Source organism: Haliotis rufescens, unplaced genomic scaffold (assembly GCF_023055435.1).
Source record: "Haliotis rufescens isolate VD_foot unplaced genomic scaffold, xgHalRufe1.0.p SCAF_88, whole genome shotgun sequence".
In the NCBI taxonomy this organism is placed as follows: domain Eukaryota; kingdom Metazoa; phylum Mollusca; class Gastropoda; order Lepetellida; family Haliotidae; genus Haliotis; species Haliotis rufescens.
In genome coordinates this window covers 774,531-918,709 of record NW_025964381.1, presented here as the reverse complement: position 1 = coordinate 918,709, position 144,179 = coordinate 774,531, and the positions used below count along the sequence as shown (strand labels likewise).

The following is a 144,179-nucleotide window of genomic DNA, read 5'->3' as shown; positions in this document are numbered from 1 at the left end:
AGTTACCTGCAAGGGTAAATATAGCAGATAATGTAGTGGTAACCTGGGAACTTACCCAATATGATCAGCAAAGACGATCCAAGCATTTCAGCATGTAGACAATAACTCCTGAAAGAAAACAAAACAAAACAACCACACGTTATCATCCAATTGTTAAGATTACACTGTTACAAGTTATATTTTGCTAATACAATTCATAAAAATAGATCTCAAAACATAAGTACAAAGAGACCCGTTGAGATCCGGGTTTGAATTCATCTTCAGCAACCCCTTGCTTGTTGATGCTCATAATCACAGGATTGTCTGGCCCAGACTCGATTATTCACACACCGCCATCATGTAGCTGGAATACTGCTGAATGAAACAACAAACAAACATAAATAGCAAGAAGAATGTTTTTTTCCATTCAAGGTGTTTTCCAGTAATATCCCGACGTGCCATACATAGGCTTCACACAACTACCTACATTCAAATTCACAAAATGGCCGCCATGAGTCCCACTTCCTCATTGCCTGGCCTGCAGAAAAGTTGGTCAGCGATAGCGGGACAAACCCTGAATAGTTCATTCCTTCAAGTCCCCCACGTTGGTATATTAAACTGCACTGTATTATGTCAACGTGGATCTGCCGTGATGTTGGCATGCTGCATCTCGCTTTCTGTAGTAAGTGGTTTTGTAAATTTCAACGACATATCTGGAGTTGTGTGTACAAGTCTAATATGGCTGTAACTGAATAAGTGGATCTCGACTTACCCAAAGCATGAACAGACTGTTGTCACAGTGGCATCAAGTGCCAAGCTAGTGTCCCTCTAACATAATCACCAGCAAACAACACTCATCAGAAATGCAATCTCCTCTGGAAGGTAATGCGGATTTAGCGAGGCAATACCTATCGATTGACTACACCCGAGTTGTGTATGTGCAATTGTACAGCTTGTGCACTGAACGTTTGGCGGGGCTACACCTGAATCATGTCAGTGTAATCGTATAGCTTGTGAAGCTTTTCAGGGTAGGCCTGAACAATGTAACCGCAGTTGAATAGACTGTAGGCGGTCGAAACTATATACGAGAAGACGTCCGGGTGGTGCAGACTTCGTACGGGTTTACGCTCTGTTGCATCGAGGAACAGGTCCATAGTCAGATGTCGAGTCACCAGATCAAATGCCAAGTGTTGTCTACAGAGGCGTGTTTACCCCGGACATGCACACTGAACAGAGGACTCGAGTTACTGGAGAGCTGATTGTTTTATAACTGTGTGACAGGATAGTTGTTACTGCAGTGCTGACTGTTGTATAACTGTAGAACAGTATTGCTGTTACTGGAGGGCTGACTGTTGTATAACTTTATAGCAGTATTTTTGGTACTGGAGTGCTGACTGTTGTATAACTGTCAAACAGTATTGTTGGTACTGGAGTGCCGACTGTTGTATAACTGTATTAATGTATTGTTGGTGCTGAAGTGCTGACTGTTGTATAACTGTATTACAGTATTTGTGTTACTGGGGTGCTGAATGTTGTATAACTGTATCACAGTATTGTTGTTACTGCAGTGCTGACTGATGTATAACTGTATTACATTATTGGTGTTACTGCAGTGCTGACTGTTGTATAACTGTATCACAGGATTTGTGTACTGCAGTGCTGACTGATGTTAACTGTAGTACAGTATTGTTGTTACTGCAGTGCTGACTGTTGCATAACTGTATTACAGTATTGTTGTTACTGCAGTGCTGACTGTTGTATAACTGTACAACAGTATTGTTGATACTGGGGTGCTGACTGTTGCATAACTGTAATACAGTTTTGTTGTTACTGCAGTGCTGACTGATGTATAACTGTACAACAGTATTGTTGATACTGGGGTGCTGACTGTTGCATAACTGTAATACAGTATTGTTGTTACTGCAGTGCTGACTGATGTATAACTGTATTACAGTATTGTTGTTACTGCAGTGCTGACTGTTGCATAACTGTATTACAGTATTTGTGTTACTGGGGTGCTGACTGTTGCATAACTGTAATACAGTATTGTTGTTACTGCAGTGCTGACTGATGTATAACTGTACAACAGTATTGTTGATACTGGGGTGCTGACTGTTGCATAACTGTAATACAGTATTGTTGTTACTGCAGTGCTGACTGATGTATAACTGTACAACAGTATTGTTGATACTGGGGTGCTGACTGTTGCATAACTGTATTACAGTATTTGTGTTACTGGTGTGCTGACTGTTGCATAACTGTAATACAGTATTGTTGTTACTGCAGTGTTGACTGATGTATGACTCTATGACTGTATTTGTGTACTGGGGTGCTGACTGTTGCATAACTGTAATACAGTATTGTTGTTACTGCAGTGCTGACTGATGTATGACTCTATCACTGTATTTGTGTACTGGGGTGCTGACTAATGTATAACTGTATTACAGTATTGTTGTGACTGCAGTGCTGACTGTTGCATAACTGTATTACAGTACTGTTGTTACTGCAGTGCTGACTGGTGTATAACTGTATTACAGTATTTGTGTTACTAGGGTGCTGATTGTTGTATAACTGTACAACAGTATTGTTGTTACTGTAGAGCTGACTTTTGCATAACTGTATTACAGTATTGTTGTTACTGCAGTGCTGACTGATGTATAACTGTATTACAGTATTTGTGTTACTTGGAGTGCTGACTGATGTATAACTGTATTACATTATTGGTGTTACTGCAGTGCTGACTGTTGTATGACTCTATGACAGTATTTGTGTACTGGGGTGCTGACTGATGTATAACTGTATAACAGTATTGTTGTAACTGCAGTGCTGACTGTTGCATAACTGTACAACAGTATTGGTGGTACTGGGGTGCTGACTGTTGCATAACTGTATAACAGTATTGTTGTTACTGCAGTGCTGACTGTTGTATAACTGTATTACAGTACTTGTGTTACTGGGATGCTGAATGTTATTGTACAGTTTTACAGTATTTGTGTTACTGCAGTGCTACATGTTGTGTAACTGTATTACAGTATTGTTGTTACTGCAGTGCTGACTGATGTATAACTGTATTACAGTATTGGTGTTACTGCAGTGCTGACTGATGTATAACTGTATTACATTATGGTGTTATTGCAGAGCTGACTGAAGTATAACTGTATTACAGTATAGGTGTTACTGCAGTGCTGACTGATGTATAACTGTATTACAGTATTGGTGTTACTGCAGTGTTGACTGTTATATAACCGTATTACAGTATTGGTGTTACTGCAGTGCTGACTGATGTATAACTGTATTACAGTATTGGTGTTACTGCAGTGCTTAATGTTGTGTAACTGTATTACAGTATTTGTGTTACTGTGGTGCTGACTGATGTCTAACTGAATGACAGTTGTTACTGGGATGCTGAATGTTATTGTATAAATAGCTTCCAGAACTTTATACACATTGTCATTACATCACAAAATATTCTACATGTTTCCATGAGGCTTGACATCCATCCATGCTTTTCCGGAAGTTTACGCACAATACCAGCAGCTAAATATAGCTAAACTTCCTCGCCACTGCTTACATTAAATAATACTACATTCCTGACAAATAATGCTTGTCCCCAATACAATGTAACGAGCTTCCACCGAATTTCAACTGAAACAATGTGCACTGACCCAAACGAGCGGTACATGTTACTCTCACACCAACAGACAGTTAATCAGTATAGCTGGTAAATTGCTACAACATGCCAAAATTGACAAGAAATCAGCAACACCAAGCCCTTGGACGATTGCAAGCTGGCCAAACCGCCCGGCAAGTAGCCAATGCATTTCAATTCCACCTAAGGACCATATACAGGCTCCAGCAACGGTACCAAACCACCAACACTACAGATGACCGACCACGTAGTGGAAGACCAAGGGTCACCAACCGACGTCAGGATCGTCAGATTGTGCGACAGCATCTTCTAGATCGCTTTGTTACTGCTGTGGAAACTGCTCGACAGACCATGGCGACACACCAGCAACACATTAGTGCGGACACCGTGCGTCGACGATTGATGGGCAGACATCTCCTCTCTCACAGGCCACACCGAGAACCCATTCTGACACCACATCATCGCCGGGACCGTAGACAGTGGGCAACACAGCACCAGCATTGGCGCCAACAACAGCGGAGAAGAGTCCTCTTCTCTTCCCGTTAATGTATCTCAACAGCAGATGGCAGAGAGTCTGGCGACGCCGTGGGGAACGTTATTCGGATGCTTTTAAGGCAGGGCGGGACAACTTAGGAATGGCCAGGAGTCCGAACTTGACCACACAGAAGGAAGCGAGCTACAAAAACATGTTTTATATCACTGGAAAGCTCTCGAGGAGACGAATCCAAATAATGTGTGTCCCAGTGTGTTCACATGTTCATAAGCTCAAAAATTGGCTCAGAAAATGCATTACTGCAGAAAATTTCTGGCCGAATTTTTTTTTTCTGCAGAAATTTCTGGCAGTATTTTTTTTTTCTACAGAAATTTCTGGCCGAATTTTTTTTTTTCTACAGAAATTTCTGGCCGAATTTTTTTCTGCAGTAATATTTAGCAGAATTATTTTAATTCAGGAGAAATAAGATTCAATCATTGGATAGTTTAACCTGGAGTTGCTTCAAATGACCTTTTTCCTCAAAACAAACATTTTTAGTTCACATGGTTACAAGCAATAAAATAAAACTAATTTCGTGAGATATTTCAAAAAATTATTTATTCACATGCTATATTTCAAGACAATTTCTTGGGAGACTTTGCACTTTTCATTCTCATGAATTGAGTCGTATTTTCTTGGGTGAGGTGATTTTTTCAGAGATGGGTCCTGTCACAAAAGAAAATAGATGTATAGATGAGTGGATCCATATTGTCTAATATAATGGATAATGGCAGCCTATACGCAGCTAGAGTTTAACTTTACAATAGAGCCTGCGGAATAAAATGTATTATGAATGTAAATAGTGTGCTTTACTTACGTTTTCTTCTCAACATACTTGAAATGAATTCTTTTTTTCGTCTGGTCATTGAAAGCTATGTGCACATATTCTGAAAAGATATGAAAAAAACATTAAAATGCTTTTCATTTCAGTAATTAACACATTCCACAAACTTTAGGCACATGAACAAAGTAAGATAAGTGAGGTGAGTTGAAATTGGGTTGAATGTCACGTCCAAGATAATTGCACTTATATAGCATGTGCGTGCGTGCGTCTGAGTGTGTGTGTGCGTGCGTGCTTGTGCTAGTCGTCTGCATCTTCCGTTTTGTATAGGTCACTCCATAAGTTGTCAGTGACTGCATACTTGTGTAGGGGGCACTCAATGTTCACACTGTCATGAAGCTGAAATTATATAAGGATGAGTATACTGCGAAAATTACATTGGATTAATTCGTTAAAAGAGACTTATGTATCATGTTTGGGAGAGGCATTCAGATAAGCAAAATTTGCTTGTTTGCCAATCCCTCCACTTTATGGAAATAAATATGTTTATATCAAGAGACTTCTAAACCATAACCGAACTCAAAACTAACCCCATGTGTCGTAAATGGGTGCTCTAAGGTAAAAGGGTGGTAAACACGTGTTTCATTGGCAAGGGGTACTCAACCCTTATGATCGGAAAGGGGGTCCAAGGACAAAGGAGAGACCAGACCTACTACCCAGAGGGGCCAGCCTGGTACAAGACTTAGTGTAAAGCTAGCCTAGTCTATGTCATCAGCAGCTGGTCACTGCGGCGGAATGTGGTTTTGGCGTTGCTGTTCAAGTTCGAATTTCCGATAGGCCTGTCTCCACTAAAAAAAAATAGATAAATTTTCGGACAGCATAATCTGATGTCAGATCTTAAAAAAGTTCCGAACGACAGTGAAACCATGGTAAGAAGTAGTATTATTATTGAAGCAACCTTCTCAAATGTGTGTGCTGCATAAGCCGGAGTGGTTCCCCTTGAATTTCGAAAATATGAATCGACAGACGAAACGAAACATATCCAGTTGGGGGTTATTCTTTTTTAGTTTGGTGGGAAAATGATATGAAACACTGGGGTCTGACTGACTGATATAGGAGATTTAACGTGCGCTTTCCGACTGTAGCGTATTTCGCACACGGGCCTGGCCGGACCATTTATTGTATTCCGAAAAGGGTGAAAGTGATGTGTGCAACCCAAGAGGGGGGTTTTAGGGGTTGCTTATATTGAAGTTTTGGAATTTTTAAATTTGGAATAAATGCCGAGGTGGGTGGAGGAGGGAACTAAGGGAGCCGGGTGAGGTGGGTGTTTGTATGTTTATTGGATTTTGGATTGGTAGAATAATTAGTTTTTAGATGCGCTTAATTAGGTCTGTTTTGATTAGGAATACGCCTAGGGCCTTGAAGTTTTCTGGTATATTTTGAGGGTTATTTCATCTAGAGTAGGAACCTTATTTAGATTGAGGGTGGTTTGTAGTGTGGTTCTGTGTGTTTGGTAGTGGGTGCAGTGGATGAGTGCGTGTTCTGTGGTTTCGGGTTGTTTGCAGTGGGGGCAGTTGCCTGTGATGTGTCTTTTAAGTTTTTTTAGGTGGTTATTTAGGTTCGTGTGTCCTGTTTGGAGTTTTGTAATAAATCTGTCAATTTTTTTAGAGAGGTGTAGGATTTTAGGTTTTGGCTAGTGGTTTTCTGAGCACTTTTTTGATTTGGCTATTTGAGTTTTGATATTGATTATGCCATTTTATGGTTATTTTTTGTTTGTTTACACTTTTAATTTCTGATTTTGAGATGGGTAGGTTTAGGCTTATTACTGGTATTTTGAGAGATAATTTAGCTGCTTTATTTGTTTGCCTGCTTTTGTTAGGTCGTCGGAGCTTTTAAGTATTTGGTTTATTAATTTAGGTCGTTTTTTGGTATTTTTGTTTTGGAGGGCTTTTAGTCCACTAAGGGAGTCGGTGAGAGTTAGGATTTTATTGTTGTTTTTAGATTGGGGCTGCCCAAGGACTAAATATATCATACAATTATTGAAATACCGGTATACATTGTGATTGTCGAGTAACCCTGTGAACAACCAACACCCTCCTTTAACCCCCCCCCCCCCCCCCCCCCCCCCTAAAGTAGCACGCTAAAGGTTTTCAATATATTCGATAACATACTACTTAGATGCGAACTGTTTAATTGACAGCTGTTAATTGGTAACGGTCAAGCCTCAGTGAATTTGCATTGGGAGTGTGTTTGTGAGGGGACGTCTGAAATAAAGGTGGATTCAGTCGGAATAAAGATAAGATAATGATCTCATAAATTTTATTGAAGGCTTTGAAAGTTTAGGATCGGCGAGACCGTAACACAGAGTAATTAACAAAACGATCACGTGATCGTGGCGCTGATAGACAAAACCCACCGACCACGTGCGCGAGACAATGTATCACCGTATGAAGTGACAATACCCGAGGATATTTAATTGCCAAGTTGGCAGGAAGTCTGGCGGCACGGCACGTACAATATGCGTCGTTTGGGTATTCTATATTGTCTCAACACCAGCTTTGATGGGGCAATAAGAAAAGATGATATATATGTTTATTTTAGGAAAACATTAATACAACAATTTGTTATATTAATAAACATAGGGTCTATAAAGTTATTTTTATCTAAATATTTCTAACGTTATAAATAATAGAAAACTCGCATGTAAATCATCAAAATACTGCATGGATTGGTATTTTGTAATTTTCCGTGTTATCACTTTCACTGATCACCACAGGCAAATTCATGGTCACATAGCTACACTACAAGTGTCGCCATACAGCTACAATAAGTTGCCTAATGTACATGTAGACAGTATACGAGTCGCAATAACACCATAGGGGATGGAGATATCTCCTTTTCAGATTAGATTGTTTGCGTATTTTTTTATCAAAAGTGGTAGAAATAAATACACTAAAATTAGACTCTTACAAATCGCGTTTCGCATGGCAGCAGAGCCACACATTCACTGTTTGGAGTACAGGTTGTTATTTGGTTGTTGTTATATGAAATAACCGTGTTACCAAAATTCCACGTTCTAGGGTCGGCGTTTCCAGAAATAAAACAATAAATATTTTGACGTCTTACCTGTATCGTAACTGCAAGACGGTAACCAGACGCTGTAACTCTGCTGACTGCACGTGGTTCGGGATCTTTGCTGTGGCTGAAATAAAGAGTGCTATGTTTTACAGAAAGAGACCACGTTGCTTGTGCCATTGTTCAAAGACATTGTTCGTAGGTACGATTCTGAATATATACAAGTCACATGACAAAGAAGGTATTTACATGAAAGATATTTCAAATCTCGATGTTAGAGACCTTGAGAAATGTAGATTTAACTGAATCCAATCCGATTTAGTGTTACTGTCATTCATTACAAATGGATAATACGATATTGCACTATAGAGAGGGTAATTATAGCTACCTGAAGGAGCAACCATATGTCCACTCTTTGAAGTTGCCGCCAAACCGGACGCGTTATTCTAACTCGCAAGAACACTGTGTACACAGCTTCTTTCTAAATGTGGAGAAGCGTAAGTGTGGTGAAAGAACAATATGAATGTAAGTCAGGCATGAAGTTGCACGGAGGAACCAACGTGAGACTTTATAATCACATGGTTGTTCATATATGTTGTTTAATGCGTGATAGGTATTACCGCTTAAAAGGTGGTTTTGTATTTATAATAAAAACTGATCGTTTACATTTAACATAGAATATAAAAATAGTTTTGTCTGGGTAGCAACATAACTGTTGCATAGGGTATGTTGTTTAATGATAATACTATATGAAAATTCCTCGAGCCAGCTGACTTACACTATGGATAGTGTACAAGACAACAGTTATAGAACATCACGTGATAAAGTTGATGGAAACGGCAAAATATTTATTTACAATATATGTGTTTCCAGGGGAAGAGCCTGTTACAAAGTCTGTGTCTAAAAAAAAGTAAACTCGCTCCTTGTCGGACAAAACTGAATGTAATTAAGTTAACTACCTATGTACATTATCAGTGGAGTACTTGAATTAATATCAAATTGTAACCCGAGATGCTGGTGCCACACCTTATTACGTGACCACCCAGTGAGGCGTGAACACTCAGGGGCATGATATACACCCTTGTGTTTGATTTGATATACCAATCAGCCGTGGACGCCCGACCATAAAAATGGTATATATAGATTTAACCCTAATCAGGTATCGTTAAATATCGTTAAATCGTCGAGAACGTTCTGTCAGACGATCAAACGATAACTATTCAACAAGTCGGTAAATCACATCGAAAACCCAAGTTCTGGTCGCAGTGAGAAGCTCTGGATACCTTGAGGAGGGTTCACCAGCTCTGCTTCAACAACGTTGACATGGGTAAGGCATTTTATTCTATTTTTGTACACCAAACACTGTATATATCTTAAAGAACTTTTGCCTTCTGTTTGGATCATGGTTTCTTTTTGAACATATTCACTGAACATGTTGCTACCCTATTACAGATCTTACCAACGTCATCAACAGTCAAGGCAGACATCTTTCTTCAAGAAATCTGCCCAAAAGGAAAAACACTGAAATTGGTAAGTAATGCTTATGTGCAATGTCGTTAACTATAGCTCATTTATTGCATCGGCACTATTAGGTAGAGTTGAGCTACGAACGCGAAAATAAACTGGTACGGCGAATGTAGGGGTGAGGTACTCCATCGGCTTCGTTGCGCTGGGTTTTTTTACCACCACCGACTGTGTTGCCAATTTAAATTTCGTTTCGGAATCAAAGCACGGTGCATGTTTTGTTTTTTTATCAAAATGTCAACATGAGCTAGGAAAGGAAGAGCGGAAGAGCCAGGGCTCTGCGAACATACGCGGATTGTGTAGCCTTTATATATATATGGCTTCGCGTGGCATTATATTGGTGTTACGTACGTAGTATACCAGGTAAGTGTTGCCCTCGTTGCCCACAGGGCCATGACTTAATTAGGGTGCGAGTTGGCGGGTGGCTCGGTCTACTCGGTGGTGCAAACAGTAGGCGTAGGGCTAGGCAAGTTTACGAGACATACTCTCGCGTGGACCTAGTGATAGAACCCTTTCTTCGTTTTGAGAGGACATGTCGATATCGAATTTCGCGAATTTTCTTCTCGAATTTCTGGGCAACAATGCAGTTTACCGGGCGCAGCCCGAGCTCTACCATCCGCTCAATTACCGCGCTATAGTGCCACGCTGTCTCGTTATACCGTTACCGTGCCTCACGCTCTGGTGACTCTCGCTTCACGATCCAACACCCGTTTTCGGTCTTAGGGAAACTTACACATCTTTACAATCAAACACCCGTTCTCGGTCTTAGGGAAACTTACACATCTTTACGATCAAACACCCGTTCTAGGTCTTAGGGAAACTTACACGTCTTTACGATCCAACACCCGTTTTTCGGTCATTAGGGTTAGCTGGCTTTGGGCAAGGGTTAGCCATAAATTCTTACTTTTTCAAGCGTTAATTCAGTTAATCCCATTGGTTGTTGACATAAACAATTGCGGGTGTGGTTTCAAGAAAAGATGAATGGGAGAGCGGGCCATGACGTCACACGCATGCGCAATTCATTGTTTTCTCAATTACACATGCATGTCAATGGTGATTCTAATGACCTGTTAAACGAGCACTGATTACATGTGATAGCGCCTGTGGTCCAGTGGTAGAGCGTCGGCTAATTAACGCATTAATTAGCAGAGCCGGTGAGTCGGCGAAGCGCGTTCGAGCCCCAACAGCGCTAATTGGATCTGAAAAAGTGCGCCCGGTAAAGTGCACTAATCCCGATTTAATGGGTCATTATTGTGTAATTGGTATCCAAGCACACCATGTCTTTTTGTGATATTTCCTTTCCAGTTTCCAGTGAATTCTATGCTTGTCTTAAGAGGCGACTAACACTATTGCGTGGTCAGGCTCGCTGACCTGCATTGATGCTCATGATATGAATCTCTGAAATGTCTGGTCCAGATTCGATTAATTACAGACCGCTGTCATATAGGTGGAATATTGCTGAATGCGGCAGTAAACAACAAAACAAACCAAAACATATATTACTGTCTACATATCCTATTGGTAGGGAGTTATGTAGATTCTTATTTAGAAACCAGTGGAGCTTAGTATCCACAGTGCACATATATGGGTTACGTTATTGTAGTTTGTCCAATATTATTAGTAAAGGATGTAATGGGATTTGTTTTGTAATGGGATCGTGCCATGTATGTCAATACATTTGTTTGTACATTATAATTGTAACACACGTTTAGAAGGATAGAAATTTATCTTTGTCTTAGCTAAATGCTTGGTACGGGCCTGTTGAATAAATTCAATGTTTGTCTGGTAGGCTTGTCTAATTTTGGAGGAATTGTGGATTTTTGAGAATGGAAATTGGCAATTGTTATATTTGTATGACTATCCAATTACATTAAAGTTGCAATTTATGTATTGTTTAAATATTTATTTGACATTTCCAGGACCAGTAAAGCTGCAAGACTTTGTCGGCCAGTCAAAAGTGGACGCTGCAATCCAAGGTATCACTTTTAGTGCTATCATGAAGATAGTTATCAATGAAATTATTGGTATATGACTCCACATACAATATCATGTATAGCATATTTATTCCTTGAGGCTATACTATACAATTCAAAGTAAATGCTGAAGTCACATGTGGTTAATATTTTTATAATTTATGTAAATTGTTTTAAACCACATTACAATTGTTTTGAAGCAAGTATTTCATGTCCAGTTGCTCATCCTAAGTATAAAAGAATCTGCACACAATGTTGAAACTTAAATGCACAAGATTGATTTTTCTCTCAATATTCAAATCAATATTCTGTAAAAATAAACAAGTTTTGTACAATTTGATTTGTTTTCATAGTGATAATACTGATGTAAATACCATTTTCAGGTGAAACTTTCTTTCTCATGGTGGGGCACACGCATGAAGATTTGGATCAACTGTTAAGTGTTTAGTGCAAGGGAACTTAGACAGAAGCCTGCAACAACCCGCGATGCCCTCCTTCAAGATTGGGGACATCCGGACACCCACCACCAAGCTATCAGACTTCAAGCCCTTCATGCCTGCCCCAAGGGAAGCGACAACCCTCCCAACTAAAGTTCAAGAGGCAATAGAGAAGAACAATGAAAAACTGCAAAAACAATCAAAGGTAATTTCAATAAATATTGCATTTCTTTTGAAATATGTATTGTGATGTGTAATATTAGGGTTAGTCAGCGTTACTTAGAATATGTGTAATGTGGGCAGAGAAACAACCCAACTTCATGAGGTTACTATTTTTGCTTTTATTGTATAGATGCAGTGATTTTAATTATGTTCTCATATTCTTTACATTTTTTTTCTTTACTTTCAGATCACTCTGACAAAGCACCGAAGACAAGCGTCAGTATCAGAACAATAAAGAAGGAGCAGCAAGTTTTGCTGAAATGAACATATTTTTTGTCTAAGCTATGTGGCTGAGATATTGCCGAGGATTGCATTGCAGGAGTTTTGTACTTTGTATGTTTTTGTTTCTTAGTAAAGCTGTGTATTTAGAATTGTATATATATATATACATATATAAGATGAGATGTGCACAAAGAAATTTATGAAACAATATATGCAGTTATATTGTAAAATCTTGGTTGTGTTCTATTTTTTTCCATGTCTGAAGTTAACCTACTTTCAGAGTACCGTATATCACATGTAGGTTGTTTCTTTGAATTCCAACTGGGGATTATATATTTGGTTGGCCCGATGGAATAATTATGAAATTTATTTTTTGAGAATCACATTCACCTTTAATGTTGTACACTTCAAAGTCGTCAAAAGGCCATTGAAGATGGTCACAAATTCTCATAATAATTTAGATAATGATAGGGTAAGCTCAAGGTTCAATGATTTGCATCTGTCTAGTATACAAAAGTATGAGGCCAACATGTTGTTCCATTGTTTAATTCGAGTGACGTCAACTTTTCTTGATAAATTTGGTAAATATAATACCAAGATAAATATCTTCAATTGCTGAATTCAATTCAAACTATCCAATGATTGAATCTTATTTCTCCTGAATTAAAATAATTCTGCTAAATATTACTGCAGAAAAAAATTCGGCCAGAAATTTCTGTAGAAAAAAAAAAATTCGGCCAGAAATTTCTGTAGAAAAAAAAAATACTGCCAGAAATTTCTGCAGAAAAAAAAAATTCGGCCAGAAATTTCTGCAGTAATGCATTTTCTGAGCCAATTTTTGAGCTTATGAACATGTGAACACACTGGGACACACATTATTTGGATTCGTCTCCTCGAGAGCTTTCCAATGATATAAAACATGTTTTTGTAGCTCTCTTCCTTCTGTGTGGTCAAGTTCGGACTCCTGGCCATTCCTAAGTTGTCCCGCCCTGCCTTTTTTGTTGTTGACAGAGACTCGTTGGGTGGTACGAGCATCATGGTGTGGGGTGGAATTGGTCTTGCACAGAGGGTCGGCCCTGTGGTCTTCCAGAACATCGGTCCAGGGAGAGGCAATGGTGTCACAGCAGCTCGGTAAATTGATCAAGTCTTGAGCCCACACGCCATACCCCATTTGGCACGTCGCAGCAAATACGAGTTTCAGCATGATAACGTCCGTGCCCACACTGCGAGAGCAACAAGAGGCTTCCTCCAGCAAAATGAGCATCAGAACCATGCAGTGGCCTGCCCTCAGTTCCGATTTAAATCCCATTGAGCACCTGTGGGACGAGATTAGAAGACGACTGAATGACGTCCGACCAAGCCTGACAACTGCAGCTGATCTGCGTTCATCAGAGTGTGGGCTCGAGTGCCTATGGCCTTCATCAACCATCTCATCCATTCCATGTATCGACGTTGCACGGCAGTCATCAAAGCACATGGCGGACACACGAGATACTGAATTGTGATGACATTTTCTCAGAGACTAGTGTTTCACTTTAAGAAAATTTGACACTTTAATTTCAACCTTGATGATCAATTTTGCCAAGTTTCATCTTTATAATATGTCTCAAAGTATATGTACAGTGTTTGGACAAAAACATATGGTGACGTTTCTTTTGCGGTTCAGTATATATATTCAAGTATATTCAAGTAAGCGCGTAACGAGAATCTTTAAGGATACGTAATTAATTTAGACAAACAGCTCAATGTTGTTAATCCACCGTGCTTTCTATCTGAATGTAGGTTGATTTTGTCTATTAATCTAGCGGTATCGGCAGCCATCTTCGGTTTTTAACAACATATAGAACCATAATTGTCTGAAGAAGATTTTCTGGTCTGACACTTCATGAAGTTAATTCAAGGCGTGTAACTTAATGTACATGTGAATGACCGACGTTATTCAGGATTTATACATCTGCCAGGGATGTGCAGCCCAAAATCACGAGCATGAAAAACATCTCAATCATAGCTTATCTTGGTTTGAATTAAATATCACGGTCAAGAGACGGAAATCAGCACAATAAATAGCGGGACATAAGGCCACCAATGGACAATACAATAATATCAGACTGGGATAGAACCCGGGCCTTGGGTGTGATCAGCAATCAGTAGTCTATTGTAAAGTGCACAGATGAGGCGTCTTACATTTGCGAATGTTTGGGCTATAATAATGATATGAGATCAGTTCCCATCGCTTGTGCTGGTCTTCTAATGGTACTGACACTTCGTGGACCGGATCTGTTTTAAGTTTTATAATATCTGCATGTTCCATCTTTGAGAAATCTAAAGGGTTCCTATCGTCGTCACTGTGCACAGTTGCGTCCCTTAAGCACTCCAGAAACTTCTGATTATGGAATTATGTTTCTAAGTTTGTCAGCACCATACCCGTGCTCTTGGGTTTCACCAAAGTGGTAAACGTCTGAACCCTGCATCACTTCGGGCTGTCCTCCCAAATGAAGCTATCACGCGGTGATATAACTTGAATACTGTTAAAACTCACTAAATCAAGGACGTGATATCACTATGAAGATCCCGGGTAGAATTGGTCTTCAGCAACCCAAGCTAGCAGTAAAAGGTGACTATGCTTGTCGTAAGAGGCGACTAACTGGATCGGGTGGTCAGGCTGCAGAGACACGAGAGTACCATTACTGATTTTGTTGAAACTAATGAAACGGTATGTTAATTTTGAATTACGTCTGCTGTGTTCAAGTGCAGAGATTTTGTTGCTTATGAGTAAAGAAACACGTTGAGAAATATATTCGCTTTGTAACACAGTGGTGCGCAGTTTTAAAGTCTCGGCAAAAACATTAATTTTGTATTTGACTAGCATAGTGTAATGGCATTGACCAGCATGTATTGAATTCCAATCATCAGAGCTTCAAGCTTGATTGGATACATCCGGTGGAGATGTTGTTTCACAGACACAGCATCACCTATATGTACATCATGACGCACTAGATCTGTACAGCCAGGAATGGTACTAACTGCTCAACATCGACGCCTGAGACTGCGATGGGCAAGGCAGGTTGGACGCTGGCAAGTGAGAAATTGGCGTCGAGTGCTGTTTACTGACGAAAGTCGGTTTAACTTGCTTCGAAATGACGGCAGAGAACGAGTTTATCGACGCAGAGGGGAACGTTTGGCTCCGGCGTGTATTCGAGAGATCCATCCATTCGGCGGGGGAGGTGTCATGTTGTGGGGCGGTATTTGTGGAGATCAGAAGACTGATGTGGTGCTTATACAGGGAAACCTGAACGCTGTGCAGTACAGAGACCAACTGTTGCAGCCAGTTGTGCTTCCGTTCTTACAAAACCAACAGCAGGGGACATTGTTTCAACACGACAATGCCAGGCCATTTAATGCATGACTGACACGTAACTTTCTAAACCAGAAGAACGTTGACGTTTTGCCCTGGCCTGCCCACTCACCAGATATAAATCCTATTGAACGTCTGTGGGACCATCTTGACAGACAGATTAGAGCACGCCATCAGCCTCCCGTCAACAAACAAGAATTGCAGCAGGCCCTGAGAGACGAGTGGCAACGGATTCCAGTCTACTGACGTCATCGATGAGGCGGCGTATCACAGCATGCATTGAGGCAGCTGGAGGTCATACACGCTATTGAAGGCAACTGTGTCGACAATGAACTTTTAGTGTGTCTGACAATTTTTTGGTGACATTTCAGACAACTTTTGAAAATGAAATTTCTTATCCCACCATTGTTTATCCTGAGCTTACATTGCACAATTTCATTCAAATTGTGGTTGATCAATCATGTGTTACCCCTCCCTAGATTATATTGTAATTCACAACAAAACTTCTTCTCGACCTATACTTTCTTTTGCCGCCAGGTTAGATCTGGAACGGGTTGTGAGATGGATCGGTATCCATAGTTTAAATTTCGAACACTCCAGTTGTTAGAGTATGGATTTGGGATATACTCTGATGAGCATGCGCTGACGACCCATTAGAATCCGTAATAAGGCTGCGATGCCTGTAAATATTATATATATATACGTTGGAAATGTGAAGCATTGAGTTTATATTCACATAAATTACGATGTGTTGATGGTCATGATGCTGTAGGTGCTCGTGATGTGGACGATGTTGACAATAATGTGGATATATGTTGAATAATATACTGCGGTCAGTCAGTGCACCGTACAGGACGGTGCACCTGCATCCCAAGTACCAAGTCGTCCCCATTGTTCTCGGTGCCTTAGGTTTGGTACCTCCCAATCTGTTGACTGACATTGGGAGAGTACCCAGGTTTGCTACCGGGAATACATCCCTTCTGACAATCTGGGTAATGCAGAAGGCTGAAGTCTTGGTGAGTCTTCACATTCTCCTAAAAACTCTGGGTGGGTTTGACCAGGCAGCGCTTCCTGGGAGAAGTCCCTTTCGCTGTCTGGGCTGCGTGTATAGGGGGTAAGGGCCCTGAGCTGATGATGAGCCTAGCCAGCCAAACTGTGCCAGGATCAACCAAACCCTTTTTGCTGATTTTTTATCTATTTCAATATGTACATACTACTCATGATAATATAATTAAAGCGACAGAACCCTTTCCAATATATATCTCCTCATAAAACAGAGTCGATTGTTCGATTCCGACTATATCCTGAGCATGTGTTTATGAACCTCTATCAAAAAGTAATGCTACCAGGTACAGTTTTAGGTAACCAAGTAGCAAATTTACATAGGGACACCTTTTTCACAATGTTTCACGTTCTTATTGATCCACGGTATTGTTAGTCCACCCTTGGCACAATCTCTCAGGTTATTGTTTGGTCAACCCTTGTCACAATGTTTCACGTCATTGTTGGTCAACACTTGGCACAATGTTTCACGTTATTGTTGGTCAACCCTTGGCACAATGTTTCACGTTATTGTTGGTCAACCCTTGGCACAATGTCTTTCAACTTTGTGCACCACTGTCAAACATGAAAAACATAAGGGAAAACTTCATTCCTTGATCCATGGGGCATTTCATACTAAACGTGGTGACCACAGACATAGTATTATATATATATGATGCAGAAAATTATGACATAAATTGTAAATGCAAGAGAATATCCGCCGAAACAGGTTCCATTTAGTGTAAAGGGCAAAATAGCTGTGAAAATAATATGAATGGACACTGAAAATCAGTGATGACACCAGGTCTTCGCGAAAAGAAATGTTCAAACAGTAGTCAAGAAGCCCCTAACCAAGATGGTTTCGAAGGTTTAGTAACTTATCGCAACTTGTGGTTCCCTCCATAAGTATTTTGGTTCCTCCCTTACCAGTTTGGTGAAACCCACAACCACTTATGGTCTATCTATCTAGCAACGTCTATCTATGGATACATTACGTCAACGTTACAGAATTCTCAGAATTTTATGTAATTCCTTTGAAATTGTTGATAACTTGGAATTTGACTTTGCAATTACATTTCAAGGTGGCGTTAGAACAACATGTAAAATGCTAGACTTCCTCATTGAAAACATCTTTGTGAATTTTGGGGTAAGACATTTAGACAAGAAGTAGACTTCACACCAATTGCTCTCCCATTCATGCTGGTCTGTTTCTTTATGTGTATGAATCGGAATTTCTGGTCGGATTGGCAAAGCCAGAACGAAGTAATTTGGCCAAGAAGTTTTACTTGAGCTTCAGATATATCGATGATCTGATATCGGTCAATAACCATCAAATAGCCAATTCCCTACCACTGATTTACCCACATGAACTATACATATAGGAGACCTGTGAGACCGCCTCGTCTATTTCATATTTAGATCTATGCATAAAGATACAGAGTGACAAAACACTCTCCACAAGACAGAAGTACTGGAAGGATGGCTTATTATGTCGAGCAATATTCAAGCAGCTCCAGCCTTTGGTGTCTTCATTTCACAACTTTTGAGGTACAATCGATCATGTCATTTCTACCAAGATTTCAAAAAGCGTCATACGACACTTGCTCAGAAGTTGTTTAACCAAGATTACAACATACATGGCCTCATTTAATCTTTATAAAATGATTTATGAAGGACATTTCCAAATTTGAGGCATCAGTGAGAAAAAATCCTGTTTGACTTGCCTTTGCATGTGTTTGAGACGCGTCACAACGGTGGGGCAGCATACGTTCACCTTTACGCGAACATCTGGTATCATCACTATTTGAAAGTGATTAATAAACACATGTTCAATTCATAGTAGGAATCATACAATCGGCTCTGCTTTTGACAGACATTTCCGATGAATGATATGGAAAGGGCTTAGTCGCGATTTTGTATTAAGAGTCTATAATCGATTGTAGCAAAGTGTGTTTTGTGCAGGCGGGCCAAGGGCGTAATGACGCAACACAGTTTGCAAAGATACCTGTAAACAATACAATGTTCACTTGCAAATTTACATGCTCGTAACCTATGAAATTATCAGACAAATATAATAGGGTGATCTAACAGCTGTTAAAAATCATAAATGTTAAGAAAATGTATCGAGGTTTTAAAATTGGAAAAGAAAACATATTTGTTTACTTAATGTTTACTAAATGACCATCTAATGCCAACAGTTGGTTTGATTTAAACATATTTTATTGCAAGAAATCAAATGGATTAGGCTCAAGTGACACACTTACGAGGCCTTCTCCCACATACATTTCATTACATTGTCATTTGTGAATGATAATGGTGCAGAATAAATGTACAGTGCAGAGAAATTATATACAAGTAGTTAGAATAACACACACACACACACACGCGCGCGCGCGCGCGTACCCATGTACATATATACAGTATCGCACACGCATACACATACACACGTATACATGGTTACATATATATTTTTATCATCCAAAACTGGCTCCCACAGGAGATATTGCTTGGATGAGATCAAGCGATATCTACACTGTAGATATCGCTGCAATGAAATTACATCACAATGCTTTGCAGACCATTGTGACGTCACTGGTTACCATGACGTCACAATCAAATGACATCACTAATAGCTCTGCTACTGAAGCCGTTTTTCAGTACTTTTTACACTGAAGACACTGCTAATTACTGTCTACAAATTGAAAAAGTTGAAAGAATGATGTTGGATGATACATAAAATCTCACCCTCGTGTCTTTTGATATCAAATATATCAACACTCGTTGATAAAAGTGGCAAAAATCCTCGGCAAGCCTCGGAATTCTTCCCCTTTTATCAACTCGTGTTGATATATTTGATATCAAAAGACACTCGGGTGAGATTCTCTATATAACAATGGGTCATTGTGTTAAAGGGATATACTTGGATTCGAACTATAGGGGTAGAAGCCGTTATGGTTGATGCATCTAAAGATGGGGAGTGTTTTATTGTAGCCTAATTGATTGATGTTAAGTATTGAAGTTTGGATAGTGTGTACTGTAATTAAACAATTAGTTTGATTTCAAATATGGGATTAAACAATACAATGGACGTGTGACGAGCAGTGGTTCGATTTGAAAACCCTGGACGATCCAGGTGAATCCCCGTGACCAAGGTATAACCCAAATTAACCTTAGCACAACTCATATACGTCCTACTTCGGTTGACCTAGGTTGCCCATACCAACTGGACCCCTGGGTGTGGTACTCTGGTTAGCAGCCTCCAGGTGACGTCATCGGTAAAGAAAATGCGTTATATAATGAAGAAGGTATTGATTGTTTATCATACAATAGGTAGGTTTCTCGGCAGGATAAAGCCAACGGATGAAAACGATATCCGTTGGGGTCATATGCGGATAGAGATGCAAATATCATAGGTCACTTCCACCACTCCATATCACTATGTAACATCTTGACATCCTGCTCTCCTCATGCATTCGGCATGAACGCTTTTGCTGGGAGGTTCCCCTATTTCAAGCTTCCCTCCTATCATCTGATAAAAACAAAGAATAAACGTTTTCATAATCCAAGCAGCTCAGTGGCTAGACATACCTTACCACGCCCGGCTACACATGTATTCAATAGACAAGATACAATGACAGCTTTGTAAAGAAAGTAAACGCTTGTTAACTTCTCATAGTTGTGTGTTATAGTAGATGGTTGTTGTGTATCTCCGTCTCCTGGAAGCCGTTATTATTTCTAAGGTTGCATTTTACGCGTTCTATTTCGTATACTACCCCCAGTTATCCTTGACTAACAATAGTTAACCCAGGTTAACTCTAGTCAACCCTGGTAACCTCGGTTGACTGAAGTCACTCAAATTTTCACAATCGAACGCACTCAGTGTTTCATAGTGTAATGGGAGATAACTCAAGCCTGACTACATGCATCCTGCAGGTTACATGTGAAACCGACTCAAATATCAGTCGAGACAGGACCCGGTCTGAATACCACTGAACAGACAGACGATTAGATAACTTGACGTGATCCTTTTTATGGGTTTTTCATCCAGACGACTGCAATCTATTGGACATCGTACAAAGGACGATAAGGCGTATGTTAAGTATAAACTCAGTTTGCCATCAAAGGTACAGGTAGCCTTATCGCATTATGCGGCAACGAGTTTAAGATCCTGGTAGCTGACATTTTATTTCAAACAGCTGTAAACGGGTCATTTGGTTGGTATAGCAATGAATGCGTTTGCATAGTTAGCTCTCTTATATAACCCCTGCGCACGGTTATAAAAGAGAAGTAGAAGAACAGGACCCGATTCATTCATATGACTATGTTTAATCTGTCGTGGCATGACAGATTAACTGTAGTCATATAAATGAATTGGGTGTTCCTTTTAGCATCTTTTTAGCAGTATATATTAATCAATGAACGAATGACACTATTCCTGAGCAATTTTGTAAAAAGAGTACAAGGGCGATATCTAAACACCTGCGACTCTCCTTTTGTTAAAACATGTATGAATACCGTGTGGCACATGTCAAAATTGAGAACAAGAAAACTCTAATGTGGAGAACCACTACGTGTTGAGACCAATTTCTACTTGTATCGGGATTGTAAACGTTACAGCCGCGTTTTCTTCACCCACTCGCCAACGACATATGTGCTTAGGTAACAACCATGTTGACAGCTTAAATGTATTTGTTGGAATATGTACACACTATTAACACTGTTCTTGTCTAATCAATCTCATCGTATACAGGTTCAATATTCTGTGACACGCTGCTGTCTGCAGAGTGTTGAGGATGAAGATAGGCAGTTTCATGACATCCTGTTTCATCATATCCTCTGTGCTGGTTAGGAAGTGGACGAGTTCTGTTTCGGGGTTGAATGACCATTACTCTCGGTCTTGTACGGTCGGTACGGGCCCTTTCACCTCCTTTCGAAAAGTGAGAGTTCTTTGAAGGATGGTTGTGACATTTACATTTCCGATCTAGAAATAAAAGCGAACAAGTTGTTATTTCAAGTCACCGTGATAATCACTACCATTAAGGCAAGGATGTTTGATGTGCATGTACCATTGCTCTTAACCAAAGTGTAGCGTTACATAATATACTTTTTTCAAGACATACTGCATTTCCAGAGAACACTTACTATTTTTTCCACAAACAGGCCCAATTAAGATTTGTAGTTATGTATCTTTCAAAAGAATTCCAGGCTGCTCCAGAATTCCAAACGGCATATCAAGAAGTATGGTTTCAATGTAAAGTGTTTACGCTCAACATGTTTAACTACTGTTCTTGGATCATGTCGATGATCATCGTATTTTCTAGATGTAAGAAACCATTTTATCAACATTGAAATAGAGTTGACTGCAGATTGTGTATCCAGGATTTACAATGAAAAGACACTATGAAACAAATTTACCTGATAAGAAGAGATAGAGTAGCGTGAATACCAGGGCAACAGCAAACGCCAACACAAGAACATATAGCACCATCATTCCTATCCCTCCTCTTTCTGTTAAAGTTAACAGTAATAGACATTAGAATGTACGATGATGCTACATAGGGGTATATATCTTACGAATTTACATTGTATGTATCTGCGTGAAATTAACATTGACAGCTTTAGACAAAGATCTCAATGGTCCTACCAAACAACATCAGTCAATTCAGGTATAAATTGTACGAAAACAGAATTAATGTTGATATATTTTACTCAGGATATTTTGAAGAATCAGATTCAAAAGTTATCTAGGCTGAATTGGGGAGTGACTGCTCAAGATACATATGCGGTATTCTTCAACCTACCTGGTGGCGTGGTGTTCCCCGAGGAGGCAAGTGTCATGTCGGTCAACGGAACATTGGTTGTTTTATTCATTGGCACGCCTGAAAGTGTATAAACTGCAAAGTGCACAACGTGTTCCATTCTCAATATATTGATTGGAGTTATCCATACCTATTATATATTTGGATTTTATTGAAACAAATAATTTCTTGTGGCAAAAAATTTTGCTTCATATTGTTGGAATAAAGGGAATTGTCCACCACCAAGAATGACCTTGCTGCAATGTGTTTTATTATAATAATACTTTGGATCATAGTTATATTTACCAATATTAGTTTTTGCAGCTGTAGCTGAAAATAAACGCCGACAAAGGAACATATAGTACCATCATTCCTATCCCTTCTCTTTCTGTTAAAGTAAACATAAGTAATAAACACTAGAATGTACGATGATGTGAGAAAAAACATTGTGCCCAAGCATTCTTGACAAATAATAATGCTTCAAATTGTTGAAAAAAAGAAATTGTGTACCACAAAAATGCAATTGTTGCAAAAGTTTATTTAGGAAAAAATATTTTGGCTCAAATTTTTAATTACAGCTGGTTATGCAGTGTAGCTGAAAATAATATCCAACCCCTACCCACACCAACACCCACACAACACACTCCCCCCCCCCCCACTCCCCCCCCCCCCCCTCCACCCCCACACACCCCCAACCCCACCCATATATCAGGTCGGTTCCTTACCGTTCACGCCATGAGGGTTTGATAGGTTTAATGTTATATGTTTTACGAATCCTCCAGTTTGACATGTGATACGACTTCCTGAGCCTTGCATGGTTACAGTGTATAACACTGAACTAATACACATGTATATACATTCAGATTCGTTGTATGTGCAGTTGTTCAGTTCTGTGTGCTCGTTTTCATTTGGCGCAGACCACGACCAGAAGGCTTGATGTGAGTTCAGGAGCACATAGCAAGTGATGTTAACCACTTCCCCGTCAGTGTAGGCCGGCGTGTCCGGTGTCAGGATGAGGAACATGCCCCTGGGTTCACCTGGACGGAAATGGAAGTTTCACTTTCATGCATGTGTCTTTGAGTATTTATAATCACATGACAGATTATTATTGTGTATATAGATATGTATTATCATGACGGTTCGTCCATTAAGGGTTTGGAAGTCATGTTTTACGAAGGAATTGTTATGTCGTAGTCATAAAAAAACATTTTTTTTGCTGTTCTGTAATGTCTCAATGCGATATTCGGTACATACCAGCAATATTAATAGGATGTTAAATACATTCGATAGCTTTAATAACACCGGTGCAGAACAGAGGCTACTTGCACTACACACGTAGGCCTAACTCCGTTACATTGGGTGTGTTTGTTACCAGTACCAAGATGTATTCAAACCTTATAGCAAGGAAAATACCAATGCGATCAAACACATAATCAGAGACAGCAATGGGAACACTGACCTTTGATTTCCAAACGAGATGAAACCGGTTCCATAGTCGTAGCTATACCCAAAGTGTTTACTGCCATGATGCAAGAGTAATTTCCCCTGTCAAGACACGTGACTTTATCCAGGAATAGTTGGAGGAAAACAGCGGATGAAGATATTGTTGTCACGGACCCAGTGATGTTATACTTTCCTTCCGTCAAATCTTTAATTCTTTCCGGCAATAAAACAACAACGGTCGCCTCTCCTTTTTTAAGCATTATAGAGTAGACCGTCTCCGTTCTCGCGAGTATCCGGCTACATCGTAGAGTCACGTGGCGTGAACTTTCAAGACGAATTGTTTTCGGCAGGATATCAAGTTGAATATGGCATCCTGGCATAAAAGGAATGAAGTTGAATCATGACAATGTACTTGTAATATCAATAAGAAACATGTTATATTGTTGTAATGAGCATTGCAGGCATTACATGAAATCCATTTATATGACATCACAAATAAAAGGAAAGATAAGGAATCATATTATGGAATTAATGGAATGAATATATTCAATTCGGTTCATTTCGTAAGTGTTAGCCAACGGCCGAGAGTTACATTTGTATTACAATGGACGTGATGTACTCAGATCTTATTATGCTGACAATAATGAGGAAGTTCACATCATTCCTTTAATTCCATTACATACATGTAATCCTATCGATTCTACAATATAATTCCATATAACGCCGTCCATATAATTTTAACCTCAGTTTTGTCTTTTACTTCCAATGGAATCTGTTTAGGCGGATAATCGAGACTGGTTATTCTCTGGTGTTGACGTTATATATTTACCATTATATCCATATTATAATACTAGGCATATATACATTATACAAGGTGTGCCATGAAACACACGGCATAATATTTCAAATATTATGTAATTGTGTATTTGTCTGCATACAACGTTGTGTCTAGCAACACTAAATTAAACAAACGCACATCAAGTTTACACAACATGATCTGTCAAAAATACTGTTCCAATCGCCGTGACCAACAGACTCTGGTGCCAATAGGTAAAACTTACCACAGCATCGACCCAATAACGCAAAAAGTATCATCCGAGGTAACAAAATCATTTCGCTGCTTGTACTGGAAATGTACACTACGCGTTGTAAGCTGGGATATGCAGCGGGGTACAATTGTCTGGGGAACTATATCATGACACATAGCCGGAAAGAAAACATAAATGATCAATATTTTGTTACGACCAGTTTCAGTATTCATAACCGTGTGTGTGTGTGTGTGTGTGTGTGTGTGTGTGTGTGTGTGTGTGTGTGTGTGTGGCTCTCTCTAGAGAAAAATACTTCGACTCATTTCTGTGTAGGCCTAGAGCATATCAAGATGCACTCATAAATGCACACTCGTATTTTCTGTTATTGTCATTCCGCCCGTCAGGCATATTGCGCCCATTCAAATTATTTGAAGTATGACACACAAGGTAAAAAAAGATTGCTAGCTGCGCGGAAATGTACTGCGCACTCATACAAAGCATCCAACGACGAGAGCAGCAACGTAAACATAGAGCTTCAATATGGGACGACTTATGGTGTGCTTGGTATGTGTAATCCTCGTCCAGCTGACATGTAAGTAGTTTAGGTATACTAGTATCCCATTGTTATATCTAGCAGTGTTGTGTTGTTTTTTAATATGTATTTTGTCTCAATATTTCCATGCAAATGAAAGCTATTTTCGGTTTTGCAGTGCGTTAATCATTTGAACATGAATCCTTGAGAATGTGTTGCATGATGCAGCAAACCTTTTTCTGGTGTGAGTGAGTGAGTGAGAGTTGGGTTTAACGCCGCTTTTAACATTATTCCAGTTATATCACGGCGTGTCAGCTTAATGTGGGAGGAAAGCCCGAAGTGATGCAGGTCTCAGACGTTTACCACTTCGGTGAAACCCACGAGCACGGGTATGGTGCTGACAAACCTAGAAACATAATCGGGGCGAACCGGGATTCGAACCCACAATCATAGGTTTCTGGCGTGCCCAAGGGACGCAACTCTGCACAGCGAATCGCGGCGCCTTAGACGACTGGGCCACCCGTGCCCCCGTTTCTGGTGTGAATGAGTAGACTGCGTATCACCGTGACAACATGATTATGGAGGTGACGTAGTGGAGCGTTCAAAGGTGCAGTGTGCTGCTTTAATACTATTACTATGCGGACATAATTGACGACACTGTGTTCATGCTTGTAAGGAAACTTGCCTCAATATGTAGTCAAAGGTTATTGTTGTGTAAATCACTTTGAAGGAGGTTATCTTTGCATTGTGTCGAATGTTGATGTTTCAATCTTATCATAGAACCAACTTTGTTTCAGATTGTACCATAGACTTAACGGTAAACCCGGAAGTGATCACGCCTACTAATGTTGTACCTGTCAGAATCCGGTGTAGACTTAATTTGCTCTTCTCAGAAGTTGTAAGGGTATATTCTATCATGATCAGAAGAAAGGAGACTACGCTTGCTGTGGCATTTACAGACCGCAAGACTCAGATGTATGATAAAAGATTGAAGGACATAGCTGTGGTGAATTCGTCACTCACAACGCCAGAAGCCTACTTGCAGCTAACATTGCCCGATGTGACTTGTGATGACATTGGTGATTACTCGTGCATTATGGCCGTCAGAACACAACACTCCAGCATGAACTCTGGATCCGTCAGAGTATATCTGAAGATGAAAGGTGTACTGTGATAGCTCGTACAACAACTCTCTCTCTCTCTCTCTCTCTCTCTCCCTCTCTTTCTCTCTCTCCCTCTCTCTCTCTCTCTCTCACTATTCTCTCTCCCTCTCTCTCTCTATCTCTCTCTCATTCTCTCTCCCTCTCTCTCTCACTATTCTCTCCCTCTCTCTCTCTCTATCTCTCTCTCATTCTCTCTCCCTCTCTCTCTCTCATTCTCGAGCCCTCTCTCTCTCTCACTCTCTCTCTCTCTCTCTCTCTCTCTCTCTCTCTCTCTCTCTCCCTCTCTCTCTCTGAATGTACGGATGGCGTTAATGACTAAAGATATAATGTTTCAGGTAACGTATGTCCATTCATGGACAGCCTCGTTCACCCAAGACACAAACACCGACCCGGGGACCTGGTGAGAGTAACATGCTTCATGCTGATGAAACATGAAACATCAGGTTGGATCTGGTCCTCAGCAGATAATGACACAGTTGTCAGGTCCCGAGAAGAATGTGCCTCAGAAGGCGAGATGTTCAATTGTTCAAGCGTTCTCCTGCATCACGTTACGAAGAGCTCATCTTTGATCTGTCGACTAAAGAATTTCTCAAGGAGCGTTCGAATTGATGTTACAGGAGAACTTCCCACTACAGGTACCCATGTTATTCTGTAAATATTGCATCACTGTGCTGGGTTCAGCGATGCTTCGCATATGCCTAAAATGGAAATGTTGTTCGGGCACAGACACTTCACTTTAAATCCACATATTATCGGTCGGACCTTTATGCTTAATGCAGCATGAATTTCTGCTGGGATTGCAACATCAAAAAGGGTAATTTGGCCAAGATATTTCACTTATGCTTCAGGTATGTCGATGATCTGATATCGTTCAATAACCAGCAAATAGCCAATTCCCACCTGAGCTAGAAATATCAGGGAGACCGCTTCATCTGATTCATATTAAGACCTATGCAGAAAGATTTAGTGTGAGTAAACACTACTGCAACATTATATGGCAAGTTGTTTGATCAAGGTTATAACATTCAAGGCCTCAGTAAAGCTTTCAAAACATTTTTTTAAATTTGAAGCATCAGTCATAAAAGTTATGTCTGATGCAATTTCCTATATTGACTTATACCATATATTCCCGTGTTTTGTCGGGTCAGCAATTGACCTGCCTTTGCATATGTTTGTGACGGGTGCCACTGGTGGGGCAGGATACTCTGCCCTTTTCACGAACACCTGGTGTCATCACTATTTGATTCATAAACACCTGCTCATGATATAGTCGGAATCTTACAATCGACAGCAGAGATTTTTTTTATGAACATGGAAATGGTTTCGTAGGTTTAGAATAATTTCTATTAAAAGTAGTATAATCTTTACAATATGCTATTTCATAAATGTTTATATCCATGTGTGCAGATCCAAGATCCACGACATTTTTTGAAGAGGCAAATAAAGACTATTTTAGGATTGGTGAATTTCCTGAAGAGCACAACACAATATCCGGTATACCTTTTATAAATATTTAACTCACCTGACTAGGTTATGCATTTTTGTAAGGAAAATGTCTGACTGAATTTACATGTAGAGCCATTTGTGCCTTTCGCCAATATACATTTTGCTATCTTGCTTTTATTTGCATGGACAGTTCCAATTATTATAATGTAAAAAAACAAAGTTGGAGCGTGATGGCCAACTGATTATTACAATCTGAGTTGTCTTTTTCATTTATTTAGAAGGGGACGGCATGTCGTGGCTCCAGTTTATGATCATGCTTACCTGCCTCGCGTGTGAAGTGATTTTGGTGGTAATCCTACAGAAATATTGGAAGACCATAGGTATGTTATGTACGTAGCGAGTATCTAAGAACACATTCTTGTGGTATTCATGCTACAGTGTTGCTCAATTCTCATCTTTCCACCAGTCTTATTGTTTGTGTTGAATACATGTTTTAAAATATTGGGGAAATATTTCAAGGGTATTCTTATTATTATAATGATAATGATTATAACAATAGCAATAATTAAAACACATATTTTATTTATTATGTAAAGGTAACAGAAGACACTCTCCGAATAAGGAAGATCACACCAGGAACAAGGACAACCTACACCAATCGAATTGTCCTAAATTGTTTAACACAGAACATAAAGTGATTACAGGAAATATGTACAAACCCCTGATGTGTTCACAAACTAGTGAAGACAACACGTGATGTGACCGCCTACGGTGATGCTTTTCCATTTCATTTATTTTTTGTGGTTTAGTGCAGAAAGTGTGTGGATGTGAGTATGAATGAGTGTCTGAAAGAAATAACTTTTCTTTGTCTTTCTATATATTCGATATATGTAACAGTATAAACAGTGATGATGCCTGTAACAATAAAAGATTATAAGAAATTATAAGAAAGTGTCTTGTTTTTTCCTGATTAATTTTTATTGAAACTCCAGGTTATAGAATTATGACCTTGAAATACATCTCCATAATCATAAGAAATAACTGCTAAAAGCAGAGTCCATTGTACGATTCCGACTACATGACGAGCATGTGATTATTAATCACTATCAGATAGTAATGATACCAGGTGTTCGCGAAAGGGGGAGCGTACCATGCCCCATCGGTGCCACCTGCCACAAACACATGCAAAGGCAAGTCAATTGTTCAACTGAAAAACACGGGTATCCACTTTGTATTAACTCCATTTGTGTCAAATACTTTCTCCGACTACAAAGAAAGTCCTTCCTTGATTTTAAGCTTGCCAAAGGGGTTTGACGGTACATTTGCTGGTTCCAGCAATATATCTCTCTCTGTGCGGATCTTATGGTGCTTTGGAAGCAAGTTCATTGGTGGAATTGACAAGTCTTCGGGTTTTAGAGTCAAGTCAAGAGTTGATAGTATGTACTGATGGATTATGCGAATTTCTTCCTATGGCTTCTCAGAAGATTCTTATTCACGTATTATGTTGAAAATTAAGTGTGAGATGCACATGTTTCACTATTTGATAGTGATTACTAAACAATTGCTTATAACTCTTATTCTTATGATAATGGAAATAATCTTGTGTTTTTTATTGTTGAATGGCTCTTTAGACTTCCCTAAACCTTTCACCAAACCTATATTCCCCTTTTTTAATCAATTCTCAAAGAGACGTATTCAATGAGAGAGATATATCAATGTCAATTTTAAGGAACCTTCAACTCTACAGACTTGAGTGAAAATTAAATGTGATCATATAATTAACTGATCATGAAAAATAATAATGACGAAATGGTCTACATGACTTTCTAATTATGTACGAAACAACACACAGAGATGTAATGCATACTTGGGTAAAAATGAAACGTCGCGCCTCGCTATTTCCTTTTATGAAGATAAAGGTGACAAAAAAGATGTTTCATACTGTTTCAAAAGCATTTGTCAATGAATCACTATCAAGACTATTGTACAAATTTGATGGAGAATGAAAATAACAAGACATTTCACCACGACCCGTGTAAAGAACAAAAACATTATTCAGATAAAATTTATATTTTAGAAAGGTATTTGGAAAGAAATTTATTCATCAAAGTAATATGTAGATTTCTTTAATCTTTAATAAGGTTTTGATTATATGCTTCTTCAGAACCAAACTAGCAGAACTCACAGCATGATCATGGTCACTGTTGTCTATTAGTTATATATGTGGATGTAAACACACAGACATAAACACATACACACACACACGCTCTCGGTGTGCCATCTGGTGTTTCATGATGTTCATGTACACGTATATACTTGACGCGATGTTCATAGATTGTTCGAGAAACTAAAAGTTACGCCTCTATACACCTGATTTCCGAGAAGTCGTAGTTTTCCTGGTAATGGATTAAATGGGAACAAGCAGTAGTGTCAAACCTTTCAGAGTGTTCGCAAAGCGATAAAAATGCAGTTAACACAATTGGAATGTTGGAGCATTCACTGCCTTTTGTGTTTGTGTAGCCATGGGTGTGTGTTCACAAAAGCAGGGCGTGTGTACGGCATGAATTGCCGTAAAGCGATACATTAGCTATTCAGTCACTCAGCATGTGGCATATGCATGCATCTTCAATAGCCTGATAGATTTGTATTGCGCCGCATTCAGCTTATTTAACGACGGCTAAGGAATGTACTACTGACAGGTCAACTTTCAAAATCAATTTCAGAGAGAAATATATACCGAGATCGTATGCATGCATGCATTACTTAATTGATAAATTTGCTGTTCCTTGGAAGGTTCCAGCTGTATAAGGTCATATGTCAGAACGAGATCTCGCGAGGTATCGCGGTGTTAAACGAGGATGCGAGATTGCGAGGATGACGAATTGACCCAGTCAACGGAATAAAATCAAGAAGACCTGGCACAGAAATGTGAGTTCTAAGGTTACTACCTAGTCTTGGTGTCATGGTGTCTTTTGATAAGTAATAATGGCATCAATATCAATTGATGTCCAGTCGTCGAGGGAGCAAAGAGGTCTTCCCTCGGCTGTGTTGTGACAAAAACATTACATTGTGAAGGTGTCCACTTCACACCCCAGGTGTGTGCTCGAGATAGGTGTAAGAGTGAGAGTGTAAGAAGCGTACGTAAAAGGAAATAGCGCTAACTCCAGGAATATCAAAATAATTGTTAAATATGTTTATTTGCTGAGAGGTTTAACTGAATGATTGTGTCATCTCACGCAAGAAATATTTCCTGTGGAAGTCAGACTTAGATACTTAATACAACTGACAGACAGACGAATGTATTCAGTATTTCGACATTATGGCCCAGAGGGCAATTCAATTAACAAAATAAAGTTGCTAAACAGGTGACTGACAGGACATTTGCTAATTTACCAACTGTTACACTTCTTATAGAAAATGTGTTTGATAAAGATGGCTACTGACCTAATAGTATTTACATGACATGAGTTAAGAATATTGTGCATGACTTGGTGATGTATGTATGCATTTGCCTTCTTTCTTTGGGAAGCAAAGGCATCGCAGAAAATCAGAACATGGAACTCGTCTTCAATGGACCCATATTTACAATAATAATGTGCAAATAATATTTGAATAGTCTATGTCTTTGTTGTTCCTAATACCTTGTATTTTTAAACAATGTGAAAGAGATTCTAAACTAAGACATCACTCGTAGAATGGAAGCATAATGTGAAAGATCGCGAGAGGATCTAATATTTTTCGACCAGCCTTGAACAAAAATATCATTGAGTCTTTGTATAAAGGCAGAAATAAATTATGACTTATCCCCTTATTACAACATTTTGGGCAATCAAAACATAGGAAAAACTACAGGAAAATAATTCTGTTCTGATGTATGTTTGCCATTATTATCTAAAGATACTAGCGACCCGGTAACACAAGTGATTAATCTGCCACGATTAGAACGAGGACATAAATAAGTTGCACAGATCTTTAAAAGTTTTCAAACTTTAAATTTGATTATTTAACTTTGAATATTAATGGATTTAACATTTAGTGAAGCTCCTCACCTGCATCACTTGGTTGCTAGGAACACCAGCTTCGCACAACTTTTGAACAACATATTTTCTCGGACTATGGTTGGTCAACCTTTTGGCTTGTGGTCCTCCATCTGTCAATCCAGAATCATAATGGTTTATTGGAAAAATGTATTACATTTGTTATATCAAATCTACATTTAGTAATTAAATCAAGTTAGCATCACTGTAGTGTAAACATTCTCATGTATTGATATGAACAACTTACATTTTCTCTTATGATATTGATATTTAGATCATATAGATGGAAAACATAAATTACCTGCTGCTTTTGCCATAGATTTCACGAGGGAACCCAACTTGTTGATCCCTACTTGCTGTCCCCTGAACCACTTCTTGGACTTATTCATGTCTGTACAAGCTGCTGTATAAAAGAGATCAGTTTCCTTCATGTAGTGTGTTGGCCTCAATTCTGAATACTTTTTGACTATCCTTACAGGACAACGTTCTTGGTTCTCCTTGGTAGCCCACATCTTTGGCTCAACTTGTCTGTAAGCCAAATACATGATAGATAGAAATAGTTGAAGTATCTTTCACATCATTGATGATCTATTTTACTGATTAATTAAAGATTTATTAGTGTAAGGTCACTCATTATAATTCATATGAGTTACATTTCTTCGGGCCATAAAACCTACCAGAAGATGATTTCAAATTACAGTAAAATCAATTTTATTTAAGTATATTTCAAACAATTGAATATTTTGGTTTTGTTGCGCATTAAGTTGTATTTATATAATATTCATACTAACAAATCATCACCAAATTTATTTTCCTTACCTGATATTATTTGGATCTGCTCCACCTCTTGTTTTTGTAGATCGCTCACAGAAGGCGACATAATCGTCGCCATTACCGTCCTGCTTCAGTTTCAAATCGCCCCACTTCATATCATGGTGCTCTTGCACTCCTCTCATACAAAGTATATGGTATTGTTAAACCATACAGTGTGCAGGAGCGCCTCCGGTGTGTGTGATCCCAGTTGACCTGAGGGAGGGAGGGAGACTTTATATCAGTAAAGAGAACACCGGCCCATTATACATTACATACAGACCTTTTATAAAATACATGTGAAGAGCACCATTTTGCTCGTTACAAAAGTTTTAGCTGTTTTCATATATTTTTCATGGCAACGAATTAATTGTCAAAGGATATTTGGATGTTAAGAGCTTAATAAATTTATCATAACATGGATTTACCTGATGAGTAAAGCCTGTCGACTTCATTCTCTCTGAGGCATTCCGCTTTACCAGGTGTTTCCTCTCCCACTTCTGTTCAGTTCCATTTGTTTGGAAGCAATGACCATATTAAGCTGGGAGAACTCCTCGCTCCTAATGAGACAGAAGGTGTAATTATGTTCCCTCAGATGTCGGTTGAATGATGATAACATTCCTGTAAGTAAAATGTCTTTAAAAACTTGAAGATAAGCATGCTTCATAAAATAATAATGTGATATTAAGTGCATTATCCTAATGTAGAATAAATCAAACTTAAAATCATCATAACAATACATTTATATTTAGATTTGAATAATTACTTTGAAATTTAAGATGTTCAAATATTATGTGCCATCTATTAGACTATCAATAAGATTGTTCCTAGTTTTGGAATATATACTGTACATTGCTATCAGAATGACAGTTATTGAATGATGTGGATGTTTATCAAAATATTAAACTTCAATTTCTTTATCATGTTTGTTAACACCTGGAAATGTTATAGTGAAAACTTGCCAATCTGAGACCCATGTTTTTATAATATTGGATATTACTTTAATAATGTTTCTAAAGTGCGTAATTTTACCTTTAAGGGATGATGGTTCATAGTTTTCACCGTTACTTTTCCTGGCATCCGTAAAAAACTTGCAAAGGTGACTGTTAAGTCTGTGTGGAGGGATGGATTGAAGGGGTCTTGTTTCTCCTCTATTTTTCTCTAACCACTTGACAAGTGTTGTCATGTTGGAATTAGTTTCCTTGGCTGTGTTCTTATTTTCTTGTGCCTTGATGAATTGCTGTATTTCCTCCTTGCTAGATGACATCCAGTTGTTGAACTCTTCATCAAACTCATCATCTGAAGCATCTAGTCTAACATCTACAAATAAACATTAGATTTAAAAACAGTTATTCATCGATTTAGATACTCAACAGCATTGACTTTGACAGTAACTTTAATTTCTGCAAAATGATGATTATCAAATATGATTAACCTAAATGGATTGAAAATCTGTTAATACTGTATGTATATTGGATTTACTTATGATTTATATGTGTATATTTTATTGTATATATTTATACTTGTGATAGGTCATGGTTAGGGACTCGGCAAGCCTCGTTCCTAAGTACCCAACCCAACCAAAGTAACCAATTTTTCAGAATTTCAAAAAAAATAATTATGTCATATTTTTATCTTTGAATGGAGAGCACTCTCTTGATCTTTTCTTTGATCCGTTCCTTTCTTTAGCTCTTGAGTTTCTACCTAAAATAATAATATAACTGCTTCCTATAAGAAATCAAAATAGTTAAGAAAAAAAATAATACATATATTACTTTCTTGAGTTTTCATAGATCAAGGTACTTATAACTTAATACATTCAAGTTTAAATATGGTTATGTTGTTTGTTTGTTTTCTAAAGGAGCTTCAAAATTTTCCAGAAATAGTATGTTTAAATAAATGAAGTCTTCAAGTTAAAAAAAAGGCCAAAATAAATGAATTATATTGATCTGGATAAACTCTACCTGTTGTAAGGGGAGACAACTGCTATGTTTTGGACGCCGGGTTACACAAACGATCGATCGGCTCTAGATCAACACTTCGTTTATAACGTGACATTGCTTATGTATTTGATGGTTATTTTTTTTAAATACCAAAAACAATATGTAGTTTATCAGTATTTTTACATAAATTAATTGACTGTTTCATTAGCTGTTTTATTAGCATTGAAAACGCCCAATAAAGAATCTACCGGAGTGGCTCACCTGGTCCCTTATATCAAAGCGGTATCTCGCTCCAGTCACCGTCTTCCCATTCTGCGACTGTATCTCGAACATTGGGAAGCTGAAATTCTCTGATACATCTCTACATATCACACCCCTTCCTCCCCCACACATTTTCACTTGATCACCAACTTTTGGAGATTAAAACATCGTCACTACGGTGGGGCCTAATGTTTTGACAGCTGAGTATTCCCTGCACCAGACGACCTCGGGAATCCCCGATTCGAAAATAGTGCCAGCAATAATTTTTAGACAGCCAATCAAAACACGATGACACAGCTCTCCACTCTCAGCCAGACAATCAGATTGCATAAATAAAAATAAACCACTGCGAATAAACCACTGCGAATAAACCACTGCTGGCCATTGGAGATCAAGCCCTGTTATTGGAGAAAAGAAACTTCATCAGAACCAACCGGGAGATAATCAGATCCGTCATTAAAAATAAAGTCAGGTTCACTCGCCGTAATTGCATAAAAGTCACCAAAAAAATATAAACTTGCTTGGTTTTTGTAACTTTAATGAAGATACATTTATCCCAGTGGCTGTAGATTCTTTGAAAGCAAGCCTCGTTCCTAAGTACTCAACCCAACCAAAGTAACCAATTTTTCAGAATTTCAAAAAAAATAATTATGTCATATTTTTACCTTTGAATGGAGAGCACTCTCTTGATCTTTTCTTTGACCCGTTCCTCTCTTTTGCTCGTGAGTTTCTACCTAAAATAATAATATAACTGCTTTAAAGAAGATACATTTATTCCAGTGGCTGTAGATTCTTTGAAAGCAAGAAGAGATATCCCTCCGAATAGAGACTGATAAGCCTCGAGAGTATCTACCAACTTTGTGCCGTCCCCATGCATTACATACCCACTTGTCAAGCCAAAGACACGTAAAGCTGAAGAAACACTGGTAGGTTCTTGAGGAATCTATTATCTGTACTTCTCGTTGTTACAGAACTTCACTCCTATTTCATGAACTGCCTTAGGAGTTTTCTTCAAATTACCAAAGTCCAACTTGTAGACTATTTCCTATATTTCATCATCATTCACTTTCTTTTGAATTTTACTTAAACTCAGCTTGGTAGTGGGTGCCAACTTTATTCTGTCCATCAGCAGCATCTGTAACACCATTGACATCTGTACCACAGATGGCAGCATGTCCATCAGTGAAACTGTGAAACTTTAGACCTTTAATCATCATGTCTCTTACATTAAGTCACTAAAGAGGCACGGTACTTATACACTACATTGACAGCCTCATAGATCGCAATTCCATGGCATTCTTTCATTTTGACATTCTCATCATGCAGGATTCTTTGAATTTCGTTCAAATCACATTTTCTGTGTCCAGATTGGCTTCTTCCAGGGAAGTTGTACAGGTCACTGAGAGTCTTCTAAGAGTCCATCATGAATGATATGTTCTTTGAAGCTTGGGATGTTGCACGATTAACTGCCAACACTGTGGGGGACGTATCCGTGACTCTTGTAGCAACTTCATGGTGTCTTCCAACCATCACAGAGGCTCCATCTGATCTAAACCCTTTCACTTTACTGATATCAAGGCTTTCCTCTCTGAAACACTTTTCATTGACATTGAAAATTGCTTCTGCATCTGACTTAGAATCCACAATGGTAGTGTTTTTTCGAAAATGTGTTTGTGGCGTGAATGATGCATCCACTATACAAGCATACACCGTCATCTGCATACACACTGCAATATATGTAAGCACTGTAATAATCTCCCATTAACCTAAATAGAGAAACATATTAGCTTCTCTAATCTTGCTTAAAATCTCTCCACGCATAGCTCAAGCCAAACATGCCTGAAACTCCTCTCCTGCTGATCTTATAGTGTATGTAGCATTTTACGCACCCGCTAATTTCATGATAGGACCCTATTCCTGTAATGTCTGAAGTTAATAAAACGTTCTTAAGGGTATGTCCTCTTTGGTCAGAACACAGACCTCAAAGCTGCAATCACACTTTCATCACATGAGTTTCTGCTTACCACATCACGTGCAACCTGGAATAGAATGTATGGAGAAGACTATCATATGTACTCCTAATTAGCACCACAGGAACTACTAAAAATAATCAAATAATGAATATGCTAAACAGTAGGTAGAATAGTAGAAGCATATTGAAAGAAGTTTTACTAACTTGACAAAAGTGCCAGTATATATGTAAAACTTTCATAAACTCGCTAGTATAATAACTTGTATCTTGAGTCTAAAATTGTGATTAATTAGTAAAATCCATAACCAAGATCACATGTGACTTACTTATATAACAAAAATAAGGACAATATTACCATTTGTAGTTGAATACACCAACACACGCTGAACTTACATTACCTAGAAGAGCTGCAAACATATATCTGACATTGCCTCTGAGTTGTTTGACTCAAGGAACTGCACTCTATCTCTCAATATATCATTTTCAGAATGATTCAAGAATCAAGATTCAAGATTCTTTATTCAGTATTTGGGGCCATGTGGCCTAGAGTACAATTACAATAACAATAAATGCTGCGTCACGTGATGTCAGGAAAATAAATACAAGTAGTCTTATTTCACATTAAATAAATGATTTAAGTATAAGGCCAAAGCCTTTACAATGTCGATATTTTTGGAGTTGAGTGGATTACATAAACTGTGATTATCATGATGGACATTGGATAACCAAAGCAAATTGTCGTTTCTGACAGAAGAATATTTTGAACATATAAACAAAACATGAAATTCATCCTCTAATTGCCTCCCTTTACAGTGGGTACATAGATATAGACTTAAGTCTTCATTTGTATGTTTTGACTTTCGTAGCATGTTAACCTTAAAACCGTGTAGCGATATTCTTAATTTACAATATGCTCTCCTGAGTGATTTATTCGTGAGATTATTGTTGTAAAAAAACTGGCTGTAAAAGTTATTTCAAATTTGCATAATGTGACAGATATTTTGATAAAGAAATAGAGTCATGCCACTATTGAGAATACATATCACTCAGCCTTTGTTTTATTTTTAGTAAAAATAGATTTTCATCGCCAATATGTTGAGAGATCCATACAAATGAAAAGCCTGAAGAAAACAAAATATATCTTACATCAGACACCCATGGTGTGTTTATCATTATCATCTAACTGTTTAAGTAGATTATAACGACATGGATTCATACGTAGCAATCTCAACCAGTATTTAAGTACCCTTATTTTGCTAAACACAAAAATATTTAATCGCCCAGTTTCACCAAGAATAGCTTTATTAGAGGCATTTTTTCCGAAAGATACTTTTTAAAATAGGACGTATGTACTTTTTCTATACGTTCATAATTTTTTGCCCCCTAGATTTCAACCCCATGAAGTAATATAGGAGCAATCTTACAACCAAACATTGTACAAGCTGTTTCGAATGTTATATAGCTATTTCTTTTGAAAGCATGATAAATGGCTCTAGTGGCTTTAGAAGCCTGTGATGCTAGGCTTTTACAGGCCATTGACTAGATTAGCCTTGAGGAGAAAAATACTCCAAGATACTTGTAGTAAGTGACAAGTTTTACATTTATAAAACCATAGAACCATTTTTCATTTTTTCGTATAATGCCACCGTTTCGGAATACAATTATTTTTGTTTTATCAAGATTCACACTTAGGCCCAAGGTAATGCAAAATGTTCTTAAGATATCTAATTGTCTTTGTAGACCAATAACTGTATATGAGAACATAGTCACATCGTCGGCAAAAAGTAGTAGCATAATATCTGCAATACTTTCTGAAACAAACACACCATGACAACACGTTTTATAAATGTCAGTTACAAGCTCATTAATAAAGCAGATAAACAGAAGTGGGCTTAAGATACAGCCTTGTCTTACACCAGAGCTAGTTGTAAACAAATCTGTTCTATCTTTGTCTGTTTTTACACAAGCCTCAACAGCAGAATACATACTAGCTAAGACATCATACAACTTGCCATGGCAACCTTTTTGTAAGAGCATATATAATATTTTTTTTCCTTTCCAGAAAGTCAAAGGATTTCTTGAAATCAATGAAAGCACAATAAAATCGCCCCCCTCGCTTTGTTAAATATTTGGTGCAAAGGTCCTGGAGTGTTGAGTGTGAAAATGCTGAATAGTTGGATCTGAATCCAGCTTGTGCTTCATGTCTTAAATCGTTTATATCCATCCATGATCGTAGTCTTTTATCAAGTATTGACGTGAATAATTTCCCAGTTGCATTTAGCAGGGATATTCCTCTATAATTGTTTGGGTCAGAGGTAACACCAGATTTATGTATAGGTATTATAAGTCCAATGTTCCATGCTTCAGGAAATATACTGGTATCTAATATTTTATTAAATAAAGGTGCCAAGTATTTAATAAGAATTGTTTCTGAAATTCTGGAGGGATTCCATCTTCATCAGGTGATTTCCTGATTTTTAATTTTTTTAACGCTACAGCTACTTCTTCATCAGTAATAATATCTGATAACAACTCATCTGTAAAGGGTAAGCTATCACAATTATCACAAGAGTGACTGTCAATGAATTCATTTACAAGTACATTAGAGTAGAGTTTCACAAATCTTTAAAATATGACTGAAGAGCATCGGGAGATATTGCACATTTAGAGTGTTTGTTACATAAAATCCGTTTAAGGGAGTTCCAAAATGTTTTACAATTACCATGTTTTGCAGCATCTTTCAAATCTTCAACTATTTTACCATCAAATTGTTGTTTTTTCTGACCACAGCATATTTTGAATTTTCTTTTGGCTGTAACATATTTTTGCAAATTTTCATTACATTTGAACTGCTTGAATAAATTAAGATACCTATATTTTTCCTTTGTCAGTTGAGTACATTCATGGTCAAACCCAATTGGTTGACTTCTGGATTTATTGTTGAATAGTGTACAAAAAACTTAAGAAGAACAAGCAATGTGGATCAGTATATCTCCCAATGTCTTGACTGCAGTATTTACATCTGTTTGTAAAGCTGTGTAAAATTCTTCAAATATATCAGTAGACTGTAGTAATTGTTTATATTTCTAAGCATGTTGATAGATTAATTTGTATCTAGGAATGGGTGATACTGTTGTTATATGGTCAGTATTAGAAATCACATTATCAAACATGTGAGACATAGTACAGATCAGAGGGATGTGGTCTGAATCTGTTCTTGAACACACTTTGAGATCTACCAGTTTGGGGAATATGTCTGTTGACACAAGGAAATAGTCTACAACACTTGTGCCTAGATGCGAGACAAAAGTGAAATTGCTTGGAATGTCAGACTTCATTCTACCATTAACAATATGATTACCAAATAACTTGCATAATTCAAGTAGACAAATTCCATAAGTATTCACATCTATATCACAAACATCCCTTGGAAGGTTAAATGAGTCGCTGGTACAATCTTCAGAAATAGGGAGGTTATTTGTACTGTCATCTCGAATAAAATCCTCTCCATGTCCTACTCTCGCATTGAAGTCCCCACATAATATTATTTACACTCATCACCATAATCATAATTTATATGTAATAATTATTTCTCTATTTCCCCCTTGTCCTCTGTAATGCCATGGACGATGAGGTTATTCCGTCGTGACTGTGCCTCGATGTTATCCATTCCCAGGTTCATATGATGTAGTTTGGATCTAAGATCTCTGTTCTCAGTCTCGAGTGCCTTCATCTTCTGGTCCAAGTCGAATGTAAACAAATCCACTTTCCTATCAAGGGAGGTAATTTGGTCCTCTAGTGAGAACAGCGTTTTGGCGAGGTCTTCCAGCATCGTTGATCTCTCACATTCTATGCTGCCGCTGATATTCCTGGATGAAAGACGAGATTGTACAGTGTCACTTTGTTGGGGTGTAGGTGGTCCCGGGTTCAACTCCACATCCCCAGCTGCTATCAATAACGTAAGTGTCAGTACTGCAAGGCGTACACATAGACGTAACCCGTTTGGTGTTCTTATACCGGGGTGCACATAGAGCCCCTTCGCTTGCCTCTTGGGCAGAAAGTTCACATTTTCTGCCTCAACACCTCAGTAGTGACCCCCATCTTGTTCCAGAGCCTTCTGTGTGTCCTTATCCACTTGCTTAACCTCAAAACCCAACTTAATTTGTATTATATCAGTTATAAACTCTGATTTTCAGATTGAGGCACTCGTAACTGGTCATTGAAATCACTCGCAAAACGATCGATCTTGTCATTCAGGCTTGTCAGTGCCGCTTGTTTCGCTTTCCGTCTGGCTGTGGAGAAGTTTAACATTGTCGGCTCACGTCAGTATCAGATAATCTCGTCTGCATTCTATTCATTGCGCTGTGTGGTTGTGTCAGGGTTCTGGGACCAGGATGTGTTTCAACATCACCGCTTACAACCAACAACGTCAGAAACAACACTGTTAATCTCAGTGGTAGACGTGTTCCCGTACGTGGCCGTAAAACGGGGCAAGTAAATAAATGTTTCACTCTCGATGCACAAAAGCTTTTTGTTGCTCGTCTCCATGCCTCCCTACACACACGCATATATCACAAACAGTGTTTGATGCATTACGGCATATATGGGTACAATGATGTATATTTGCAATATTGTGGCAAAGTTGCTACGATGTCTGCCTGGGTTGAATAGTCACGAGACCATAATAACTAATACGTACAACTGATGCATTGCGCCAAGTGCCTAAGCTTTGAGTTGACAAGAAATTACGACCATCATTTGAACGATAGCATAAAATTATTCATTTATCTTAGACTCTTTATCAGAACACATGTAAACAGCGATAATACAATAACTTGTAAGAAATAATCACCGTTGTTTCTATAAATTCTTTGAAGTTGGAGTACTAAGTAAGGATGAGATATATGGATGAACAACTTGTTTTTATGTTTCTTCAACGTTGTTTCTATAATTTCAGAATCAGGTTCCACTTCAGAGGATCAGTTAGCTGAGAAGTTCCATACTTGAAACATCTGGGATTTTTAAGAAAACATGCAACCAATGAAGCTTGGAGCATTGTTCCTGCTACGTAAGTTTTCGACTTATGTAATAAACTATACAACATATATGATAGTAGCATAATTTTGGGGCCGTAATTATCAAACAACTTAATTTCGAGTTGTGAAAAGTTTCTGAAAGCAGACTTGCCAAGTTTAAAACTGATGTTTGTATTGAGGTCGAATTCTAAAACTTAACTAAGTCTACAATCGGAAATTGAGTCATTTTTACTGATTACGATTATTTGATCGCTAGGGACTATCCCAGCTATTTGTAGCCGAGCAATGGTACTCATTTTACTAACAGCGAACCCGTGAAGATCTTGAGAAGAATAGGTCTTCAGCAACCCATGCTTACCGTAGGAGGCGACTATGCTTGTTGTAAGAGGCGAGTAACGGGGATCGGGTGGTCAGACTCACTGACTTGGTTGATGCATGTCATCGTATCCCAATTGCGAAGATCGATGCTCATGATGTCAATCACTGGATTGTCTGGTCAAGACTCGATTAGTTACAGACCGCCTTCATTTAGCTGTGCGTCGTTAAACGGCAAATAAAGAGCGAGAGGAACGTTATTCGGGGAGATGAACAAGCAACGTACCATGACTGAAGAGGCGCCCAAATTGGATCAGGAAGGAGTATCTATTGTTAGCGACATCCCCCCTTTACATGCATATACTTTTCCCATATAATCATATTTAACATAACCCAAAAGTTCTGATCCACAATTTAAAATAGGCATTATCTTTGCATCACAATTTTGAAAGTAAGATTTACACTTTGACACCAATACTTTATAAACAGTTGCGGATTTCTAACTATTCTAACTCAAAGTCCAAGCTTATTCTGACAAAAATGTAATTATTTTTTTCCAAAATTAACAGTGTTATTCAATACCAGCTTAAAAAGAGTTTCTCTGCAATAATTTAATCGGTTTACAGGGGATGGAGAGATAAACTAGTGGGCAAAAGAAAGTATACACACGTTTCATGGTCAATACAATGATCACAAACAAGAGAACGTTATTCGATGATGTATTCGCTAATAGGGTCACATGCGATAGTCCATGCACAATGTCAGTGCGAAACTCAAAACAGGTGACGTGTACATCATGTTTACATGAACATGGGGGTAGGCAGATCACAGATCATAGGAATGTTCAGAGTCAACCAGGTACTGCCTTGATAGGTTTGTGGTCTTTAACGGATACCTAGTTCGCTCAGTAACGAGTATGACCACCCTGAGCACTAATGTACGCCATTGAGAATCCGATTCCATTCAATTCTTACAGCGTCGGCAAGCTGTTGCTTGTTTACTGGTTGGTGTGGACATATTCGGATCTGACATTTCAGATGATCCCATAAGTGTTCAATTAGGGGGGGGGGGGGGGGGGGATGTTTGGGGGAGAAAATCAATGTATAACTGTATACTTTCTTTTGGCCATGAGTTAACAACGCAGTTTACTAAACAGGGGCGATAATTTAGTAATGTCAAACATCTTTACAGATGATTTCAGAACCATAATGTTACATTCTAGGAGTGCCAGTGGGTATTTTTTTCATCTAAGCAGGTACTAAAACTGCACAGTGGAGCATTGAAGGTGCACTGTCAGAAACCCATTCGTTAGGGTGATCGGCACTGAAGGCTCCCTAGAAATACGGCATAGTCAGAGAACCTACATGTGCGCTGCTAGTACATATCCCCGATAACGTTTTTCTCGCTCGTAGTAAAACGGGTTGCATCCATCCGCTAATACGGGTGGTAACATTGTGGACTTTGCTAAGTTTTAGACACTTCATGAGTATCAACTTCATTTATGACGATGTGTAGGTACAAATTATGATATATATGGGCTTTGTTGTTATATATGACAAAGTGGGTGCGTCTGATAATATCATATCTTCAGTGTGTGTGTTTTTTGTGCTATTCAGTTTGGCTGACAATTAATATATAAACGTAATAGGATATCTTTACTGTATGAACCTTAGCGTTTTATAGCACTGTATTGGTGTATGTGATCATATGTTTTTATGGTGTATCTATTAATGTGTCGGTATACATGAAATTTTGTGAGCCATAGGTCCCTATTACACTAGATATAATAGATCATCTTACATTGTCTTCACTGTATTAACGATGTTGTTATATAACACGATGTTATACAAACGATAGATGCATAACATCATAATATTGTCTTTACAGCTTGGGTTATTGTGTTATATAACAAAACGCCAGTTGAAGCCAACCCTATTCCCGTGATCATCACCTGCTATAGTGATCGCAGATTTTATCCTGTCTTCGCACTATCGCTTATTATGGGCAATATCACCATCACTGTGGACAATAAAACCCAAACGAAAACATCCTCTACAGACCTGTGGAATCTTTCAGTCAGTTGTCTTTTTGACAACGGAACATACCTTGTAGGAAAAGGACAGATTGACTGTAGCTTGGTTGGTGCTATCAAGTGTGAAGGATATGGTTTGCTTGAAACGGAGTATAAGCATGTGCCATCCAAACCAGAATTCGAGTTTGAATTTGACGGTAAGACTTTAGACATATCTTTTGTATGATAATCTGCCTCCACCTCAAAATGTACTTACGTTTAGTCTGTTTAGGCGATCACGTCCTTCACGGTCTTCCAGTATTGAAAAATGCACACGCACACACATTGATGTCCAAAATAATGCAGCAAAATATGTCATCTGTTGTCTTATGTTATGAATCATGTGACAAACAAGAGCTTGTTAAGAGTAAGATTAAATGATGTGGCTGCATCTGATAACTTTCAAATGTATGAGGGAAGCCCAAAATGACACACGTGGTACACAATAACATTTCTAGTTTAGATTTGTTAGTTTGGTTTGCTTTTGTTTATTGTTTATGTGCTTTCTATTGTTTCAAATTAGCAGACATATTTTGAGGGTTTGTTCATGTAAACGCGACCGCCTCCGTGGTCTAGTGGTAGAGCTTCTGCCAGGAGAGCGGAAGGTTGGAGGTTCGTTTTTGGAGGAAGAAGAACAACAAGAACAAGAACAACAAGAACAAGAAAAAACAAATCGTTTAAATCTAATGAAAAACAATTTTACAGGCAACCAAATTGACCAAATGGCAGTGATGAGAAAAGACTCACCATGGATTCCAGTGAAAACTTTGGGAAACAGTTGTGGTCTAAACCCGGCAACTGTAACCTCGAGGAACCATGGGTAGAGGAATATAATGATTCTGGACACGGAAAAATAAAATCACCATTTTTGTGTTTTTTATTACACCTGATTGCCTGAAAAATGTAATTAAAAAGTCTAAATCTAATACGGTGCCAGGGCCTGAAGGTATTTTGAAACCCGTTTTGGAAACTGTTTCCTTGTGTCCAAACACCATTACTTCACTGTTTTAATTCTTTTGTGGATACAGGGGATGTTCAGCCTTGGTTGTGCAAAGGTCGAACAATACTTCTCCCAAAGTAAGGTGATTTGATTGATCCCCAAAACTTCCGCCAAATTACTTGTCTGAATACACAGTACAAAATATTTACAGGATGCTTACAGATATTGTGTCATCATACTGCACATCCAATGGTATTATTTACATGGAGCAGAAAGGAGCCAGAAAGGGATGTTGGAGTTGTAAGGATCTACTAGTACAGAAAATGATTCTTGAATAGGCTGTATTGGATCGACTACAGAAAAGCTTATGATTCTGTACCACACGTATGGATTTTGAGGTCACTGGAATGTATTGACCTCCCCGTGCGACTACTTGTTTTACTCAAGTCTTTAATGAATTGCTAGTCAACTCAACTTGAGATGTATTCGCAGGGGCAGGTGGTGACTTCGAAACCAATTTCTATTCGAAGAGGAATATTTCAGGGCGATTCTTTTAGCCGTTTGCTTTTCTGCTTGTCATTGAATCCTTTAAGCTTTTTGCTCAGCAAAGAGGAAGGTTATCATCCTGGACCTCAGCACAGATCTCCAACATCCCTTACTCACCTCCTTTACATGGATGACCTTGAACTTTTTGCCAGTGGAGGATCTACACTCAAAAAACAGATTCTGCTTATCGAATCTTTTTCTAATGATATCGAGATGTCCTTTGGACTCGACAAATGCAACATTCTTCATTTGAAACGTTGCAAGGTAGAAGAGAGAGGATCAAGCAGTTTACTTGGAGGAGTAGTTATTGACCATCTTGTGGAAGATCAGGCATATACGTACTTAGGGATGCAGATTAGGGATGCAGATTAGAGACAAACTCCAGAATACCTATATCAAGGACAAACTTCCGGCAGAGTACAAATGTAGACTTAAGAAAATCTTGAGTTCAGAGCTGAACGCTCGCAATAAAGTCAAAGCCACAAATACTTATGATGTAACCGTCCTATCGTATTCTTTTGGTGATGTTGATTGGACGAAACAAGAAATTCAGGGTATTGACACCCTCACACGAAAAATCATGTCAGACAATAGATCCCACCACCCTCACTCTTCCCTCAATCGCTTATATTTACCAATCATTATGGGAGGGCGTGGTTTGATTAACGTTGGGGCTCTTCATGATAGAATTTTTTTGTGCACTTTTGCACACATTTATTTGTCTTATGATCCTCTTGTGAAGCATGTCAGGACTCATGATGAAAACAAGGCATTCCACAGTTTTCAAAGGATTAGGGACATAACCTCAATGTCGGTGTTGATTTTGTTAATTGTTCTGTACTGCCGGACTGTCCAGAAATTATTATCAAGTTGGCCCAGACTCAGTATTTAAAGGAGAGGCTATCTGAACGCCCACTGCACCGGGTTTATGTGCAATCCTGGAGAGTCCTTTGCTTTGATGAAGTCGTCTGGCCTGAACAGTGAGACAGAGGGCTTTCTGTTTGCTGCTCAGGACCAGTCACTTCCCACTCGAAACCGTCAATGTGTGATTTTGCATCAAAATGTAAATATGAAATGTAGATTCTGTAATGAATTTAATGAGACTGTCCAACACATTGTCAGTGGATGCCCAGCTTTGGCACAAACACAGTATCTTAAACGACATGATGGTGTAGCTTGATCATTTTATTACCGTCTTCGCAATGTTTGTGGTTTTGACACAGAGGTCCATCCATCGTACGACCCGGAATATGTTGAGGGCGTCATGGAAAATGATGAATACAAAATTCTTTGGAATAGGCCCATATACGGCCTCAGACATATCCAGGCCAACAAACCTGATCTTGTTCTTTTTGATAATTCCAATGAAATCATTTATATCATTGAATTTACTGTCCCCTTTGACACCAATGTGATTGACAAGAATGAGGAAAAACATGGCAAAATATGCGGACCTCACTTTCGAAATGTCACGCTTGCATCCCAAGTACCAAGTGGTCCGACTCCCCGTTGTTCTCGGTACTTTGGGTTTGGTACCTCCCAATCTGTTGACTGACATTGGAAGAATACCCGGGCTTGCTACCAGGAATACAGCCCTTCTGACAATGTGGGTAATGCAGAAGGCTGCAGTGTTGGGGAGTCTTCACAATCTCCGAAATGTTCTCGGTGGGTTTGACTAGGCAGCGCTTCCGTCTCATTTGCTGTCTGGGATGCGTGTGGAGGGGATAAGGGACCTGAGCTGATGATGAGCTTACCAGCCTGACTGTGCCAGGATCACCGAAACCCCCTTTACTGCATTTTTTATTTTAATCTGTAAATAATAATAATAATGTTTGCACGGTACTCTAATTGAAACTTTACTCTGTTTATCCTCTCAGGCAAAGGGGTCGTCAAAACCAATCGAAAAACGTACAAGTTTCTGACATGTTGGGCTCCCACGGGTGCCGCGGACACAAAGATGTGGTGGCAAACTAGCATGGACGGAACTACGTATACCAATGTTAATCCAGCGAATTATACAGTAACAACTGCCATGCATGATGCGTGTCATGTACGTACATCCAGCGAACTGAAGTACGAGAGCAATACTAAGGCATTCTTTCGGTGTTTGTTTGGAGAAAGAGAAGTGGGTTCTATCCTGGTTGGAGACAGCGATTCAGGTAAGGCTCGTTGGTACTTTCTTTTTTTGTCTGTTTGTTTAACACTGACCACAGCAATGTCCTGGACCAGACTAACCAGTGGTTAATATTATGAGCACTGTCCAAGGCCGTCCGGGTACGATGATACGCAATCAAACAAATCACTGAGTCTGACACCTTTTGATTAAAACGTCAAGTTAAGGTTTTCAGGTGCATTCGTAGTTCTTGTAAATTAGGTGCGTGAGTCGACCATATGATATTCTAGAGGTGGGGTGAAAATCCTACGATTGACTAACAAAATGAACATGTTGAATGCAGCATTCTGCTACAAAATTGTGGATCCCTAATTACAAATTTTACACGTTCAACTATTATATATCTGTATTACGACATAGCAGGTCCTAGTGTCTTAAACACAATTGTTGATTGCGAAAATCAACATGCTGTTACACTATTGATGTGCCGGGGGTAAAGGAGTTAGTCATGGCTTTCGCGAACACCTGGTATCTTCACTATTTGATTGTTTGTTTGTTGTCTAACGCCGCACTCAGCATTGTTCCGGCTGTATGACGGGTGTCTGTAAATTATCGAGTATGGACAAGACAGTGATTGACATCATGTGCATCGATCCACGCAATTTGGATACGATGACCTACATCAACCAAGTCAGCGAGCCTTACCACCCGATCCCGTTAGTCGCCTCTTACTACAATCATAGTCATCTTTTACGGCAAGTATGGCTAAAGACCAATTCCTTCCCCGGATCTTCACGGGTCAGTTATTTGTGATTCCTACTCACATGGTCATGATGTACTTAGAGTTTTCTGGCTTTGTTTTGACGTTATTGTGATATCACATATATGTATGCAATCTTATTCATGTATTAAAAGTGTTTAGTAACTTTGATTTTCACGCAGGGGCGGGTTTATCTAGTACTATGTTGATATTTCTCGTGTATTTATAGTCACATTTGCCACCTACTAATTGTTCATATCTGGTTGTAAATGTAAAGCTTATGGCCAGCCCTATTTTGGTACCTACATCTCCCATATTGCTTGAGTAGTAAGATTGCTACTCGTGTTTTCCTTATTTTAGAAAAGCTCCCTTGGTTTGTCAGTTCTCCCAGCTGTTGTTCTTCGCCAACGTGACTTGATCCTTTAGAATGACTCTCTTTTGGTTACATTTAGCTGATAATAACTACACTATGAAAATTTACGTTTTCTATTATTACTGTATTCTTATGTAAAAACACCCTGGTCCCAGGAGCACAACTACGTGCCACAAACGACCCGAGGAACTTGGCAGGGGGCACAACTCTGTACACCGAAATACACCACGTGCTATTGAACACACACACCCCACACCACACACCACACACCACACACACACCACACACATACCCACACCACACACACCACACCAAACCACCAACACCCAACACCCAACACCCCACTTCCCACGCCCCACATCCCACGCCCCACATCCAACCACCAACACCCAACCACCCACTCCACCATTTGTCAAAATAGGCCCAGCGGCATCCTAATTGCCACCGCATAAAAGTAATTCCACATATTTACATTTGCAGAAACGGAAACAGATCTGAGCCTCCATTTCTTCTGGTCAACAATGACCTGTGTTTACGTCCCGTTAATTTTATCGACAATTCCGGATCTACTCTATGTCCAACTGCCAAGACTGCAAGCACTCTGTCAGACTTCGGATTTCGCAGGTTGGTGTTTAACTATTAACTTTGGTAACAATCCGATTTATAGTAGTTGTCAAGAAATTTTTAAGTAAAAACTGAACGACCCTTCATACACATTCTGAAAAATCTATAACGGTGTGAGTGAGTAAGTTAGTTTAAAGTCGAATGAGTGGGGTGTGTTTTGTACCGTCTCATTTGTCAGGATTGTCAGCTTAATATACGAACAGACTCCAAAGTGGTGCAGGCATTACACGTCATCACTATCTCTGAAACACTTGAGCAGAGGCATCGTGCTTACAAAACCACGACCATCATCAGTGCGAATCTGGTATTCGGAACAACGATCATTGTATCATGGAAAATCGAATGGTCACATCTGTTATTTGGAATAACACTTTCTTGGCGAAGCTACATATTATAGTACTTTTGGGGCTTGAGTCCCATTGAGGTTGAGTGGGTTCGAATCCAGGATGAGACTCAACCCCCCAAAATGTACTTTACTATTAAAAAGGAGTTATCCCAAATATAACATTTGTTACATTTTACCACTTTCTTAATGTCACTGTGTGTTCTGAGGGACACCTGTCGGCACAGCGACGTGCAGCACCTCAGCAAAGTCATAGCAAACGTCGTTGGATGTAAAGTAAATGTTATATGTGTACAGTAAAGAAAGATCCAACATGTTTTCAGAAAAGCTGGAAAAGAAGTTGAAGATCGTTTGTCCACTGCTCCCCTGTATTTGGTTTATGATCTTCCTCATATGGTGGATCATACTGCTTGTTCTTTCGAAGAATAAAGGTATATCTTACTTCTTATATATAGAATACTGTAACTGACTATTTTTAATTGCTATAAAGTTTTCTATTTTACACACAACTTTCAATATTTTATGAAGAAAGGAAAGCATACTGGAGTTTTCTTAATGCTTGACTGGTGAATGCATTTTTTGCAAGAAGAATTATATAGGTGATGAGATATTTGTTTTTGCTGTAGCAAAATAATTTATCAAGAATGGTAATATGAGTATCATATGCAAGTTTCGAGTTTAGGTACACTTTAATTTCTAACCAGAATTCCTTCACAAAACGGCATTCTTCATATACGTGGTTTATGTTTTCAGATTCAGAGACACAAAATTATTATATATCACCATCCATTAACTTCATTTTGAATAATTCCTTTTTGGTATATGGACCTCTATTCATGACTTTGTCCTGGAAATATATTAGTTTAACGCCATTGAAATGAAATGCAGGCCATTGTCCCTCTAACCTGGTCTGGTATACCCTTGTGACTGAAGATTTCTCTCAAAACAGCAGTAGCTTTCGAAGATGTTGTCTCCTCCATGACAAATACTTCAGGAAATTTAGAATGTGCATCTACCATGACGAAGAACATTTCTCCCTTAACAAGCACATTCCGATCCAGCAAGCGGTCAGAGCAGCATCCGGTATTGGAGCAGGGGTGGCTCATACATTTCCAGATGAATGCTCTTTACTGATGAACAAGCCAAACGTAATCAATGCAATCGCAAGTGGAGATGCCTTCTCCCATTGTTACAGTTCTGGAGTCCTTTCCACAAAAGTGTTTTTGTTACAGCACAAGAGTGAAATTCTTATATAGCCAGCATTTTATCTTAATCCTTGAATTACCGTGGAAGGAAATACTTGTTTGAATGTAACGCTTTTCCAATCCCAACCGGTTCGCAATATGAATTCTGATTATTATAAACGTTTCGAAAATCCGTTTGTGGTTTCAACATGAGCAACATTGAAGATGTAACAGATACGCTGTAATGTTTACCGCCACCAAATGATTCGCCTCCAAGATGTCACAGCATACTTTACCAATAAACGCTGCAAGGGGGTCCCTTCATCTCACTGTTTATTTTCGCCACTCAAGATTCGTGTATATTTTGTAATTGTAAAATGTAAATAAATTCACTGTTTGTTCAATTTGGACGTTTCGAACATCGATTCAAAACCATACCATACTCCATATCCCATTCGGTTTCAAATGAAATTAATATGTCTGGAATATGTGTAACAGATCTGACGGGTAAATTAAACAGATGCATTGTCTGATTAAACCATTATTCTAACATTCAAATCAAAATTGTTTCAGACTTCCTGCGCTTCTTCATTCTCGAGGCAGTCGTCTTTTTACTGCACTGTGTCTTCAATATATTTTGCAGCATACCAGCGACAAGTAAGTATGCATATGTACATAACTACGTTTTTAAAACTCTGTCAATATGATAGACCGCCAAGAATGGAGTCTGGACCAGACAAACCAGTGACTGATAATATCAGCTACGTCACACGCCGTCAGGGTACGATGGCACTAGGGCTGGGACGGGTAACTCGGACCGTGGTTAGTCACGTGATATATTGTTTAATGACAAAAATTATCCAGAACTCTATGGTTACACTACAAGACACTAATGTTCGCATGTTTTTTCTGACTATGCACCCATTCCTTCTGATTTTTCATATGGTTGAATAAAGATATAACTTAATTCAACCTCAGTGTATGAATGACCAGATTGTTTAATACGTGTATCTAAATACGTTTTGCCAGGGCTATGATAAAAATGTTCCCAATCGGACATTTTGAGACATCTCCTGAGACCTACAGTGGGTACCCGGGTAGTGTCGGGTAATAGGGGGGTAGTAAATTTGGACCCGTCCCAGCCCAAGATGACAGACAACCAACCAGATCACCAAGCATGACCACTCGACCCTATGACCACTCGACCAACACAGTCGCCTCGCACGACGAACATTTACGGCTGGGGGATATCCCGGATCCCCGTGATGACCAAGGAGTTACAGGTATTATAACATTGTATGATTTGCTTGCAGACGGAACTCATGTCAACAAATGGAGAAGAGCTGTGTGTTTTGCTGTGTCAATAATCCCTGCAGTCTGCTGGGTGATGCTGAGAGGTCAAGCCGTAGACACAAATACAACTCTTGGTAAGTAAAGGCCCTTGCTGTCGTGGTTTCTATCAGGGCATTTCTCAGTATAATTCGTTTAAACTATTTTTATTTGATAACTGTGTTATAAGTAAGTGAGAGTTGTAGGTTTAACACCGCTTTTAACAGTATTCCAGTTATATCAGCGTGTCAGCTTAATGTGGGAGGAAAGCCCGAAGTGATGCAGGCCTCAGACGTTTACCACTTCGGTGAAACCCACGAGCACGGGTATGGTGCTGACAAACCTAGAAACATAATCGGGGCGAAGCGGGATTCGAAGCCACAATCATAGGTTTCTGGTGTGCCCAAGGGACGCAACTCTGCACAGCAAATCGCGGCGCCTTAGACTACTGGGCCACCTGTCCCACGGTGCCTTTTGGATCCATTAGTCCCACATAATGAAGTAATACTTCGAGATCTTTGCCTTCGATATTACTGGATACGTCTTAATATATCACGTCTAAGAACACTCTGATTTTTCATCTTTTCATTTTTTATATTCTATGATTTATTTTGAAATCATAAAATATATATACATCAGCTCTTAGCGAGGGTAAGACCAGACTGGTTCCCTGGGTATGCTGCGCTGGCGCTAGGCTGATCAGTGTAACGCCAGCGCAGCATACCCAGGGAACCAGGCTGGGGTAAGACCGAAGCATAATGCGCTACTGTTACATACACAACGTGACATCCTTCAAACCAGACTTTCAAATAGATCGGGAGAAGAGATTAACTTGACTGTCAATGGAGTGGTGTTTATTTGGGTAGAGAAGATAGACTATTTGCATGTCATTAATGTATGGTTAATATGTTTTTTTCATGCATTCTCATTTCATGTAAACTTCTATTTTCACGACATAACAATTTCATTTTCATGAACTTAAACATTCAGAGCTTAAGTTTAAGTTATTTATTTTCAGAGCTGATCTGGTGGCTCTTTACCGGGGCTTGTTTCATCGTGAACGTGCAGGCCCAGTTGTAATGTATTGTAATGCTTAATGGACTTCTTCATCCCCGCTCAGCTCGTCACATATACAAGCCGCCACATGCGACGAGTGTATCATTAAAAAATCACATTATTTCGGTGAAATATCGGCATTTATTATATACTTGAGTGTGAAAGACTGAGGTGAGAAAAGTAATAATTTAATATTGATATTTCACTGCAATGAACATTGCACTTGGACGGAACTGTTGGTATCGTAAGTGTCTGCCTGTACACAAACTGTTGATTCCTTTTTAAGTTAGTTAAACATTGACAAGGCAAAATAATGACAGATGTTTATTTATGGAGTTAGTAATATCGCTTCTAACTCGTTATGAACAGTAAATTTCTCATTTAACTCGCCAATTGAGACTGTTCGCTTCGCAAAGTGCCAGTTGTATTACTTCACCAGCATGTATTCCTTCGTTTCCAACAGCAGTCTCGTAGCTTTCAAGAATATGTTTTTTAAAGTTGATTTTGTATGTAATCATATCCAAATATATGCTAAAGAATTATAGTGACCTTAAATATGTTTTATTATTTATATTTTTTTAAGATTTTGCAAACTCGGAACTATGTTTTAAGTCGCGTGTTAGGTCAGGAGAATTTGTAATCATAAAAATTCAATTTCCGGTAGAAGAACTACACAAAATGTATATCATAAATAGGATATTCCACGTGTCTCGTGAAATATAGCTATATATTTAAGCAACTTTGTGTGAGTTCATTGGAGTATGAACCTTTATAGAGTAAGGGCCAAACTGTATGAACGTCAATTTCCCGGTCATGTGACCGACCTCTCGTCCAATTAAAAAGTAGTGTATCTCTCTGATGTAGTTCGTGATCAAGTCGTAGATAGAAATGTTTGCCTGTACATTCATGACGAATTCATATCCTATGTCATATATTTGTCTTGCAATATGTTGGAACAAGTGCCTATCTTTCGATGCCAATCAAGTGTTTACAACGGGTATCTACAATATAAAGTTGACATTTTGTTAACATATTTAACATTGTATTGCATTTTCTTGCAATTTTTTCTTTATATTGATACAAAGATTTATCTGTGTGTGAGTTTATTAACAAAACCGCTCAATTGTCCACGATAATGCTTGAACAAATGATGATGCTTCAGACAATATTGTCTGACACACTTCAAAAACTTAATTGTGCAACTTTAATTGGAGTGAATGGAACTTGAACATTCAAACAAGGTTTTAAGGCACACAAACAATATGATGACAGCAAACCATCATTACGTCTTCATGAGACTTTTTAACCAATGAGTAGGTTGTGTATTATGTGAAAACATATCAGTATAAACACAATGTCAAAAGTCCTGTGTCATCAACCTTGGTGCTCCTCTACAAGAATATTTTTGGTGATCAGTTACAACATTGTTCATCGTTGTGGTGAATAAATTGGTCCTATAAGCGATTTGTATGAACTTGCTCTCAGGAAGCCCTGTCGGTTTTTCAACTGTTCAGAGGCAACCAGTGTCTGTATAATTGACGCAGTGTATTCGAGGGTTTACAAGCTCCGAGCCTCACAGAGAAGGAATAGAGTTACTGTGAAATCGTTTGTTGTGGACATTACATGATGTCACAGAGGTAGATCTACAAAAACCCAAGTCAACTTGTTTCGTTGTGACACATCAGTAAAATAGGCAAGGGTCTATGGAATAAGGACAACCCTGAGGATCGTACAGGATTCAAGTACTTGCACTGAAGGGCGTAACACCAAACAAATCCAATGAAGATATGAATACAACACGACGGAAGGATGCCCCGACCTCTGCCTCGGTAATGAGGTGGGCAACGGTTGAAGCGTGTCAGGGAGAGTCTTGAACATGACCCCTGTGCTGGAAAGCTGGTCACGTCAGAAACACCAGGAATAATCCAGAAGAACCTCAATATGGTGATGCCCGACCGGCGAATACCCGAGCTTCATATTGCTACTTCAGTAGGCATTTCTCATGAATGAGAACAGTCCACCATGACCGAAACTTTGGCAAAAAAGAAAGTGTCAGCTCGTTTGGATTCAAAGTTTCTGCCATCTCATCAAAAACGGCCCAGCCACAACATGTATCGTTATAATCTAGCTCTGTTGGAAGCTGATTCCAGAAAGGTTCCTGCAGCGACTTGTGACTATTGACAAAACCTGAGTTCACCACTTCCAAACAACAATCAAATCAGTGGAAGCATTTGACATCCAAGTAGGCAAAGACCTCCCATCAGCTGGAAAGGTTACGGCCTCCGTGTGCTGGGATGCCGAGGGTGTCATCATGGTGGACTATCTCCCAGACAATACCGGAGCATATAATGATGGACGTTTAGGGCAATTACGGGATGACATAAGACGTGGAAACCTGATCAAAAGTGTGCTCTTCCATCACGACAATACGCCAGTGCACAACCCAGTCATTACCATGTTTACCACCCACGAGTGGGACTTGACCTCCTTCAGCACCCACCCTTGTCTCCTGACCTGGCTCCATCAGACTTTCATCTGTTCCCAAACATGACGAAAGCTCTAACCGGACCCAATTCGACTCGTCAACAAAACGTAACAATGTGGAAGGGGAAATGTTGAGAAATAGCATTTTGATGTCTTCAGGAGGCTCAGAACCTGTCAGTCAGCCCTCGTGTCACTATCCCGGTGTGGACTCCGACAATCTGTACCTCGTCCTACAGACAACACATGACATAATATATTGTGATGCACTGGAGATGATATATTGTGATACATTTTAGGTACCTGACAGGATAGATGGAGAATCTCACCCAAGTGTCTTTTGATATCAAATATATCTATACGAGTCGATATATTTGATATCAATAGACACAAGGGTGAGATTCTATTTAAAATTTAACACTTACATTTAAGTGTAAAAAGGATTGCTAACCTCTTCAGTACCAGAGCCATTAGTGATGTCATTTCATTGTGACGTCATGGTAAGAATGGTCTACAAAGCACTGTGATGGAATTTCCTGCTTGATCTCACCCAAGGGATATCTCCTGTGGGAGCCAGTTAGAGAATGGAGAATCTCACCCTCGTGTCTTTTGATATCAAATATATCAACACTCGTTGATAAAAGTGGAAAAACTCCGAGGCTTCCCGAGGAGTTTTTCCACTTTTATCAACGAATGTTGAGTGTTGAGTGTTGAGATTTTATTTAGCATTCAACATCATTCTTTTGTAGAAATGTTTTCAGTTTATAGTAATAAGCAGTGTCCTAAGAGTAAAAAGTACTGCTGACAGCTTCAGTAGCAGACATGATATATTGTGATACATTGTGGGTACCTGACATATATTGTGATACATTGTAGATGCCCGACATGATATACAGTGATACATTGTAGATGCCCGACTTATATTGTGATACATTGTAGATGCCTGACATGATATATTGTGGGTACCTGACATGATATAGTGTGATACATTGTGGGTACCTGACATGATATATTGTGATACTTTGTGGGTACCTGACATGATATATTGTGATACATTGTGGGTACCTGACATGATATATTGTGATACTTTGTGGGTACCTGACATGATATATTGTGATACATTGTAGATGCCCGACATATCTTTTGCTTCATTGTCTGATTCAGCATCAAAATGGCAGTGTGCTTGTATATACTCCAACATTATAACATGTTTATCAGTTCTTGCCACTGGAAATATGATACTTATTACCAAGTATTTTTCAAACTTAATTGATATATGGCAGTGTGTTTTTTGTTGAACAATGTTGTATTTGAATTTAAATGTTCTTTTAAGATTCAATCGAGGTTCATGACATCGTGTTTTAACAAAAAATAGTTGTCAGGAATTTATTACTTTCTAAGAAACTGTGAGGAAATTATTATATTATGGTGCATTTGGAGTCAAGTGTAATCTGGAATCTTCTAGAACAGCTATAGACTAACCCAGCATGGTATGGAACCTTCTGGAAGGCATTTAGACCTTATAAGTGGGCACATCTATTCCTCTCACATCTCCCATTACATCAAGACCAGCGGCTGTGTGAGGATCACTTTTCACCCTGGATATCCAGCCTAGGCCCATCAGAAGCTTTACACTGTTGCTGCTAGGCGAATATTATCACAGACTCCATCGCTATTACCACTGCCAGTTCATTGTGTGCTGCCAGTTCATTGTGTGCTGCCATTGTGATTACTTTGCAGTAATTACATTTCCTCAGTCATCAGGATCAGGAACTGCTTACTGGGTTTTCCCACCTTGTATTATTTGTGAACCATAAAGGGAGATAATTTGTATTGATTTTCTAAACCTCGTCAATTAGATAATACAATTGTTGATTGTATAACATGTTTTTGTAACTTGTTTCGAACTAAATACTTTTTGGCATAGATTTCTGGGTTAACACAGAACGTTTTGTTTGTTTTGTTGTTTAATGTTGCACTCAGCAATATTCCAGCTATATGACGGTGGTCTGTAAATAATCGAGTCTGGACCAGACAATCCAGTGATTTACACCATGAGCATCGATCTATACAATTGGGATATGATGCATCAACCAAGTCAGCGAGTCTGACCACCCGATCCTGTTAGTTGCCTTTTACGGCATCCAGGGGTTGCTGAAGACCAATTCTATCCCAGATCTTCACAGGTTTAATACAAAATGAAACATACTAGGCCTGGTGTGCATACAAAGATTCATGAAGACACATTGAACGGTTTATGAGAATGCTCTTGGTAAGGGAAATATGACGGAAAGACAGAACTTGTTTCTATATGCCCCGCACCCGCACCCGCACACCCTCCCCTCGCAGTATAACAAACAAAGGAAACTGTGACCCACTCTCCATGGAATCCTCATGGGGAGGGATATGATAAGTACATTGATATCTTCAGTCAAAATATGACAAACACAACCTAGTTTACAAAAGGTTTTATTCTGTGTATATAAAATAACATCCTTGGTGTTGAACCAAGTGTTAAAACACACTGCAGTTCCATGTGTCGAAGGATTTTGATATTCCAAGTGTCAAGACCCTTGGGGGCCAAAAGGTTTCCAATGCCACGTGCTGCATTCAAACTTTATTCTTTGACTTTATTTTATTGTCTCGGTTTACAGAGTGTTTATAGATCAGTCAACCGAAAATAAAACGAAAAGGACATTACAGAGTTTGTTTTTAGAAGTTATCTGGGTGCGTTGTCCTAGACAGGCAGTTTTAGCTAAACTTGTCTTGCAGGCGGACCATGTGTATGCACCGAGCACATCAGTTTACATTTTGTGGAATAAAAGAATCTGCTTTAAGTTTTACATCATCACCCCCCACCCCCCATGAATCTATGAACCAGTTTAAAGTTTGGCCCTAGTCCACTTCCACCACAGGACAATATTTGTGTTTATTCCAGACAAAGAGGAAATAATGTCTCCACACCATGTTGTGGTGCTAATTGAGCAGGCTGCTAAATACCTCGATACGTTCATGTAATATCCAGGCAACATGCTCTAACCCAACAAACACATATATCAATTAAAATCCATGGAAAACTGAAACATAAATGCACCGGTCATTTTTTAATTATAACCAATCTTAACAATCTCTGGGGATCAATCAGTAAATCAACCCATTCCCACCTTCACAATAGGAGAGTACAGTCTTCCACGTCTACCAGGGAAAGGGAGGTAATCCTGATCAGGTGCAAAGAGAATTTTATGCTGCATCTGTAATTTTTCAGCTGATCACACATTCTTAGCTCCCAATGATTAATGAGTAAATTATGTGCAAATAATTGGACATTATATGCCACTCAATCTTATCTCCATCATGAAACAATCACTGTGGCAGTAGCCAGTTACTCCAGACATCAACAGAACATTTATGTGTAACAGAATAAAACACAGGCATTGGCTACAGAATACTGCAGTTTCATTCTGGACAGAGTTATCTCCCCTAGGCCTTGAGGAATCGTGCATGATGCCTGATGTGGTCGTCGATGAAGGAGGCGATGAAGAAGTAGCTGTGGTCATACCCCTGAAACAAGACAAGGTTGCACTTATTTATCAAAACAGACTTTTCTGTTGTTTGGGAAAACTAAACAAGCACCAGCCCTCCATCCATTTCTTCTCCCATTGAATGCTCAAAAATTATCATTCACATGGGTATTGTAAACAGCACACAACGAGCGAGTATAAGAACACGTCTTGTTTATTTCAATTCATACTCAAAACTAACTGTAATACATCCGTTACTCCCTTGACAACCATACATCAATATCCTAGCAATATTACCTCACATATTCTATTACTTACCCTACGATCTATCTCTTAGCAACTTCCGAATCCATTCGTTCATCTAACTTCGATTTACATTCGATACACTTCCGGTAAATACTCTTCCGGTAATCAGAGTTACTCCCCTTAGCCCATTCGCACAATGCTAACAGTATGGGTACTCAGAAAACTTAACTGCCTTGGACCCTGTCTATAATAATAATATTGAGTCAATACTTAAGAGATAAATGACCCATGGGAGTTGTTTATCGTACAATGAAACAGTTCAGGGAGAATAAACCATGAGGGGTACAGCGTTCATCTGCATGACCCAGCTACATCTATGGGGAACTTTGTCCACGACGTCATCAAGTTGCGAGCGCATGTTTGATTATCTAGAAATGACATCATGGTAGAACAATACTTCGTTCTTCCTTTATTTATCGCCTGGCTGTCATATATCATTCGATACAGTACACTTTCGAGGTTACTTCATAATGGGCTGTAACGCATCCTTGAAAAATCGTGCTTGAACTCTATTGTTCAGGGCAAAACGATACTTAATTACACTGCACACGGGGTAGAGTAAACCTCAATTCTTAACCGGTGTTGTAATGACAGAACAATGTTGTATCGTTAAATAAACCATGCTTCGTTCTTCATTGTTGTTCGAGATTTATCTCATAGCTATCTTATACAGTGATCGCTCGCTATTGCGCTACCAATGGGGTCCAAATAATTGGTGGGCGTTATAGACGATGAGCCGTTTAACCGAGGCCGAGGCGGGGGAGCGCGCTCGGCAAATCTCAAATCATCAATAGGCCTATGTGTTTATCTCACGTCACGTCAAAATAGTATATATTTTTATAGACCTAGATCTACCTGTAATATCATTCATTTATTAAATCTGTCATATTTCACAATGTCTGAAATACGTATTCCATTCTAATTTATCAGTTTTTATCAATAAATTAAAAAATTATTCACTATTTCCCGCGATGTTATTGAAAATAAAATTCTCGGACACACATTTCGACAACGGGTCCGCATCGAACATGTCAGAGAGCAAAATAAAGACTATTTTAAGCAAATCTTTAAATATATTATACAAAGTGATAAATAAAATCAACAAAAATATATCTAAAAGTAATCAAACTTACATCTAAGTTATTATTTCCATCGTTTCGTGCGATCGCGTGTAATGTAAGTCAAATGACATCTCGGCTTTCGTCGCCTTGAATTCTCGGCTCGGACACAACGTTTAATGCAAAAATATATGCATGAAAAATCTTTGTCACAGCTCGTAACCTAGCACGATACATTCGCAAAGTTCCATATTTTTAATATATATCGTGATTTCCTGCTTAAAACGTTCAGAATAACACGATTTAACAAAAAATCTTTCGCTAACTTCTGAAATTTATCAAACACGAGCTTTGTATCACAGCTTGATTGGCTGCCTGAGGTCACGTGCTCAAAATTGACCAATCACGAAACTTGTAGCAGATTTCGGCAAGAAAGCGTCATTAGAAACAAATTTTAATCCAATGAAATCGCTTGTTATAACTACGGGGAAAAAACAGGCGATGTTACGAAAGCGCGATTACGAAATGAATGACCGCCGTGTTGTGACAGCAACTACATGTGTGTGACAGTTTAGCCTTAAATTGGATTGCCCACTAATTAAGAATATAAACTTCACTTGTGGTTCTCTTTTATTGCATGCATGCGCTTCTAAGATCAAAGGATGTATAGTGTGAAAAGTTAACTAGTAGAACAATCGTATTTCCGGGACCTGCCGCGGATGTTTTCAAACAGATTATTAGAACTCCATTCAGCGATAAACCGTTGATTATGCAATGAGAAGCGTTATGTGCAAATAAACAACGAACAACAATACAATCATGTCTGTGTAAAACTCTCAGTATTAAAAGTGTACATAAATTTTGGGAGCCATGCGCCAACCGAAGTAGCGCTTTATCGAAGAGCGCAATAGCGAGCGATCACTGTATATGCCAATAACCAATTCTAAACTGCTGTTTCTGATGACAGTAGAGTTCTTGTATGTGTGGTGCCTGTATTCGACCAGTTAATAAAGATCTATTACAAAATACAGGTACACAAGTTGTAAAGGCTACTTTGGGAAGTTATCGTTTTTTTTGAAATTATTCTTGCATGTTCACACACAAGCAATTGGAAGTTGACAGGGAAATGGTGATTGAGATTTATCAGTTGATCTCAATCTGATGCACGATGGAATCAGCTAACTGACACAACATGGTGCAGTTTACCACACTCAGACACAGCATACTGACTCCAAGTCTACCAGTCCTTGTTCTAGCACCCACCCATCCCCCCACCCCCAGGCAGGGTAACAACAAGTATTGTCTTTGGTGTCACACAGCCAGGGATCGACCCACCGACCTGCTCCCTGAACTTACACTCTATCCACTACACCACAGAGGAGGTCCAATGATATCAGGCAGGGTAACAACAAGTACTGTCTTTGGTGTCACACAGCCAGGGATCGACCCACCGACCTGCTCCCTGACCTTACACTCTATCCACTACACCACGGAGGAGGTCCAATGATATCAGGCAGGGTAACAACAAGTACTGTCTTTGGTATCACACAGCCAGGGATCGACCCACTGACCTGCTCCCTGACCTTACACTCTATCCACTACACCATGGAGGATGTCCAATGATATCAGGCAGGGTAACAACAAGTACTGTCTTTGGTATCACACAGCCAGGGATCGACCCATCGACCACCATGGAGGAGGTCCAATGATATCAGTAGACATTTCCAAATAATGACATGCTCAGTCTTAAGTTACAAAATGCAGAGTTCTAATATTCAAAGTATAGCTGCCTGTTCAGTTCAAAATTCAAACTTAGCGCAGGTAAATCTACAGGTAACCTAGTCGGAAGATAATATTATGCTTATCTCCTCTACAGATGACAATGATTCGAAAACAAATCAGCATTATTAGTCTTGGTACCTCCTGCATCCTCATGACGATGGGCATCTTGCTCTCCGCACACGCCTGCGTCAGGTTGTCAGGGAGAAGCTGGTTCTGGGTGAGGAAGTTGTCACTTTTACCCTGTAACCATAGCAACAGTTGTACATAGAAAAATATATGTTAATGTAAATTTCTGTATAGTAACATACTTATCCTATCTCACACTTTGCATATTTTCCTTCTTCTTTCAATCCTTATGTAACATGCTTGAACACAGTTTCCAGCTTCTAAAAACATTTCACCCGAACACATCACAGCATTACCACGGTCGAGTGCAACTTGATCACCTGACTCCCCGTGCCACATCCTTCTCTTTCTTTGAGGTGACAGGCTAGAGGAGCTGTGATGCGGGGATGGTCAGAGGGCATATAGCTTTGAGATAGGATTAGTATTTATACATATACGACCCGTGAAGATCCGGGGTAGAAGAGGTCTTCAGCAACCCATGCTTGCCGTAAAAGGTGACTGTACTTGTCATAAAAGGCGACTAATGGGATCGGCTCGCTGACTTGGTTGATGCATGTCATTGATCCCAATTGCATAGATCGATGCTCATGTTGTCAATCACTGGATTGTCTGGTCCAGTCTTGATTACTTACAGACCGCAATCATATGACTGGAATATTGCTGTGTGCGACGTTCAACAACAAACAGACAAAAACATACACTATAATGTAAAATTTACAAATTTTTAAAATTATCCTATCTCAGACTATGCATTTATGCCATTGTTGGATTTGGGGGCGCAGATACCCTAGCCTGCATTAGACTACTACCGTGAGATGTACATGAGGAAGCTGGTGCTAAACAAGAAGTCATAACAAAGGGTAGAACTGGGGGCGGAAGGTCGCAGTTGCCCAAGCAGATGAGAGTCCCTTGGATGAAGAGTTTCTTGCCTTGGCAGGCTCTCTGACATCCTTGGATGCAGCAAATGAGACAGAACTCAGGTTGAAGCCCCGTTGTCCTTGGCGTCCTTGGCGAACTGTTCTTTGACACAAGTTGACAGCGCTGCTTTTGTTGTTCCTGCCTCTGAAGTAAGTCCATGAGGGTGTCTTCAGAGGACTTGGCGTGTGGCACCGAATCGCTTCCATCGCTGACAGGATGTTTGAGACACTACAATGGATGTGACCATCTGTGCAAGGTCTCAGTCATCCATGATTGAGGAAGCAGAAGAGCTAAGCTTAGGGCTAAGTGTAGCAATGTCACCATCCAGTTCCGGAGAAATGGCCATAGAAGACAACCCATAGGGGCCAGCATCAGACAGGTTGAAGGAACACGCTTGAAGTTGATCCCTCAAGCGTTGAAAAGCAGCAAAGCCCTGTCCAGATTATGAGAGACACCAGACACAACGGGCCAAGGAGCCAACGGATGGCAGACGAAGTGGCACTAGGTACAACGAAACCCGTAAGATGGTCATCAGCCGAGAGACTTCGCTTCAGTTGGAGCCGGTCGGCAATCCAGGGAAGGATGATGGCTGGATCGGCGGTGTCGAAGCTGCCCGTGAGGAGGCAGGGAGGCTTGACGGTCCCTGGTGACATCTGGCAGCGCTGTTGTAGCATCAGGCTGAATAGGAGCTGTTGAGCCAAGATAAGCGACCTGAGCAGGAGTCATGAAGGAAGTCGTAGCGTCCTGAGGGGGCAAAATCATTTGACCTGCATGTTGTTGGAAGGCAGATGTCAAGTGTGTGGAAAGCTTCCTCAGAGAGTTGGGAGCATTGAGAACATTTGTGGTCTGGTTTACAAGGGTTGTGACACCTCAACAAAGAACATGTGGATCGGCTCAGGAATAAGTATGTCTGCAAGTTCTACAGGCCGGGCTTTTCTCATACTCTTCCGTTCCCATACTCTTCACATAATATCCTAGATGTAGAAACAATTGCAAGGAACCTCTCACAAAAAAATATAAATATGTATTCTCCAGTGCACAATGCACGTCCCTACACTGTGGCAAAGAGAAAGAGGGATGTGGCAGGGGTAATCAGGTGATCAAGTTGGGATTTCGGTGCATGACCCATTTGTTCAGGTGATGGCCATGGTGATGCAGGGATATGTTCGGGTGAAAGAAATTGGAAACATTGTTCAAGCATGTTTCCATATAAGGATCAAAAGAAGAAGGAAGGAATGCATAGTTTGAGATAGGATAACAAAGTAGACAACGGTATAAGGATCTATACCGAAACGTCACCTTTACCGAAAATTAAGAAGTTGTTATCCATAAATTGTGTCTACTTTGTCATCCGTCAACTTCTAAGTAATGCCTATCAAGCAATTCGAGAAAGGATACGTTCAAAAATTATACATATTAACATGTGTCATATATGATCGATAAATTAATAAAATGTCAAATGTATCAAATAATAGGACATGTCAAAAAATAATTTAATGACTGCTCGGATCATATGGAAGCTCACCTGGTCCACGAGGATCTCCAGGGGAGGACCGTTGTACTTCTTGACGAGGCAGCATGCATCGTATTCCTACACAGAGAACCAAATGACAATAAACAATGATACAAAGTAGGCAATACAAACGCAATACCCACCTCAATTAATCTGCAACAAATCTCAGGTAACAGAAATGATTAGAAGTCCACTGATTTAACTTCCACACAAAGTTGGTGATTAAAATAACATTACAACCAATAAAGTCCCCTAATATAACCATAGCCACAAATGACTACAAGGTCCAGGATTATATAGTTTTTCGATGTTATGGAACACACCACAGCCAATTTCTTAAACTCCCTGACTCATGACGATGCCATGTGACCTACCTGCCACGCCTCCTTGTTGTCACCTAGGTAACCAGAGAAGGCCTTCTGGCCCCAGGGGCAGTTGACTGGGTTGGTGATGGGAGCGAAGGCTGACACGGACTTGTACAGGCCTGGGTTCTTCAAGGCACAGATCAGGGCCCCGTGGCCTCCCATACTGAAACAATGGGGCATGTTTTTATTATATTATACATTTATACACTGCAGGTATCCAGGTACTGGTATCTGCTCAAATGCGGTTTTAATTGTGTCCTGATCAGTGGATCCGTTTGCATTCTCAACTCCCTGGGGAGTATACAACCCAAGCTGTCAACGGGCGCTAGAAGTTTTCACGTCCCCCTCACATGTCGGTTACCCATTCCCTGCTGGGTTAACAGAGGCACACTTGAACAGAGGCACAATTGAACAGAGGCACACTTGAACAGAGGCACACTTGAACAGAGGAATAGAGGCACACTTGAACAGAGGCACAGAGGCACACTTGAACAGAGGCTTGAACAGAGGCACACTTGAACAGAGGCACACTTGAACAGAGGAACAGAGGCACACTTGAACAGAGGCACAGAGGCACACTTGAACAGAGGCATGAACAGAGGCACACTTGAACAGAGGCACACTTGAACATAGGCACACTTCTACAGAGGCACACTTGAACAGAGGAACACTTGAACAGAGGCACAGAGGCACACTTGAACAGAGGCTTGAACAGAGGCACACTTGAACAGAGGAACACTTGAACAGAGGCACAGAGGCACAGAGGCACACTTGAACAGAGGCACACTTGAACAGAGGCACACTTGAACAGAGGCACAGAGGCACACTTGAACAGAGGCACAGAGGCACACTTGAACAGAGGAACACTTGAAAAGGGGCACACTTGAACAGAGGCACACTTGAACAGAGGAACACTTGAACAGAAGCACACTTGAACAGAGGCACAGAGGCACACTTGAACAGAGGCACACTTGAACCGAGGAACACTTGAAAAGGGGCACACTTGAACAGAGGCACACTTGAACAGAGGCACAGAGGCACACTTGAACAGAGGCACACTTGAACAGAGGCACACTTGAACAGAGGCACACTTGAACAGAGGCACTTGCCCATGATGACAACACAAGTCATGACACTTGTGTTTTGGGTGTATGTTTGTATTCATGTTTCCACCATTTCAGTTCTTTTGAGTTCACAGGGTGTATGTACTTTTATAGGGGTAGTGACAACACAGTAAAGACCTGTAAACATTGTTGGTCCCAAGGCCGAACAACAACCCAGTCAATAGCGGGATACGATCTCGGCACCTGGTGCTGGCCAGCCACGTGCTTTTGACCGCTTGCCCACTCAGTCCCTCTTGTGTGACGGATTGCAAGTCAGTTAAATATATACTAACACCATTTCATTCCAACATTTATCTCATTATTGATACAAATAAATAAAAAAAGACAAGCAGTAACCATGGTAACACCTTTACCTGTGCCCGGTGACTCCCTGCTTATCGGACAAGACGGGGAAGTTGGAGTTGATGAGAGCTGGGAGCTGCAGAAAAAACAGAAATACATGACATTGATATGGGGAGGAAGACTTAAGTATAACAGAGCACTAGAAAATTAGACTACCCAGTTGGGCTATCTAGATCATAATTTTACTAGCCAGAAAAAAACAAATTTAAAATGTGTTTTCATGACACAATTGGGATTTGGGATAGTCGCCTTTTGCGGCAAGCATGGGTTGCTGAAGACCTATTCTACCCCGGATCTTCACGGGTCTTCTGAAAACAGGGTCAGTAAGGGTGATATTACCATCAATGACCTATTGACCACAAAGTCAATGTAACCTTAAAGACCTTGGGTAAATAGGTCTTCAGCAACCCATACTTGCCGTAAAAGGCGACTATGCTTGTCATAACAGGCGACTAACGGGGTCGGGTGGTCAGGCTCGCTGACTTGGTTGATGCATGTCATCGTATCCCAATTGCGCGGATCGATGCTCATGATATCAATCCTTGCATTGTCTGGTCCAGACTCAATTATTTACAGGCCACCATCATATAGCCTGGATATTGCTGAGTGCTGCGTTAAACAACAAACAAACCAACCACCAGCAATGACCTACTGGACACAAGGTCAATGAAGGTGATATTACCAGCAATGACCTACTGGACACAAGGTCGATGAAGGTGATATTACCATCGATGACCTACTGGACACAAGGTCGATGAAGGTGATATTACCATCGATGACCTACTGGACACAAGGTCGATGAAGGTGATATTACCATCAATGACCTACTGGACACAAGGTCAATGAAGGTGATATTACCATCAATTGCCTACTGGACACAAGGTCAATGAAGGTGATATTACCATCGATGACCTACTGGACACAAGGTCGATGAAGGTGATATTACCATCGATGACCTACTGGACACAAGGTCGATGAAGGTGATATTACCATCGATGACCTACTGGACACAAGGTCGATGAAGGTGATATTACCATCGATGACCTACTGGACACAAGGTCGATGAAGGTGATATTACCATCGATGACCTACTGGACACAAGGTCGATGAAGGTGATATTACCATCAATGACCAAATGAACACAAGGTCGATGAAGGTGATATTACCATCAATGACCTAATGAACACAAGGTCAATTAAGATTATATTACCATCAATTGCCTACTGACTTCAAGGTCGGTGAGGGTTCACTGACTACTGACCTCCTTAGTGATGTACGAGTACATCCTGTAGTTGGTCTTCCACTTCTCCTGCGTGGCATCAACGTAGAAGCCAGCTCCTGACCCGAAGTCATAGCTCTCGTCTTCCCCCTCAATGTTACACCCTCCTGAAATGGACAGAGCCAACAGAGTTAAAAGGACAAGACATTGACCATTCTGAAGCTCTGTTTGTGTACAATAGCCGATAACCCCCGAGCTTACTCGGCCCTGCTCGCCTTGTTGTTTCTCCACATCGTGGGAGTAGGCTTATCACGCGACCGGACTTTCCTCTGAAATAAGGTGAGGTGAAATTGGGTTTAACGTCACGTCCAAGATAATTGCACTTATATAGCGATGTGCATGCACGTGTGTGTGTGTGTGTGGCTGCTTGTACTAGTCCGGACTGATGCTGATTTATAGTGCTAGCACACTGAGATACCATGCCGCAGTTTAACATGAACACCCCACTCAGACACAGTATACTGACTCCGAGCCGACCAGTCCTTGTTTTAGCCCCTTAATGCCGAGCGCCAGACAGGGTAACAACAAGTACCATCTTTTAACGTCTTTTGGTATGACGCGGCCGGGGATCAAACCCCGGACCTTCCTCTCTCCAGGAAATAAGAACACACGGGCCTAATGCAAGCCTTTCGGTGCGCTTAACATATTGTTTTGCATAAATAAACAGATATACTACTACAACTGCGACAGTGAGGTGCATGGCAATATAGCTTTACACAAATCTAGATCTCGGTAGGGCTTCCATGACTGGACATGGAGGACAAATACGCAAATGGATAAATCACATTTTTAGATATTTTCTCAATGAAAGTTAAACATAGGTTTATCTACATACAGACTTGTCCAAAATGAAACAGATGAAAAACACAAGAATGGACTGTGTAAGATGTGACGATGTGAAACTAATTTCCGAAACACAATTATGAGATAATTTACTTTCCTAGGCAAGCCTATTGTTGGGACCATTTTATACATCTGAAACATTATTTTATTTTTTTAGTCTCGAAATGTTTACTCATTTTGGGAAAATCCCAATATAGTGATGAATAGATCAGTGAAAAAATATTTGTTCCCCAATGAAAAATGTAATAAAATAGAAACCTTTGAGTTTCTTTTTCTTTTCAATTTGCATCTACCAAAAACAAGACTGAAGCTAGTTTACTCTGTACAGTGCTTGCACTTTCGGCTTCGCTGTGGTTTGAGAATTGAATCGTGCATGTGACGTCACACTCAGGAATTATTTCACGCTTGATACGGTCTCTTCAAAAAGATGTCTGAATGAAAAATATGCCATTTGTTGAAACAGCCCCGATGGATGCAACTGACAAAGTTGTGGCGCTCCATGGCGCTCCTTGTAGTTTTTGTATGTTTATGAGTGGCTCCGATATTCAGTTCAGAGGCTAATAGCAAGCACAGGAATCTCTTCTGCTTATTTCTAGGTTGATCCAATGTCTTGCTGTGCAGCTATATCAGTAGTAGAAAGAACATGGTGGACAGGTACCCAGTCAAGTGCATGCGGACCTGTCTCGGGAATATTATTTCTGTCTTATTTCACCTGAGAATGTCCCCAGGGAGAGTTTGGTGTACTGATGTCACTACAATGTCCATTATTACATAATGCAAAGTTTTCACCACATTCACCTGCCGAGACGTGGTCAGTGTCATTTGACAGAAACTCATGTTGACGCCATCTCAGGTCTGATGATTTATGGTATTGACTTGAAGAATGCGAAATACCCAGAATTCCTCAAACCTAAGCCAATCAGCTGACTCCAACTGTTGGAACCAGCATTATAGCAGCCGACATAGTTTGATGTGGTGAATCTGTTTTTGTCTCTTCATACCATGCCACAACAATTATGGACTTTATACAAGGTCACCGCCTCGTCCAGGTCACCGCCTCGTCCAGGTCACCGCCTCGTCCAGGTCACCGCCTCATCGAGGTCACCGTCTCGTCCTGGTCACCGTCTCGTCCAGGACACCGCCTTGTCCAGGTCACCGCCTCGTCCAGGTCACCGCCTCGTCCAGGTCACCGTCTCGTCCAGGTCACCGCCCCGTCCAGGTCACCGCCTCGTCCAGGTCACCGCCTCGTCCAGGTCACCGCCTCGTCCAGGTCACCGTCTCGTCTAGGTCACCGTCTCGTCCAGGTCACCACCTTGTCCAGGTCACCGTCTTGTCCAGGTCACCGTCTCGTCCAGGTCACCGTCTCGTCCAGGTGACCGCCTCGTCCAGGTCACCGTCTCGTCCAGGTCACCGCCTCGTCCAGGTCGACGCCTCATCGAGGTCACCGTCTCGTCCTGGTCACCGTCTCGTCCAGGACACCGCCTTGTCCAGGTCACCGCCTCGTCCAGGTCACCGCCTCGTCCAGGTCACCGCCTCGTCCAGGTCACCGCCCCGTCCAGGTCACCGCCTCGTCCAGGTCACCGCCTCGTCCAGGTCACCGCCTCGTCCAGGTCACCGTCTCGTCTAGGTCACCGTCTCGTCCAGGTCACCACCTTGTCCAGGTCACCGTCTTGTCCAGGTCACCGCCTTGTCACCGCCTCGTCCAGGTCACCGCCTCGTCCAGGTCACCGTCTCGTCCAGGTCACCGTCTCGTCCAGGTGACCGCCTCGTCCAGGTCACCGTCTCGTCCAGGTCACCGCCTCGTCCAGGTCACCATCTTGTCCAGGTCACTGTCTTGTCCAGGTCACCGCCTTGTCCAGGTCACTGCCTTGTCCAGGTCACCGTCTCGTCCAGGTCACAGCCTCGTCCAGGTCACGGCCTCGTCCAGGTCAACACTACTTCTTTAGGGTCAATGATCACAGAATCACCCCCTATAAAGTCCATAATTGTATAACAGGCACCTACTTGGACTCGTGTCTGGGGCGACAAGGATGATGCCGAGCTCAGCAGCTACTTTCTGGGCGCCCGCTTTGGTGACAAAATTCTGCTCTGTGCACGTCAAGCCTGAAACAATGAACAATCATGAGACAACTACAGCTGCAATCCGGAATCCACAATAACCACATGCACGGTGCGAATACTTGATGTTTTGCAGTACCGTATGGGCTAGAGAGTGATTGCTTTCTTTGTTTGTTTGTTGTTTAAAGCCACACTCAGCAATATTCCAGCTATATGACGGCAGTCTGTAAATAATCAAGTCTGGAGCAGACAATCCAGTGATTGATATCATGAGCATCGATCTACGCATGTTGGGATACGATGATATGCATTAACCTAGTCAAGGAGCCTGACCACACAATCCTGTAAGTCGCTTCTTCCGACAAGCATGGGTTGCTGAAGACCTATTCTACCCTGGATCTTTACGGGTTGAGTGAGTGAGTGAGTGAGTGAGTGAGGGATGGGAGGGATGGGAGGGAGGGGAGTGGTGGCAACATATATAGAGAATACTACACTCATTCTCGTTAGAAAGTTCACGAGTTTCGTAAAAATGGCATCTAACGAGAATGAGTGTGGTATTTTATTTATTACCCACGTTAAATATATATTTAAGTGTAAATACATAACTTTTGTTCGTTGACAGACCAAGCTGAAACCGGTTGCAAAATCTGATTGCGCATGAATATTGATATATGAATACTGAGGCTCAAGATCCTTTTGGAAGAAATTCTTCAACTTATTCAAGATCTATAAGGTACTTTATTTGCCGGTCCACAGGGACTGGCAGTCACATGAATTACCGGTCCTTATCAAATTTTACAGGTAAAAAACTGGTAATTACCGGTAAACAGTAACACTGAAAATGGCATGTCACAACACTTATTTTTTATCTGACTTTCATCGAAACGAATCACACCAAACAAGAAAAGATATTACTTTGTGGACAACAACTTCTGCAATATGCAATAAACCACAAAGTTATACGTTTTCTTATTTACTCACCAACATCTACAATACCAAACTTCATCATGTTCGCCCGTGTTCTGTATCCAGAAAGACATTAAACATATGGAAAATAACTTCATTAATTCCAAACTAAGCACCGTAATCAGGTAACTATAGTAACAGGAAGCAACCAACCATCTCCTTAGCCTCACCTACAGAACCCCATGTACACTGATGCACTAACTGGTAAACAACAGTTTCTACAGGACGGTACAACGACACAGTAGATGGCTCCCATTCCTCAAAGCAATCACATGGGTCGATTTAACTGCTGGCCTGTTGGCCCATGACCAGTTAAAATTACAAAAGGCTTGCCGAAATGTAAAGTAGATGGCATGACTGGCCAGTCAAAATTTCACCCCTTTTCTGTGTATGTTGATTTTTTTAGAGCCACGCTAGGTGGCTTCGTGGTTTGGCCACTTCACAGCCTCCAACATTAGTTGTAGGCCAGTTAGTTTGGAAAAGGGCCAGTAACATTTTAAGCAGTAAGTCCTGCTGGTTACATACAAATTTGTTGTTAAATCTAGCCTGCGACCGTATTGCTACGGTGATCCCAACTTCCATACTTTACCACACGCTGTGGAATGACCGAAGTGAGGACACAACAAAGGGAGGTAACTGCTGTATATATACATACCAGACAACCAGTACAGGACCGGGATCTTCCCTCCCTCTGCCTGGGGAGGCAAATAGATGCCGAACTTCATCGTACATTTCACCTCGGAGCTGAAACAAACGTTCATCCTTCAATTTTCTAAACAAGCATCACAATGCAGATAAAAAGTGAGTCAGTAGGGTCTAGCAGTTGTGAATACTTTTTCAGCTGGTGTATTTCGTGTCAAGATAGTTTTCTTGTGGATTCCATGTCAGTATTGGCCCTAGCATCCCTAGCTCAGCTGAACTGAGCTGGCTGTCATCCTCCCCCGATGATGCCACATCTCCACCCCCACCCCCGTGGGGATTCCTGGTTTGAAAATGCCCCCCAGAAACATGTTGTATGGAACACTAAAATTCCAGGCCTTTCCAGGCTTTCAAGTGTCATTTTCAAGGCTTGAGTTGGGTTATTAGCCTCAGTCTGTCAATATTGTTTCTAATCCAGCATACTGTATATATCAGTCCTAAGACCATACTATATTTGTTATAAGACCTGAAAAGCAGTATGAACATCACAAATTTTCAAACAAGATTGATTTTCACAAGCAACAAATCAAAAACTTAAGTATGTCATAAACTCTTTAAGTTGTTCATGTTGTTTGGCAAGGTATCAAATCTATCACTGTGGTAAATGACACCACGGGCCTCATAAGGGGCCTTACATTTCAAGACCTATTCAAGCCTGTACGAGCCTTGGCATAATAGGCAACCAAATGGATCAGGAGGCATTAAACAAACAAACAAACAAACAAACAAACCACATCAGACATGTTGGCCACCAAGCTGTCAGATGGTCCATATGAAATGTGGGAAGTAAATTGCTCAGCAAAGCACAACCAGGGTAGGTGTTACATTTTTCAGTTTCATTGACCTCACTGAAAAAAATAATTCAAACTTCGCTCTGATTGGTCAGATAACCCGTGATGGGATGTTCTGAGATCTTTGTTTCGCAGTAGCAGCAGACCTGCTCGTAATAAGATAGTGACACAGATTTCTGGAATCAGTGACACACAAAGTGACACCAATCAGCACATCTCTACATGTATAAGATTCTATATGTATAACACGATACCTTTCATGGCTGAAAACCTTCTGCCAACCTCCGAACATTTTATTGGAAGAAACTTCTGTTAGAGTAGCCATGGTTGCTAAAAAGATAAAAGAGATATTTCAGCTGGGTGAGTGAGTGGGTATGGTTTCAGCAATAATTCAGCAATATCACGGCAGGGGACGCCAGACATTGGCTTGTCACATTGTGCCCACGTAGGGAATCAAACCATGTCTTCGGCAAGATCAGCAAATACTTCGACAACAAGGCACCGTTCTGCCCTTATTTCAGCTTGGAAACAGCGATCTGTTCAGTGTCTCAGAATCCTCTTCAGCATGAAGGGAATCTGTTCAGTGTCTCAGAATTCTCTTCAGCATGAAGGGAATCTGTCCTGGGACTCAGCTTTCAGTGACACTACAGCTTCTAAATTAGACTGACAATACGCATCCAGCTGTGCTCTTCAGGCCTCAAATTTGCGACTAAAACAGTCGCCAATGCGACCTAAATTTCAATTTGTCTACTGTCTAAAATTCAGAGGTAGCCAAATGACTACCTTGAAAAATATCTTGTGGCAACTAAATTCCATTGCTACACATATTTAGACACCAAAATAGACATGTCTGCTACTAATTGTACTCACAAATAATTCCTCCAAAACTCAACAATGAACCGAAATACATAAATATTAATATAATTAGTATTTTATTTTAGTCGATAGTTTATTGGATAAGCAAGGATATACCTATATAATCAACTAACATAAATTGCATCATTGTTCGAGTCACAAATAACAAAACTCAAGTACAGTTTCCACTAATATACAATAATAGTTATTTGATCAAAGATAATTTCGAATGCTTTTGGCTACCTACACTATTGGCTTGACTTCTTAATTTTACCACTGGCTACCTGGAAAAAAATACTTGTAGCCAGCCATATGCCTGCTCTTTATGTATTCAAAGACGTATATAGATATGTCTTTGATGTATCCTTGTATTTATCTATGTGCAGGAATACCAACAGCTTATACCAGTAAATTTATTTATGTCAAAATCTGCATCAAACAAAATATTGTAATCTTTCAATGATGTATTTTCATAAATTGTAGGCTTTACTTAAAGGCCAGAATGAACCTCAATTTACCGATATACCAGTAATACCGCACGCACCCTCATAAACAACCTTTGAACAGATTACTGATAATGAACATGAGTTTCACTGATGGCAGGTAATGTTGAACTCATTCAGCATGTTCAGGGGGTAACGACCTCATCAGTGAGATCCACTGGGGCAACTATTTAACAAACATGTAGTATCTACTTGCGAAAGCATTTAATTCAACCAGTTGTGTGGGAGACCAGCGTTAGAACTAAACTGAAAAGCTTTACTAGCCCGGGTAAAGATAAAATGCTCTTCTAATGTTAAAACAATGGGACAATTTGGAAATTTGTACTAGCCTGCAGGAATTACCAATAGCCCCGGGCTAGCGGGCGAGTGTTAATTTCTAACCCTGCAGACAAGGGGGAGGGCCCCCAAACCATTTTATTTTAGTGAGGTGTAGGGATTATAGCTAAAACGGCTCCTCAGCAAAACGGCACCAAGCGAAAACAGCAACGATTGGCGAAAACGAAAATGTGATATGGGCCAAGAAATTAATTATTTGGTGATACGATGGGCCTATTGGACCCTTGAGCATTGTTGAGTAAAGAATATATGTGGACATTTGGCGTGCAGAGTGGGGGCATGGCTAATTTAAACGACCAAATACACACGAATGAGTTAAAGACCGCATCGATTATAATTTTTAACATTGACTTTGACAATTAACCACTACATCCAAAACTACATATTTTACTGTCATTGCTCATTTACCGTTTATATCACGGCAACACCTGCTACTCAAACTTTCTCACCTCGAATTACGCCGGTAAGGCCTCGTAACACCATCAAGGAAATGATGGCGACACATAAAGTAGTTCTATAACTGAAACAACCTATCATTATCAAAAATTAATATTTCTTGTGCAAATGTACCATACTGTAAGGAATATCAATACCAGTTATTCTAAGGGAATAACTGATAAGATATGACAACACGTTTTAGTGTTTATGAATATATGCGGATGAAAACAACCGGATCTAATTTCAAGATGTCTGCGCCCATGGTTTGACTTGGCAGGTCCCAGTGTCACGAAGTCAAGGATAGAGATAAGATAGTTGAAACGATATGCCGCGAAGATTGGATGCGAGGGGGTCATCAGGAGGCTCGAAACTACTCGTATATTTACAATGTTGTAAGTTGATTTACCCAGGCGCACGTTTTGTTGTCAGTAATTATGATAGCTTATTTAGCATGTGAATTGAAGTGTCGTCTTGTCAAGCTGATGTCAGGTGTCGCGGGGTCAGTCAGCATTATCAGAGATATTTCTATGATGGTTTTTATTTCGATCAGGTTTTTTTATTGTTATCTATTTTCTCTTTCCATACGATTTTTATTACACGTAGATCATAATGTTTAGAAAAACAACAACATAATTAAAACGAAAAAAAAATTCTTCAATAATTAAAACAATTTTCAAAACAGTTTCTGTAACCAAAATCAAACTTTATTTTTTAACTCTCTGTGAAAATACAGGATTTTGGGGAGGAAATCTTTTGCATCAAGTTGATATTTTCTAAAGAACAAGTAGGCTATAGATCTATATTGTTGATTAGGCTACCATGTACTCGAACAGCCAGCATGGCCATATTGATCGTGAATTGTTGCGGTATAATGAGGTGTGATGTCATCACAGCTGTCGACTTGACAGTGTACCCACTCAGCATGTCAGCACTGGTTTCATGTTAATTACTGTACACCTAGTGGAACAGCCTGTCGTCTTTCTGAAGTTTGGTGCCTGTGTCGTGATGAAAAGTTAAAATAAAACAGTGTGTTTTCAAAAATATTTTATTCACAAGATTTTGTATGGTTCCAGAAACGTTTCAGAAACATTTTCCGGAAACATTTGGTTATAACGTTTCAAAAATATTTTGAAAACGATCCAGGGTGTCGGGAAAGCTGAGTGTTTTGCTGCCAATGTTCAAAACGTACAACACCAATTAATTAGCTTTTAACAAGATACAAATGATTAGGACAAATAGTCAGGGACTGTACACCCTACAGGCATGTACTGCAGAAAACACAATACCAATGACCGACATGGTAATCCATGCCATGTCTTCACCATTCACTCAACAAAGAACTTCAAGACTCTGTTCTGTGGAGATAATAATATTTTTAGAAAACCGTGGAAGGAACAGCGCAAGCACGGTCTGCACGTGCTACACAGTGACCGTGTTCATTCAATGACAAGATGCGCTACTCAGCAGATGTTGAACACTTGATGTTGAATGTGTATGTCCGATTGGGAATAGTTTGACCGTACTCCTGTCAAAATAAATTTGGATACACGTATAATCCGATCTGGTCATGCATACACTGAAGTTGACTGATGTTTTATCATATGCAAACATATAAAGTCAGAAGGAAAGTTAGAAAGAAATGAGAATATTTATCACTTACAGTGTAACCATAGAGTTCTAGATAATTTTTGCAATTAAATAATATAGTCACGTGACTAACACAGGTCCGGGTAGTCCTGTGGGTATTAAAATTAATAAAGAGCTCATTTAGTATTGTACATTGTATGTATACAATTTTAAAGTGAAGTCTTTGAATGACATTTAGAAGTTTTATACAAAAGAGAGCGGATTCATTGATGTCAACTTCTTTATTATGAGGAACAGACGGATGGTGGCACAGATTCATCAAACCAATGAGTCCCAGGCCCTAGGAAGATATGTTCATGGTTCATGGCTGATGAAGGAGTAAGCATATACTCCGAAATGTTGTGTTCCTCATTGTAAATAAGTTGACATTCATGCATTCTCCTTCCTAATATTTAAATGGTCATAAACCATTGTTCTGTTTTATTCATGCAACAATTCCCTGAGTGTGAATGTACGTCAGTTTGCACATTTCTGTACTTTGGATTCTGCTTCGGAGACCCTTCTTAGTGTAGAATTTTGGTCTCAAACTTGAAGACGCAGTCAACTGGTCAAGTACAATTGCTTTGAATCTCAACATGCTAGATTAACTGTAGGATATGAGGCTTATGTCTACAATGACAGCCCATTGACATGAGCGAAATCTGATGAGATTCCTGACCTGCTCTCCTAATGTGTATTAATGGCTGCTCCTTGACTTGCAGACTTTGTGACCATTGCCACCATTCTGGGGACAGGAATTCTAGGTGAGTACCTTCATGACATGACAACATCAGGGATAGGTTCATTTCTCTCATGAGAATCAGGGGGCACGGGAGGCTGTGCAGAGTTGCGTCCCTTGGGCACACCAGAAACGGATGATGAGTTTGAATCCCGGTTAGCCCTGATTATGTTTCTGGGTTTGTCAGCACCTGTTCTAGTGGGTTTCACCGAAGTGGTAAACGTCTGAGACCTGCATCACTTCGGGCTTTCCTCCCACATTAAGCTGACACGCCGGGATATAACTGGAATACTGTTAAAAGCGGCGTTAAACCCAACTCACTCACTCATTATGTAAAATTGTCTTGATCAGATGCATTTTAATTTTAACATGAAAGAAGGACAGATGATGGTTTTATCAGTGTTCCCCTGATTGTCTCTTTTACTTCAGTCAAACATGGCCGATTAATCAGGTCAACTGAGCAGGGTTAAAAGTTAATTTCTGTTTTTACCACAAAAGTGCTTTGCTACAGACTTACCATCTATTCATGTATGTAAGGCTAAACAGAAAGTGTGCATATGATTTATAGATTAGACTTATACAAACTTTCTTTTGGAGCCAAGTATACTATGTAAAAGTCGTAGTCCTTCCTGAATTTTATTAGTCTGAATAGCAGACTAGTTAATTTGAAATCCTTCATGCCCACTTCACCCAATGTCAGGAACCATAGACTACATTATGTAGGTTATCGGGTTATCATGTTTGCTGCCTCCGTGCACTATGAACTGTTTCAGTGCAACAGGTTTATAAATACAGTTATACAATGTCATGATCAGAGGCACTTGGCTGTGAGGGGTGTATGTATCAACTGTCCATTACTTGTATTGAGGCTATTTACCAGGGTATATTGTGTTATATTTCCACACTACACACAGGCATGTTCAAAGCTCTACTGGGGGCACGGGTCGCCCAGTCGTCTAAGGCGCCGCGATTCGCTTAGGCACGCCAGAAACCTGTGATTGTGGGTTCGAATCCAGGTTCACCCCGATCATGTTTCTAGGTTTGTCAGCACCATACCCGTGCTCGTGGGTTTAACCGAAGTGGTAAACGTCTGAGACCTGCATCACTTCGGGCTTTCCTCCCACATTAAGCTGACACGCCGTGATGTAACTGGAATAATGTTAAAAGTGGCGTTAAACCAAACTCACTCACTCACTCACTCAAAGCACTACTTTATTTTTACCCTGGTCAGTGGGCCCCTGATTTTTCCTACTCCCTGGGGAGTATACAGCACAACCCATCACCTGTACCAAAGTGCTATGCTAATGGTTCTATCATTCTAAATATATGTCATCATATATAGTAAAAGCTGCAACTAAAGTAACACGATATTGGAATGTATTATTCCTGATAAAACAAGAATTTGTGAAATGTAAGCATGGTGTCCCCCAATGTAGTAAGCCCATTTCTGGTGTCCTCCAATGTAGTAAGGCCATTTCTGGTGTCTCCAAATGTAGTAAGCCCATTTCTGGTGTCCCCCAATGTAGTAAGCCCATTTCTGGTGTCCTCCAATGTAGTAAGCCCATTTCTGGTGTCTCCCAATGTAGTAAGCCCATTTCTGGTGTCTCCCAATGTAGTAAGCCCATTTCTGGTGTCTCCCAATGTAGTAAGCCCATTTCTGGTGTCCCCCAATGTAGTAAGCCCAATTCTGGTGTCTCCCAATGTAGTAAGCCCATTTCTGGTGTCCCCCAATGTAGTAAGCCCATTTCTGGTGTCCTCCAATGTAGTAAGCCCATTTCTGGTGTCTCCCAATGTAGTAAGCCCATTTCTGGTGTCCCCCAATGTAGTAAGCCCATTTCTGGTGTCTCCCAATGTAGTAAGCCCATTTCTGGTGTCCCCCAATGTAGTAAGCCCAATTCTGGTGTCTCCCAATGTAGTAAGCCCATTTCTGGTGTCCTCCAATGTAGTAAGCCCATTTCTGGTGTCTCCCAATGTAGTAAGCCCATTTCTGGTGTCCCCCAATATAGTAAGCCCATTTCTGGTGTCTCCCAATGCGTAGTAAGCCCAATTCTGGTGTCTCCCAATGTAGTAAGCCCATTTCTGGTGTCTCCCAATGTGTAGTAAGCCCAATTCTGGTGTCTCCCAATGTAGTAAGCCCATTTCTGGTGTCTCCCAATGTAGTAAGCCCATTTCTGGTGTCTACCAATGTAGTAAGCCCATTTCTGGTGTCCCCCAATGTAGTAAGCCCATTTCTGGTGTATCCCAATGTAGTAAGCCCATTTCTGGTGTCCCCCAATGTAGTAAGCCCATTTCTGGTGTATCCCAATGTAGTAAGCCCATTTCTGGTGTTGGAATATAAACATGATAAAGTGGCTGAAAACCAAACCTACTCACTTACATACAGGGTATGGAGTTGGCAGCACTACAGGAAGATGAGGAGCAATAAATATTAGAAATATATACGTGATACTTCAGCAAATTGATCATTTATTCAAGTTATTTTGAAGCAGTGAATGATTTATTCAAATTGGGTGGATCTCATTGGATCTAACAAAATCAGGTGTAATAGGCACATTCAACATGTGTTATACATTGAACAGCATCTGGGTTCGTGGATAAAACTGTAAGGAGAGCTTGTAATAAATCTGAACCATATGTCGCATATACAGTCAAGTCTCGTTAATCCGATACTCGTTAATCCGACAATCGGCTTTATCCGACACAAATGATGGGAACTGATTAAATCAGTGCTATTTAGACCCTCGCACTCCAACTCCGACACACCTAATTTGCAACAATTACCGAAATCACTCATTAAACAGTCTCGTTAATCCGACACAGTCATATTTTATATTTTTTTATTACATGTTTGAATCCTTATCTATCGTGTAGTTGTCTGATTCTCGATCACGAACGTTGATACTACTAAATTTCGTTTATCCGACATACTCGTTAATCCGACATAATCATATGCAACCATCGATGTCGGATTAACGGGACTTGACTGTTTGTCAGATCAAATGATAGAATGATCAGATAAGCTGCATATTTAAGTAGAATACACAAAATACACCACCATAACCCAATTAATTAGGAGTTACTTGCGTACAAATATGCAGGAAAAGTTTAGAAACCCGATAGTAATTTCCCAATATCTTGACTCATCCTTGTCCACTGATACAGTGCAGGTCAGGCCTGTATGTGCATCAACTCCACCACAAGAGGGCTATGTCTTGATTATTGTAACTTAGATATGTACCGTTGTTGTGAGATTATGATACAGTTGGAGAAGCACAGAAAATTAGAAGTTATCTGGATCAGCATTTTAAGCAGAATTATTTAAAAAAAAGTTTACTCTTTTCTTTTAAAAAAATACCACAAAGAAAGGACCCAATGGAGAAAAATATATATCAATACCCAAAGAAAACTATGAAATGCCCTATTTTCCGGAGCCACTCACTCACTCACTCACTCACTCACTCACTCAAATATAAATATAACAGCCTATTTACGTACAAAAGACTCTACATTCTCCACAGCCACCCCATCTACATTCAAATCTCAGCCGACCACCTCTGTGGTCTTGTGGTAGAGCATCCGCCCGGAGACCGCCTCTGTGTCTTGTGGTAGAGCATCCGCCCGGAGACCGCCTCTGTGTCTTGTGGTAGAGCATCCGCCCGGAGACCGCCTCTGTGTCTTGTGGTAGAGCATCCGCCCGGAGACCGCCTCTGTGTCTTGTGGTAGAGCATCCGCCCGGAGACCGCCTCTGTGTCTTGTGGTAGAGCATCCGCCCGGAGAGCAGAAGGTCCGGGGTTCGATCACCGGCCGCGTCATACAAAAAGACGTTAAAAGATTGTACTTGTTGTTACCGTGTCTGGGACTCGGCAAGGATTGGTCGGCTCGGAGTCAGTAAACTGTGTCTGAGTGGGATATTCATCTTAAACTGTGGCATGGTATCTCAGTCCGGACTAGTACAAGCAGCCACACACACACATACGCGTACATGCACATCGCTATATAAGTGCAATAATCTTGGACGCGATGTTAAACCCAATTTCACCTCAACTCACTCACTCACTCACTCAAATATAAATATTACAGCCTGTTTACGTACAAAAGCATGCTGAGTTAATGCTTAATGTTACTAAAACATGCATACCATTAGAGACCACACAACTCCACATTCTTCACAGCCACCCCATCTACATTCAAATCTCGGCCATGCCGATAAACAATAAAAATGTTTCAAAGAATCATTTGTTGCTAGTGACACATTCCCGGTACAGCCACCCTAACACCTCCGCCTGACAACACGCCAGGACAAAGTCTATGCATCATGTACATTAGCAGGCTTTTAATATATTAAGCAATATGCAATGAATGAAATTTGATATGAAAGTGTTATTATTGTACAGATGTTTAGTTCCGCCATGTTGATCTCATAGTGGAAACTGTTTTCCAATAACTACCTGCAGATAGAACTGAAGCCAGCTGTGGGAACTACGAAACATTAAACCAGAAATCGTTCATGGAGAAATATATTGTGAAATCAAGCAGATCAATGAATAATAAACCAACTATTTTGAAACATAGTTTTATGTTTAGCATCATTAAGGGCAATACAATTGGTTGGACAGGTTGCAGCAGCACCTGTAGGCCCTAATAACATATATAATATAGCTAAAAATATATACAACTAATAATATATATAACTAATAATATATATAATATAACTAATAATCATGATAATACATAATATAACTAATAATATACCGTATTCGACGTTATAAGCTCCCAGGGCGCTCTCAAAATTAGAAATCGGGTGCTCTTATTGGATTATTATTTTAGTGAAAAAAACTGAGTTGAAAGATAGGGGTGCTAATTGGGATTGTTCAACGGCCATTATATCAGCAAATATCGCCGTGGGCGCTTATTACAGCGGTGCGCTTATTACGTCGAATACGGTATATTATATGAAACATCAACACCAGAGAATAACCAGTCTCAAATATCCACCGAAACCTGTCCCACTGGGATGAAAAGGCAAAATAATGGTGAAAATTGTATGAAAATCAGTGATGCGATGATGTCAATCACTAGATTGTCTGCTTCAGACTCGATTATTTACAGACGTACAAAACAAACAATTGTATGTTATTTAAGTTACAAACAAGAATGGCTTTGTCGCACATGTACATATATTTTTTCTACAGTACTTTTGGCATTTGTTAATTCCTATAAAATAGTACTATCGTAGAGCAGACATTTGCAATTCACAGACAGTTACACTCCTACATGCTGATACCTAACATGTTTCCATGTTTAAGGTTTTTGAAATTGTGACACTGAAAAATGCTTGATTCTGATTGGTCAAAATCAGATTAAAATTAAAGGGCTCAGTTCCAGATTTGCATAAGAAGTATCTAATCTGCAGTAAGACCACCTCAAGGTTCAAAACAGTACATTTATCTCCTGGTTTGAAACACCATAAACATCATATGTTTTATGTTTGTGAATGTCATAAGTATTGTTATTGATGTAAGCAGTCGCACATGTGCATTAAACACTTCCTGTTCCACCATGCTTCGTCATCGTTGTCAAGTACACAACACGGTGTCAGAAGCCGGGAAAACCACAACAAATGATGACACAACGTCAGTTTAAAAAGCTGGAAGAAAGTTAAGGGAAGTCTAATAAGATGAAGGCATATTTATGTATACAATTAAGAAGATGCGGTATTTATGGTACATCAAATTATGTTGCAAACATCAAGTGAATAAGTTATTTTGCAGGTTGAGTAAACAAAGCCCATTTTCTATTAAAGGCAGAGAAGTCGTTATTTCTACGTGCAATATGATATTCAACGTCATAGATACTTCTTATTGTGTTCTTAAAAGCAACAGAGTCAACATTTTCATTCTTAATACACTGGACAAAGATAAATCTTTTAGCAGCTACAATCAAATGGTTAATTAATACATCAGAGGTACCAAAGAGGAGCTCGTTGTCAGTTATAAGGATTTTTCTATGCAAAATATGAGTCAAGTAAATACAGAAATCTGACCAAAAATTCTTAACAACATGACATTCGATATAAACATGAAAAATATTTTCTTTGTGAGTATGACACATAGAACACTCATTGTTATCAATAAGTTTCATTCTTAATAACTCACGTTTAGTAAATATTACTTTATGAATAAATCTAAACTGGAAATCCCTGAGTTTTGTGTCCCTTAACCCATGGCAATATACACTGAATATTTGATTCCATGGAAAAGAGCATCCCAGCTGATTTTCCCATTTCAAACAAGATTTAGGGAGAGGGAGGGAATTCCCTATCAGTTTATTATAAAACACTTTTGTTCCTTTAATAGAACGTGTAAGATCATAAATCCAAGGAGATACTGTGAGATTAGAAGAGGAATGTAGATTTTTATCAATATTTTGTCTCCAACTTCTTGGAATATTAAAAAACATACGGTTATAGTCGAGAAAAGTTCCTTTAAGATCATAAAGTTGTTGTAAACGTGGGAAAGGGATCCATCCGTTTTCATCATACAAGTCTTTTATCGTAACTATACCTTTTTTAAACCAGTCATTAAAAATTAATACTGGTTCTCTAAAATAATGGTTTAACCATATGGGTTGGGAAGCAATTTCTGCTTTTTCTAAGACTTCAAAGTCATATGAATGCATAAAGTCACTCCAGGCTATAAGGGTATCTTTCCAGAACGGATTTACAATTTCCCAATTCTTGTGCAAACTGGCACCTAAAGTGTAGATATGAGCCAGCCGAAAACTAGCAAGGTCATAATTAATGTTTTTTTCACAATATCTTTTTAAACATGAAATTTTTAAAGATGCTATAAATTTGGGTATATCAGTCATTTTCAATCCACCTTGACTGTAATTCCTTTTCAAATAATCCCTCTTAATCTTATCTCTTTTGCCACTCCAAATAAAGTTAAAAAGAATTCTATTCAATTGATCAATAAAAGCTTTTCATGGATTTGGGAGAGCGGAAAAAATATGTACAAGGGTAGAGAGAATTAAGGTCTTAACAACTGTTATGTTCTAATTCACTATGTTCAACCGAACATAAAACATTTACTATGACAACATACTCCACTCATGGGTAATGCCTACCGCTGTTAACAGGCGAGCGGGTTTATTTACAAAATCATACATGTAGACACGCGACTGTCGTGTTATATTCCATTCCAAACACCGACACTCCATATTCTCTAAGGTATTCTTTCTGTAACAAAAACGTACATTTTAATATTTTTGGCACATAAAACCGTTACGAAATACTGCAATATCCTTGTAATATCGCGCTTGAACACTTTATAAATTACTGCGAAATTAACTTTTTGAAAATATAAAGATAACTTATCTGGACGGTGGGTCTTCTTGTGTATACAAATCCATGTCCGGACTCCTGAATCACCTCTCTGTGGGATCACTCACTGAAAGAAAGCAACACCCTTCTCTGTGCTAAACAGCACTCAATGCCCTGCGGCAATTTTTCCCATACGGTTTTACCTGCCATTCGGCAACACTGCAATAACAGGCCGTCCAACACAGACAAGCATTACACTAAAAATCTGATTACCTTTATGTGTATATTTTTAACAAACAAAGAAGACAACAGCTCGCCTGTGTGACGCGAAGGCCTCGAGTGGTGTTTCTTGCCCTCTCCTCTGCACCTTAAGCACGTGACGCCACCGCTTTCACGTGCACAGCCTTCTTCAAATCACATTCGTTACCGTATTTACCCCATAGTAAATACATTTATGTTCTAATTCACTATGTTCAACCGAACATAAAACATTTACTATGACAACATACTCCACTCATGGGTAATGCCTACCGCTGCTCGAATTAAAAGAACGGGTCCATGCAGCAGATTTATTTCGACTTATTTACAATCCCAACATTGATGACACACTCAACAGTTCAGAAACATTGTCTTTGATATAACCGTCTTTGGCCTTATCTGACGCCCAGCGTCCGTGTCTCTTGAACAGTCTGTCTGTTACTCCGGCGTTAGCTGCAGCAGTCGCCCCTCCTGACCGAAAACTGTGAAGACCCACTTTTTTGACATCTTCACCAATTAGTTTGAATTTCTCAATAAAGATTTCCCTCGCTCTGGTATATGATAAAGGTTTCTGACCTTTAAGTACATACTTTTGTACAGATTTACAGAAGGAAAGTTGACGAAAAATATATTCATTGGAAGTTTCAGCAACATTTCCAGCAATCAGGTACCTGTTTAGCATATTTACTGGACATAGATCTGAGCCTGTAGCAGCGATCAAAACATGACGCCCATCCCTATAAACGTCAGTTTTACTGTTCTCAACAAAAATACTCATGAAGCCATCCTTGAATTTAATGTTTGACCGTCTGATATTCACTACTTCAGAAAATCTGAAAAACCCAGCAAAAGATAAAAGTGACATTGTTAAAAACCTTAAATCAAGTAGAGAGGGAGTTTTCCCAGATATACTAACCAATTTCTTTAACGTGTCACAAGTAACAGGTTCTTTTTTCTTGACTGGAGTACTACACGTTCTTAATGCCGCTTCTCTGATGTTCAAAATCAAATCATGTTTACAAGGATCTGGCAGACATGCAAGCTTGTGCGCCCAACTAATACCGTAAATAGCTTCCATGACAGATGGAGCTTTCTTACCTCCCTGAACAAGTGATGTAAGATACAAAGCAACATGAAATGGATGAGCAGGCAAACATGTAATCTCCTTAAATTTTGAACTCCATTTTTTCCAACTATTATAAGATCTTTCATACTTATAGACTGTCGCTGGGGCCTTAGACTTGAGAACTAAATCTGGCATATGTCCTGCTAGATCAATAAGGTCTGTATGAACTAAATTGTTCTTCAGCTTCCAGATACCGGAGGAGAACATGTCTGAAACAACAACATTGATCTCATGGAATAATTCTAACTGCTAATGCGTAGCCATCGAATTTGTCAAACAAGGATTTCTTGCTGCCGCCTGAAAATGCAATACTTCCATTTAATTGCAAACTATCAGCGATATAATGTTTGAACTTTCCGTCATCAAAAAGTGAAGTCCAGAACACAGCTGATTGCCACCTAGGCACTACTAAAGTAATGCTAGCTTCACTTTGAAGAGCATATCTAATAGCCTTCGTTACCAAATGCACAGGGGGGACAACCCAGTTGTTATCATATTGCCATGACTGTGTAAAAGCATCTACTGCTTCTGTGCCAGGGCACCAAGATCTGGAATTGAATCTACACAACTTAGCATTATAATGACTAGCAAATCTATCAACAGTATGTGGACCCCACTTCTGGTTTAGCAACTTGAAGACAGCATCAGTAACAATCCAGTCATCAGCATCTTTAAATTTACTTAACGCATCTGCTCTGTCGTTCTCTGAACGTGGAATCCAGCTAAACTTTATCCTGATGTTATACATCCTAACCACGGTGAACACGGACATAGCAAGCTCCTGTAAGGATGAATTGAAACTACCAAAAGAAACAATTTGACAGCAAGCCTTGCTATCTGAGAACCACTTAACAGTCTGATTAGACAGAACCTCTCTGAAAACGTTCAAAGATAATTCAACAGCCTTCAATTCCCGCCAAGTTGAACTCTTGCCCACTTGATCCTCATCCCATAAACACTGAAATATCCGGTCAGAATTCTGTATATAAGCAGCACAGCCCTTGGAACTAGCATCTGAGAAAACGGTCAAAACAGGAGCAAAAGTTTCATAAAATCTTCTGCTATTAAAAGTGTAAACATTATCTCTCCAGAATATAAGTTCAAATACACACAGGGGGTCAACTAGACTTTGCTTTCTATCCCAACTTGAAGCTCTTTGTATTACTGAATACATGCGTCTAGTCAAAAGTCTGCAGACATCCCCATAAACTGGTGAAAGAGAGATAATTTGTCCTGTTAAACTAGCCAGGTTACGTGCTGTGAATTGCGGTAAACCTGCCAAAACTCCTGCGCATGTGTTTCTCACATTATCTAATCTCCTAGAAGGAATAGATATCACACCTATGTCAAGATTCCAATTCAGCCCGAGCCATTCAAGGTGTCTTGTGGGTTCCCAAACTGACTTCTGATCGTTACAAACAAAGCCTGCTCTGCACAAAGAAGATTTAACAAAACCAGATCGCTCCTTGCCTAAGGCTTCAGACGAAGCAAACCCAAATCCATCATCTAAGTAAACTACAACATCTACAGAATGTTTTCTCCAGTATCTAACTAATGGCCTAAAACACTTAGTAAATATATAAGGGGCCGAGGTTAGACCAAAAGGTAAAACTGTGAAACAATAAAAACGCTGTACACCTTTAACTGACCAAGAAAAGCCCAAAAACGTGTGTTGACTAGGGTGAATATCTATGTGGTGATACCCAGACTTAAGATCAAACTTGTACATGTATCCACAAGGTCTAACGAAATCCAAAGCAATCTTGTAATCCTCAAAGACTATCTTTTCTTTCCAAACATATTTGTTTACCACTCTTAGGTCTAAAATCAACCTTTTCTTACCAGAGCTATTAATAGAAACTGATAGGGGATTTACAACCTGAGGTAAGTCTACGACTTCAACAATACAGTTGTTTAACAGGAGATCCTGGATAGCCTCAGAGACAAAGTCGCTATGTTTTACAGCAGAAGCGTTGTTCTTACTAATAGACAAGGGAGGCGACTCCACAAAGGGGATGATGTAACCTTCCGTAATAGTTCTAATGATGAATTCTGGAGCTTCTATATCCTTCCAAAATGAGATGTGCCTCTTAAGATTTTCCTTAATGTTATGCTTACTCGCTGACGTATCTGTTCTGTCAAGATAACTAGGTACAGGTACAAAATCAGTACTAATACCTCTGGTTTCAGGTTTGACTTTGTCTATGGGTGAAACATCAAGCTGTGACCTACTACTAGGCTGTTCTGATATTGAACGGGAGACCTGTGGCAAATCCATGTTAGTTTTTCTTTTAATACTTCTGCTTGAGTTCTGATCCCCTGAAACATATGTAATACGATCTCAATCAAGATAGTAACGCATTAGCCACTCAAATATATATGTCATATCTCAAAAGTGGTTTTGATTTACCTGAATAATCACTGCTTTTTGCAGGCCTCTGTAGGCTGAAGTCCTTGTGGTGGGTTGAAATTACTTGACTGTGATGACCTCTGGGCGGCTGCAAGGGGACATGTGGCTCTCCAGTGCCCAAAGGCTCCGCAAAAGTAGCATTGTTGGTTTGGAAGTGGTGTTTTCCTGGGTTGAAAACGAAAGGGCTGGTTCTGCTGAACCTGAGGGGCCTGTTTGGGTAATTCGCTGTTAGGATTGGGGAAAGTTGCAGAAGGATAAGGACTATAACCTCTACCACGGGAATTGAAAGAAGTAGGGCGCTTTCTGCGCTGTGCCTTACTTTCTGCTCTCTCGAAACGTCTCTCTTCATCCGAGTTTGAAGCCAACTCATCCCCTTCCAACTCCGAGACTACTGCCCAACCGGCTGTAGATCTGTCTGCAAGTCTAATGTGCTTGTTTCTTTTACTGATGTTAGAGCTAATTTCTCTCAAGACATGCACACAATCGACTGTGTTATCCCGATTGATAAACCGAATAGCAGAGTCAACCTGATCCAAAATACCAATGTTGAACTTATATTGTAACTGATTCCCTTTGAATCTAAACTGTGGAGAGTCAAAGTCTTTTCTAGCTCTCTTAATGACAGAATACGACCTCTGCTCAGTTTCATCAATAATTTCACTTTTGAAAGTTTTCAACTTACAGTCCATATATTGCTTAAAAAGTTGAAACGTTTCGTACCCTTCAACAGAATCCTGTGCTTTGTTAGGTTGACCAGGAATGTGTAGTTCTTCAACGGAGTCAAGATTTTCCTGCTGTGGTGAATCCATTCCGAACAAAGAAGACAACAGCTCGCCTGTGTGACGCGAAGGCCTCGAGTGGTGTTTCTTGCCCTCTCCTCTGCACCTTAAGCACGTGACGCCACCGCTTTCACGTGCACAGCCTTCTTCAAATCACATTCGTTACCGTATTTACCCCATAGTAAATACATTTATTTTACCCATCAAAGTCTAATTACGTTTTTTCCTGGGCCGTTAGCCTTTAATGGATCAGGGCTGTTAGCCTTTATTATATCAGGGCCGTTAGCCTTTATTGGATCAGGGCCGTTAGCCTTTATTATATCAGGGCCGTTAGCCTTTAATGGATCAGGGCCGTTAGCCTTTATTGGATCAGGGCCGTTAGCCTTTATTGGATCAGGGCCGTTAGCCTTTAATGGATCAGGGCTGTTAGCCTTTATTATATCAGGTCCGTTAGCCTTTATTGGATCAGGGCCGTTAGCCTTTATTATATCAGGGCCGTTAGCCTTTATTTGATCAGGGCCGTTAGCCTTTATTATATCAGGGCCGTTAGCCTTTATTGGATCAGAGCTGTTAGCCTTTATTGGATCAGGGCCGTTAGCCTTTATTGGATCAGGGCCGTTAGCCTTTATTGGATCAGGGCCGTTAGCCTTTATTGGATCAGGGCTGTTAGCCTTTATTGGATCAGAGCTGTTAGCCTTTATTGGATCAGGGCTGTTAGCCGTTAGCCTTTATTGGATCAGGGCCGTTAGCCTTTACTGGATCAGGCCTGTTAGCCTTTATTGGATCAGGGCCGTTAGCCTTTATTGGATTAGGGTCGTTAGCCTTTACTGGATCAGGGCCGTTAGCCTTTATTGGATCAGGCCTGTTAGACTTTACTGGATCAGGGCCGTTAGCCTTTATTGGATCAGAGCCGTTAGCCTTTATTGGATCAGGGCTGTTAGCCTTTTGTATTCATTGTGTATCACCTACAATCACCTGTCTATCTGTTCCAGGATTACCTGTCACCTTGACACAAGCGGGAATGTACCCCTTCCTCATCTCCTTCATCACCAGCACGCTCATGCAGGTCAGTAACCATGGTAACCGTCATTTACTTCACTGTGTACCTGTTGATTGTTACAGGTGTGTCATCTCTACTTCACTGTGTACCTGTTGAATGTTACAGGTGTGTCATCTCTACTTCACTGTGTACCTGTTGATTGTTACAGGAGTCTCATCTCTACATCACTGTATACCTGTTGATTGTTACAGGTGTGTCATCTCTACTTCACTGTGTACCTGTTGATTGTTACAGGTGTGTCATCTCTACATCACTGTGTACCTGTTGATTGTTACAGGTGTGTCATCTCTACATCACTGTGTACCTGTTGATTGTTACAGGTGTTTCATCTCTACTTCACTGTGTACCTGTTGATTGTTACAGGTGTGTCATCCTTACTTCACTGTGTACCTGTTGATTGTTACAGGTGTGTCATCTCTCCTTCGCTGTGTACCTGTTGATTGTTACAGGTGTGTCATCCTTACTTCACTGTGTACCTGTTGATTGTTACAGGTGTGTCATCCTTACTTCATTGTATACCTGTTGATTGTTACAGGTGTGTCATCTCTACTTCACTGTGTACCTGTTGATTGTTACAGGTGTGTCATCTCTCCTTCACTGTGTACCTGTTGATTGTTAAAGGTGTGTCATCTCTACTTCACTGTGTACCTGTTGATTGTTACAGGTGTGTCATCTCTCCTTCGCTGTGTACCTGTTGATTGTTACAGGTGTGTCATCCTTACTTCACTGTGTACCTGTTGATTGTTACAGGTGTGTCATCCTTACTTCATTGTATACCTGTTGATTGTTACAGGTGTGTCATCTCTCCTTCACTGTGTACCTGTTGATTGTTACAGGTGTGTCATCTCTCCTTCACTGTGTACCTGTTGATTGTGACAGGTGTGTCATCTCTCCTTCACTGTGTACCTGTTGATAGTTACAGGTGTGTCATCTCCACTCCACTGTGTACCTGTTGATTGTTACAGGTGTGTCATCTCTCCTTCACTGTGTACCTGTTGATTGTTACAGGTGTGTCATCTCTACTTCACTGTGTACCTGTTGATTGTTACAGGTGTTTCATCTCTACTTCATTGTATACCTGTTGATTGTTACAGGTGTGTCATCTCTACTTCATTGTATACCTGTTGATTGTTACAGGTGTGTCATCCTTACTTCATTGTATACCTGTTGATTGTTACAGGTGTGTCATCTCTACTTCATTGTATACCTGTTGATTGTTACAGGTGTGTCATCTCTACTTCATTGTATACCTGTTGATTGTTACAGGTTTGTCATCTCTACATCATTGTGTACCTGTTGATTGGTACAGGTGTGTCATCTCTACATCACTGTGTACCTGTTGATTGTTACAGGTGTGTCATCTCTACTTCACTGTGTACCTGTTGATTGTTACAGGTGTGTCATCTCTACATCACTGTGTACCTGTTGATTGTTACAGGAGTCTCATCTCTACATCACTGTATACCTGTTGATTGTTACAGGTGTGTCATCTCTACTTCACTGTGTACCTGTTGATTGTTACAGGTGTGTCATCTCTACTTCACTGTGTACCTGTTGATTGTTACAGGTGTTTCATCTCTACTTCATTGTATACCTGTTGATTGTTACAGGTGTGTCATCTCTACTTCATTGTATACCTGTTGATTGTTACAGGTGTGTCGTCTCTACTTCATTGTATACCTGTTGATTGTTACAGGTGTGTCATCCTTACTTCATTGTATACCTGTTGATTGTTACAGGTGTGTCATCTCTACTTCATTGTATACCTGTTGATTGTTACAGGTGTGTCATCTCTACTTCATTGTATACCTGTTGATTGTTACAGGTGTGTCATCTCTACTTCATTGTATACCTGTTGATTGTTAGAGGTGTCTCATCTCTACTTCACTGTGTACCTGTTGATTGTTACAGGTGTGTCATCTCTACATCACTGTGTACCTGTTGATTGTTACAGGTACTCCTCATCTTCTACTTCACTGACCTCCTGCAGCGAGCCATTGCAGTGCAGCGCAACCCTAACCAGGTAACTCCACCGCACCAGAAATGACAATTACCCTATAATGAGTTGCTTGTTGACAAGTACGCAAAAATAGTTTTGAAAAACCTAATAGAATGAAAACCCTCTGCGTAATTACCTTTCCTTTTCAGCTTGTGTATCTGTACATATCTGTATTTATTGATCGATTGCAGACATCTCTGTACTATCGGTGAGTGAAGTCAGTGTTCCCATTTATATATAATTACCAGTTTTTTTCCGGTAAAATTAGGCTTGGACCGGTAATTCATCTGACTGCCAGTCCCTGTGGACTGGCAAATAAAGTACTTCTAGAACTTTGTTGTTGAACAAAAAATCGGTGATATTCATATATTCAGATATGAGTTCATTTTTCAAACAAAGTCAGCTTGTCTGTTACCATCAGGGTTTCCTCTTGTCTATTTCTAGGTTAAATATCCAGTTGTAGCAACTTTCGTCTCAAAATATTAAAAAATAAAGAGAAAATTGTGACTGAGTTTATGTGAATGATGTATAGAGCTAACATCTTTGCACTGAACATGATGTTGAAAGAATTAAAACCAAATAATTTTCATATGTTTTTTAATTGTTGAAAGTTGGGACTGGCAAAAATTAGAGGGGACTGGTAATTTTTAGAGTTACCAGTCCACAAGGACTGGCAGTTTCAAAAGCCAGTGGGAACGCTGTTGAAGTGTAACCAGTGATACAGCTGTGATATTGCTGAGTGAAGTGTAACCAGTGATACAGCTGTGATATTGCTGAGTGAAGTGTAACCAGTGATACAGCTGTGATATTGCTGAGTGAAGTGTAACCAGTGATACAGCTGTGATATTGCTGAGTGAAGTGTAACCAGTGATACAGCTGTGATATTGCTGAGTGAAGTGTAACCAGTGATACAGCTGTGATATTGCTGAGTGAAGTGTAACCAGTGATACAGCTGTGATATTGCTGAGTGAAGTGTAACCAGTGATACAGCTGTGATATTGCTGAGTGAAGTGTAACCAGTGATACAGCTGTGATATTGCTGAGTGAAGTGTAACCAGTGATACAGCTGTGATATTGCTGAGTGAAGTGTAACCAGTGATACAGCTGTGATATTGCTGAGTGAAGTGTAACCAGTGATACAGCTGTGATATTGCTGAGTGAAGTGTAACCAGTGATACAGCTGTGATATTGCTGAGTGAAGTGTAACCAGTGATACAGCTGTAATATTGCTGAGTGAAGTGTAACCAGTGATACAGCTGTAATATTGCTGAGTGAAGTGTAACCAGTGATACAGCTGTGATATTGCTGAGTGAAGTGTAACCAGTGATACAGCTGTGATATTGCTGAGTGAAGTGTAACCAGTGATACAGCTGTAATATTGCTGAGTGAAGTGTAACCAGTGATACAGCTGTAATATTGCTGAGTGAAGTGTAACCAGTGATATAGCTGTAATGTTGCTGAGTGAAGTGTAACCAGTGATACAGCTGTAATATTGCTGAGTGAAGGGTAACCAGTGATACAGCTGTAATATTGCTGAGTGAAGTTTAACCAGTGATACAGCTTTGATATTGCTGAGTGCACGTCTCTATATATCATGATATGAAGTGAAATAACCTTGAACACAACATACCCGTGAAGGTCCGAGGTGGAATAGGTCTTCAGCAACCCATGCTTGCCGTAAAAGGCGACTATGCTTGTCATAAGAGGCGACTAACAGGATCAAGTTGTCAGGCTCGCTGACTTGGTTGATGGATGTCATAGTATCCCAATTATGTAAATCGATGCGCATGATGTCAATCACTGGTTTGTCTGGTCCAGACTCTACTATTTACAGACCACCATCATATAGCTGGAATATTGCTGAGTGCGGCGTTTAACAACAAACAAATAAATAAATAAAATTGGACACAACGTTTAGCCTGATTTCACTTCACCTCATCTTCATCTTATTGACTGAATGTGCCACACTTTCCACTTTACACCCATACTTTAACATTGACTAAAGTCAGTCATAGAACTAAGAGGATCGTACGCCCATACTTTAACATTGCATCGTACACCCATACTTTAACATTGACTGAAGTCAGTCGTAGAACAAAGAGGATCGTACACCCATACTTTAACATTGACTCAAGTCAGTCGTAGAACAAAGAGGATCGTACACCCATACTTTAACATGGACTCAAGTCAGTCGTAGAACTAAGAGGATCGTACACCCATACTTTAACATTGACTAAAGTCAGTCGTAGAACTAAGAGGATCGTAACTCCCATCCCGGCGGCATGGGTCCCTGACGTTCTCCAATTCCCTCCCCAGGATGAGCTTGTCCCCCTGCAGGACATGGAGGAGGACAGCGATGACGAGATCTTCAGTAAAGGCAGGACACAAGTGTCGGGCGGAGTCACTCGGGGTGAGATACACATGCTATTTTTGTCCCGATAGCCACAGGCTAGTAAATCTTTGTAAGGACTAGGAAAAGAAAATGTATCGGTAACCTTGCTCGCTTTGGTATTTCCACTCAGACACAATGAAATAAATTCATGGATCTTTTGTCTACTTTGTTTAAACACAATGAATGTTGCCTTCATTGTTAACTTCATTGTTTATCATAATAATTTTACATAAATATCATGATTTAATAGGTCAACTTGAAAACTTCTGTGTCTGCGATCAAAATCTAAAAAGTGTGGCTTTTTAAATCCTTAAATTTATCAAAATTGGAGATTGTATGTAAATTGTAAATGATATTTCTATTCAGGTTAGAAATACCTGAGTGTCAGTAGTTAATTTGCTTTACTCTAACATCCTCACCTACAGTAGGCTCAAGGCTTCTGAGCATTGATATAAAGCAAGTAGCGGTTGACACAAGTCACTTGGACTCGAGTATAGCTAGACCCAGGTTAAACCCTGGCACAGTTCTAGCTCCTGATTTACAAAGTGTTCATGATGCTTAGTAAAGCATTAAACTACAAACAAAATAAACAGCATTGACAAACTTTTTTAACATTATTGAACTACGTATCTCAATTAAATGACAAACCTCATTGTAATATTGCCATTACAATATTTGGTTTATTATTGAACTTTAAGTTTTTCATATTATGAATATTTCCCGAATATTTATGTTTGCTTTCCTTGCTGGTTTGGTATATTTTCTTGATAAAATTAAGTTGTTTTGAGCTGAGAGTGATGTGTGTGTGTGTGCAGGCGCTGTGGTTGCTGGAGAATCAGGGGGAGACAACTCCGTCCGTCCTCCCAATCTTCATCTCCTGGGGGAGCTGTTCCTGTGTTGCGGGGTGAGACAGGCGTTCGACGTCATGGTTATCCTCCAGTTGTAAGTACACGCTGTGTATCTCCATGTAGTGGGAAGACCCGGGGTAGAGATGACCCTCAGCCACCCATGCTTGTCGTAAAGGACGACTAACGGAATCAGGCTTGCTGGCTTCATGCATGGCATCATATTCCAAATGATTCTAAGATTGATGATATCAATCGATGATTTGTCTGGTTTAGCGTTGATTGTTTACAAGTCATTGTCATTTAACTGGAATATTGAGTGGCATTACCCAACCGACAATGAACAAACCACAACATCGACGACTGCATTAGAACGTGGGATTCATGTTCAATACTTTTAGTAACTCAATTCTGCACAGAGGCAGATATTTGACCCCAAGTCTGCAACATATCAGTAGAAGTTTCCAAATTGAAGTTAAACTTTTTCCGAGTCATCCTCACAAGTACAGGGTAAAAGACATTAATGCTTTGTTTTGCATTATTGCATTGAATGCAGTGTTGAAATACCTCTGTATTTAGGAAAGTAAGAACTTTAAATACAATCACAAGTTTGAACCAAAAAACATTATCCCAGATTGCGAGCCAAGGGCACTTAGTTTGCAATCCTCGATAAATCCCTGCCTATGTTATCCTTTTCTTCTTCTTTTTTCTTTTTTTTTAGAAAATTTAATTCACATTAGGTGCCCCAATTTGACACCAGACCCTACAGGACCACGTGGCTGGCCTAACGGGTCATAGTGTGTGCAGGCTTAGTGGACATGACTTGGGCAGAGCTTCTGATACTGTAAATCAGGAAATTAATGCGAGCAGAATATTAATGCGAAAAGTGCGAGTGACGGAAGGTCGTATTTATTTTATGCGCATTAATTTTGTACCATCAAAATAAGGAAACAATCAACAAACGAAATAAATCACTTCAGTATTATTTACTAGTATTACATCAAAAACAATGATATCAGATCATTACAAGTTGATAGCAGCCACTGACAACAATCAGTCACAAAGGTAATAGATCAATAAATTACTAGACAAAATAACAAAGTTACCTTCACAAAGTGAAGTTGAGTAGTGGTCAGTTCACATCCTGTCAAGCAGCCCAGATTCGCGCCAGCCAAGAATTATCGCATCAGTGTCCTTTACAAGCTTGTCAAGAGCAGACACGAGCCAACGCGCATGAATGGGTCTCGTACGTAGGTTACATTAATTAAAATAACACAGAACATAAATCCAGTGCATAATTTTTTTTGGAAAGGGTATGGGCACTCGCATTTTAAAATGCGCATTTATGTCTAAAATCAAGAGCTCGCATTATTTTCATGTCGCATTAAATTCCTGTTTTACAGTATTCGCCCTATCGTTACATGGTCCATTGTCTGATGTTTGTCAATAATTTGTACATGAAACTCTAGCTCTTTAGCATAGGTATTAAATTTACAGATCTTTTTAAGAATTTTACGTTTATACACATAATATTAGTAGAAGATAATTGAGTATCATTTCGTCAATAGACACACTCGTTTACACCCCAAATACGACTGTATCTCTGTAACCTGTGTGACACACTCGTTTACACCCCAAATACGACTGTATCTCTGTAACCTGTGTAACACACTCGTTGACACCCCAAATACAACTGTATCTCTGTAACTTGTGTGACACACTCGTTGACACCCTAAATACGACTGTATCTCTGTAACCTGTGTAACAAAGGCTTGTCTGGTTTCAGTATTGCGCTACTCATCTGTTACTCCCTGGCGGGGAGTGAAGCGTTTGCCCAGTTGGTGGGAATCAGGTACGTCCCATCTCGTACTGTTAGCGGGTTTTTTGCCGCTTTGAACTGTGTTGTTCAGGGATGTGAAATCTCTGCGGAAGCGCGGAAAATTGTGAAAAATATTATCGTGTTTCCGGACAACCGTCGCAGATTGTCCTGTTTTTGAACAGAGCTTTCAGCATCATATACCCCTTTACTATTATTCATGATAATGTGGGGCGTTCGGGTAGCCTAGTGGTTAAAGCGATTGCTCGTCATGCCAAAGACCCGGGTTCGATTCCCGACGTGGGTACAATGTGTGAACCCATTTCTGGTGTCCCCCGGCGTGATATTGCTGGAATATTGCTAAAAGCGGCGTAAAACCATACTCACTCACTCACTCACTCATGATAATGTGGCGTCACACAGAAATTGTAAATACTCAAAATATGGCTTGTTTTTAAGATAAAGTTGTCTTTTAGCCTATATGTGAATGAGATGTTTTGCAATGATTCATGTGATTGGCGAGAAAACTATGAATGTTTCTTCAGCGTCCGAAGACCAATAACACGGGTATATATGTTGTAATAATGTCTTATGTTTGCAATGTTTTTTGGGTTTTTTTCAACAAAAGGTATGTAAATACAAGGTTTTTTCAACATGGGGAAAGGGTCAGACATTGCAGGCTTCTGACAGTTGTCCTTAAATTTGTGTCTGGGGGATGGGGGGTGAAGTTTATGGCAGTGTTGCTCCCAGACCCGGCGCATAGCCGGGTGCACGGAAGCTATGCCCCATTTTTTAAAAGTACTGATTTAACTTTGAAATTTTACTGCATCCGCCATCTTTGTTTATTTGACTTGACTTTTGCCATCGACTTATTACATTTCTTGGTGTGAATGTTGTCCAAACTGCACAAAATTGCTTAAAATTCAATCAAATGTTTAAAAAATTTATTGGGGGGCATGCCCCCGGACCCCCCTAAAGTTTTCCTCTTTTCCTCACATCCCTGGTTATTTGTAATTTTAGTAGTGGTAGAACTGTTGTAAATACGTTGGTAGCAGTTGCCAGTGGCAGCAAATGATTGGCTGGTACAAATACCAAGTGCTGTTGTGGACAGACTTGAACAGCAGTCGACAGCAGTGAGTGGACCATTCCAGAATGGTTTTGTATGAGAATTAGAGTTATCTGCCCTTGTTGTATTATGAACACAGGCTTGATTGTTGGAGACGTTTGGGACCACGCTAGCGAAAAGGTGAAACTTATTAAACATGATCTCTATTGTGTCTGTAGACAGTATATACACCAGACATTGTCAGGGCACTAACCGTCACGTTGTATTTCAGCCATGTGTACGTCATCCCGGGGTTTGTGTGGATCCTGACGGTAGCGGTAGTGTTTGCCTTGAAACTAATCCAGCCTGTAGTCTCCATTCTGACATTCCTCAAGGGGTCGCTGCTACTTGGCACAGTGAGTACCACAAGCATCCTGTCCTCTGTGATTAAAGTAGAGACGTACCCATTACTTCACAAGTAGTCAAGTAGTTTGAATAATGTTTTCATTTGTAAGAAATTCTCTCGATTACTGCTATCAGATAATAATGATGATAATGATGATGATGAGGAGGAGGAGGATGATGATGATGATGATATATATTTACTATATGCTTCAGGGCCTCAAATTAGTAGACTTTCTCTATTGACTTTGTACAAATTGTTGTATAACAGATTGAAGTTTTTATAAAGCAGCCCCATGTAGATGAGGGTTAAGTTGTAGACATATGTTTTCCTGTATCTGAAGGGATATCATTAAACTGGTGCTGCCTCTGTCTTTGTAGTGACCTATGGCCTGGGACTCTTCGTTTTAGTTGTCTTGTATTGAACATGTGTTTCTCCTCAAACCAGAGGTGATGTCATCCAACTGGAGGTGCCTCTGTCTTTGTAGTGACCTATGGCCTGGGAATCTCTGTTTTATAGTTGTCTTGTATTGTTTCTCCTCAAACCAGAAGTGATGTCATCCAACTGGAAGTGTTTGTTTTCGGATAGTTAGAGGCACGAGACTAAGCTGTACTGCATTTCACAGTATTAGGGGTCAAGGAGGAATACAGATTATAGGTATTGGTGAGGTCAGCCGTCTCCCGATGTTTCTGCTGGAAAGCTTTGGGGCATTCAGTTCATTTAGGGATGGGGCAGTTTCTGTTTTTGCATGTAATGCAAACTTCTGCATAGTTTCCATGGTTACCTAATTTAGTAAAAAATAAATAAATACAAACACATATTATGCTTGAAGTTACAATGCTATATTTGAATGTTTCATTTTCTTCAAACATTATTATGACTTACAGTGTTGATTTTATGACAATTGAAGTTTATGGGTAAATTTGATTTGGAATTAAACTACAGATGGGTTGTCTCCCCTGGTTTGTGTTTCAGACAATAGTGACCTTCTATGTGGGAGTGTCGGTCGGACGGGAGATCAGCAACGACTTCAAGTATTTGGGAGAACCCTTTCTGATGGGAACTGTAGCTCTCGGTGAGTAGACATGGCACAGTTTGTAGGAACCTGTCAGTGTTGGTGAACACCTGTAATTAGTGTACCTGTCTTGGTGAACACCTGTAATTAGTGTACCTGTCATGGTGAACACATGTTATTAGTGTACCTGTCTTGGTGAACACCTGTAATTAGTGTACCTGTCTTGGTGAACACCTGTAATTAGTGTACCTGTCATGGTGAACACCTGTAATTAGTGTACCTGTCTTGGTGAACACCTGTAATTAGTGTACCTGTCTTGGTGAACACCTGTAATTAGTTTACCTGTCTTGGTGAACACCTGTAATTAGTGTACCTGCCTTGGTGAACACCTGTAATTAGTGTACCTGTCTTGCTGAACACCTGTAATTAGTGTACCTGTCTATCTTGGTGAACACCTGTAATTAGTGTACCTGTCTATCTTGGTGAACACCTGTAATTAGTGTACCTGTCAGTCTTCATGGACACCTGTAATTAGTGTACCTGTCTGCCTTGGTGAACACCTGTTATTAGTGTACCTGTCTGTCTTGGTGAACACCTGTAATTAGTGCACCTGTCTCTCTTGGTGAACACCTGTAATTAGTGTACCTGTCTTGCTGAACACCTGTAATTAGTGTACCTGTCTGTCTTGGTGAACACCTGTAATTTGTGTACCTGTCTATCTTGGTGAACACCTGTAATTAGTGTACCTGTCTGTCTTGGTGAACACCTGTAATTAGTGTACCTGTCTTGCTGAACACCTGTCATTAGTGTACCTGTCGTGCTGAACACCTGTAATTAGTGTACCTGTCTGTCTTGGTGAACACCTGTAATTAGTGTACCTGTCTGTCTTGGTGAACACCTGTAATTAGTGTACCTGTCTGTCTTGGTGAACACCTGTAATTAGTGTACCTGTCTGCCTTGGTGAACACCTGTAATTAGTGTACCTGTCTGTCTTGGTGAACACCTGTAATTAGTGTACCTGTCTCTCTTGGTGAACACCTGTAATTAGTGTACTTGTCTTGCTGAACACCTGTCATTAGTGTACCTGTCTGTCTTGGTGAACACCTGTAATTAGTGTACCTGTCTATCTTGGTGAACACCTGTAATTAGTGTACTTGTCTTGCTGAACACCTGTCATTAGTGTACCTGTCTTGGTGAACACCTGTAATTAGTGTACCTGTCTATCTTGGTGAACACCTGTAATTAGTGTACCTGTCTATCTTGGTGAACACCTGTAATTAGTGTACTTGTCTTGCTGAACACCTGTCATTAGTGTACCTGTCTTGGTGAACACCTGTAATTAGTGTACCTGTCTGTCTTGGTGAACACCTGTAATTAGTGTACCTGTCTTGCTGAACACCTGTAATTAGTGTACCTGTCTTGGTGAACACCTGTAATTAGTGTACCTGTCTGTCTTGGTGAACACCTGTAATTAGTGTACCTGTCTTGCTGAACACCTGTAATTAGTGTACCTGTCTTGGTGAACACCTGTAATTAGTGTACCTGTCTGTCTTGGTGAACACCTGTAATTAGTGTACCTGTCTTGCTGAACACCTGTAATTAGTGTACCTGTCTTGGTGAACACCTGTAATTAGTGTACCTTCCCCGTACCACAATATTATGATTGTGGTTTCAGGTTTGTTCGCACATCTGCATCCCCGTGTGTTTCATCCCAGTGGTAAGTGTCCTGCCATGTGAGACTGAGACACTGTGATAGGACTGAAATACTCCCCATCACTGGCAGTCATGGCAGCGTAGTTCACACTTCTAAATCTTGTTTCAGGTGGAATAATCAACACAATGCCCTTTATTTATGAAAAAATAGAATTCAACCCCAAACAGGTAAGTTTGTTTTTTCTTGAAGATTTCTTGATGAATGAAAATCTCTTGTTGAATGCAGGTGTATAGATGAATGAAGATCTCTTGTTGAATGAAGATTTCTTGATGAATGAAGATCTCTTATTGAATGCAGGTATTAGGATGAACTGTTTAACAACATGGTTTCTGAGTGTGACATTTATGAGAGCAAGGGTATAGCTACACAATTTGTTGTGTACAGTCGCTCCCCTTGATAGTGTCAGGATCTGCTGATCTTTAACTTGGAATCCTAGATTTGTCCTGATCTTTGGTCTGAAAATCACCAAAGTTGTAAACACTGAGATCCCTTTGTGATTACCACCCACATCAAACTGATGCACTTTGACAAACGTTTGAAAGTGGAAGCCTTTGAACTGGAATAAAACTTTCTCTTGCCCTGCTTGGCTGATGGATCGTGTGATAGTGTGAGGGTTGTCTACGTATCATCTGAATGTGGTAGTGTGATGGTTGTCTACGTATCATCTGAATGTGGTAGTGTGACGGTTGTCTACGTATCATCTGAGTGGTAGTGTGACGGTTGTCTACGTATCATCTGAATGTGGTAGTGTGACGGTTGTCTACGTATCATCTGAATGTGGTAGTGTGACGATTGTCTACGTATCATTTGAATGTGATAGTGTGACGGTTGTCTACGTATCATCTGAATGTGGTAGTGTGATGGTTGTCTACGTATCATCTGAGTGGTAGTGTGACGGCTGTCTACGTATCATCTGAATGTGGCAGTGTGACGATTGTCTACGTATCATCTGAATGTGAAAGTGTGACGGTTGTCTACGTCTCATCTGAATGTGGTAGTATGACGGTTGTCTACGTATCATCTGAGTGTGGTAGTGTGACGGTTGTCTACGTATCATCTGAATGTGATAGTGTGATGGTTGTCTGCGTATCATTTGAATGTGGTAGTGTGATGGTTGTCTACGTATCATCTGAATGTGGTAGTGTGACGGTTGTCTATGTATCATCTGAATGTGGTAGTGTGTGACGGTTGCCTACGTATCATCTGAATGTGGTAGTGTGACGGTTGTCTACGTATCATCTGAATGCCTCCAGACACTCTACCGTTCCTGTTCCATGTCAGTGACACATGTTTAAGGCCAGCAATGTTTTCAAACATAGTTCACAAATCTGTCAATTCCCAAAAATTTAAATTTAAAAAAATGTGGGTCGTTTTTTTATTCAGCCAACCAGATTTAAGTTTAAAAAATACTCATTTACTATTGCTATCAACGTATATTACTATAATTAAAACCTGTTGAAACGTTATCTTAAAACCTTTCAAACACATCTACTCAAGTCCTTAGGTAGGACTAATTCTTCTCAACCCGAGTACCCATCACAGCCCTAATGTATGCCCTGTGTTGTCCAGATCAAGAGGTACCGCCTGTCTGTGTTGATGGGCCTCATAACCTGCAGCCTGCTCAACATTCTGTGGTGAGTCTCACTTCATAGCTTATATGGAAAAATAATAAAATTGTTTCAAAGGATTTAAAAATAGACCTCCATATATATTATGTTGTATTTTGGGGTGTACATGAGTTTTGTTTTAAAATGATATCTAACATTTGAGATTTTATTATCATCAAAACGAAGTGGTATGTACCACCTCCTTCCCAGCGTGTGATACCTTCATTACACTCCCGGTAACATCGCTGATATCCGTTTGGGCGGGGCCATTACAAGAAGACCCGTGAAGATCTGGGGTAGAAGAGGTCTTCAGCAAAACATGCTTGCCGTAAAAGGCGACTATGCATGTCATAAGAGGCGACTAATGGGATCGGGTGGTCAGGCTCGCTGACTTGGTTGATGCATGTCATCGATCCCAATTGCGTGGATCGACGTTCATGATGTAAATCACTGGATTGCCTGGTCCAGACTCGATTATTTACAGACCGCCGTCATATAGCTGGAATATTGCTGAGTGTGGCGTAAAACAGCAAACTAAACCAAACCAAACCAAACCATTACAAGAATCTTGAAATTTGCCCTCTAACCCCAAATGTAGTAACGTTTATACTTTTGTTTATCATTTAACTAAAGCATTTATCCATGACATAAGCTTATGACATAAAAACATGTATGTCATACCCCAATGACATAAGTATGCAAATTAGATATGCAAATTAGATAACCGGAAGTGGGACTTTTTTCGCCGGTGCACGTGAGTAGGTGTTTACAAACAACATGGATACCTTTGATGTTGGAGACATTATTTCAATTATTCTGCAAAAGTCTGTTCAAGTATTTTGTTTAAAATAATCTGAGGAACTTTTTTTCTCAGCGAAGGAATATGTCATAAAGGAGTTAAGAGGTTGTTTATTTTGGTTTACACGGCTATGGAAAACATGTATCACTACGCACGATCTATACATAAGATTTCGACAAGTTGCTGATGTTAATGTTTAATGCAAATATTCCTTAATTGGGAAGCAAAAATGTGAAAATGATAAATAGAATTCATCATGAGTGTTTTTTAATATGGGAAATATCAACCTCGTCCCGTTAATCGGTATTTGCCTCGGTATTCATGTAACATGTGCTTGTATTCATGTAACAGGTGCTTGTATTCATGAAACAGGTGCTTGTATTCATGTAACAGGTGCATGTATTCATGTAACAGGTGCTTGTATTCATGTAACAGGTGCTTGTATTCATGTAGCAGGTGCTTGTATTCATGTAGCAGGTGCATGTATTCATGTAGCAGGTGCTTGTATTATGTAACAGGTGCTTGTATTCATGTAACATGTGCTTGTATTCATGTAACAGGTGCTTGTATTCATGTAACGTGTGCTTGTATTCATGTAGCAGGTGCTTGTATTCATATAACAGGTGCTTGTATTCATGAAACAGGTGCTTGTATTCTTGTAACAGGTGCATGTATTCATGTAGCAGGTGCTTGTATTATGTAACAGGTGCTTGTATTCATGTAACATGTGCTTGTATTCATGTAACAGGTGATTCTATTCATGTAGCAGGTGCTTGTTTTTATGTAGCAGGTCCTTTGGACTCGTCCCAGCCATAACATGTGCTTGCATTCATGTAACAGGTGCTTGAATTCATGTAACAGGTGCTTGTATTCATATAACAGGTGCTTGTATTCATGAAACAGGTGCTTGTATTCATGTAACAGGTGCATGTGTTCATGTAACAGGTGCTTGTATTCATGAAACAGGTGCTTGTATCATGTAACAAGTGTTTGTATTCATGTAGCAGGTGCTTGTATTATGTAGCAGGTGCTTGTATTATGTTACAGGTGCTTGTATTCATGTAGCAGGTGCTTGTATTATGTTACAGGTGCTTGTATTTCTTGTAACAGGTGCTTGTATTCATGTAGCAGGTGCTTGTATTCATGTAGCAGGTGCATGTATTCATGTAACAGGTGCTTGTATTCATGTAGCAGGTGCTTGTATTTATGTAGCAAATGCTTGTATTCATGTAACAGGTGCTTGTGTTCATGTAGCAGGTGCTTGTATTCATGTAGCAGGTGCTTGTATTCATGTAGCAGGTGCTTGTATTCATGTAACAGGTGCTTGTGTTCATGTAGCAGGTGCTTGTATTCATGTAACAGGTGCTTGAATTCATGTAGCAGGTGCTTGTATTCATGTAACAGGTGCTTGTATTCATGTAACAGGTGCTTGTATTCATGTAGCAGGTGCATGTATTCATGTAGCAGGTGCTTGTATTAATGTAACAGGTGCTTGTATTCATGTAACATGTGCTTGTATTCATGTAGCAGGTGCTTGTGTTCATGTAGCAGGTGCTTGTATTCATGTAACAGGTGCTTGTATTCATGTAACAGGTGCTTGTATTCATGTAGCAGGTGCTTGTATTCATGTAGCAGGTGCTTGTATTCATGTAGCAGGTGCTTGTGTTCATGTAACAGGTGCTTGTATTCATGTAACAGTTGCTTGTATTCATGTAGCAGGTGCTTGTATTCATGTAACATGTGCATGTATTCATGTTACAGGTGCTTGTATTCATATAGCAGGTGCTTGTTTTATGTAGCAGGTGCTTGTATTCATGTAACAGGTGCTTGTATTCATGTAGCAGGTGCTTGTATTCATGTAACAGGTGCTTGTATTCATGTAGCAGGTGCTTGTATTATGTAGCAGGTGCTTGTATTATGTAGCAGGTGCTTGTATTCATGTAACAGGTGCTTGTATTCATGTAACAGGTGCTTGTATTCATGTAACAGGTGCTTGTATTCATGTAGCAGGTGCTTGTATTATGTAGCAGGTGCTTGTATTATGTAGCAGGTGCTTCTATTCATGTAGCAGGTGCTTGTATTCATGTAGCAGGTGCTTGTGTTCATGTAACAGGTGCATGTATTCATGTAGCAGGTGCTTGTATTCATGTAGCAGGTGCATGTATTCATGTATTCTCAGCAGTGTTTGTGTGGTATTCTAGGTGCTGGGCGGTGCTAGACATTGTCCCCCAGACGGTTGCCATGGCGTGTGTCCGGAGTCAACCTGATGTCATGGAAACAGTACAGTCAACCCAGTCAACAACAGGTCCAGTGATGGAGCACGTGTCCGAAGTCTGTACCGGAGATCTATCACTGGAGAGGTAGGGGCGGGTTTATCAGTTGCATACACGTCATATTCTCCTAGAATGTATTTTTAATTTTTGGTTGTCATTATTGATGCAAAAAACTTTTTAAACTTTTGACTACATAGCAGGTAGAGTTACATTGCAGTGGCATTTTGAATAAAAATTGATATAACTATTAATTAATTTATTGGGACCTTGCTGATCTTGTTTAATGGTGACATTTCTTTGTCAGTTTATGAAGTTGAGATAAGTATTGGATTTTTTTTTCAGTGCTGCGAAAAATGGCGAAATTTCTACGTTACCTCTTACAAAAGTAAGTTGGTCTGTATGAGTACAACTATTTAGACAGGGAGTGTGATGATTTTGTGAATTGATGTTACAAACTGATAGATGATCTACAGTATGTACCTGAAGTGTTGCTGGAGGAGAATCCTGGCCCGTGGGGCATCCTCCAACTGGTTGGTTATCATTTATTTCCACTATGTTCATTAAGGCACATTTGGTGAAGAGATAACAGGGGTAGAAACTAACAGGGGTAGAAACTAACAGTTTTTGTCCACTAGTCCTTATAATGAAAACATATAGCAAAACCCTTAAAATGGGCCATTTTCTACTAGTCCTTAGGATACCTTTACTATGTGACAGTTTGGTAAGGACCACAGGACTAGTGCCATTTTCTAATGCTGGATAATGTTCCTAAACTTGCTAATGTTACAAACTTAAACATTTCAATGTAAATGGACCAGCGTCATTTGGTCACAGATACAGCACGACAAGATGACAAGAGCTTGCATTTTGTCGACTTTAGGCCAATTTTTTTCTTATTGAACATGGGTTAAGAATCTTTTGGCTTTATTTTTATTTCCAACTGACAAACTGGGTTATTTCGGCCCCAACTGTAAACACCATAGTTAGTGCTTGTGATTTGAGGGCATCAACACCAGCATTGGTCACAACCAGACGGAGTCATGCTGCAGTGTTGCGAGAGTTGCAGCTCTGAGACTTCTCTGTGAAACAGGAGCCCTTCAAGGGGGATAGATTGGTGAAAGTGGATTCAAATTCAGATTGAATACATAAGCTCAGATTAAGTTAAATTACCAGCGGACCCGTGAAGATTCTGGGATAGAATAGGTCTTCGGCAACCCATACTTGCCGTAAAAGGTGACTATGCTTGTCCTAAAAGGTGACTTACGGGATCGGGTGGTCAGGCTCGCTGACTTGGTTGATGCATGTCATCGTATCCCAATTGCATGGATCGATGCTCATGATATTGATCACTGGATTGTCTTGTCCAGACTCGATTATTTACAAACCCCATCATATAGCTGGAATATTGCTGAGTGCAGCGTTAAACAACAAACCAAACCAAAAAAATTACCAGCGAGATCGGTCAGTTTTCCCCACAAAAGTCCAATGGAGAGAAAGTGTTGACGATACAGAAATAAGTTGCTACCTTTTTACACAGCTCCATTTATTTTAAACAAAACCACGTGATTATATAGTATGACTCTATAGTATATAGTATATTATCGCGGGCTCTGTATTATCGGGGGCGGTCGGGTAGCCTAGTGGTTAAAGCGTTCGCACTTCACGCCGAAGACCCGGTTCGATTCCCGACATGGGTACAATGTGTGAAGCCCATTTCTGGTGTCCCCCGCCGTGATATTGCTGGAATATTGCTAAAAGCGGCGTAAAACCATACTCAGTCAGTCAGTCTGTATTATCGCAGTATCGGTAAATCTTGTAATCTACACCCTCTGTAGATTGTTTACTTATATGCAAATCTAAGCATGATATTTCATCACATGATCGAATACAGGACTCGTTGCTGTTAGTCACAACTACTCTAAAGTATACATGTTAACTTTTTTATTATAGTTTCTGGAATGTTTTTGAAGTGGAATCACCACGACCTACATCCGAACTTGGTTAGAAAAGTATCCATTTGTTTGATTGATGTCCCTTGACCCTTAATCCAAAACAGGAAGTGATGTAAACCTCATAATCCACACGTATCACACACAAAATAGTGATACCGCGATAATATAGAGTTGCCCGCCCTTCAGTCGCTAATGACAGGTACCGTATTAATAAACGCCCAGGGCACTCTCAAAATTAGAAATAGGGGGCTCTTATTAGACTCTAATTTTGGTGAAAGAGTTGAAAGATACTAAATTTTGTGGTTAATGCTGACAGCCTGAAATGATACAGAAGAAACGTCTGAACGTATTATACACGACAGATATATTTTTCCAGAATTTAACTGCCCGTAATTAAGGGTGCATATAACACACAAGTGCGTATTATACACAAATAAATAAGTCTTGTGTACGTTGATCAATCGGAAGGGTGCTAATTGGGATTGTTCACTAGCTAATATATAAGCAAATATCGCCGTGGGCGCTTATTAGAGCGGGGTGCTTATTATGTCAAATACGATACTTTGTTTACCGAACTCGGTAAAGAAAATCAGCATCGATCAATCCTAATTGATGTGTCATAAAAGTTGACCAAAGAACAAGAAACATTTTGTGTATGACATATTAATGTGTTGGTTAGCATTCACAATTACGATCCATTATAAAATAACTACCGCGATAATATAATGTACCGTATGTTCTTAGTGTATGTGTATGACATTTCAATATTTTATAACTTACAAAATAAAAAGTAATTATGTCATTTCTTGATTTTCAGATTCTACAAAGAGATTACCCACACTTCAAGTGGGTTGCGTTCTTGGTTGAACTATTTATAGTCATCAGTATTACAGTATCGTATCTCACGATAGGAACAGCATTACACCACACATGTAAGTAGTTCACGGAACAGTTGTAGGTAGTCATCAGTATAACAGTATCGTATCTCACAATAGGAATAGTCATTAAATATTTCATTAAAAATTTCTATGTAGATCAGCCTAGTGGGGAACTGGTGCCTTTTGATAATTGGGAATTTAAAAAATGTTTATTGTATTCTTTCCATGACGACAAGTTGCACTTATACTGAAAATGAGGGTAGTGCTTGTTTCCAGAGCAGAACTCCAAGATGTTGAATATTTCTTGTTGAAACTTGCTATATAGATCAGCCCAGTGGTGAACTGGTGCCTCTTGGTGATTTGGGGGCACAGGCGGCCCAGTCGTCTAAGGCGCCGCGATTCGCTGTGCAGAGTTGCGTCCCTTGGGCACGCCAGAAACCTATGATTGTGGGTTCGAATCCCGGTTCGCCCCAGTTATGTTTCTAGGTTTGTCAGCACCATACCCGTGCTCGTGGGTTTCACCGAAGTGGTAAACGTCTGAGACCTGCATCACTTCGGGCTTTCCTCCCACATTAAGCTGACACGCCGTGATATAACTGTAATAATGTTAAAAGCGGCGTTAAACCCAACTCACTCACTCACTCTTGGTGATTTGGGATTTTATAATTTAGAAAAAATAAATTTCCTGATAAGAAGTTGGACTTATTCTGAAAATGAGGCTGCTCATTATCAGAGCGGAACTCCAAAACTGTTGACTATTCCTAGATGAAACTTGCTATACAGATGAGTCTAGTGGCGAACTGGTGCCTTTTGGTGACTGGGGATTTTGAAAAATACTGAACAGCCAAATTTATTTCTTCACTGAACTGAGTCCGATGGCAATGAACCAAAAGTGGGTATAGGTAGCCAAACTCCATGTCTGAATTGGTGGGGGTGTGTGATATGTCATCCCCTAATGACTCTTGTTATTGCTGGAATATTGCTGGAATATTGCTGACTGCTGCTTCACACAGCTTCCACTCACTTCAAATAGGGAACAAAACTCTACTGGGGAACTTGAGTGCATGCACATTGCTGCATGTGTGCAATAATCTAGAAGGTTAAGCCCCTTTTCACCTCACCACCACCTGGCCAGGTTTTGTTGACTGTATTGTGTGTTGACACTGCCGATGTCTTCCCACAGTGTCGGGCTGGGTGGAGTCGAGCTGGACCAAGGACTCCTTCTCCCGGTTCATCCCCAAGTTCCGTGACCCGGACACCTGCAGCTGCATCAACGGGAGATGGTGAGCACACTTCCCTCTTGAAAATAGAGTCATCCATGTATGACTTCATCAAGTTGCAAGCACATAATCAAATCTCCACAAATGGCGTCATGACAGACTAATGTTTTATCGTGAAACAAACCACGCTTCATTTTTCATTGCACTTTGCGATTTATCTTCTATTTACTGATGGAGTGCAGGCATCACACGTAGATGGACTCTTCTGCAGTGAATAATGCATGGGATAGGCTCCACACATCCCGCTTAGCGTTTATGCAATCTCAATAAAATCCGATTTTAGTTCTCGCTACCGCTAAACAAAGATCTGAGGACATCCCATTACGGGTCACGTCAGACCGACCTTTCGTGAGGTTTGTCCAAATAATGGAATGACTGACAAGAAGTCGACATTAGCCAATCAGACGGCAGCTTTCTCGTGGCTTACGGCACTAGTTTTGAACTGGCTACTACCTTGAAACAAATTTTGATAAATTTCTTTTTTAAAAGTTTGAAACTGAACCAAAGAACATTGTGGAATGGCTAATAGATTCCCTAGATTAATGTGGCAGTTTGGTATTGATTGCACCAACTGAATATGGTTGTCTTGTTGATGTCAGGTCACATGTTGATGATCACCCCAGCAACCAAGAGTTGCTTGCTGTAGATAACGTCTCCAAAGAGATGATGTTGTGTTTCGAAACTTTCGATGAACATTAAAATGTTTGGAAAATTTGTTTTGCACCATTCCTGTTTGCAGCATGCCCATGGTGCATAGACATTTATTTTCAGCAAGCCATGGTATTGTGTAAGTGTTATATGTTTAAACTAAAGCGTTTTTATGACCACCTGATAGCTAAACTATAGCTAAACAATAGCTAAACAATCGTGTGTGTTGTTGACATTAAAGAGACGGGCAAACATCCATATTGTGCCTGTGCTTGAACATGCTTGAACAAATTGTGAATAACGACAGTAAAGTTGAGGAGAGGAACATATTTTGAAAGATGCATTATTTAATTTCAGAATAGGGGGCATGGGTGGCCCAGTCGTCTAAGGCGCCGCGATTCGCTGTGCAGAGTTGCGTCCCTTGGGCACGCCAGAAACCTATGATTGTGGGTTCGAATCCCGGTTCGCCCCGATTATGTTTCTAGGTTTGTCAGCACCATACCCGTGCTCGTGGGTTTCACCGAAGTGGTAAACGTCTGAGACCTGTATCACTTCGGGCTTTCCGCCCACATTAAGCTGACACGCCGCGATATAACTGGAATACTGTTAAAAGCAGCGTTAAACCCAACTCACTCACTAATTTCAGAATATATATTTTTATTGAACTTTATGGGAAGCACAGTTACATTTTTCCTTTAGTATATATTGAACACTCCAAAACACTATCAACACTCAATGAGAATGATGATGTGAGTAAAAAGTGTAAAATTTAGAAGTAATTGTTTTGTGCTCTTTCTTACCTTGACGATGTCAGCACACTGCTCCTTTGTGTTGAAGTACAAATGTGTGTATACAGTGACACTGGGGGCGGTCGGGTAGCCTAGTGGTTAAAGCGTTCGCTCGTTACGCCGAAGACCCGGGTTCGATTCCCGACATGGGTACAATGTGTGAAGCCCATTTCTGGTGTCCCCCGCCGTGATATTGCTGGAATATTGCTAAAAGTGGCGTAAAACCATACTCACTCACTCACTCACTCACAGTGACACTGATTGAAGTTGATGATGCTGGAGATTTTATGAGTGCCTCCGGTGGTGATGATCTCACACTGATCTATGTCATCAGATTCTTGTTTTATTAGAAGCAGTCTTCATCAGTATAATAATGTAGTTAAAATGGTTTAAAACAATCTTTGCATATCAAAATGATAAGGCTGAAACTTAAGAAAGTGTGAATTTGTAAAACACTTTGTACTTTGGTCTTCGGCCTCACCAGTATGATCAGTGTGATGAACAAAGACGGAATGACGCAGTCCGAGTGTTCAAGCCATGTGTTCTTGTTATTTCAGGTTGTGTACAGTGATCACCTCCATCCTCGCCTTCGTGGTCGTCTTTACGGTTGCCATGTTGGACCCTCAGGTACAGTGCCTCTAAAAAGTTAAGGAATTCTTCACCGCCTCCGTGGGCTAGTGGTAGAGCGTCCGCCCGGAGAGCGGAAGGTCCGGGCTTCGATCCCCGGCCACGTCATAACAAAAGATGTTAAAAGATGGTACTTGTTGTTACCTTGTCTGGCGCTCGGCATTAAGGGGCTAAAACAAGGACTGGTCGGCTCGGAGTCAGTATACTGTGTCTGAGTGGGGTATTCATGTTAAACTGCGGCATGGTAGCTAGCACTATAAATCGGCATCAGTCCAGACTAGCACAAGCAGCCACACAAACACACACACGTACATGCACGTCGCTATATAAGTGCAATACTCATGGACGCAACGTTAAACCCAATTTCACCACACCTCACTTAAGGAATTCTTCAAAAGCTGGCGATAAATTAGATGTGCTTGAAGTATGAAATCATAATTCTAAGTCAGATTAATGATTCAAAGATACACCTGTTTGACATTTTATTTTTGGTACATTTGACTGTACAAGTCCATCCTTGCCGAACTAGGCTGGAATTTTCAAGCCCGATTGTAGCATGAGTCGCTATTAGAGTTATGTCTCTTCTATGTCCCTCCTATTGACCAATCAGATTGCATCACTTGCATTTGCTTCAAACAATATGGCGGCTCTCAGTCAAGACGTTTTGATCGCAAATCAAGATCTATATTGTAATAAAACAGGCCTTACCCTGTGAAGTGCACCCTATTTTAAGATATGAAAAGATTTGCAAAATATCTGTTGATGCCCAGTTGACACATGCTTTACAAATCCTCCTGTGAATGGAAATGCACGTTGAAATGCATGTTGTTTATGTATTGGAGGTGTAGTTTGTAGGCAATTTTGATTTAACTATGCATAGACTCGTAAGTCCAGTCAAAATGTAACTCCGGAATTGCAGCCTAGTTCGCCAAGGTGGAAACTGGACATTAATAGTCAAATAACACCCTTACCTCAGGAAGCTGTGAATGTAGTAGCGCTACGAAAATGTTTTGACTCAGGCCAAGGAACTTATTTTAACCGTATCATCTGCCAAGATACCAAATACTTGGAACCCTTTGGTGTGATCTGTTTTCTGTGCAGGGCTTTGTTGAAATCCTGGAGAAGTTTGCCTCGTTCACCCTCAACGCCCAGGCCGGCATCTTCGTCTTCCTCATGCTGCTGAGGTGCAGGAACAAGGAGAACAGGTGGGTGGAGCATGGACGTCAACATCTTGTTGTTTATGGAGTTATAAATGAAAAAACTGGCATGCACACCAGTTTTATACCTTTATATATTGAAAAACTTGTGAAATGCAGGTTTTCTCTTCACAGCCATAACATTAGTTATTAGTGAAATTAACATGAATTAGGAAATTTTTAATTCTGATTTTGGAATTTATTTGTGCAGACTTTGGGCCGAATATCGGTCTCTGAGCAGGTTTAGATGTATCTCTGACTATTTCTCCAAGTTATTGCTTGGTTGATGCATGTCATTGATCCAAATTGCGTGGATCGATGCTCATGACATTAATCACTGGCTCGATTATTTACAGACCGCCATCATATAGCTGGAATATTGCTGAGTGCGGCGTTAAACAACCAACCAACCAACCAAATTATTGCAATAAATACCATGCACCCGTTCGCCACAATAACTACATGTAGGAAGTGACGTCACCACCTTCATCTGCCCCGCCAGGAACTACACAAGTAATTTGCTTTAGTGGCGATTGGCCCAGGGTATTTATTATAACAGAATAGGGGTGAATATATGCTCACTACCAAAAGAAATGCCAATACTAAACATTTTGGATAATATATGAAGATATACACATATTCAAGAGATATTAGACTGGTTCGATGCACAAACGAACATTCTGGTATGTTGTGTGAATCGATGTTCATGAACGCAACACTTGTGACCATGGTGACATTGAATCCATGACTCGAGATGCACCATTTGTCTCGTGCACGATTAGCGTGTAAAGTTTCTAAATTTTGTGGGACGCTTACACTGGGGTACTTATATGTGGGACCCATGAAGGTCCGGGGTAGAATAGGTCTTCAGCAACCCATGCTTGCTGTAAAAGGGGACTATGCTTGTCTTAGAGGCGACGAACGGGATCAGGTGGTCAGGCTCGCTGACTTGGTTATGGTGTCATCGTATCCCAATTGCGTGGATCAATGCTCATGATGACAATAATTGGATTGTCTGGTCCAGATTCGATTATTGACAGACCGCCGTCATATAGCTGGAATATTGCTGAGTGCGGCGTTAAACAAACAAACAAACTTAAATGTGGAAAACGGACGCAAACATTAGTGTCATTTACATCCAACCGCTGTCATGTCAGGCTTGACCACTGATGACCGGCGACCGCCTCCAGGGTCTAGTGGTAGAGCTTCCGCCCGGAGAGCTGAAGGTCCGGGGTTTGATCCCCGGCCGCGTCATACCAAAAGATGTTTAAAGATGGTACTTGTTGTTACCCTGTCTGGCGCTCGGCATTAAGGGGCTAAAACAAGGACTGGTCGGCTCAGAGTCAGTATACTGTGTCTGAGTGGGGTATTCATGTTAAACTGCGGCATGGTATCTCAGTGAGCTAGCACTATAAATCGGCATTAGTCCGGACTAGTACAAGCAGCCACACACACACACACACACACGTGCACGCGTGTCGCTATATAAGTGCAATAATTTTGGACGCGACGTTAAACCCAATTTCACCTCACCTGACCTCACTGATGACCGGCACAGAGGTACTGGCGTGGACTGTTCATCGTGGATGAAGAGGTCAGGATGGATGACTTGGTTGACTGCTGGTCGTCAAGCCCCCACTGAATGGGTCGTTTCTCACAATATCAGTCACTGGATTGTCTGGTTTGGTGCAAACTAGATTATTTATAGGCCACCATTTTATGGCTGGAATATTGCTGAGTGAGGTGTTAACACACACACTAACACTAACACTCAGATACATGCACAGATGCACTAACACTCAGGTACACACACATGCACAGATGCACACACAGATGCACAAACTCAAACACGTGCATGCACAGACAGATGCACACGCATACACACACTAACGCAGACATTCACAGGGATGCAAAGACATGCTCTTACACAGACACATACTCACCTACACACACACACACACACACATTATCACACACATACACACACTTTCTCTCTCACACACACACACACACACAAACCCTTTCTCACACACAGACTCGCGCACACACACACACACACACACATACACACACTTTCTCTCTCTCTCACACACACACACACACAAACCCTTTCTCACACACAGACTCGCGCATACACACACACACACACACACACACACACATGCTCTTCTTCAAAGCCTCATGAAAACTAAGTCTGTGTGCGAATACACTTTAATTGCGGAAACCGCGTGTTCAATCCCAAGAATAAGAAAACTAAATCACCACCATTGCTCTTTTCAGGAACTTGGATCTAGCTCTCCCCCTCCCCGAGTGGCTGTGCTATCTACAGTTCCTCCTCCCCCTGTATTTTGGATTTGCTGTTGTATACGACGTCTATAGCACCATCTACGGCTGGGTGGGGGACCACGGCGTCTCCACCGCCACACTCCTCAACTTAACGTCCACAACTACATCAACAACGTCAGTTACTGACACCAGTTACAACTACACAACTCCACAAACACCGTCATGATATGTATCGACGTATTAAATCAGAATGTCATATTTTTTAAAGAATGCCCATATATGGGTGTTTACTTACTTCATTTTTATGCATGTACAAGATGATAATTTAGAAGATTTTGTGATGTTATTTTAAGTGGAAGGAAGTTTATCTGTACAAATATTTAGAAGGAGATTGTTTTGTGTAAAAAGTGAAGTAATATTGCTTTTTACATTTTTAATTGTTTTTATTCAGATGTTGGTACTTGCCATTAAAAAAATTGTTTAATCGGTCAATCGTAACAGTTAAAAACTAGGGGTGGATTTAAATTAATTTTTTTATATATATTTCTTTTTTTATTCAAATTATTATATTTTTTTTAAATTTGATACCTGTTAATTTCATTTGAATCCTATAAATTGGTTTGTCATCGGCCACGACACAATGACAAAACAAACTTGAACTCTTTATAGTGGAAATGATGAAAGATTTGGCATCGGATGAGCCTGGTATTTATAGTTGGCTGAAAGAGGGAATTCAGAGATCTAATATTTACAGTGGAACTAACTGTCATGTGCAGATATACGGTTATTTAGCAAGTAGACTACATAGATTTTGACTGAGTATTTTAAGATGTATCTAGAACTATTGAAACACACTGATAGGTGAGGGGGCACGGGTGGCCCAGTCGTCTAAGGCGCCGCAATTCGCTGTGCAGAGTTGCGTCCCTTGGGCACGCCAGAAACCTTTGATTTGGGGTTCGAATCCTGGGTCGCCCAGATTATGTTTCTAGGTTTGTCAGCACCATACATGTGCTCGTGGGTTTTATCGAAGTGGTAAACGTCGGAGACCTGCATCACTTGCAAGCTGACACACCGCGATATAACTGGAATACTGTTAAAAGCGGCGTTAAACCCAACTCACTCACTCACTCACTCACTCACTGATGGGTGAAATACGTTTGACATGGTCACTATTTGTGTGTAAACATCAACATGTTCGGAACTACAGTCCGTTTTACTCCAAATGAGAACGATGAATTGCAGAATAACTCGAAATCCAGAAAAGTGTATGAAACATCAATACGGTACTTGACCATGAATACCCTGTACCCAACAAAATCTGAATTTTGTTTATTTTAAGACCCATGACGGATGAAGTTCTTTAAGAAACTATCATGTAATTTTGTATAGAAATGTGTACATGACACGTAGGGGGGACAAACCGTGGAAGGCACAGCGCAAGCACGCATGCACTGCACGTTCTGTGATAGGGGAAATGACAGAGCGTTAGAGGGGCCGTCTCATGATAATTTCAGTCGCAATCTGACTCGCTCATGCCATAGATCTCATCAAACGGACTGTATGTTGTGAGAAGACACAGCACTACGTCCCTCCGAGGAGGGTCCGGTAACTCCGTGGTGACAATACTCATCGCCTCTAGTCAACAGTTGTTGATCTAATACATCAGAACAATACAGCACAAACTTCCTGTAGTACACAATACAGTATTTATGGTGCATTCATATTGTGACCTGATACACGTAACTGTCAAATGTTTGAATTAATCATTAATAACTTATTTATTATAAGGGGGCACGGGTGGCCCAGTCTTCTAAGGCGCCGCGATTCGCTGTGCAGAGTTGCGTCCCTTAGGCACGCCAGAAACCTATGATTGTGGGTTCGAATCCCAGTTCACCCCGATTATTTTTCTAGGTTTGTCAGCACCATACCCATGCTCGTGGGTTTCACCGAAGTGGTAAACGTCTGAGACCTGTATCTTCGGGCTTTCCTCCCACATTAAGCTGACACGCCACGATATGACTGGAATACTGTTAAAAGCGGCGTTAAACCCAACTCACTCACTCACTCACTATTTATTATAAGGAAATGGAATTCGGTAGTTATATAGTTCAGGCATCATCGTTGAGAGGCCCAAGAGAGTTTCATAACTGTATGCAGTATTTTCAAGAGGACAAATGAAAATTATGAAAAACGATCACAAATCTACTGAGATCTCCAGTCCTCCCCATGATGAGTGTACTGATTCAGAGCAATAATCTCCTGGCTGGTGCTACAGTTATATTTTCTTAAGGGAAGAAGATCCTGGACTTAATTTATACTCAAAGCCAAAGGCAACTGTGATCATGTATATTTAAGTGATCAGTCTTCTCTCTGTGTAGGGGCTGTATGGAAGCCCAGTGGTAGAAGCTGCTATGGCCCAGGCATGGGTTTGATTCTCCACATGGTACGACATGTGAAGCTCATTTCCAGTGTCACCATCGTGATATTGCTGAATGTTTTGCCAAACGTGGCATTGAACCCCTCTCACTCACTCACTCACTCACTCACTCACTCACTCACTCACTTACTCACTCACTCACTCACTCACTCACTCACTCAATCTCTCACTCAATCTCTCACTCACTCACTCACTCACATGCAATCGACCACTTGTCAAGACGGACCACGGTTGATGCAGCTGTTAGGCATTACGGTGGCAAAAAGAAAAATCTAAAAGTGCCATTCCCTTTCACACTGCTATACTTTCTAATGGGTAGTGAAAAAAACATGTCATATTTTATGTAAAGAACAGATAAAACAGCAGACAAAATTTGAATTTGTTGAAATTTAAATATCATTAAAATCCAATCAGAACCATGTTGACCTCAGATATATGCACCTAAATCTTCAAAGAAATGAGTCATTTGGTTTTACGCCACTTTTAGTAGTATTCCAGCAATATCACGGCGGGGGACACCAGAAATGGGCTTCACTTATTGTACCCATGTCGGGAATCAATCTTGGGTGTTCAAACTCTTTAACCAGTAGGCTACCCGACAGCCCCAGAAATGAGAGACATGATTGTGGTTATTTTTGTCTTTGAGTACCGGTATATAATGGTGGTGTTTATATGCTATATGGCCTGTATATTTTTCTGAAATGTATATATTACATATGTATAATATTTATTTAATAACGTCATTTGAATGTATGAATGTTGTGGAGAATGAGAGAAAGGTATTGTTGTTGTTGTTGTTGTTGTTGTTGTTGTTGTTGCTGCCACACTAAGCTAACAAATACTCTGTGACAAGGAGTGGCATGTCAAGTTATCCTGTCTACATAACTCTATAACTGTTTTGACTTGGCACTCGGGAATAATATTTTTCACACCACAAAAGATTGCCCATATTTTTGTAACTTTAATATTATGACTCTTGGCTGTTGGACTTGTGCTCTCAACTCTTAGAGCAGAGTTGCATCCCTTTGTCATGCCAGGATTCGCCCAAGATTATGGGCCATTTGCTGGTAGAATGTAATCCTGAGTTGTGCCTCACGTCACATGCTATATACTACTCAACTTGTGATAGGGACAGTCTGCGTCCAAGTGGAGACTGCTATCTACTACTCAACTTGTGATAGGGATAGTCTGTGTCCAAGTGGAGACTGCTATATACTACTCAACTTGTGATAGGGACAGTCTGTCTCCAAGTGGAGACTGCTATATACTACTCAACTTGTGATAGGGATCGTCTGTGTTCAAGTGGAGACTGCTATCTACTACTCAACTTGTGATAGGGACAGTCTGTGTCCAAGTGGAGACTGCTATATACTACTCAACTTGTGATAGGGATAGTCTGTGTCCAAGTGGAGACTGCTATATACTACTCAACTTGTGATAGGGATATTCTGTGTCCAAGTCGAGACTGCGCTTGACTGATGAAGTTGTCATGCAAATATATTCAATACTGCCTTGGGATTTGGGATTTTGGTTTGTTGGTTTACGCCGCACTCAGCCATATTCCAGCTATATGACGGCGGTCTGTAAATAATCGAGGCTGGACCAGACAACCCAGTGATTGACATCATGAGCATCGATCCACGCAATTGAGATCGATGACATGCTTCAACGTAGTCAGCGAGCCTGACCAACCGATCCCGTTAGTCGCCTCTTGCGACAAGCTGTAACAGAATGGAACGTGTCAATATCCCTATTATAAGATAGGTAGTGTATACTTCTCAAACTTTGATAGGGAAAATGAGATAAGTCATTCTTTTTCAATACACACTTGACATAGTATGAGAATCATGTAAAGATGGAAAATATCCCTCTCAAACCTTGAGTAGTATACATCAGTTCCACTCCAAGCAGCAGTTCAAACACTGTTCACAGCACAACTGAATTTAGCCTAAAAGATCTGAATGAATATTTGTGGTTGCCAGACCGACATGTTATGAAAGTATATTGAATACCTGTTTACAAATAACTGTATATATGAGTGAAAATGCTCAATTCTCATAACTCCATGTCATTGTGACGTCCAATATTATATTGCCAGTTCTACACTCTTCAGCTTCGGCCGACAAGTCCCCCAACTTTTGTGTAATTATTTCTTTCATATTTTCAATTTGAGGCTGCATTGACAATTATCCAAAATTCATTTTTCAAGGTGCATATAACTCTTAACTTTCTGTTAAATGAAACACTTGTTTGGGAAGGGCTATCGAAGCAGTCATAAAATCATGGCCCAACAGGTTTAAACTGAAGAAAACTTAGAAAGGCAGGCAGAAATCAGACGTAAAATTTCTTCAAATCAAGTTGAATAACAAAATAAAAATATATTACAAACTTAATTTCGTTTATCCGACATACTTGTTAATCCGACATGATCATATGCAACCATTGATGTCGGATTAATGGGACTTGACTATAACAATGCTAAAACTGCTGATAGATTTCTGTCTATGTTAGAGACAGTATGTCTGTTTCATGCTACCAACAAATGAAGACATTAGGTAAATCTAATTCTTCTGTAAGTTCAAACTTCTCTTTTTAATATTGACATATTTTGACCCCCTACTTTATTCAGCCAGTATAGAACTGAGAAACATTCTTTAAGCCCAGTAATATATATAAATGCTGGACTTAATGATTTGCACAAATGAATCCGTTGTCTTTCAAATTGGCAGATTTTCTTTGTTAGTAGAAAAATGTCCTACAATTGTTTTGGGGTTGTGTATTAGTTGTCATCGCTTCATTGTCTTGTTATATATACACAATTATTGTATGCACATTATTTTAGAATGTTTTTATTTGTTGACATTTATTAATGTCCGTGATTAATGAATTTCTTGTGCTGATGATCATAGGATCATATCCAATGTGATCGTAGCACCGGGACAGGGGTCTGTCCAGACATGAGTGAAGATAGTTAAAGCATGACGATCACTTTGTGATGTGGGTCTGTAGTTGCAGGTACATTGTAATACAATTTAATTACCAACAGATATAATTTATCCATAATTTTGCATAGTGACCTATAGGTGCATCAGCTTGTCTTGTTACAATGCCCCTTCAGAATGGCCAGTGAGTTCATCATGAACTGTGTGACGTCATCATGGTGGCTAGTTTCCCTTTAGTTGAAGTGTTTGTGAGAGGTGATACATCAGTGTGTTGCGGGTTTTCATGCACCAGTACGATACATGATGCATGTTGTTTGTATCAATACAAGACGATACACTGGTTAAAATACATTATTGCTCATTTCATGACCACCGGCGTTTTTGTAAGTAAAAAATCGCAAAATGTGTAATTAAATTCACTGCTAAAAATAGCCACATCGAACATGTGTCTACAGCTAGCTTTTCCTTTTGATCCTGAAATATTTATAGTCAAGACATTTCCACACAATTTGACGTAAACAAGCATACATATCATATCGTGACCTTGTACCGTTTCACCTCCAATGTTTGTTGGAGTCAGTGGCAGAGAACAGACGTCTGTCAATTAACTATGAATGTTGAGATGAAAGCTTACTAGACACTATCACTTTCCATTACAGAGTTTTTAATGTTTGAAAATAGCTCCAAAGTGACTGGCAGATCGTGAAACTTGGTCCGTCCCTTTTGTCATGTTTGTCAACAATAGGGAGCACGGGTGACCCAGTCATCTAGGCGCCGCGATTCGCTGTGCAGAGTTGCGTCCCTTGGACATGCCAGAACCTATTTTCATGGTTCCCCCAATTATGTTTCTAGGTTTGTCAGCACCATACCCATACTTGTGGGTTTCACCGAAGTGGTAAACGTCTGAGACCTGCATCACTTCGGGCTTTCCTCTCACATTAAGCTGACATGTCGCGATATAACTGGAATACTGTTAAAAGCAGCATTAAACCCAACTGATTCATTCACTCAACGATAATTTAGCATTAAAATGACTGTTAAAATATTTCCTTACCTCAGATCATGTCTTCCAACAAACTTTGATATTAGTGAGAATGTTTAATTAGTATTTATTGAACAATTGTCTGTGAAATTCTAACATGAATCCAGTGTTTGCTCTTGTCCGAACAGCTTTGAAGATGACATAATCTTATGTTCACACCTTGAGCATATATGGTGCCGTACTTTACAGAGAGGACCTTTTGTAAGTTTCTCGTATTGTCTCCAAGCAATTGTTTCTTGTTTGTCTTGTTTTAACCCAGAACACATGGGCTGTACGTCCAGGGCAACTTGTCCTTCAACTGATGAAGGAGTAAGTGTATCTTCCATTGTGTTCTTCATAATATAAAAGTTGACATCCATAACTTCTCTTCCTTCTAAATGCCTTTCAAAGACTTCAGATTAGTGCCGGTCCAGTTAACAAGATTAAGTATGCCCCTCTGTCTAGACAATCGTTAATTGTCGGGCACACCCCATTCTGTATCAGTAATGATTCATATTCTTTTAAATTTTAATGAAATACATAGAGAAGCAAGATGTCAGACAGAAGGGGTTTGATTCTGCAACCAAGGATAGTGCTCACCCTCAGTCCAGAGGATTTTATGGCATCTCTGTGGCATCCTCAGCTATACTTACGATATTAATTCTTATCAGTATAAAATTGTAATTTGTCTCTTGAGACTCTGGATCTTTGCTGACTTATTCTCAAAGAAAGCCAGCACGTTATTTGGAAGGGGTTGAGATTCTGGATATCAGAACCACAACACCATAATAGTAACACAGGCAGCTCCCTACACCGGGGCAAGTTTCACATTGTTGTTCATGTAAACTTTACAATGATGTAATCATGTGCTTCCATGATGTGTTTTTTTAAAACATCATACCGTATTCGACGTAATAGGCGCCCAGGGTGCTCTCAAAATTAGAAATAGGGGGCTCTTATTAGAATATTATTTTGGTGAAAAAAACAGAGTTGAAAGATAAATTTCGTGGTTTATACTGACAGCCTAAAGTGTTTATGTACGACAGATATATTTTTCCAGAATTTAATTGCCCCTAATTAAGGGTGCATATGACACACGAGTGTGTATTATACGCAAATAAATAAGTCTTGTGCACATTGATCAATCGGAGGGGGGGGCTAATTGGGATTGTTCACTAGCCAATATATTAACAAATTTAGCCGTGAGCGCTTATTAGAGTGGGGCGCTTATTACGTTGAATACGGTAACAGGAGAAATATATTAATGTTTCAAATGACATCATTTCTTGCGCTGTTCTCTCGGTGTGTTGTAAATGACTCGCATACACAGGTGCAGGAACAGTTGCTTATTGTTCTGTTGTACGCACCTACAATTCCTGCTAGAAATATGTAGGAAAAACCTGAAATATTAAATGAAATCACTGCCTTAAAGAAATATGCCAAAAGACAGGTTAGAACGATTAAATCATGTATATCTTGATCTCACATCTTTAGGTGTAATTTAGTTGGTAATCAAGACATGCTGTTCGCTTTCTTTAGGGATATGGGGATTATGAGTAGTCAGTGGTGTAACAGAGAACAATCAGGTCATCCCCATCAATATCCCTATCAAATACTGATTGGAATGTATTGTGCAGTAATGTGAATATGTCAAAAATTAGTACTTCATACTACAGGAGCAGTTGGTTGTGTGTAATGTATGTAGCATGCCTGTCAAGACACCTGGAGTGGAGATGGAGGTCTACATTGGAACCATGACATGTGTGCTACTTGATGATGATGATGATGTTGGAGATAAACGAGCACTTCCAGTGTTGCAGATTTCGCACTCGATGCTACTTTGTCTGTATCGTGATTGACCTGGTGACGTCTAGTGGTTACCTGGTGTACGAATGTAACGTGTTAATTTGGTGATTACCTGGTGTACGGATGTAACATGTTAAGTTCGTGGCTACCAGTTGTATGAATGTAATGTTTTAACTTGGTGGTTATCTGGTGTACGAATGCAACATGTTAACTTCGTGGTTACCAGATGTACGAATGTAATGTTTTAACTTGGTGGTTATCTGGTGTACGAATGCAATATGTTAACTTTGTGGTTACCAGATGTACGAATGTAATGTTTTAACTTGGTGGTTAACTGGTGTACGAATGTACAATGTCCAAATGAATGAATACAACTTGATAATGATTGAGAATGAAGCGAGAGGGTATATTTTACTAATATATAATAAAGGGGTTATCTGTAAGATTGTGTTTGTTTTATTTAGTTTAAACTGAGAAGATTTTAACATCACTGCTTTGACATTGTTTGAATCAAGGTCCTGCTTGTAGTCCTTGAGATCCAGACGGCCTCCGTGGTCTGGTGGTAGAGCGTCCGCCCAGAGACCACCTCCCTGGTCTGGTGGTAGAGCGTCCGCCCAGAGACCACCTCCCTGGTCTAGTGGTAGAGCGTCCGCCCAGAGACCACCTCCCTGGTCTGGTGGTAGAGCGTCCGCCCGGAGAGCGGAAGGTCCAGGGTTCGATCCGTGGCCGCGTCATACCGAAAGACCGTACTTGTTGTTACCCCTGACTTGCGCTCGGCATTAAGGGGCTAAAACAAGGACTAGTCGGCTCTGAGTCAGTATACTATGTCTGGGTGGGGTATTCATGTTAAACTGCAGCATGGTATCTCAGTGAGCTAACACTATAAATCAGCATCAGTCCCGACTAGTACAAGCAGCCAAACACACACACACACACACACACACTCGTCGCTCTATCAGTGCAATAATCTTCGAAGCTACGTTAAACCAAATTTAAACTCACTTGAGATCCAAACAGAGCCACTCATCTGGCAGAGCTGCTAAGAGTTGGCCCAGGACGTCTCACAGATGTTCAGTCTGGTTGAGGCCAGGACTTGAAACTAACCAAGGCGGTGCCTGGGTGTTCCCATTCCCAAACTCCACTGACATGCGGTGCCTTGTTCCCATTCCCAAACTCCACTGACATACAAGTTGTGTGTTGGAACTTACTTTGAAGATCATCTCACTCACTCTAAGCAGTGTTTAACAAGTCTCTATCACTCTAAGCAGTGTTTAACCCATCTCACCCACTCTAAGCAGTGTTTAACAAGTCTCTATCACTCTAAGCAGTGTTTAACCCATCTCACTCACTCTAAGCAGTGTTTAACAAGTCTCACCCACTCTAAGCGGTGTTTTAACCCATCTCACTCACTCTAAGCAGTGTTTAACCCATCTCACTCACTCTAAGCGGTGTTTAACCCATCTCACCCACTCTAAGCGATGTTTAACCCATCTCACCCACTCTAAGCGTTTTTTTAACCTGTCTCACTCACTCTAAGCAGTGTTTAACCCATCTCACTCACTCTAAGCGTTTTTTAACCTCTCTCACTCACTCTAAGCAGTGTTTAACCCATCTCACTCACTCTAAGCGTTTTTTAACCTGTCTCACTCATTCTAAGCGTTTTTTAACCCATCTCAATCACTCTAAGCGTTTTTTAACTTGTCTCACTCACTCTAAGCGGCGTTTACCCATCTCAATCACTCTTAGCAGTGTTTAACCCATCTCACTCACTCTAAGCGGTGTTTAACCCATCTCAATAACTCTAAGCAGTGTTTAACCCATCTCACTCACTCTAAGCGTTTTTTAACCCATCTCACTCACTCTAAGCGTTTTTTAACTTATCTCACTCACTCTAAGCGGCGTTTAACCCATCTCACTCACTCTAAGCGTTTTTTAACTTGTCTCACTCACTCTAAGCGGCGTTTAACCCATCTCACTCACTCTAAGCGGCGTTTAACCCATCTCAATCACTCTAAGCGGTGTTTAACCCATCTCAATCACTCTAAGCGGTGTTTAACCCATCTCACCCACTCTAAGCGGTGTTTAACCCATCTCACTCACTCTAAGCAGTGTTTAACCCATCTCACCCACTCTAAGCGGTGTTTAACCCATCTCAATCACTCTAAGCGGTGTTTAACCCATCTCACTTACTCTAAGCGGTGTTTAACCCATCTCAATCACTCTAAGCGGCGTTTAACCCATCTCAATCACTCTAAGCGGTGTTTAACCAATCTCACTCACTCTAAGCAGTGTTTAACCCATCTCACCCACTCCAAGCGTTTTTTAACCCATCTCACCCTCGAGCGGTGTTTAACAAGTCTCACTCACTCTAAGCAGTGTTTAACCCATCTTCACTCACTCTAAGCGGCGTTTAACCCATCTCAATCACTCTAAGCGGTGTTTAACCAATCTCACTCACTCTAAGCAGTGTTTAACCCATCTCACCCACTCCAAGCGTTTTTTAACCCATCTCACCCTCGAGCGGTGTTTAACAAGTCTCACTCACTCTAAGCAGTGTTTAACCCATCTTCACTCACTCTAAGCGGTGTTAAACCCATCTCACTCACTCTAAGCAGTGTTTAACCCATCTCACTCACTCTAAGCGGTGTTTAACAAGTCGCACTCACTCTAAGCGGTGTTTAACCCATCTCGCTCATTCTAAGTGGTGTTTTAACCCGCCTCACTCACTCTAAGCGGTGTTTAACCCATCTCACTCACTCTAAGCAGTGTTTAACCCATCTCACTCACTCTAAGCAGTGTTTAACCCATCTCACCCACTCTAAGCAATGTTTAACCCATCTCACTCACTCTTAGCGGTGTTTAACCCATCTCACTCACTCACAAGCAGTGTTTAACCCGACTCAGTTTAAGCGGTGTTTAACCCATCTCACTCACTCTTAGCGGTGTTAAACCCATCTCACCCACTCTAAGCGGTGTTTAACCCATCTCACTCACTCACAAGCAGTGTTTAACCCGACTCAGTTTAAGCGGTGTTTAACCCATCTCACTCACTCTAAGCGGTGTTTTAACCCATCTCACTCACTCACAAGCAGTGTTTAACCCGACTCAGTTTAAGCGGTGTTTAACCCATCTCACTCACTCTTAGCGGTGTTAAACCCATCTCACCCACTCTAAGCGGTGTTTAACAAGTCTCACTCACTCGAAGCGGTGTTTAACCTGTCTCACTCACTCTAAGCAGCGTTTAACCCGACTCAGTTTAAGTGGTGTTTTAACCCATCTCACTCACTATAAGCGGTGTTTAACTCGTCTCACTATTAGCGATGTTTCACCCATCTCACACACTCTAAGCAGCGTTTAACCTATCCCACTCACTCTAAGCTGTGTTTAAGCATCTCAATCACAACAACCATCGCTGCGTTGAGATCGCCTTATCTTCTTCCGATCATCTCTGAATCTGCCGTGTCCGGCATGACAGCTCCCTCAACGCACGGGGCATATCTTGTCACAAAGTTGCTGATAAAATTCTTTTATTGACAACCATCGGCAGGCCATCCACAGAGAGGCTCGCCACAAGGGAACACTACGCCGTACATCTCCAAGGCTGGTGAGAGATTGGCTGAGATAAGACAACATACGAAAATAACGCTCTGAGAGTATTTTCCTCAACCATAAAAAAAACAGTTAATGATTCGTCAATAAGTTCTACACAGCACCAATATTTACGGAGAGGTCGCTTCCCTCTGTCCGTCATGCGAGAGGATGTAGACTACCATCAACAAGTACCGACCCCTCCCCAGGGTAGCGCTCGACAATAGTAATAAGAGAATACTGTTGTCAAGTCAAAAAACAGTATGTTGATCGGAGCACAGATCCCTAATTTGTTGATATCTCGGCTTTTTTTTCAGTTTGCCCATTCTCCTTTGCGTGTCCCTTGCGGCCATTCGGCAAACCTCGGAGGTTTTCGTCACAATACGATGATTTCCGTATAGAATGCTTTCAAAACATGCGGGTACCAAAGTTTCAAAGTCTTTGTTAAAACGAGGGAGAAATATACAATTTACCTTGGGACTGGCTTTTTTCTTCCTTTGATAAACTATTTGTCTTACTTTACGGTTGTGAAATCTGGGGTTTTGAAAACACTAATTTATTTGAATGTGTACATCTAAAACATGTAAAACACCCAACCATACGGTTCGAGGGGGGGCCTTGACGGATACAAATAAACAAACGTGCTATAGCATACTGATGCACATTATTATGTTCTCATCCTAACAATAACATTGCCTCGTTTATGCTCAATTACACGGGGCTATTCTTATCCTTGGTTGAATTACATCGAAGAGATTTTAAGAACATGAGGTTTCCCGCAGGTCTTAGAATTTCCACATCCTTTTTCGAAAGAATGGATCTCTGCAAGAACGGTTATTTTAAATGTTTAGTTTATGCAGAGCAGAAGTATCAGATACTCTGATAAACTATTCCATTATTAAATATTCTCCTTGTTTTGAAAAGTATTTATCATTCACAGACACCATTTATAAACTTTTAGTTTATTTTAGAACAAGCAATAAAAGTACCAATTGAAAAGGGTCGCTGGTGGAACATTCCTCACAATTGATTGATTGAGTGTTTGTTGTTAAACGCCGCACTCAGCAATATTCCAGCTATATGACGGCGGTCTGTGAATAATCGAGTCTGGACCAGACAATCCAGTGATTGATATCATGAGCATCTATCCATACAATTGGGATCGATGACATGCTTCAACCAAGTCAGCGAGCCTTACCACCCGATCCCGTTAGTCGCCTTTTACGACAAGCATAGTCGCCTTTTGCGGCAAGCATGGGTTGCTGAAGACCTGTTCTTCACGGGTCCATTCCTCACGAAGAGAGATTTTGTACAATGTGTAATTCGCAAGAAATTGGCGACGAGTTCCATTATTTATTCAGATGTACGGCATTGGCGAATGAACGTTATTCTTTCATCAGTGATTATTATTATAAATGGCCTAACATTTCGAAATAGACGAAGCTTGGTGGGTATAATAAGATACATGTCCTGAGAAAATTGTCAAGATTTTTAAAACATTCATGTCATCTTGTTGTAATGTGTATTTATTTATGGTTAAGGTGTAGCTCATGTACCACCGTTGGTGGTTCCTTTAAGTAAGGAGTATGTGAGAGTTCATCACAATGAGAATGTCTGTGGTTCGCTGACCAGCTCCGCACACGCCAGACTACACTATGACATATTTATTTCAATACCAAAACATAACGCTTCCTTATATACCACAAAACATACATTATACTTTCAATCCTCACCAAAAACCCCTTCTTCATCCCCCCCCCCTCTACATTGTACTGTCAACCCTTGCTGGAATATTGCTAAAAGCGGCGTAAAACCATACTCACTCACTCCTCTCGAAGGGCCAAGTCGTCTTGGAGTTGCATCCCTTGGCTGTGCTTAGATCTGCTGATGGTGGGTTCGAAGGTCTCTTTGATTATGACCCTTGGTAAGCACCATAGCCGTGCTCGTCCAGGAACTGTGTCACTTTCCTCCAACAAGGGGCGATGGGATAGCCTAGTGGTTAAAGCGTACGCTCATCACGCCGAAGACCCGGGTTCGATTCCCGACATGGGTACAATGTGTGAAGCCCATTTCTGGTGTCCCCGCCGTGATATTGCTGGAATATTGCTAAAAGCGGCGTAAAACCATACTCACTCACTCCTCTCGAAGGGCCAAGTCGTCTTGGAGTTGCATCCCTTGGCTGTGCTTAGATCTGCTGATGGTGGGTTCGAAGGTCTCTTTGATTATGACCCTTGGTAAGCACCATAGCCGTGCTCGTCCAGGAACTGTGTCACTTTCCTCCAACAAGGGGCGATGGGATAGCCTAGTGGTTAAAGCGTACGCTCATCACGCCGAAGACCCGGGTTCGATTCCCGACATGGGTACAATGTGTGAAGCCCATTTCTGGTGTCCCCGCCGTGATATTGCTGGAATATTGCTAAAAGCGGCGTAAAACCATACTCACTCACTCCTCTCGAAGGGCCAAGTCGTCTTGGAGTTGCATCCCTTGGCTGTGCTTAGATCTGCTGATGGTGGGTTCGAAGGTCTCTTTGATTATGACCCTTGGTAAGCACCATAGCCGTGCTCGTCCAGGAACTGTGTCACTTTCCTCCAACAAGGGGCGATGGGATAGCCTAGTGGTTAAAGCGTACGCTCATCACGCCGAAGACCCGGGTTCGATTCCCGACATGGGTACAATGTGTGAAGCCCATTTCTGGTGTCCCCGCCGTGATATTGCTGGAATATTGCTAAAAGCGGCGTAAAACCATACTCACTCACTCCTCTCGAAGGGCCAAGTCGTCTTGGAGTTGCATCCCTTGGCTGTGCTTAGATCTGCTGATGGTGGGTTCGAAGGTCTCTTTGATTATGACCCTTGGTAAGCACCATAGCCGTGCTCGTCCAGGAACTGTGTCACTTTCCTCCAACAAGGGGCGATGGGATAGCCTAGTGGTTAAAGCGTACGCTCATCACGCCGAAGACCCGGGTTCGATTCCCGACATGGGTACAATGTGTGAAGCCCATTTCTGGTGTCCCCGCCGTGATATTGCTGGAATATTGCTAAAAGCGGCGTAAAACCATACTCACACACTCACTCCTCCAACAAAGAGCTGACATGCCGTGAAACCTCGTTAATCCAGACGGTACAGTCCCTAGTTGAATTGTTTGAATGTCTGGCTTAACGAGTCTGTGTCTGTAAGTATTTACCTTTGTATGTACATGTACGTCGTTCTTTACGGTAATTATTCTGATTGTTGGATTTCCGGATTAACGGTGTCCAGACTTACGAGGTTTGACTGTACTCAAATCCTCCTTCTTCTATAAGAAACATGTCCCCGTTTTGACCCGAGGAACGATAGCTAGCGACCTTGTATCATATATTTGTCGTAAGCGGAGACTTAATGTGGATCGGGGGGCGGTCGTCCAGCCTAGTGGTTAAAGCGTTCGCTCGTCACGCCGAAGACCCGGGTTCGAATCCCGACATGGGTACAATGTGTGAAGCCCATTTCTGGTGTCCCCCGCCGTGATATTGCTGGAATATTGCTAAAAGCGGCGTAAAACCATACTCACTCACTAATGTGGATTGGATGCTAACAATGTGTGACCTTGCTATTTGCCTGTCGTCACACCCCAACGGACTCTACCGCTGCTCATGCTATCAGCCACTGGTTTGCCGGGCCTGGACCAGATCCTGTGCAATCCGAACTAATATATATGACGTAAGACGATCAGGAAGCTACAATGGCTGACGTGCACATTTGTTTCCATGGCACCGATTGGTTCAGTTTTGAGTCGGCTCTAGATGTTAAATATAATTATTCACCGCGCCGCAACAAAATCCCCGATAACGTCCGCTCTACATGCCATGACCAAACACTCGATAATGACTCGTGAATATGAAACAGAATCCGCAAACACTTAATGAAAACATATCGCGACGCTGCCGTGTGCTCTCTGTATAATTGCATCAGAACATTCTCCTAAAACGTCTTCTCAAACGGTTGCTTCTGGTGTTCGTGGACCTATTCAACATAAACATGTCTTTAGTGTAGCATAAATCGCTTTAATTCAGCCATGTTTGATGTTATTATCGCTTTAGGGTCGACGCCGAGAGACACGAATGAAAGCTGGCGATACAAAAAAATTACGGACTGAGTGTTCAGGATGGCTAATCGTGTGTTTTATACTGTCCAGAAAAAGAGAAATAACGATAACTCAAAGCGCTGCAGAAGTAATACCGCGAAGCTAGGTGTTCATGAGGTGAACGTGCAGCCCGAGACAGAAGCCCAAGTTTATTGAGTGATATCTTTCGCTTTTAGACGTCAGTGGTTCTGTGGAAAAATTGTAATTTGGTTTGCATGATGACGGAGGGAACAGGGGAGACGGCAGTTGGGTACGGATCATTATCTATGGACAATCGGCTTATAATCATATTGTGTTCCTAGCTGGTCGGATCTGTACCCTGCATCAATAACGGCTGTTTGTAATGAGATTACCAGAAAAGGCAGTTGTTTGTCGAGATTCCGAACAATGTGTTTTAATATAAAAGCGTCGCTGTGTGATATTGTATTATTTAACCGTGAAAACATGTCTAATCCCGTCAGAAGGATTTGACAAATACAAAACTGTTGAAGTCAATCCCTAAATAAACTTAAATAACTGCGACAAAAGATATTTCCATAATCATAAGAAATCTTTACTGAAAGCGGGGTTTATTGTACGCGTCTATCATGAGCATGTGTTTATGAATCACTATCAAATACTGATGATACAAGGTGTTCGTAAAAAGGTGAGTATATCCTGTCCCACCGTGGCCCCGTCACAAACACATGCAAAGGCATGTCAAGTTTTCCCCTGAATGGGAATGTGATAAATAGTAAATTGACGGGAAAATGAAAGTTTACTCTTGAAAATTGGATTTGACCAAAAAATTACACACGTCACGAAACGTAACTGGGCTTAAAACAGTCGCCGAAACACATTAGTCCAAAACACTCTTATGACACCCGTGACAAATACATCACCATCGAAAAAAACATTTCTTGTTTGTTTCATTTTAGCAATAATGAAAAATGGGAGTATACTTTCTTTTTTTCCCGACAGATGAGTAATGTACACGTTTCTTGAATTTAATACAAAATGTCAGCTCATTAATAACGGTGAAATTTATTTGTATCTTTCTATTCGAGTTAAGGTTTGATATCTATTGTTGTTTAGAAGTGATTTAAATATTCTTTAATAAATACAACTTTCGTCGAAGAGGCCAATTGACTGCCTTAAAATATACGGAACCATTACAATATTTCCTTTTTAAACAGTAATTTGATTTTTTTTATCTTATTCCTAGAATATGTTAAACTGATCTTCATCGAGAAATGGAGGCAGTGCACTGTATGACTTGTTAGAACCATGATAAATTCACAAACCCATATCGCAGAAACAGTCAACCAGCCACGCGCGGCATCGTAAATTTGATTGGCTGACAGTACAACACGTGACATATCTCGGACAGGTTCATATCACCCGTCATGCATCTTGCATATGTCACTGTACTTTAAATTCTTTTTTAAAGAAAGAGTTCTATCACAACTATGTTTTTGGACGATCAAATTCCCATTAATCTTTGGCAAGAACGGAATTATGAGTTACGAGGTATCGAGGGCAATTAGCAGTGTTGACGTGTCCGCTCGTGTCCCGACAGATAGATAAACTGTGTTTGGCAAGAAAATTACTTCCTCTCAAAGCCAGTTCCAAGTGTTGGCAAACGTGAGCAAGATTTAACACAAAGAGCTCAAGCGTTTAGGGTTTAACTAAAATTGATTCGGACATGTGCTGTTTGGGTGCGGACTCGCCAAAGCGTAGCGACAACACTGATTCTCACGTGATAAAACGAGTACCTCATGAGTGAACACGGTTTTGCAAATGACGTGCGCGTGCGCTTTTACAGCATGTTCTCAAGTAATGCTCCTAGGCTTGAGTGTAGCTTCCTACATGTAAAATTTATGCAATATTACATTTGGTTTGTTAGGCGGAGATAATTTAATAAAATAGGCACTATAATCAATCACTTTAGTGCGCAAGATATTTTCAAAGGGACTCTTTTCAAGCTTCTGGCGGAAGGAACTATGGTTGTCGGTTCTGCGGTTGTGCCGTGTATGGATTTGAAATAGTTCCATGACATGTCTACGAGATCAAATGAATCAGTCAAGGATATCATGTTTAATATTTCTGGCGAGTTAGACAAATCGAAATACCACTGTGTGGCAGGAGGGATGAGGTGAACAGATGCGTTATAGGAAGTATTTAATTTGGTTTATTTACACGGGGTTGAAGTCAGGTTGTTCTTTTCAATATATCATCCCGTGACGACGGGAAATATAATTATATACTTTGAGTCATATTGAGGATAATGTAGAAATCCCCACAATTGGCCCTGTAAAAAAATTATCAAGAGAATCTCCTCATGGTGGTGACAGTGCAAAAACCTTTTTTTCCAAATTAACCCCCACAGAGCTGAACACCTCGGTGGCTGGTGGTTCCAGGATTACCTTCACGTCATTTTAACCTGATGACGTCTCAGTTATACATGCCTTGACCAAACGTCTCAGTTATACATGCCTTGACCAAACGTCTCAGTTATACATGCCTTGACCAAACGTCTCAGTTATATATGCCTTGACCAAACGTCTCAGTTATATATGCCTTGACCAAACGTCTCAGTTATATATGCCTTCACCAAACGTCTCAGTTATATATGCCTTGACCAAACGTCTCAGTTATATATGCCTTGACCACACGTCTCAGTTATATATGCCTTGACCAAGTTCAACATTCCTACATCAACACTGTGCACAAAGTTGTTGACATTGGCACCATTAACCCTTAATATCTGACAGAAAGTCTGAATATTTGACAGAAAGTTGACTGAAAATCGGCCTTTTATCTACACTTTATGATCATTGACAGAATTTCAATCGACCCAGCTGTTAAATTTTAATTGTTTCAGAACATTTATCACCCGATAGAGGGCATGTCGTATTGTTGCCAAAGTCAAACCACAAATTTAGCCCAAATTTCATACATAAGCTATTTTGAACTGCACAGAATAGTATAATATATTGAACAGAAAAGTTGGGGATTATGAATATTTGTGTGTGTGTGTTGGGGGGGAGGGGGGGGGGGGGGGAGGAAAGATTTTTCATGAAATTGTATGCTCAGTATACATTACAAACATCCACCAAAATATTCACCATCATCACTATTATTGGATACAAATATCACAACAGAATTATCATTATTATTGATTTTGTAATTATCTAGGATCGCCACGATACCCGACAACAGTGAATGCCAGTTAATAGTAGCGTTCCAAGCTACATCGTCTGGATTCAGAAATTGCTGCATTTATGAATCATGGGTAGGGAGGTACACAGATTTGTTTGTTTGTTTAACGCCGCAATGACATTGTTCCAGCTATATGACGCGGACTGTAAATAACAGTCTGGACCAGACAATCCAATGATTGACATGATCATCGATCTACCAATTGTCAACCAAGTCAGCGAGCCTGACCACCCGATCCCGTCAGTCGCCTCCTACCACTGAACTCCGGCTAAAAGTTGTACGCTGTTTGTACAGACTCATCTTTCTTCTTCTTATTAACTGAGGTGAGGTGAAATTGGGTTTAACGTCGCGTCCAAGATTATTGCACTTATATAGCGACGTGCATGCACGTGTATGTGTGTGTGTGGCTGCTTGTACTAGTCCGGACTGATGCCGATTTATAGTACTAGCTCACTGAGATACCATGCCGCAGTTTAACATGAATACCCCACTCAGACACAGTATACTGACTCCGAGCCGACCAGTCCTTGTTTTAGCCCCTTAATGCCGAGCGCCAGACAGGGAAACAACAAGTACAATTTTTTAACGTCTTTTTGTATGACGCGGCCCGGGATCGAACCCTGGACCTTCCGCTCTCCGGGCGGACGCTCCACCACAAGACCACGGAGGCGGTCTATTATTAACTGAATATCGTTAAGTGTTTGAATGACATTTAGAAGTAATACACATAAAGAAGATAATTTATGGATGTCAACTTCTTTATTATGAGGGCGGTCGGGTAGCCTAGTGGTTAAAGCGTTCGCTCGTCACGCCGAAGACCCGGGTTCGATTCCCGAAATGGGTACAATGTGTGAAGCCCATTTCCGGTGTCCCCCGCCGTGATATTGCTGGAATATTGCTAAAAGCGTCGTAAAACCACACTCACCCACTTTATTATGAGGAAACACACCCTTTCGGAGTATATGCTTACTCCTTCATCAGGTGAATGAATGCTATGAGGCTTCATCGTAAAGTGAGCGATGAACGCCGTTCTAAGGAGAGCAAATCTTTCCTTTCAAGAAAAATCAAGTTCAGTACCATATCTAAATTAATAAATAAACGTATATAAAAGTTAATAACCTCGCCATGTCAATCTTATCTTATTTACATGTTTTAGAGTCAACATTTCTTTTTCAAATTAATCAAGGTTTATTTGTACATTTTCAATCTCGATAAAATCAGATCTTACTGCTCGCTGGCGCTTTACACAAATCTGAGGCCAGCTCGTTACAGGTCGCGTTAGAACGACCTTTCGTGAACTTTGAATGACTAATCAAATAACTAACAGGAAGTCGCCAATAACCAATCATGAGGCAGTTTTCTCGAGCTTTCGAGTTCTGTTAAAAAGCAGGTTTGGGAAGTGACATATTCTTCATATTTAAAAAGGACACAACTAAATAACAAGATAATGTAAGCCTCGTTTTGGGATTAACCAGCGCACGAGATGAGGGCTCGATGACTACCTCGAAGACGACAGCAGCAGAAGCTGTACTTGACCACAGCTGTACACGGGGTTCCTGTGACCTTGACAGCATCACATGTAAACAATCTCAGAACTCACACAGTCTCACACAATGTTTAGTCGGAGAGATTAAAGGATGCAGCGGTCTAGAAAGAAATCGATTTCGGATTAACCGTCTTCATAACCAGCGCGACCGTAGAGTTGAGACACACATTTTATGACGTCTTTTGAAATGATCGTCTTTCTTCGTTTACTTGGCACTTGTGAGATTTTGTCGAGAGGTCAACTCGACTGATGGCCTTCGTGTCAATAGACCACTACATGCCTTGTCGCCCCTGTCACTTGCCCTAACGTCCAATCGCTTGCATGTCTCATGACTTAACATCCAGTTCCGCATTCATACACCACTTGTCTTATGTCTCAACATCAAGTTCGCATTCATACATCACGTGTCTTATGTCTTAACATCCAGTTCCGCATTTATACACCACTTGTCTCCTGACTCAATATCCAGTTTCGCATTCATACATCACTTTTCTCATGACTTAACATCAAGTTACGCATACATACATCACTTGTCTTATATCTTAACATCCAATTATGCACTCATTCATCATTTTTCTTCTCTCTTAAAATCCAGTTTCTGACGCAGACTCTTCACAAGCATGCAGACCAACCAACACTCGTTGACTGATGACCGGCTAACCCTGAAATGAGCATAAATGTCACCTTTCACATCTCGATACTAATCTCTGACAGCGAATACGACTTTTATGTTTAAAACCATGAATCTTACGATAGTAGTTAAAAGGCTTTATTAATGCAACTTAAGAAGGAGACTCACCAGTTCTGAATCAAATTGAATTATTGTTGAATCAAGTTCAAACCAGTTTTTAAATCGAGATTTTTAAGTCGATAAAGGCTCTACGAAGTGATTATGTGTGTGCCGAATCACCGCTTGTATCAATTCCTATTTTATTTTAAATTTGACTAAAGAGAAAAGATAACAAAAAGAAAAGTTTAATATGATGAATATGTTGTAAGTAATTGACTTGGGCAATAGACATAAAACCATTCCTTCATCTGTTCCTTGCCCCTGACACGAAAGACCACTGAACACATACTCAATGTCCGTTGCCTAAGATCATTTTAGTTAAAAATAATTTGAATTTGAATTATTCCAAATCATTGCAATTTCTATCAAACCCCAAACGACCATTCTGTGATATGAAATATGCAATATGCCATGTGTTAAATATAGGGAGGACATATGTCATTATGAAAACTAAGAAAATGAGAATTCTGAAAAAACACTTAATTCAGAAAAGCGTAAATGAATAGGACCCAACGTAAACATATGGCGAGATCATGTCTGTATGCAACTGAAAATCATAAACTTGACCTTCCTTTAAGCTGCTTGACACATGTCGATACGAGAGTATCACGGGCTTCCCCTGTAAAACAACGACAACCTCACGCCTGTCATATTCCCATCAACGCCAGTGTCAAACATGTCGATATTAATCTCTGATAAGAACTATAAAAGTGATGTTTATCCTCCAACAAAACTCCACCCGAAGAACGTTGCACGGAGCTTGACTTCTGGTCCGTCTCGCTGCCGATGACGTACAGACGTCTTCCAACAAGAAAGCTGCAATCAGATCTCACCATCTCCATCTAACCCATCTTTAAAACCACGTTTATTGCTCTGATACCTAAATATGATCAGGGAATACAAGTCGCTAATTATCCTGCATCTGTGTCATTAGCCCAACTCATTGAAGTTGGGAGGGCTCGCGAGATCACGTGACCAAATGTCTTGTTCTTGTGTGTACAGCGATCCACCATATTGTTAAATCGGGTCCTCTTGTTTCTGGCTGTGTGTGTGTTGGCCGTTACCTGATACGGCCCCGCTTCTTCCGACTCGTAGTTTTATGACCCACAAATCACCGGACTCGCCATTTTGTTGACAGACTCTTTGTTGAGAATTTTATATCACATAATGTTCGATTATTTGTAATGATTTCGCGTGATTTGAGGGTAGCGTGATCCAAAGATGCCCTCAGTCCTTGGGGTGGACTCTCGAGTGGTGGAATAGTCAATGGTGCAGGTGCGCGTTCACGAAATATGATCACGTGATCGGGGAAGTAAGAAGTAATTTCAAGACACGTGTGAGGTCCATCAAACGGGCCTCTTCTCCGAGTGTCAGCTCCGATTGAAAGGCTTGTGTGTTATTTGCCCATTTTATGTCTTATGGGAACTTTAAAGTCAGATTATGTTGCCATTCCATCAGCATTTTATTTAATTGAGAATTCTTACTGCAGTGTCTTTTTCCCGTCCTGGCTCGCTATGCATTACACGAACAAAGTGCTAATGTCAGTAGGTTATTCCCACTTAATTGTTCTACATTCTTTGAGTTTTATTGACAAACTCAAACGCGGACACAATGTTAACAAGGCTATATGACTCTCTGTTTAGTAACCGTGAGGTCTTTAAAAATACCGCATTGATGGCGGAACATTGTTGCTAAATGAAACGCGATAGTTTTATTCCCTTTTCTGTGTCAAACGCAAACTGATTGATCCATGATCTGAGGGTATTCGTGTCTGTATCCTGCAAGGTCGCTTGTTGGGCTGTTCTTTAACGCCACACAATATCCCAGAGGCGGCGGTCTGTAAATTATCGAGTCAGAACCAGACAGCCCAGTGAGTGACATCATGAGCATCGACACACGAAGTTGGGATACGATGATAGATACGGTGCCTGAGCCTATCCACCCGATCCCTAAAGTCACCATATTCTTACCTGGAATTCAAAGAGGTGCCCGTCGCAAGAGCGGATGTACACAGGGATTGGATGGTCAAGCTGTCATTTGGCTGATGTAGTGCCTTCTTGCCCCGATGGCCGTGGATCACTGATAATGCTTTCAGTTTCGGTTTTACTTGATTATTCACAGACCATCGTAACATAGATAACTTCTTACTGCAGCGTTCAAAACATCGTCACTCGTTCTCAGCTAACACCATTGTTGAGAAATCCGCTGGCACCGAGAGGCACCGCTGGGTTCGTCTCCAAGATTTACCAAATTGTGACCTTATCTGCTGTGAATTGTGCTTATTGGATTCACTGAAATAGTAAACGTCTACGATTCACATCACTGATATTTATGTTTATTTTCTTCCCAAGCAGTGATATAACTGAAATATTGTCCAAATGGACAAAAAAACGGCTCTCTCAACACTTTGGTAGACATTCTTCCCAAGCAGTGATATAACTAAAATATTGTTCAAATAGGCAATAAACCGACTCACTCAACACTTTGGTAGACATATTTCCCAAGCAGTGATTTAACTAAAATATTGTCAAAATAGGCAGTACACCTACTCACTCAACACTTTGGTAGACATTCTTCCCAAGCAGTGATATAACTAAAATATTGTTCAAATAGGCAATAAACCGACTCACTCAACACTTTGGTAGACATTCTTCCCAAGCAGTGATATAACTAAAATGTTGTCCAAATGGGCAATAAACCGACTCACTCAACACTTTGGTAGACATTCTTCCCAAGCAGTGATATAACTAAAATATTGTCCAAATGGGCAATAAACCGACTCACTCAACACTTTGGTAGACATTCTTCCCAAGCAGTGATATAACTAAAATATTGTTCAAATGGGCAATACACCGACTCACTCAACACTTGAATCAGGTGGACATGGATCAGTCAAGTTTAATGTTCAGTGCACATTCAAAACGTTATATTGACGGCCAGCAGCTGAACGGCGTTAGCATGTTATTACAAGTGTTTATCGTCATGTGCATGTGTGACTCTAATCGTCGTACACCTTGATGTCAACATCGTCAATGAACAGCGATACGTGATTTATAGCAATGGTGGCGATATGAAGGGAGATAACTCGGAAAGATCCGATAGGAGCCTCTCAGCACGGTCCGATGCGCGCGCCATGTCGGGCGCTTCCTGTTGGAGATTTTAATTGGATAATGACGCGGTTTAATGCGCGTCAAAATGAGACGGGAATTACCCATGCATGATAAAATGCAAACTTAAGGTAAGAGATTAAATGTGAATCTCAACGCATTACAAAGAATAAATGCATTTAAAAATTTAATCGGTTGGATTTCAATTTGTGTAACACATACAACTTTAACAATATGTTTAATGTCATTAGGTAAAAAGCATTAAGTTTGGATGGCAACCATAACACACGTTCACGTCACATGAGAGTGGCTTTCAACACAACGTTGCCAGGCAAGGACAATAGTGCAAAGGTTTCGTATGACTTCCCTACATTAGTGTGAAGAGAGTGAAATAGAAATTACAGACTTTAACATGTAAACCAAATCATATGCTTTTATGAAATTTGTCGCGGTTCATAATTTTTGAATTGGTGTGCCACATACTTTTCTTCACCTTGGAACTCTTTTTTTCAAAGGTACTAATTTCTCCCTTGACATGAAGAAAGGAGAGAGAATTAACGGCGGAGTAATACATCGCCAGCGGGAACCTATACACAATTATAGCAAAAGGGGGATCCATTAGAAGGGGATGGTTGTGTGGATGTGGAAGGTTGTTAAGTGTAGTTTAATAAATTACACCTGTTTATGAAACTGTGACATTTTCCCCAGACAAAAGGGAAAACAAGTCCGATTGTCACCTGACATACGTGCATTTTTACTTCACGTGTTCTTGGTGAACCTTACAGGTTATTTCAGTACAATGACAGTAGGGCGTCGATAAAATTCAAACGAAACAATTATGAGTTTTATGGGCCTAAATATTCTAAAATCATCAAAGGTTCAAAGAGTGTTTTTACTTTTTTTAAAAATAAAATTCACTCTTACAAACATGATGCAAACAAATAACCTATAAGTCCACGATCCAAATTCACATCTTGAAATTACTCAAAGGCACTTTCACCTGTAGTAATCCGCGCGTGAATAACCGCAGTGATGATACCATCCTTTGTCATGTGCGCACTTCCGTTATGGCGGACACTTCCGGTTATGCTGATCGTATGCCTCGGCAATTGACTTTCTTGCAGCTCGAGGCGGTTGTTTAGGTTGTAATCACAGGAAAAACACGAGCTGTCATATCTAATCAATATCTTCATGATAACAATACCAGGACTGTTCTTTTTCAGGTGATAACAAAGGCCCTTTCCAGGTAATGTCTGAGCGTCTCGTACACAAAGGAATGGAATGGTTAATTAAGAACCGATTAGCTAAGGCTCCCGATAATTCCCTTACAGAACCATTTGATGTAGATTCAAAACGATTCGCAAGACGTTTTGTTGTAATGCTATTATCGTGGCCATTTTAATATTCATAGAATATTTCTGTAAGAGTGGGAATCAATTATTTCCGAACTAAATAGCTCCCTGGGTTGAATCAGCGCTTAATCGCTCGTAAATAAATTCTTAAACTAGTGGCTTCGATTTTAATTACAGCTATATTTGAACCCCTCTTTCCCTGTTTTTAACAATATTCCAGTTATATCACGGCGTGTCAGCTTTATGTGGGAGGAAAGCCCGGAGTGATGCAGGTCTCAGACGTTTACCACTTCGGTGAAACCCACGAGCACGGGTATGGTGCTGACAAACCTAGAAACATAATCGGGGCGAACCGGGATTCGAACCCACAAACATAGGTTCCTGCCCAAGGGACGGAACTCTGCACAGCGAATCGCGGCGCCTCAGACGACTAGGCCACCCGTGCCCCCGCTAACGTTTAAAAGAACAGAGAAGACAAATAAGAAGAGAAGAGAAATAACGGTTTACCTGTGGAAATCAAACGTAGGTATTAAAAATATTTTCCTCTCGTTTTCCTAAAAGAATCCTGATATTTGCTGACTGATAAGTTTGTATCTTTTATTTGAAGTTATATTTCAGGGTAATTTTCCAGAATTACTGTTTTCAAAGAAATGGAAAAATAGTCTAACAAAAACGTATTTACGTTTGAGACAGAATGTCTTTAAGTTAGCGCTCCAAGATATACAAGTTTGTTTAACAGCAAGCATCCGGTAAATCCAGTGAACGAGTTGTTATTTAGGAAACCTGTCCGGGAAATTCGGACACAAAAAATGTCCCCACAAAATTCAAGCTCGAATACTATACATGTATATGTGATCTGGTATATCGAGCCCCGACTCTGTGTGTGTACGCGCGTGCGTGTGTCTGCGTGCGTGCGTGCGTGCGTGCGTGCGTGCGTGCGTGTGTATGTGTCTGTGTCAGTTCTTGTACTCCATACCCATGTGTGATGGTGACTTTAAATAAAATAAACAAGAAGAGGTTGACGACGATACTGTTCTTTTTCAGATACTGTCATTGAACTCCGAAAACAAACAAACATTTGAGACCATTATTGTGATCCATGGCCATTACAGCCCATTTAAATAAAACAAAAGTCGTTGTTTTAGAAAATGGCGGGAAACTTTCAATA

At 40.3% G+C, this 144,179-nt stretch overlaps 7 protein-coding genes and 3 long non-coding RNA genes across 21 annotated transcripts in view; 4 read left to right on the top strand and 6 right to left on the bottom strand.

Annotated features, from left to right (window-relative positions):
- The window catches only part of LOC124114579 (cell death abnormality protein 1-like), a 13,939-nt gene extending 12,818 nt beyond the window's left edge, over positions 1-1,121 (bottom strand). For 2 of the 5 annotated variants that reach the window (XM_048390243.1, XM_048390246.1), the window contains exons 1-2: positions 752-1,119; positions 56-108 (exon numbers count right to left, since the gene is read on the bottom strand). In XM_048390243.1, the coding sequence (XP_048246200.1) occupies positions 56-86 (31 nt within the window). In that variant the 5' untranslated portion in view covers positions 87-108; positions 752-1,119. Of the gene's footprint in view, positions 1-55; positions 109-751 lie in introns of all 5 variants that reach the window. The other 3 variants (XM_048390245.1, XM_048390244.1, XM_048390247.1) reach the window with 2 other exon arrangements.
- A 3,660-nt stretch (positions 1,122-4,781) lies between these two features.
- LOC125377295 lies at positions 4,782-8,338 on the bottom strand. The gene is made up of 3 exons (XR_007219511.1): positions 8,068-8,338; positions 4,978-5,047; positions 4,782-4,826 (listed from the first exon to the last, which is right to left on the bottom strand). It is a non-coding gene; the product is annotated as an uncharacterized LOC125377295 (long non-coding RNA).
- Positions 8,339-8,510: 172 nt separating this feature from the next.
- LOC124142453 lies at positions 8,511-12,412 on the top strand. 3 transcript variants are annotated; one of them, XR_007219508.1, is made up of 5 exons: positions 8,511-9,343; positions 9,469-9,546; positions 11,460-11,516; positions 11,897-12,155; positions 12,360-12,412. It is a non-coding gene; the product is annotated as an uncharacterized LOC124142453 (long non-coding RNA). The 3 variants fall into 3 exon arrangements; XR_007219507.1 differs by lacking the exon at positions 8,511-9,343 and having other exon boundaries at positions 9,415-9,546; XR_007219509.1 differs by lacking the exons at positions 8,511-9,343; positions 9,469-9,546 and adding an exon at positions 9,679-9,903.
- Positions 12,413-19,669: 7,257 nt separating this feature from the next.
- Positions 19,670-25,171, bottom strand: LOC124114554. Its single transcript, XM_048390239.1, has 6 exons — positions 25,093-25,171; positions 24,048-24,404; positions 23,314-23,625; positions 22,592-22,669; positions 22,206-22,298; positions 19,670-21,771 (listed from the first exon to the last, which is right to left on the bottom strand). Exons 1-6 carry the CDS (start codon positions 25,142-25,144, stop codon positions 21,518-21,520), a joined length of 1,146 nt encoding a protein of 381 aa, XP_048246196.1. The 5' UTR covers positions 25,145-25,171; the 3' UTR covers positions 19,670-21,517.
- A 365-nt stretch (positions 25,172-25,536) lies between these two features.
- Positions 25,537-29,147, top strand: LOC124114559. The gene is made up of 6 exons (XM_046475175.2): positions 25,537-25,651; positions 26,389-26,754; positions 27,090-27,389; positions 28,162-28,248; positions 28,479-28,580; positions 28,797-29,147. Exons 1-6 carry the CDS (start codon positions 25,600-25,602, stop codon positions 28,955-28,957), a joined length of 1,068 nt encoding a protein of 355 aa, XP_046331131.1. The 5' UTR covers positions 25,537-25,599; the 3' UTR covers positions 28,958-29,147.
- A 1,791-nt stretch (positions 29,148-30,938) lies between these two features.
- On the top strand, positions 30,939-54,673 carry LOC124114560. 3 transcript variants are annotated; one of them, XM_048390250.1, is made up of 10 exons: positions 30,939-31,128; positions 36,032-36,177; positions 42,181-42,291; positions 44,462-44,803; positions 48,009-48,290; positions 49,858-50,001; positions 50,668-50,775; positions 52,102-52,185; positions 52,842-52,955; positions 53,876-54,673. In XM_048390250.1, exons 3-10 carry the CDS (start codon positions 42,255-42,257, stop codon positions 53,935-53,937), a joined length of 1,173 nt encoding a protein of 390 aa, XP_048246207.1. In that variant the 5' UTR covers positions 30,939-31,128; positions 36,032-36,177; positions 42,181-42,254; the 3' UTR covers positions 53,938-54,673. The 3 variants fall into 3 exon arrangements, with proteins under 3 accessions (XP_048246207.1, XP_048246208.1, XP_048246206.1); XM_048390251.1 differs by lacking the exon at positions 36,032-36,177 and having other exon boundaries at positions 42,187-42,291; XM_048390249.1 differs by lacking the exon at positions 36,032-36,177.
- LOC125377294 lies at positions 32,707-33,502 on the bottom strand. Its single transcript, XR_007219506.1, has 3 exons — positions 33,476-33,502; positions 33,057-33,263; positions 32,707-32,765 (listed from the first exon to the last, which is right to left on the bottom strand). It is a non-coding gene; the product is annotated as an uncharacterized LOC125377294 (long non-coding RNA).
- Positions 54,674-58,847: 4,174 nt separating the features above from the next.
- Positions 58,848-76,358, bottom strand: LOC124114564 (S-formylglutathione hydrolase-like). 3 transcript variants are annotated; one of them, XM_048390228.1, is made up of 10 exons: positions 76,229-76,358; positions 74,340-74,415; positions 73,251-73,339; positions 71,576-71,674; positions 68,711-68,835; positions 67,461-67,525; positions 65,993-66,146; positions 65,631-65,696; positions 63,200-63,301; positions 58,848-59,955 (listed from the first exon to the last, which is right to left on the bottom strand). In XM_048390228.1, exons 1-10 carry the CDS (start codon positions 76,314-76,316, stop codon positions 59,875-59,877), a joined length of 945 nt encoding a protein of 314 aa, XP_048246185.1. In that variant the 5' UTR covers positions 76,317-76,358; the 3' UTR covers positions 58,848-59,874. The 3 variants fall into 3 exon arrangements, with proteins under 3 accessions (XP_048246185.1, XP_048246186.1, XP_048246187.1); XM_048390229.1 differs by having other exon boundaries at positions 76,188-76,265; XM_048390230.1 differs by lacking the exon at positions 76,229-76,358 and adding an exon at positions 76,208-76,224.
- Positions 76,359-76,469: 111 nt separating this feature from the next.
- Positions 76,470-118,084, top strand: LOC124114563. Of its 2 annotated transcripts, none has more exons than XM_046475178.2 (18): positions 76,470-76,609; positions 78,566-78,607; positions 91,472-91,545; positions 93,494-93,562; positions 95,855-95,948; positions 96,746-96,872; positions 98,562-98,627; positions 99,929-100,052; positions 101,015-101,114; positions 102,877-102,935; positions 104,338-104,402; positions 107,376-107,534; positions 107,790-107,832; positions 110,217-110,331; positions 111,461-111,560; positions 113,551-113,620; positions 114,722-114,825; positions 117,097-118,084. In XM_046475178.2, exons 1-18 carry the CDS (start codon positions 76,543-76,545, stop codon positions 117,326-117,328), a joined length of 1,710 nt encoding a protein of 569 aa, XP_046331134.2. In that variant the 5' UTR covers positions 76,470-76,542; the 3' UTR covers positions 117,329-118,084. The 2 variants fall into 2 exon arrangements, with proteins under 2 accessions (XP_046331134.2, XP_048246183.1); XM_048390226.1 differs by lacking the exon at positions 76,470-76,609 and adding an exon at positions 78,113-78,182.
- On the bottom strand, positions 86,068-89,701 carry LOC125377289. Its single transcript, XM_048390227.1, has 2 exons — positions 89,469-89,701; positions 86,068-87,499 (listed from the first exon to the last, which is right to left on the bottom strand). Exons 1-2 carry the CDS (start codon positions 89,566-89,568, stop codon positions 86,490-86,492), a joined length of 1,110 nt encoding a protein of 369 aa, XP_048246184.1. The 5' UTR covers positions 89,569-89,701; the 3' UTR covers positions 86,068-86,489.
- Positions 118,085-144,179: the final 26,095 nt, after the last annotated feature.

Bases quoted from the DNA above. Each gene is read 5' to 3' on its own strand.
- LOC124114554 (XM_048390239.1), bottom strand. From the start codon at position 25,144: ATGATTTTGTTACCTCGGATGATACTTTTTGCGTTATTGGGTCGATGC. The intron at 22,299-22,591 runs GTAGGTTGAAGA...TAACTTTAACAG, and splicing joins GGGGAACACCACGCCACCAG to AAAGAGGAGGGATAGGAATG. The intron at 21,772-22,205 runs GTAAATTTGTTT...TTTTATTTCTAG, and splicing joins ACTCTATCTCTTCTTATCAG to ATCGGAAATGTAAATGTCAC.
- LOC124114559 (XM_046475175.2), top strand. From the start codon at position 25,600: ATGGGACGACTTATGGTGTGCTTGGTATGTGTAATCCTCGTCCAGCTG. The intron at 25,652-26,388 runs GTAAGTAGTTTA...ACTTTGTTTCAG, and splicing joins AATCCTCGTCCAGCTGACAT to ATTGTACCATAGACTTAACG. The intron at 27,390-28,161 runs GTACCCATGTTA...CCATGTGTGCAG, and splicing joins AGGAGAACTTCCCACTACAG to ATCCAAGATCCACGACATTT.
- LOC124114560 (XM_048390251.1), top strand. From the start codon at position 42,255: ATGCAACCAATGAAGCTTGGAGCATTGTTCCTGCTAC. The intron at 50,776-52,101 runs GTATATCTTACT...AAATTGTTTCAG, and splicing joins TGTTCTTTCGAAGAATAAAG to ACTTCCTGCGCTTCTTCATT. The intron at 52,186-52,841 runs GTAAGTATGCAT...ATTTGCTTGCAG, and splicing joins TTGCAGCATACCAGCGACAA to ACGGAACTCATGTCAACAAA.
- LOC124114564 (XM_048390228.1), bottom strand. From the start codon at position 76,316: ATGATAGGTTGTTTCAGTTATAGAACTACTTTATGTGTCGCCATCATT. The intron at 71,675-73,250 runs GTATGTATATAT...TCATTGTTTCAG, and splicing joins GGTCCTGTACTGGTTGTCTG to GCTTGACGTGCACAGAGCAG. The intron at 68,836-71,575 runs GTAGGTGCCTGT...TGTCCATTTCAG, and splicing joins CGCCCCAGACACGAGTCCAA to GAGGGTGTAACATTGAGGGG.
- LOC124114563 (XM_046475178.2), top strand. From the start codon at position 76,543: ATGCCGCGAAGATTGGATGCGAGGGGGTCATCAGGAGGCTCGAAACTA. The intron at 95,949-96,745 runs GTGAGATACACA...GTGTGTGTGCAG, and splicing joins GTCGGGCGGAGTCACTCGGG to GCGCTGTGGTTGCTGGAGAA. The intron at 102,936-104,337 runs GTAAGTTTGTTT...TGTGTTGTCCAG, and splicing joins TAGAATTCAACCCCAAACAG to ATCAAGAGGTACCGCCTGTC.
- LOC125377289 (XM_048390227.1), bottom strand. From the start codon at position 89,568: ATGGATTTGCCACAGGTCTCCCGTTCAATATCAGAACAGCCTAGTAGT. The intron at 87,500-89,468 runs GTATTAGTACTG...TTGTTGTTTCAG, and splicing joins AGTCAAACCTGAAACCAGAG to ACATGTTCTCCTCCGGTATC.